Source organism: Heptranchias perlo, chromosome 10, assembly GCF_035084215.1.
Source record: "Heptranchias perlo isolate sHepPer1 chromosome 10, sHepPer1.hap1, whole genome shotgun sequence".
Taxonomy (NCBI): Eukaryota; Metazoa; Chordata; class Chondrichthyes; order Hexanchiformes; family Hexanchidae; genus Heptranchias; species Heptranchias perlo.
Genome location: NC_090334.1, coordinates 47,008,863 through 47,146,360, shown reverse-complemented (window position 1 = coordinate 47,146,360; position 137,498 = coordinate 47,008,863). Strand labels below are relative to the sequence as shown.

The 137,498-nt window shown below is 43.0% G+C and overlaps 1 protein-coding gene across 2 annotated transcripts; it reads left to right on the top strand.

The window, feature by feature from the left end:
- Window positions 1–18,108: 18,108 nt before the first annotated feature.
- frmd6 (FERM domain containing 6) lies at window positions 18,109–135,982 on the top strand. Of its 2 annotated transcripts, none has more exons than XM_067991635.1 (14): window positions 18,109–19,021; window positions 73,356–73,619; window positions 80,019–80,109; window positions 95,085–95,164; window positions 95,572–95,648; window positions 96,996–97,182; window positions 103,250–103,405; window positions 106,767–106,832; window positions 113,039–113,107; window positions 116,658–116,832; window positions 119,446–119,781; window positions 123,812–123,937; window positions 127,437–127,528; window positions 131,769–135,982. In XM_067991635.1, exons 2-14 carry the CDS (start codon window positions 73,521–73,523, stop codon window positions 132,054–132,056), a joined length of 1,842 nt encoding a protein of 613 aa, XP_067847736.1. In that variant the 5' UTR covers window positions 18,109–19,021; window positions 73,356–73,520; the 3' UTR covers window positions 132,057–135,982. The 2 variants fall into 2 exon arrangements, with proteins under 2 accessions (XP_067847736.1, XP_067847734.1); XM_067991633.1 differs by having other exon boundaries at window positions 123,806–123,937.
- The last annotated feature ends 1,516 nt before the right edge of the window (window positions 135,983–137,498 follow it).

Here is a 137,498-nt window from a genome sequence, read left to right as displayed (position 1 = left end):
GAAGTCCTGGCTGCAGACTGCTGTGTCTTGGCATTGGCCAGGGCAGTCTGGTCTGGGGCTATCCAATTTCTCCCCCACTAAGTTCCCAGGGCTGTCCAAAGCAAAGCCATATTTCTGTTATTGCTATTGTATCATCCTTCCACAGTTATTGATGCTTCTAACTCTTCAATTTTATTTTGAATGTTTAATACATTCACATAGGTAGCACTCAATCCTGACTCCAATTTATTGGAATGTTGACCCTTTTATTCCTGGTTTTCTCAATTAATTTTCTGACCTGCCTTGTCACTCTACAACAATGGTTTTACTTCTCACTACCTCAGTCTTTTTCTTTCCCTTTCTCCTCTGAAAATATTTTCTCATTATTAATTTCAGCTAAACCTTCTGCTTGTATTCCAACGGCTTTATCAATGCTGCTCTCTCTAGATTCAAACCTGGAAGTTTCACGCTCCCAGTCATATTAGTTCAAATCCTCCTCTACTGCTCTATTTAACCTCTCCACAAGGATACTGGTACCATTTTGGTTCAGATGAAGGCTATCCCTTCGGTATAGTCTTCCCTTGGTCCAGAACTCACTGCACTGCACCAAGAATGTAAAAGCTTACCTCCAGCACCAGCTCTGCAGCCTAATCTGTCCAGCAACTGGCACAAGAAGCAGTCTGCAGATTACCACTCTAGAGGTCTTCTTTTCAATTTCTCCTTCTCTATATTCCCAATGCTACCGTCCAGTCTCCTGTCAGGAGGGCAGGGAAATATCCTGCTTCCAGTCCTCTGTCAGTGCTGCGGCTGAACCATTCTCATTTCCTTGCTTTGCTGTAAGGAAAGCAAATGCCATCTGCTCAGAGCTTCCACTCAAGACCATAAAGGGTATAATTAGGTACTCACTGTGTAGGAAAGGGCTGTCAGCTATTCATATTCTGCCACTTCACTGTGTGATACTTTGGTACGACAATGCACTGTGTCATTGCCAGAACCGAATTAAGAATTCTTGGGGCCCTGGGCCCAACCCACCGTCATCCATTAAAACCTACCACAACGGAGAAGGCTGGGCTGCCATTCTCTGGAGCCAGGACTCACAGGCTTTGATGGGTGGCTTTTTGCTCCAAAAGGATTGGGGGCAGGTACGCTGAGCTTCTCAGATTGTTAACGGATGGGCTGCCTATTGGACACGGCTTGGCGCCCCTGGCAGGGACCCCATATTTGGCTGGAGCCCCTGGGCCATCGTTCCTGAAATCAGGAACAAGTTAACAGGAAGCTTCTTTTAACATGGCCAACTTAATAAAGTTGACTTTATGATAAAGAGTACATACACCTTCTACTATAATTGGCTTTAAATTGAAAAGACATGAGGATGCCCATTGAATATCCGTCCTATCTAATGAAATTGCCTTCAGCTGAAAATCTACCTGGAATAATATGTACCAGTCTCTTCATAAAATCTCTTAATATTCCAGTTCATCCTTCTTTTAGTTTTCCTGCCTTCAGAATGTTGCTGATTCTGAATAAAACATTAGTAAAATTATCTGAATGACCATAATCTGGACAAAACAGTCTAGGGGTTGAGTTTGTGTCATGTGCACTCAATGGCCCCAATATTTACAGGGAGGCGGGGAGGATGCCGGAGAGGCCAAAGAACCCGGCAAGGCCGGGGACGCGGAGGTCCTGTCCAACTTAACGTCAGGACCTTGTTATTATTTTTTGGATCTGTTTCCCACCTGGCAGCCGGACAAATTGACAGGCTGGCCAGTGGGCAGGAGGCAAAGCCACTGGCAGGAGGCCGCAGCAAAGGACCCTTGGGCACAGTCCCCGCCAAGACAGGAGGGGGGAAGATTAGACATGGCGGTGGGGGGGAGCGGAAGTTCGGACATTGCAGTGGTGGGAGGGGTAGATCGGACTTTGCAGCGGGGGGGGGGGTGGGGGGAGATCGGACATTGTGGTGGTGGGGGGGAGATCGGACATTGTGGTGGTGGGGGGGAGATCGGACATTGTGGTGGTGGGGGGGAGATCGGACATTGTGGTGGTGGGGGGGAGATCGGACTTTGCAGCGGTGGGGGGGGGGGGGAGATCGGACATTGTGGTGGGGGAGGGAAGATCGGACATTGCGGTGGGGGGAAAGATCGGAAATTGCGGTCAGGGAGGAAGTTCGGACTTTGCAGTGGGGAGGTGGAAGATCGGACATTGTGGTGGGGGGGGGAGATCGGACATTGCGGTGGGGGGGAGGATTGGACATTGTGGTGGGGGGGGGGGAATCGGACATTGCGGTGCGGGGGGGTGAAGATCGGACATTGCAATGAGTTGAAAGATCGGACATTGGGGTGGGGGGTAAGATCGGACATTGTGGTGGGAGGGAAGATCGGACATTGGGGTGGGGGGGCAGATCGGACATTGTGGTGGGGGGTAAGATCGGACATTGGGGTGGGGGGGAAGATCGGACATTGGGGTGGGGGGGAAGATCGGACAATGTGTTGGGGGGAGGAAGATCGGACATTGGGGAGGGAAGGAAGATCGGACATTGGGGGGGGGGGAAGATCGGACATTGGGGTGGGTGGGGAGATCGGACATTGGGCGGGGGGGAAGATCGGACATTGGGGCGAGGGGGAAGATCGGACATTGGGGCGAGGGGGAAGTTCGGACATTGGGGCGGGGGGGGAAGATCGGACATTGGGGCGGGGGGGAAGATCGGACATTGGGGTGGAGGGGGAAGATCGGACATTGGGGCGAGGGGGAAGATCGGACATTGGGGCGAGGGGGAAGATCGGACATTGGGGCGAGGGGGAAGATCGGACATTGGGGCGAGGGGAAGATCGGACATTGGGGCGGGGGGTAAGTTCGGACATTGGGGCGGGGGGAAGATCGGACATTGGGGCGGGGGGAAGATCGGACATTGGGGCGGGGGGTAAGTTCGGACATTGGGGTGGGAGGGAAGATCGGACATTGGGGTGGGGGGGAAGATCGGACATTGGGGTGGGGGGGAAGATCGGACATTGGGGTGGGGGGGAAGATCGGACATTGGGGTGGGGGGGAAGATCGGACATTGAGGTGGGGGAGGAAGATCGGACATTGGGGTGGGGGGGAAGATCGGACATTGGGGTGGGGGGGAAGATCGGACATTGGGGTGGGGGGGAAGATCGGACATTGAGGTGGGGGAGGAAGATCGGACATTGAGGTGGGGGAGGAAGATCGGACATTGGGGTGGGGGAGGAAGATCGGACATTGGGGTGGGGGAGGAAGATCGGACAATGTGTTGGGGGGAGGAAGATAGGACATTGCGGTGGGAGGGAAGATCGGACATTGGGGTGGGGGAGGAAGATCGGACATTGGGGTGGGGGAGGAAGATCGGACATTGCGGTGGGGGAGGAAGATCGGACATTGGGGTGGGGGAGGAAGATCGGACATTGGGGTGGGGGAGGAAGATCGGACATTGGGGTGGGGGAGGAAGATCGGACATTGCAGTGGGGGGGGGGGGGGGAAGATCGGACATTGCGGTGGGCAGGAAGATCGGACATTGCGGTGGGGGAGAAGATCGGACATTGGGGTGGGGGAGAAGATCGGGCATTGGGGTGGGGGGGAAGATCAGACAATGCGTTGGGGGTGGGGAAGGGAGGACATCGGGGCTGGAGTGGGGTGAGTAAGGCTGCGATTGGCAGAGGAGAAGCCAAAAGCATCCTTGAGCGGCTGGCAGAAGCACTCCAGCTCCTCCTGGCCCACAAGGAGTGCTGTAAAAGGCATTTGCCTTGTGGAGCCGGTAGCTCCCGCCTCCCTTTCACCGCCAGGTTTCCTGACCACTGGTATACCCGCGCAGCAGCAGTTAATTTTAAATCAGGGTCCGAATTACATTGTCGGAGCTGGATTTAAATATGTTAATACAGTATTGCGCCTCTCCATGACATTCGGACAGCTCAAAACCAGATGTGGTAAAAACGGCAATGGGCACAACAAGTTATGGTCACATTTCGTGCATTTAACGGTTTAACCCCGACCCTCTCCCACCCGTCGTGAAAGGGTTAATATTGAAGCCAGTATTTCGGCAAATAGATATTTTGTTGAGAAATGAAAGGTGCAAATCTGTTTCCCAACTTTCCTTTCAAAGGAAACCTCTGTGTGAGCACATTTGAACGTGACAAAACGGTGAAAGAAAATGGTTCCTATGTTCAGAATGCAGCATCATGTAATGTTCCTGCTTAACAGATGGAATTAACCTTCTATTGTGAAAACTTTAATTAGTTAGTGTGAGGACAGATTTGTACCATTAGCCAAAAGTGTTTTTCATATGTCCTTCAATACTCTGGCACTCCTCTTTTCTAACTGTCAAATCTTTTTATATTCAATGAGATAAAATGGCATGAAATATTTAGGTTGTGCACTTTCTATTCACTTGCAGATATGAAGCAAAACAGATTTAAGGCAATTTAGTTCTACATTCACCATCAGGCTGGATTTCATACTTGAGAGTATTATTTTAGATACATTGATGATAACAAAAAAACGAAACTGTTTCAGACCTTTGTAACTCGACGTTACATCTGGTGAGTCACCAAACTCAATTTAAGTAGTCTTGAAGGGGAAAACAGTCAAACAATGTGACACATGTTACAATGCTGACAGGCACATGAAAAGATGCCTATTTCCTTTTCCCTAGTGAGGTTTAGATTTAACAGAAGTAGATGGTTCAGCATATCTTAAATTCCTTTTGGAGCCTGATGGCTTGCTGTCACCCTTCCAGCAGCTATAGTTGACACAAAGAGCTATCATCGCCAGCTAAGGTTTTGAATGAGTCCAAGCAAGTAATTTCTGTCAGCAAACTTTCAAGTCAACAAAGACTCAACAACCTATTTGTCTAATATGGACTGGATAGTCTTTCAGTGTTCTGTAGCTTAAAAATAGTGGTCCTCTACCTAGAAAAGAGCATTTGAATTTCGGACTCCTAAAATTTGTATATTCCAAATCCAATATCCATTAGATTACTATTAAGTCAGTGAAGTCTGACACAGGATCCCCCATTAGCCCCCTTGGAACTTGAATAGATACATTAGTCACAAGACCACTTGGAAACTTCAAGACAACTTCCTAGCAAACCAGCAGGAAACTTGGATGGATACATAGCTGCAAAACCACCAGGAAATTTGAATCCAACTCTTCGCTGGGCTATCAGGGAACTCAAATAGACATGTAAACCTGGAAATAACTGTTGTCCAAATTAACAGATAAATGCTTTACACATTTATGGGATAGTACTCTGTTATTTTAACAGAGGCATTAATCCATTGTCATACTAATGCATTTAGTATTTGTAATTTTTACACAGAAGATTTCTTCTGCTCACTACTTGAAGCAAAATCATAATGGTTTTCAGGAAGATTTCCTCTGTTCATTATTTGTAGTGAAACCATAAACATCACTATAAATAATGGGTTTACGATTTTGGCAGCTGCTGAAGATACCAACCTGGGCCTCTTCACAGCCACCATCAACTGTTTCCACCTTTGACTATTCCAATGGCTGGCCTCCCATCTTCCACCCTCCATAAACTTGAGTTCGTCCAAAACTCCGCTGTCCGTATTCTAAATCGCACCAAGTTCTGTTCACCCATCACTCCTGTGCTCGCTGGTCTAAATTGGCTCCTGGTCCGGGAAGGCCTCGATTTTAAAATTCTCATCCTTGTTTTCAAATCCCTCCATGGCCTCATCCCTCCCTATCTCTATAATCTCCTCCAGCCCTATAACCCTCCGAGATCTCTGCGCTCCTCCAATTGTGGCCTCTTGCACATCCCCGATTTTAACCGTTCCACTATTGGCGGCCGTGCATTCAGCTGCCCAGGCCCTAAGCTCTGGAATTCCCGCCCTAAACCTCTCCGCCTCACTACCTCTCCTCCTTTAAGATGTTCCTTAAAACCTACCTCTTTGACCAAGCTTTTGGTCACCTGTCCTAATATCCCCTTATGTGGCTCGGTGTCAAATTTTGTTTGATAACGCTCTCGTGAAGTGCCTTGGGATGTTTTACTATGTTAAAGGCGCTATATAAATGCAAGTTGTTGATGTTGCTCTGTGACTCACCACTTGTGCTGTCCTCCTGCTGACTATCTAAATCTTCGGGGGTGATGTATCTGAGCTGGTGAGTGAGTAGGATAAGTGCATTGACAGGGTGCCAGGTGTGCTGCTCCTTCTCCAGGGACTAATATCAGACAAGTCCTGGATGTGGTCAGCTCTGAAAGCCTGAGGAGATCCTGAAAATACACAAAAAGAATAGAATGAGTACAAGGAACTTAGAATGTCAATATTAACATGGCATAGGCAGGCACCTACCCAGAAAAATGGGTTCCCTGGTTTCAAGATTCTTCTTTAACTCATCAAAGATCCTCCTTGGGTGTATGGGCACAATTTCAAAATTTGCAGATGACACAAAATTTGAAAGTGTAGTAAACAGCGAGGAAGATAGTAATAGACTTCAAGAGGACATGGATAGGCTGGTGGAATGGGCAGACACATGGCAGATGAAATTCAACGCAGAGAAGTGCGAAGTGATACATTTTGGCAGGAAGAATGAGGAGAGGCAATATGAGCTAAATGGTTCAATTCTAAAGGGGGTGCAGGAACAGAGAGACCTGGGGGTATATGCGCACAAATCTTTGAAAGTGGCAGGACAGGTTGAGAAAGTGGTTAAAAAAGCAGACGGGATCCGGGCTTTATAAATAGAGGCATAGAGTACAAAAGCAAGGAACTTATGTTGAACCTTTAGAAAACACTGGTTTGGCCACAACTGGAATATTGGGTCCAATTTTGGGTACTGCACATTAGGAAGGCTGTAAAAGCCTTAGCGAGGGTGCAGAAAAGATTTACTAGAATGGTTGCAGGGATGAGAGACTTCAGTTATGGGGATTGACTGGAGGAGCTGGGGTTGTTCTCCTTAGAGCAGAGAAGGTTAAGAGGAGATTCGATAGAAGTGTTCAAAATCACGAAGGCTTTAGATAAAGTAAATAAAGAGAAACCGTTCCCATTGGCAGAAGGGTCGAGAACCAGAGGATACAGATTTAAGGTGATTGCCAAAAGAACCAAAGGCGACATGAGGGAAAACTTTTTACGCAGTGAGTAGTTAATGCGCTAGTGTCTGGAATGCATTGTCTGAAAGGGTGGTGGAAGCAGATTCAATCGTGGTTTTCAAAAAGGAATTGGATAAATACTTGAAGGGAAAAAATCTGCAGGGCTGCGGGGGAATGGGACTAACTGGATTGCTCTTACAAAGAGCCGGCACAGACTCGATGGGCTGAATAGCCTCCTTCTGTGCTGTAATCATACTATGATTCTATATCTGATGCATTTGGTGTCTATCGTGCAGGCAGTAAACATTTGGATAGAACAACTTTTGCTAGGGGTTATTAGTGTGCCCTCAACATTGCATATATAGGGCCATGTTGCCAGAATGTAATCAATTCAGTGGTGTGTGGTTTTTATATTTTTTGTGATAATTAACTATGAGCAGGCGTTTCCCATAATTACAGTTGCCACAATTGACCAAATTGTGGATGTGCAGAGCCCTGTGAATTATTCCTTCATAAAAATGATGCAAAGGCACCTCCCCCAAATAGATGGTAAAAATAATAGTCTGCAAAAATTAAAAGTGCAGTCAAGGAAATTTTCACAAAACCACTTTTAAAAAAATTTGCATGATTCAATAAAGAAAAAATGTTTCAATGGAACTGAAGGAACCTTTATGAATAGCACCCTTTGTCACTTGGGGATAGTAAGATCATCCTCAGTTGTGTAATAAAATCTGTAAATACTTTCACATCTTGCCTCCTCTATGCAATAATCCAACTTTTGGTGGCTTTCATACACATAAATTAACATGGGAGGACACTTGTTCCACTAAATGCTAACAGAACTCTTTAAACTGTTACTTATTTGCTCCATGATAAACATCTTTTTGCCTTTGCCATGAGTCAGTTTAGGAAAATGCTCATAAGCTTTCCTTTTTCTTAATCCTTCTCAAGTGAAGTTGTTTAACTTTTTCAAACATTGATGTGACATTTTTTTCAGTTTCCTTTAAGAATCCTGTGAACTAAACAACACTGCAATTCTGTGTATGCTTAGGAATCATTAAAAATTTATAAAAAGAAAATCATTGTTGTAGTTGTTACGCTAAAAGTGCATTTTTAAAGCTAAAAATATATTTCGACGAAAGAAAATGACTCTTCTCAATTAAAAGTTACTAAAATGGTCCAATTATGTTCAAAGCAAATACTGTTCACTTGTATTGCCATATAATCGTAAATATTATAAAGGAGAATATCTACACTCATTGGTGCTCTTACATCCTCACTTTTTCCAGTGTTTGTGTTCTAATGCTCCTGGTCAGAAGCCGTTTGGCTTCCATCTTGTGTACAATTCCCCTTCAATGACATCATGCATAGAACAGTAGCTGTAGCAGCACTCCAAATTCATAATTTTACAGTACTGGAATTCCCTAATAAATTGATATTCCTTCAAGTTTATTTTTATTGAATTAAGTGTGGTTTAAAGTAACTAGCTTTGACATAAAATTACAATTGGAATCCATATTTTTTCAAATATTAATGATGAAGGTTTGCTGAATTGAAATAAATGGGATTTGTTATTATTTGGGTGTTACTTGCATTTGAACTTGCCAATCACATCCGTGTGCTGTGATTTAATGATCAGGGCCAATACAAGAGTACAAGTCACATATACTAGATGCTTTTGTGATCTTTGTGGATAAGATCAGTTTAGAGTATAATAGGCCTCATGATATCCCTAGAAAGAAAATAAATAACGTGTTATTTTGAGTTTTTAAATGTTTCCACTGGTTTTGGAACATTGAATGGCAATTCCAGTTAAAGACAGTTTATTTAATAGCAATGTCACCAAGAACAAGATGATGGGTGAATAATAGAATATTGGAATTGGACCATTCTCTCTAGTGTCTCTCTCCATATTGTTTCTAATTTTTGTCTATTTTTCATGTATCTTCCTCCATAACTAATCAAAACCCTAATACATGTTTCCTTTCATCATTCATCATTTACTTTATTCTATCTTCATGTTCTTGAAGCACAAATTACTTATAATGAGAAGATGCTATTCTAAGTGCAATATTTTGTATGCAGTGTGTATGTACTTTGACAAGATATGAGTTTCATACTTTAGATTTAACGTCTTATATGCCTTCCTGTTTTAATGGAAATGTCACTTTCGATTACTGTTATCTTTTTTCCTGACCAAGAAATGCCTGTTGCTCTGATACCTCTTGACCACAACTAATGCTATTATTACAGTCCTGTAGTTTTCATCTGTCTTCCTGCCTACTTTACATTACTAATTCTTACAATCTTTAGAACAGAGCTTAAGGGTCTCACTGCAGACCCCATCCAACTCTTTCTTAAACTGCATATTAAAAAAGAAATAGGAGCAAGAGTAGGCCGTAGGGCCCCTTAAGCCTGCTCCATCATTCAATAAGATCATGGCTGATCTTTGGCTTCAACACCACTTTCCTGCCCGATCCCCATATCCCTTGATCCCCCTGGAGTCCAAAAATCTATCGATCTCAGTCTTGAATATACTCAATGACTGAGCATCCACAGCCCTCAGGGGTAGAGAATTCCAAAAATTCACAACCCTCTGAGTGAAGAAATTCCTCCTCATCTCAGTTTTAAATGACAGATCCCTTATCCTGAGACTATGCCTCCTAGTTCTAGACTCACCAGCCTGAAAGGGTGGTGGAAGCAGATTCAATGATAACTTTCAAAAGGGAATTGGATGAATACTTGAAGGGAAAAATTTGCAGGGCTATGGGGAAAGAGCGGGGTAGTGGGACTGATTAGATAGCTCTTTCAAGGAGCCGGCACAGGCACGATGGGCCAAATGGCCTCCTTCTGTACTGTATCATTCTATGATTCTATGATTCTAGGTGTTGCTGAGGTAGAGCTGGGTGTTATCAGTGTACATGTGGAATCTGACGTCGTGTTTTCAGATGATGTCGCCGAGGGGCAGCATATAGATGAGAATTAGGAAGGGGACAAGGATAGATCCTTGGGGGACTCCACAGGTAATGGTATAGGAGCAGGAAGAGAAGCCATTGCAGGTGATTCCCTGGCTGCAACTGGATAGATAAGAATGGAACCAGGTGAGTGCAGCCCCACCTAGCTGGACAATAGAGGAGAGGCGTTGGAGGAGCATGGTGTGGTCAACCGTATCAAAGGCTGCAGACAGGTCGAGAAAGATGAGGAGGGATAGTTTGTCATGGTCACAGTCACAAAGAATGTCATTTGTGACTTTGATAAGGGCCATTTCAGTACTGTGGCAGGGGTGATTGGAAGGATTCAAACATGGAGTTGTGGGAAAGATGGGCACGGATTTGGGAGGCAACAACATGTTCAAGAACTTTGGAGAGGAAAAGGAGGTTGGAGATCGGGTGATAGTTTGCAGAGGGGTCAAGGGTGGTTTTTTTGAGGAGGTGGGTGATGAAGGCAGATTTAAAGAGGAGGGGGACAATACCTGAGGAGAGGGAACTGTTAACAGTATCAGCTAACATGGGGGCCAGGAAGGGAAGTTGGGTGGTCAATAGTTTAGTGGGAATAGGATTGAGGGAGCAGGAGGTGGGTCTCATAGTCAAAATGAGCTCAGAGAGGTATGAAGGGAAATAGGAGAGAAATAAGAGAAAGATGCAAATTCAGGGTTAGGGCAGGGGGGAGCCTTAGGGGAACTTGGCTTGGCGGGCTAGGGGAAGGGAGGGAAGTGGCAGAGGCAGCTGAATGGATGGTCTCAATCTTAGTGACAAAGAAGTCCATGAGCTCCTCGCATTTTTTGTTGGAGGTGAGGGTGGAGGAAGCAGGGGAAAGGTGTTTAAGAAGATGGTTTGTAGTGAAGAGAAGCCAGGGGTTATCTTTGCATTTCAGGATGAGCAGTTTTGGCAGAGGAGAGCAGGACCCAATGGTGCTTTATGTGATCCAGCCAGATCTGGCGATGAATAGCTAAACCCGTTGTCCTCCATTAACGTTCAAGTCTGTGTCGCTTGGATTTAAGGGAGTGGAGATGAGGGCTATACCAAGGGGAATGACCAGGGTGAGAGAGAGTAATGGTTTTAATGGTGACAAGGGCATCAAAGGTGGAGGTGAGGGTGTGATTGAGCAGATTGGTAGCTGCAGAAATGTTGTGGTGAACGGAGGGCCAAAGGCTAGACAGTTGGGAATTTGAAAGGGCATTATAAGTGACCTGGGGGAGAGTTTAGTCCGGGGGCAGACACAGAAGGAAGTGGGGTTGAGAGGGGGAAGGCGGAGAAGGAGAGGATTACAAAGAAGTGATCAGAGATGGCCTTATCCGTGATTGACATGATGGGAGTAGAGAGGCCACGTAAGATGGCAAGGTCAAGGGGGTGGCCGTGAATATTGGTAGGGTAGTTTATATGGAGGGAGAGATTAAGGGAGGATAGAAGGGCAGTGAACGCAGAGGAGAGAGGGCATGATGAGTTGAGATGGAGGTTGAAATCACCGAGGATGAGAAGTTGCTCAGTGCAAAGGCTGAGGGAGGAAAGCAGTAAAAATATCTCAGTGAGAAACTTGCCATGGTACTTGGGTGGGTGGTAGGAATGAATATTTTAAAGGAGAGGCGAGAGGGTTAGAACAAAGTGAGATGGTCAAAGGAAGAGAAGGTGCCAGAGGAGTAGGGGGACAGACCAAAGTGCAATTTGGTGATAAGGGCCACATCACCACCATGACAATCTGGGTGGGGCAAGTGTTGGAAGATATAGTGGGGAAGCTTCATTAAGGTGGAAGGTATCATCAACTGTCAGCCAGGTTTCCGTCAAGGCCATGATGTCAATGCAATCATCCACAATAAGCTCATGGATGGCAAGGGCCTTGTTCACAAGTGAACGGATATTCTGGAGGGAGATGTGGAGAGGGGCAGTGATAGCTGATCCGCTGGCAGAGTCCACAGGGTCAGTGCTGGGAGGGGTGAGTGGGATGCGAAGTAGATTGGCAAGATCAGCCCCTAGCGGGCACACTGGGCGGAAGAGTCATTGAGAAAGGCACCCATTATGATGTGAAAGACAGAAGAGCTTATTTAGCTGTGCACACAGTAACATTTGCCCTTGAAGGAATAGCAGGTGAGTGTATGGGTATTGGAAAGCACATGAAAGTGAAACTACATATAAGGCTTGCCCAGCTTTTACCAACCTTCTCATGCCAGCTCACCCAACATTTACCTCTCCTACGGGATCTCTGGTATATCTGCCCATGCAGTCTAACGTCTCCTCTTCCTGGGGCCTTAAAATTCTCTGAGCCTGTGCCCAGCACCAGTGGACTGTGAGGGGTGGGCACAAATGTATTGTCTCTCTGGAGAGTGTCATTCAGCCTGCTACCTTAAGGCCCCCTCCAGTGCCATCACAGGCAGAAGCACATGAGGTGCCAATGGAGACATCTTGAGATTTGAGGTGGTCCTCTGCCTCCTTAATCTGGGTCAAAAGATGGCCCGGCTGCTGCTACACCATGTCCAATGATGGGAAGTCTGCCAAGTCCCATGCACTTTCTGCCACATCTACTGCCATTTTGGAGGGAAGGAGATTGGTGCATGTGGCACTGACCCAAGAGGCAGTAGCCTTATCCTTGGCTGCACCAATGATGCCCAGTTGTTGGGTGCCATCAACTTGTCCAGTAAACTACATAGAAGCAACCCATCCCCTCTGCTCACCACCACCGCCCCCCCACCCCCCGCCACCGGGCAGCAATGAGGACAGTGAAGTGTTGCATAATTGTCTCTGCATCTGCTCCTCCATCATGTTGAAACTGAACAAGACAGTCTCCTGGAGATCAAAATCAAAGTCCTCTATAGCAGCAGTCTGATCATTCAAGTGAGATACTCCAACTGAGCTCTGGTGTAAATAGCCCTGGAGTTGCCATGTGCTACATGCTGGACTACTGTCATGCATGAGGCCCCATCTGCCCCCTCAGGTGGATGTAAAAGATCCCAAGGCACTATTCGAAGAAGAGCAGGGAATTCTCCCAGTGTCCTGGCCAATATTTTTCTCTCAACCATCACCTAAAACAAATGATCTGCTCATTTATTTCATTACTGTTTGTGGGAGCTTGCTGTGTGAAAATTGGCGGCCGCATTTCCTACATTACAACAGTGACAACACTTCAAAAGTACTTCATTGGTTGTAAAGCGCTTTTGGACTTTGAGGTTGAAAAAAGGGGTTAAAAATGCAAGTCTGTCTTTCTTTTCGCCTGACTGTGCAGATGCGGGTGGGTACTGGACTCCTCCACAGTCATCACCATATCTCATACAATGCTTGATACACTCCTAAATAACGGGAGGAAATATTAGTACTAAGAGAACATTCTTCTTTTAAATATACGCCCTGCAAGGATCAGATCCCAGGAGTCTGCAGCTGAGGAAGGACATGAGCTGGCCCTTCGCCAACAGGTTTCTGCTCCTCCTGTTCCTCCACCATCTGTTCCTGTTCACTCATGCTGTGTGACTCACCTGATGTACCCACCTCTAAATCTGTAGGACCAGATGTACCTGTGCCAGTGTTTACAATGGATCAAATAATAATTGAGTGCCACGAGGTGCTGGGGCCATGGGAACCAGTGAAGCCTGTGGCAACTTCCCCAGGGAATCTTACAGAACAGAAGAAGGAGATGTTAGAATAGTGGCTGAAATATACTCCCTGGAACAAAATTTACACAGCTACAGTGCGTGCTGGTAGCTTGCTATCATGTATGTATGTAAGTGAGTCAGTAAAGGGGGGAATAATACCAAGGATGGTAATGGTCCTGAGCTCCAGGAAGGCCTCCAGTTTCACTATGACCATGGCTCACTCCTTCTATGGTCTCAGATCTGTTTATATTAACTAAGGGACCTAAAATGAGGAAACCTCCTCCGGTCCTGTTATGCTGTGCTCTGTGCCATGCTTTGGAATTGCCTCCCTAGATCCCTCTCCTTCACGACCCTCCTTAAAACCCACTTCCTTGTTGGTCACTCCTCCTAATATTTCCTTCTTTGGCTTGGTGTCCATTCTTTTCTGATTAGACCTCTGTGAAGTGCCTTGGGATGTTTTTCTACATTAAAGGCACTATATAAATGCAAGTTGTTGTTGCTTTGTCCTCCTGCAAGCAGAAAAATAGTGCTGAGATACTGGAAGTTTGATGAGGGCATAGATGAGTGACAGCCAGGTGGACACCCTACATTCTACCCTGTCTGTGAGTAAATAAACAGTTATGTAATCAAAAGCAAAATACTGCAGATGCTGGAAATCTGAAATAAAAACAGAAAATGCATCCACCTGATTAAAGGTCTTCGACCTGAAACGTTAACTCTGTTTCTTTCTCCACAGATGCTGCCTGACTTGTTGAGCTTCTCCAGCATTTTCTGTTTTTAAAACAGTTATGTAGGTTTGCTTTGGGAGATCACCTTTACAAAAGGGCATGTGACAACAGCTTCAGTTTGAAATGGCAGTGAAAAATTATGGCATGCATGAAACTTGGAAAGGGCTGTTTTGTGTGGACTTAGCTTCAAGCCTCTGTCATGATGTACCATGGTATTTGGAAGCAGTTAGTGGCCTACATACTTTGCCCATCTATTTGATTGAGTGTAATGCTGGCTACCCTTACTGTGGCAGATTTCCTGATGCTATTAACCTTTTCCCACATCTGCTCCCACATTCTCAGGATGTTTGCTATTATATTCTTTGGCCAAGCAGACTGGACATCTCTTCTGTGAAGAAAGTGCCTGAAATACTAAAGAAAACTACCCTCCTTTTGTTGTTTATCTTCCATCCGCATCTCCAAAGCGTCATCTGAAAAGTGAAGTGCTCTCCTTCTTTGTCCAGCCATGATTCTTTTTCTGCATGGAAACAATGAAGTAGCCCCTTTTAATAGGAGCTTCAATCGTTAAAGAATGATCTTGGGTCCCACCATGCAATATCGATGAGCATGAAGTTTGGTGCTCGGTGGTCTTGTTGCTTTAGCACTGATAGCAGAAAATTTACCCTAAGTGCATAGCTGACTCAAGAAAGGGAAAGTTATTGGTGCTTTTATCTCAATCTACATATCAACAGCCTTTACTGACTGGCCATAGAAGACATTGATGAAGACTATTGAGATATCTGTAATGGACTATTTTCTCATCCAAAAATTAGGATTTGTAGCAAGGCAAAATGCAAAGATGAGAATATGGGGATGAATACACTGAAAAAAATCCAAGCCACAGGTAATATTGTTCCAACAGCACACTCGATCCTGATCTCCATTCATTTCACTGGAAAGTGGAGCTGATTAAAGGTTACATTCTTTGGGTGTTTGTGACCACAGAAGTTGTTTATGCTGATAGTAGAGAATCTATGCAGCAAATCAAAAGGAAAGCTAAAAGCAAACTGTGTCTGCGTTACATCGAGTTTACAGCACAGAAACAGGCCATTCGGCCCAACTGATCTATGCCGATGTTTATTCTCCACTCGAGCCACTCCCTCCCTACTTTATCTAACCCTATCAGCATACCCTTCTATTCCTTTCTCCTTCGTGTGCTTATCCAGATTCCCCTTAAATGCATGTATGCTATTTGCTTCAACTACTCCCTGTGGTAGCACGTTCCACATTCTTACCACTCTTTGGGTAAATAAGCTTCTCTTGAATTCCCTATTGGATTCATTAGTGACTATCATATATTGATGACCTCTAGTTTTGGACTCCCCCACAAGTGGAAACATTTTCTCTACGTCTACCCTATTAAACCCTTTCATTATCTTAAAGACCTCTATCAGGTCACCCCTCAGCCTTCTCTTTTCTAGAGAAAAGAGCCCCAGCCTATTTACACTTTCCTGATAAGTATATCCTCTCAGTTCTGGTATCACCCTTGTGAATCTGTTTTGCACCTTCTCCAATGCCTCTATATCCTTTTTATAATATGGAGACCAGCACTGTGCACAGTACTCCAAGTGTGGTCTAACCAAGGTTCATTGCAAGTTTAACATAACTTCTCTGCTTTTCAATTCTATCCCTCTAGAAATGAACCCCAGTGCTTGGTTTGCCTTTTTTATGGCCTTATTAACCTGCGTCGCTACTTTTATTGATTTGAGTATCTGTATCCCCAGATCCCTTTGCTCCTCTACCCCATTTAGACTCTTATCATCCAAGCAGTATGTGGCCTCCTTATTCTTCCTACCAAAATGTACCACCTCACACTTATCTATATTAAAATTCATTTGCCAATTACACGCCCATTCTGCAAGTTTATTAATGTCTTCTTGCATTTTGACGCATTCTTCCTTTGTATTGACTACACCTCCCAATTCCATGTTTCCACAAATTTTGAAATTGTACTTCCGATTCCTGAGTCCAAATCGTTGATGTAAATTGTAAACAACAGTGGTCCCATCACCGATCCCTGTGGAACACCACTTCCCACCTTTTGCCAGTCTGAGTAGCTACCCTTAATCCCTACTCTGTTTTCTGTTTTGTAGCCAGCTTGCTATCCATTCTGCCACCAGTCCCCTGCCTCCACTTGCTCTGACCTTAGTCATGAGTCTATAATGCGGTATTTTATCAAAAGCCTTTTGAAATTCCAAAAATATTGTATCTACTGCATTACCCTTGTCCACTCTTCTGTTACTTCTTCAAAGAATTCAATAAGGTTGGTCAAGCATGACTTTGCCTTCTGAAATCTGTGCTGACTACTCTTTCGCATATTTTTGTTCTTTAGATGTTTTTCTATTACATCTTTGAGTAAAGCTTCCATTATCTTTCCTACCACTGACGTTAAGCTAACTGCTCTATGTTTCCCAGGACTTGTTCAATCTTCCTTTTTAAATATAGGAATAACATCAGCTGTCTGCCATTCCTCTGGCACTATTCCCTTTTCTAATTAATTTTTATATATATGTAATAGTGCCTCTGCTATCTCCTCCCTAACTTCTTTTAATGTGCACGGAAGTAATCCATCCAGATCAGGGGTTTTATCCTCTCTAAGTTTGATTAGTTTGTCAATTATCTCTGCCCTTTCTATCTTAAATGTCTTTATACCGTTTTTGAACTCTTCTTCTAATGTCACACCACCGTGTTAGTCTCCCTGATAAATACTGAGGCAAAGTAACTATTCAATATTTCTGTCATTTCGCTGTCATTGCCTGTGAGTTTATCTTATGCATCCCTTAGTGGCCCCTATGCCTATTCTGATTTTGCTTTTGTTATTTATATTTCTGTAGAATACTATTTCTTTTTATATTCCTTGATAATTTAATTTTGTAGTTCCTCTTCACTTTCCTAATTGTTGATTTGACATCCTTCCTAACCTCTTCCTATTCCCTTTTGTCATCCCTTCCTTTATTGTCTATGTATTTAGTGTATGCCTTTTTCTTTAGTTTCAATTTTATCCTTATCTCTATATTCATCTATGGTGTTTCATTATTGGCTAGTTTGTTATTGTTTTTTAGAGGAATATATTTCTCCTGAACTCTATTGAACACTGTTTTAAATACTTCTCACTGCTGTTCTATCTCTTTGTCAATTTTTTTTCCAGTTTACCTTCTTTAGTTCCATTCTCATCCCCTCAAAATTAGCTTTATTCCAATTTATTACTTTGGTCTTTGTCTTACTTATGTCTTTCTCAATTGTTATTTTAAACCTTATTATGTTTTGATCAGTATTGCCTATATATTTCCCCATGCTTACTTCTTTACTTGCTCTGGTTCATTTCCCATTACTTAGATCCAGCAGTGATTCCTCTCTTGTTGGGCTTCTCACCCACTGGGTGAGAAAGGAATCATGTATCTTTCCCTACCTCTTCTTGCCAGTTTATTTGGGGGTAGTTGAAATCGCCCATGATTATTATTCAATGTTTTCTACCCATTTCATAGATTTGCCTACATATTTGTTCCTCCACTTCCCTTCCACGATTAGGTGGCTTATTAACGTGATTGATCCCTTGTTATCCTTTGTCTCAACCCATATGGATTCTGTTTCTATCTTAATATTACTTATGTCCGTTGAAAGTCTGTAAATACACGTGGAAATTGGGTGGGGGCGATCAGTTCTCAATTTATTGCCATTTTGGCAAAGTAGAAAAGTAAGTTTTCCCACTTTTATTGCCAAATTCTAACCTTGGCATTCGTCACAAAAACAAGCTATTTGCTTCCCTCCCCCACCCCCCAATCTATTTAAATTGTGCTCAAGCTGCGCATAGTAGAAACACCAGCACTTTCAGATCGTGTGATCATCCCTTTGAGGAGTGTTCATATTTCAGCCTGAGGGTGTAACATATACACATCTGTCTGTATGTAACATGCTAGCAGATGGAGCCATTAAGGTTCAATATGACGATTTACGACGGAACATTGGAAGAGATTTTGCCTTCAGCTGATTTCTCAATCCAGGACAAAAGAAACTCTTACTTAAAACAAGTTTAAAAGAATGAACGTTTCTAATTCACTGCTGCCCACAAGCAATAACAACAAAAAAGAAAGCGGGAATACTCATTGCTGGTTGTCGAAAAGGTTCGAGGCTGTTGTGTAAGAGCATTTGTTGTGTGAGTCCGACAGAGAGGGTGCAGTGATGGTCGGGCTGGAATGAAATGCTTTCTCATGTATACATGAAAGCTCCGGCACACTGAGCCAGACAGGAGATGGCATGTTAGGGAGTGGAACATACCATCTGTATAACCAAAGGGGGAACACATCAGAAGCAACTCGGAAAATGCACCGATGAGTTCAACCTGCACACATTTCTCCGGGACTCCGATGAGGGCAAAGGACGAGAAACAACACGACAAAACGAGACTCAGTACCTCATGCTAAAACCACTGAAACTATTGAAAATTACACGTGAGTGGTTGCTCCCCCTCATTCTTTCCAGCATATGTGTAAACTCACCCGTATACCACATGTGTTCTGTTCCTGCTGGATAGCAGAGATGTGGCAGTGAAGTTTGCATCAGCTACAGTAACTGTTCCTTACTTCAGTGAATCTTGATCGGACATAATACCTAGACTGCTCGGGATTTGTGGCTGAATGTGAGGTACAGTACCAACATCTTTCATGGCATCCAGTGGAATACTTTCTTTTAGTGATTGAGAGTAAAAAAATGTGCTAGTTTTGCTTTGACTCGTTTTTTCTCTTTCCTTTGCTATGTGCTTCATGGAGCTAGTGTGTTCAGTGTGGTAAAAATAGCCTTTGTGGAGTTGCTTCCGAGATTTGTACAGTTGCAATAATAAGTCATTTTGGTGAAAAAAGTTACTTAATGGAGATGCTGTATTTTTTTAAAAAAATGATTCATATTCCTATTCCTTGTGAAACTTTTAATCTTTTTTTGGCAAACTATTTACTTTCACAATATTTATTGAATAAATGTTATTGAGGTAGTCTATACATTGTTTCCTAAATCGTACAATCATAAAGAATGCTCGGAACAATTCCCCCACTCGCTTCTTATGGGAAAAACTGTCATTCCTGTAGGTTTAACTGAACCTCGTCAGTTCCAACAAGATCCTATAGGGCACTGTTGTATCACCCTATAGGATTTTTGGTAAATGTATTTGGTCGCTGTTAATCTGTAATATTTGTGTTCTATAAATTCACTTTGCAGTTTGACTCTGCAGTTGATCTTCTTTCAATATTTAAGATTTTAGAGTCTGTTACGTTTGCTTCCCTTCAATGCCGCAGGATACAATTTATGCGATTTGTCACTTCTGCTAAGGAACTGCATGTGGCTTAATTTTTAAAGAATGCTAGTCATTTCCTTTCTGAGATTTCTGGGAGTTGATTTTCCAGATCTAAACAGTAATTGCTGCTTGGGATATTTTTCGGCTGCACGCCGTCAGTAAACCTTTTTTTTAATTCAAAACATTATATGTATTAATTACAGAGCTAAAAGACTATTTGAAATATTCCCCTGTGCTTTCAGACAGTTATTAGAAAGAAAAAACAATTTTCTTGGGTTTGGGGAGGGGAGAGGCTGCATTGAATGTGAGTCAAAGATTATGGTAGGCATCCAGTATACCTTTAACTGAGTTTCAATACAATAAATTGCCATGCATGATCCTATTGGGTCATATAAAAAGTAAAATCCTATAAGATTTGTTGCAAAACCTTCAAGCATCCAATGGAATGATACCGCAGTTTTGAATAGACTGTTCCACTGAATATTTTGATAAGGGCGGTGCATGTTGTAGTCACTCTAGTTAATTTAGTGTTGCAAGAATCAAGCAAAAGTCACAAGAACAAAAAGCTCAGAGGCCTTTGATTGCTTACTGGGTTCCTTTGATTTGCCCATTTAGTGACTACAGGAAACCAAGCATTTTTCCCTCTGTTCATGGACGTATACAGAAGGGGACAGGAAATCTCTCTTTTTGCTGTATCTGCTGCATTGTAGCAGTCAATTAAAGCTGACTTTAATTCCACCACGTATTGCTCTGGGGAGGTACTACTGCTATTAGAAAACAGTGCGTATTAGTCCCACACATAGGAAGAAAAAGTAAAAGGAAGACTAAGCTGGCTCTTTAAAAAAAAATGTCATTTTACTGAGATGCCTTGGCTGCTTGACAGTGGAAGTTTATTTTGATCATGTGTGACGCATCTGTGAAGAAAGGATTCAGACTATCTTTGAAATGTATTATTTTAAAGAATGGAGACTATCTGTTACTGACAGGCGCAGCATAACTAAGTCCTAAAACTGGCATTTATTGCACTGTATGGTAAAAATAAATGTATTGAATAAAAACACATTGATAAAGTATGTGGATGGAGAAAACCACTGAAAATAGGGGCCTCAACTGACTCCGGCTCCCCATGTGGTACTGACTTGCTACGGTCGTATGCTTCAGGCTTATGTTTATAAATTAGTTTGCTTTTGTTAATTTTTTTTAACAGTATCCTCTTTATCTAATTAAGTTGCTGTTTCCCTGTTGACCTGGTATCTTGGAGCTGTAACTATAATAGTCAGGCTAATATTGTCTGCAGCTGTTATTTTAGTACTTGTATTGCTTATTCTAAACACCGGTGGACATAGTTGTACATTTTTAGCTTGCTTGATCAGCTATAAAATGACTTTTACAGAACGGATCAAGATGGTCTGAATACCGGGAGCATTACAATCACTTTTCAGCTCTAATATTTTTCAGTTGGTTTCAAATCTTTTAGTTTTTTTAAACCTCTAACTGAAAGTGATATTTGTTTATGTCTGTAGAACTCTACTCTTCTTCACAGTGGGCTAACACTGTCACTTGGGGAAAAAATGCTTTTAAGCCCTGTAAGAAATTTTAGAAGAAGCATGTGGAATGTTTAAAAGTAAACAGTTACTAGTGTGACTGAATTCTTACTGATTTAGAACTAACAGCCATTGTGTTCAGCATCCACTGCACCAACCTTCCCGATGCACTGCTGATTTCTTTGCCAAATAATAGCTTAACATTTCTTCAGCATAGAGGTGTTTTCATGTGTATGTTGGCTCACCAGTGCAAGTTTGCTGTATAATCAGACTTGGAATTTGGTGAATTGATTTACAGCTGGCTGAACCCTGTAATACCAAAATCTACTAGAGGACTGATCAGTCAGTGTTGGGTATTGTTTGGACTAAATTGCTGAATAACACCTAGTAGCTAGAAAATCATTTTACTTATATATTCTTTACGAAAATATAATATACATAAAGTCAGGCAGCTGTTTGTAGGACATGGGAAAATTTCTGGTGGGTTCGCCATAGGGCGCAAAGCATTTTTATTGGTTCAAATCTCTCATTCCTTAAAACATATACTATGTGAAAAACTATTTTCTCGTGAAGGTGGATAATGCGGTCCCGGCACTGCATGGGCCTTTACCCAAATGATCTGATCTTGCAAGGTTATATCGGGCATCAGCAGCCAATGAAGGGCTGCTGCCAGCTTTTACATTGCCACCATTTTTTAAAACCACGGGCACAACATCTCATTTCAAGAATTGGCCATTGGAGGTCTCAACAAAGGTAGGCCCCTAAGTAAGAGTGGGCCTATAATAAGAGGATGACCACCCAATTGTTAATGGGCACCAAAGGCCTGCTTAATAAGTGTCAAATTTTAGACCTCGTGGCCCTCTTATTATAGGTCCACATTTTATGTAACCACGCAGCTTTGATGAGGCCTTTAGTATCCAGTTGTTAACAGGCGCTGAGCACCTGTAGCACTCCTCGGGCATTCCAATCATATATTATGGGCTTTGTGCACAGGTAGTATGCAGGCTTGTAATGTCTTAGGCAGTAGAAAATAGAGACAATGGCCCAGTATTATCATGTGCAGAGGCCTGAGATCTACTCTTTGTCTGATGCATTTAGTGGAGGACAATGCAGCGGGGGGCATCAGATATACAGCAGATTTCAGGCCTCCTGGCCCGATAATGTGGGACCACGGACTCGGTATTATTGAAAGGAAAAATAATCAATAACAGGCAAAAGGAACAATCCAGTTCTTTTGAGCTGCTTTCCTTGGCAGGGTTGGTTTCCTCACTCCCCTTACATACCTCAAAGTTCAATGTATAATATACTGGATATTGAAAAAAAGCAAATAATTCTGAAAAATATCAGTAAATTTACCCATCCAATCTTGGAAATGTTTGGAACAATTTTCCTCACACTTAGGGGTCTCAGGCTTGTCTTTTGGATTAAGGGAGATCTGATGCAGATTTATGAAAAGTTTTGAGAGAGTAAGTCATAAGCGGTTGCTTACGCCAGTTGGTAAATCGGTAACAATGAGTATTGGTTGAGGATTATCCCTAGAAGAATAAAAGGTGAAGTTAGAAGAATTTGTTTCTGACACTGGGCTTTTGGAATGTGGAATGTTTTACCACAAGTGGCTGTTGATGCAGAGACTAAATATAATTTAATAAGGAATTGGATAAGTTTTTGAAAATGAAGAATATAAAAAGTTATGGGGAAAGAATTGGGATTAGAAGCAGTTTGTCGCAGTTGAATTAACAGAAGCTGTGGCTTGAACGGCCTCCTTCTGTGCTGTAATTTCTATAATTTCTCAACGGCTCAGTGGTAGCAATCTCACCTCTGAGTCTGAATGTTATGGGGTCAAGCTCCACTCCAGAGACTCGAGCACATAATCTAAGCTGACACTTCAGTGCAGTACCGAGGGAGTGCTGCACTGTCGGAGGTGCCATCTTTTGGATGAGACATTAAACCAAGGCCTCGTTTACTCTCTCAGGTGGACATAAAAGGTCACATGGCATTATTCAAAACAGAGCAGCAGAGGTCTCCCCATGTCCTGGCCAACATTTATCCCTCAACCAACACTTAACAGATAGGAACATCGGAATTGCTAGACGAAGAAAGACCATGGTCCATCTAGTTCGCCTTCTACCATCTTATTTGTGGGAGTTTGCTGTGCCCAAATTGGCTGCCTTGTTTCCAACATTACAATAGCGACTACACTTCAAAAGTACTTCATTGGCTGTAAAGCGCTTTGGGATGTCATGAGGTCATGAATGGCACTATATAAATCTTTCAACAACAACAACTTGCATTTATATAGCGCCTTTAACATGGTAAAACAAGGCGCTTCACAGGAGCATTATCAAGCAAAATTTGACACCAAATCACATAAGGAGATATTAGGACAGGTGACCGAAAGCTTGGTCAAAGAGGTAATTTTTAAGAAGCATCTTAAAGGAGGAGAGGGAAGTAGAGAAGCGGAGAGGTTTAGGGAGGGAATTCCAAAGCTTAGGGCCAAGGCAGCTGAAGGCACGGCTGCCAATGGTGGAGCAATTAAAATCGGGGATGCACAAGAGGCAAGAATTGGAGGAGCGCAGAGATCTCGGAGGGCTGGAGGAGGTCACAGAGACAGGATATGCCATTTGGATGCACCAGCCAACCTACTTGAAGAAGAAAAGGACGAGGACCTGCTGGTTGACAAATGTTGCTGAATGGCTTTGGTTGCCTGCTATTCATTAAAGTAGCAAGCATTTTGAGCTTGACAAATATTAACACCTGTGACATATTTGTATATTAGTTGTATTTAATGTAAGACCTGAGATAGGGAGGGGCGAGGCCATGGAGTGATTTGAAAACAAGGATGAAAATTTTAAAATCGAGGCATCCCCAGACCGGGAGCCAATGTACATCAATGAGCACAGGGAAATGGGTGAACGGGACTTGATGCGAGTTAGGATACGGGCAGCAGAGTTTTGGATGAGCTCAAGTTTATTGAGGGTGGAAATTGGGAGGCCAGCCAGGAGAGCATTGGAATAGTCAAATCTAGAGGTAACAAATGCATAGATGATGGTTTCAGCAGCAGATAAGAAGTATTCGTTCTTTTTTTCTTTTTCTCTCTCTATCCCACTCTCCCACTTCCTCCAAAATTATCCTTAAATCCTACCTGTTTGATTTTTGTTTTTGGTTTCCTCCTCTAATCCTTCTCCCACCACAACTTGATGCCTGGTTATTTTCACCTCTGTGAGGTGCTTTGGAATATTTTATTACATTAAAGGTGCAATACTTTGTATTGCAGTTGTCTTAACTTGGGCTTAAAAATAGTAAAAGATGAAAACTGAGTACATTAGGAAAAGAAAGTATGTAAATGCCATATGTTGATAGCTAACATTAGACCTAAGAAAGATAGATCATGATGTGGAGATGCCGGTGATGGACTGGGGTTGACAATTGTAAACAATTTTACAACACCAAGTTATAGTCCAGCAATTTTATTTTAAATTCACAAGCTTTCGGAGACTTCCTCCTTCCTCCTGAACATTTACCTGAGGAAGGAGGAAGTCTCCGAAAGCTTGTGAATTTAAAATAAAATTGCTGGACTATAACTTGGTGTTGTAAAATTGTTTACAAAGATAGATCAGAGTATTTTCTAAATGGCGAGAAGCTAGGAACTGGATGAGCAGAGGGATGTAGGGGTCCAAATATAGAATCGCTAAAAGCTAGTGGACAGATATAAAAAATAATTAAAAAGGCTAGTGGATTGTAGGTCTTTATCTCAAGAAAGCTGGAGTACAAAGGGGTGGAAGTTATGTTACAGCTGTACAGAGCTCTGGTTAGACCCCATCTGTAGTACTGCATTCAGTTCTGGGCACTACACCTCAGGAAGGATATATTGGCCTTGGAGGGGGTGCAACGTATATTCATCAGTGATACTGGGGCTAAAAGGATTAAATTATGAGGGCAGGTTGCATAGACTAGATTTGTATTCCCTTGAATATAGAAGATTAAGGGGGTGATCTAATTGAAGTGTTTAAGATGATTAAAGGATTTGATGGGGTAGATAGAGAGAAACTATTTCCTCTGGTGGAGGACTCCAGAACAAGGGGGCTAAAATTAGGGCTAGTCCGTTCAAGGGTGATGTCAGAAAGCAGTTCTTCACATGAATGGCAGTGGAAATCTGGAACTCTCTTTCCCCAAAAAGCTGTTAAGACTAGGGTCAATTGAAAATTTCAAAACTGAGTTGATAAGATTTTTGTTGGGTAAGGGTATTAAGGTTATGCAACTAAGGCGGGTAGATGGAGTTAAGATACAGATCATCCGTGATCTAACTGAATGGTAGAACAGGCTCGAGGACTGAATGGCCTGCTCCTATGTCCCTAACCAAAGCGATGTACAAATGAGAGAGGGGACAGAGAAGGAGACACCAACAAAAAGAGTGAGAAAGAAACAATGACAAGTCAGAGATGGAGATACAGTCAACACACAAGAGTGTGAGAGCCATACAGTAAGAGAGAGGAAAGGCAAACAAAGAAAGTGGACAAAAAAAAAATTAGGGAAGAAAGGAAGCAGTTATAGGACAAATAGGAAGAACAACAGAATGTTTTTCTTTCTGAGCTATGCCGTACCAACTAATATGCATAAAGTATGTGTACTTTACTCATTTGATGCAGTAGTTTGCTACAAATAAAGGATAACACACATATCCTGATGAGAATAATCTCTTGTTAAAACCGAGCTAATCTCATCAAGATCTGACTGTGCTGATAAATCTGGCTATTTGATGGCTCTAAAGTGCAGTATCAGTTATCTGTTTTTAACATTGATTTTAATAGCCAAGTGATGTAACCAAAGCATAGATTAAAAACAATTAAAAAAATTCCTAGAAGACTATGAATATTTGGCAGTAGATTGGCATAACTTATTAATATGAAAAATAAAGTCAAACATAATAATAGCTGTAATAGAGCTTGTTCTTTTATAAGTATGAGAACACTCCAATGCTACAGTAGCCAACAGCAGCTTAATTTTGCAGTGAAGAAATTCTTTCAGATTCAAGATATCCAGCCAGTCAGCTGACTGAGTTTTTGGAAATGTAAATCTAAACTATCAGTTGCCATGTTAAATCATTAAAAGATATAGCTGCAGAATTCCACTCATATACACGATAAGCCAATTAATCTTTTTTAAAATTCATTCTCAGGCTGTGGGCGTTGCTGGCCAATCCTATTTGCCCTGAGGAGGTGTTGGTACAACTTTTTCTTGAACTGCTGCAGTCCCTGCAGTAAAGGTGCTCCCATAATGCTGTAGCGATTTACCACAATTGAGTGGTTTGCTAGGCCACTTGAGAGGGCAGTTCAGAGTCAACCACATGGGTGTGGGACTGGAGTCACAAAAAGGTCAGACTGGCTAAGGATGGCAGGTTTCCTTATCTGAAAGGCATTAATGAACCACTTGGGTTTTTATGACAATCTGACAGATTTATGGTCACTTTTACTGATGACAGCTTTTTATTTCCAGATTTTTTTTAAACTCAATTCAAATTCTCAAACTAGCATGGTGGGATTTGAACACACGTTCTCTGGGTTGTTAGTCCAGACCTCTGGATTGATCCAGCGGCATCTTCAGTATAGTCTGGTGAAGATCTCAAAACTTGTGGTGGTATCCTGCATGCAAGAGGGCTGGAGTACAAGAGTAAGGAAGTCTTGCTGCAACTGTGCAGGGCTTTGATGAGACCACACCTGGAATTCTATGTGCAGTTTTGGTCTCCTTACGTAAGGAAGGATATACTTGCCTTAGAGGCGGTGTAACGAAAGTTCACTAGATTGTTTCCTGGAATGAGAGGATTGTCCTTTGAGGAGAGATTGAGTAGAATGGCCCTATGCACTCTGGAAGAATGAGAGGTGATCTCATTGAAACATATAAGATTCTAAGAGGGTTTGACAGGGCAGATGCTGAGAGGATGTTTCCCCTAGCTGGGGAGTCGAGAACTAGGGGACATAGTCTCAAGATAAGGGGTCGGACATTTAGGACTGAGATGAGGACGAATTTTTTCACTCAGAATATTTGGGATTCTCTACCCCAGAGTGCTGTGGATGGTTAGTTGTTGAGTATATTCAAGACTGAGATCGATTAAATTTTTGCACTCTAAGGGAATCAAGGGATTTGGGGATCAGGCAGGAAAGTGGAGTTGAGGTAGAAGATCAGCCATGATCTTATTGAATGGCGGAGCAGGCTCGAGGGGCCGTATGGCCTATTCCTGCTCCTATTTCTTATGTTCTTGTGTTTTTATGATGCACAATTTGGCCATACAAAGCCAGAACAACGTTTAGTTATCACGAAAACCAGGGAAACCCAGGTCATCAGCATGCAGCCTACAATGAGGTAGATTGTCTCAGACAGAACCAGACCCTATGCAGTCTTAGTGTCCTATTCGACCCCGAGCTGAGCGTCTGGCCCCATATACTCACCATCACAAAGAACACCTACTGCTACCTCTGTAACATTGCCCACCTCCGCCCCTGCTTCTGCCCATCTGCTACCTATACCCTTATCCTTGCCTTTGTCACCTCTAGACTATTACAATGCTATTATTTGGTTTACGCCAGGTGAGTAGGATTAAAATCGCCCCTGAGGTTACTGAAGTAGTTCACGTGCTTAGTACAATGTATTCTTGGAAGGCATGGCTGACTCATCTTACCTTGCCTGCCCTGGTAAGGTGTTTAACATTTTCTTAGCACTGAGTTATTATGCATATGATGGTCATTTTGGCACTGACTGGCCTGGTACCTCTTGCCACTGCTGCTGTGCTACTCTCCTTGAGGCCGTACATCACTCCGCACTAAATAGTATCCCCCACTTCTGCCTAACTTTGTGCAAACCAGCCTCATCAGTGAATCATGGAGCTGCCTGCCACCCTGCAGACCTCACAGACATTCTCGCAGAGCAAAGTTTTTCAACTTCTGCCAAAAGAAATTTAGGCACGGCGCCTCCTTTAAGCTGCTGCAAGCCTTTAAAACCTGCAGCAGCACGCCAGTTCCCGCCCCAAATGGCAAGCTCCCAGTAAGTGACATTCCTAATGTCGGGAACTCACTATGAATATTGAAATTAGGCTGAACCCTGGAAACCACACCAGGGTCGGCCCACGTCTTGTTAGGCAGGTGTGAATTACACTCTGCCATAATTCCACTCTGGATTCTGCCCAAGTGGAAAATCAAAGTTATGGATTTATTAAAGACAGGAATAAGAATACAGTTCAGTTGAGGGGTTCAAATTTAATTGTAAACCACAAGATTAAAGCTTACGAGGTTTATGGATGAGTCCTGGATTAAACTGCAATCCCGTTCTAATTCTGTGCCATCTATCATTTTTTCTAACATGTACCAGAGGACTAGATTTTCCCTATGTGTGGTTTTCAGTAGTGCCGGTGGGAGGCCTGGTTGATTTTGAGGGCCAGCTGGCTGCAGGCGTATAATGAGTGCCCCAGGATAGCCCGCTGGCTCAGGATCGCTGCAATATTGGGTGACCCAGCCGGCCCCTGGGCCTGAAAAAAAGTAAGTTGGAGATTCAATCTGTCAGAGTGGACCCGGTGCAGCAGTGGCCCAGGTGATTTTTGTGGAATCCGGAGATTCCTCTAGGCCCCACAAAAATGCATAAGTATTAACCTTTGGGCTCCCTTTTTTACCGCCAGTTGATATTGGGCGGAGCGTGCATGGAATCGGTGTCTTATTGACGTCATAGTACCCTGATTTCAGTGCCTAAATTAGCTGTGTGCCTGGGCCACCTATTCCGAGGACCTCCTGCAAAATGATAACAGCCAAACAATGGCAGGATCGGGGCAGTAAATAATTCTGCACCATTTTTGGAGCACTGCTGTCTCGTTTCCACTCGACGGGTGGCCTCAAGATCTCCCCTTAGTCTGCAGAAAAGGTAATAATCAAGCTAATGTGCAAAATTGAATTAAGATTGATTGAAAAGTGTGAGAGGCTATTGTGACATCTTTACTGTAAAATAATCCTGTCATGTGATTCACAAAAGGCATAATAAGAAAAATTATTTTGTGGTTCTAATACAAAATTACAGGGAAATTAATAATCTGGTATACAGTGCGTTTTACGATAAGAGTATTAGTGATATTTTCACTGTCCAGGAATATGAAATAAAATAATTTACAACTGCTGTTACTAATCACTCATCACATGTATTACTTAGTGTGTACCAGTTACATTTAAAAAGCCACTCACATAATACATAGAATAGTCACACCATTGTAAAGTAAGACAGAAGAGTAGACAACAACAACGTACATTTATATAGTGCCTTTAACGTAGTATAAGGCACTTCACAGCATTATTAAACAAACTTTGACACCAAGCCACATAAGGAGATATTAGGACAGGAGATCAAAAGCTTGGTCAAAGAGGTAGGTTTTAAGGAATGTCTTAAAGGAGGAGAGAGAGATAGAGAGGCAGAAAGGTTTAGGGAGGGAGTTCCAGAGCTTAGGACCTAAGCAGCTGAAGGCACGGCCGCCAATGGTGGAGCGATTAAAGTCAGGGATGCGCAAGAGGCAAGAATTGGAGGAATGCTAAGATCTCAGAGGGTTGTAGGGCTGGAGGAGGTTAAAGAGATAGGGAGGGACGAGGCCACGGAGGCCCGATGTAACGGTGCAGAGTGGGAAGAGAAGCTATTGCAGGTGATTCTCTGGCTACGACAGGGTAGATAAGAATGGAACCAGGCAAGCACAGTTCCACCCAGCTGGACGGCGGAGGAGAGGCATTGGAGGAGGATGATGTGGTCAACTGTGTCAAAGTCTGCAGACAGGATGAGGAGGGATAGTTTACCACGGTCACAATCACTTAGGATGTCTTATGTGACTTTGATAAGGGCCTTTTCAGGACTGTGGCAGGGGCGGAAACCTAATTGGAGGGATTCAAACATGGAGTTGCGGGAAAGATGAGCACAGATTTGGGAGGCGACAACACGTTCAAGGACTTTGGAGAGGAAAGGGACGTTGGAGATGGGGTGATAGTTTGCAAGAACAGAGTGGTCAATGGTGGGTTTTTTGAGGAGGGGGGTGATGACGGCAGTTTTGATGGGGAGGGGAACAGTACCTGAGGAGAGGGAACCGTTAACAATATCAGCTAACATGGGGGCCAGTAAGGGAAGTAGCTTGCAAATAGGGTTGAGGAGCAGGAGGTGGGTCCTATAGTCAAGGTAAGTTTGGAAAGGCATGAGGGGAGATAGGAGAGAAACTGGAGAAAGATGCGAGTTCAGGGCTAGGGCAGGGGGGAGCCTTAGGGGAAATTTGGCTAGGGGGAGTGGCAGAGGCAGCTGAATGGATGGCCTCAATCTTAGTGACAAAGAAATCCATATGCTCCTCACACTTTTCGTTGGAGATTAGGTTGGAGGGGGTAGAGGAGAGCGATTTAAGAAGACGGTTTGTAGTGGAGGAGAGAAGCCAGGGGTTATCTTTGCATTTAGGATGATCTTGGAATGTTAAGCAGTTTTGGCAGAGGAAAGCAGGACCCGATAGTGCTTTATGTGATCCAGCCAGATCTGGCGATGAATAGCTAAACCTGTTGTCCGCCATAAACGTTCACGTTTGCATCCCTTGGACTGCTTGCAAGAGAAAGTAAGCATTAAAGGAACAATTTTACGACTTCACATTTCAGGTGCTGACAGTACATATTGGAAATTCAAGTGTACACTGCATGCACTTTTACGATTATTTTCCAAACTTGGAAAATGATCCCTTAGGTCTATGGATAACAAGGAGGTAGAAAAGATAAAAGTGGTTAAGAAGACAAGATAGTAGAAATCAGGATATGGAAAGGCACAAAAAGAAAAAATTGCAAAATTCTACAAATGCAAACTAAACTCCATGGGCACAATTTTAGGGGGAAATTGCGGGTGCGTTGGGGGCGGGGGACTCCGAAAATCGCGGCAGTCCTGTTCGGGTTCGGGAGCCGGCTCCAACCCGCCGACCTCTGAGTTTCCCAAGGACACACCTATGTGCATGCGGGCGACCCGAAACTGAAAGTCCCGCCGGCAATTAAAACTGGCGGAATGACACCTCATTGAGGTACTTAAGGCACTTTACCTGTGATGTGGAGATGCCGGTGATGGACTGGGGTTGACAAATGTAAGGAATCTTACAACACAAGGTTATAGTTCATTTGAACTATAAACTGGTGTTGTAAGATTCCTTACTTTACCTGTGACAGGTTAAGTGATTGTAACGATTTTTAACTTACCTGGGCGGCTTGCCCACCGCATCTGATTCACGCCTGGTGAATCCAGTCACGAAGGGCTAGATCAGGGAAAATGAAACTAAATTAAGTACTTCAAAAACCATAGAAAGAAGTTGAAACACAAAATCATCCTACCTTTCCACCCCCCCCCCCCGATCTTCCTTCTCTTCCCCCCCCCCCCGATCTTCCTTCTCTTCCCCCCCCCCCGATCTTCCTTCTCTTCCCCCCCCCCGATCTTCCTTCTCTTCCCCCCCCGATCTTCCTTCTCTTCCCCCCCCGATCTTCCTTCTCTTCCCCCCCGATCTTCCTTCTCTTCCCCCCCGATCTTCCTTCTCTTCCCCCCCGATCTTCCTTCTCTTCCCCCCCGATCTTCCTTCTCTTCCCCCCCCCGATCTTCCTTCTCTTCCCCCCCTCGATCTTCCTTCTCTTCCCCCCCCGATCTTCCTTCTCTCCCCCCCCCCCCCCGATCTACCTTCTCTTCCCCCTCCCCCCGATCTTCCTTCTCTTCCCTCCTCCCCCGATCTTCCTTCTCTTCTCCCCCCCCTCGATCTTCCTTCTCTTCTCCCCCCCCCCCGATCTTCCTTCTCTTCTCCCCCCCCCCCCGATCTTCCTTCTCCCCCCCCCCCGATCTTCCTTCTCTTCCCCCCCCGATCTTCCTTCTCTTCCCCCCCCGATCTTCCTTCTCTTCCCCCCCCGATCTTCCTTCTCTTCCCCCCCCGATCTTCCTTCTCTTCCCCCCCCGATCTTCCTTCTCTTCCCCCCCCGATCTTCCTTCTCTTCCCCCCCCGATCTTCCTTCTCTTCCCCCCCCGATCTTCCTTCTCTTCCCCCCCCGATCTTCCTTCTCTTCCCCCCCCGATCTTCCTTCTCTTTCCCCCCCCGATCTTCCTTCTCTTTCCCCCCCCGATCTTCCTTCTCTTCCCCCCCCGATCTTCCTTCTCTTCCCCCCCCGATCTTCCTTCTCTTCCCCCCCCGATCTTCCTTCTCTTCCCCCCCCGATCTTCCTTCTCTTCCCCCCCCCGATCTTCCTTCTCTTCCCCCCCCGATCTTCCTTCTCTTCCCCCCCCGATCTTCCTTCTCTTCCCCCCCCGATCTTCCTTCTCTTCCCCCCCCCCCGATCTTCCTTCTCTTCCCCCCCCCCGATCTTCCTTCTCTTCCCCCCCCGATCTTCCTTCTCTTCCCCCCCCGATCTTCCTTCTCTTTCCCCCCCCGATCTTCCTTCTCTTTCCCCCCCCCGATCTTCCTTCTCTTTCCCCCCCCCGATCTTCCTACTCTTTCCCCCCCCGATCTTCCTTCTCTTCCCCCCCCCCCGATCTTCCTTCTCTTCCCCCCCACGATCTTCCTTCTCTTCCCCCCCCCCCACGATCTTCCTTCTCTTCCCCCCCCCCCCCACGATCTTCCTTCTCTTCCCCCCCCCCCCCCCGATCTTCCTTCTCTTCCCCCCCCCCCGATCTTCCTTCTCTTCCCCCCCCCCCCGATCTTCCTTCTCTTCCCCCCCCCCCCCCGATCTTCCTACTCTTCCCCCCCCCCCCCCCGATCTTCCCTCTCTTCCCTCTTCCCTCTCTCTTTCCCCCCCCCCCCCCCCCACCGAACTTCCACTACCCCCCCCCCAACCTTCCGTTCCAGTGCTGGATGACGTCTCGCTCTGTCTCTTTCTCGCCCCCCTCCTTCTCCCGCTCGTGTTGTAGCTCTTGACGGTATCAGGCTGGCTGCCGGGCGCGAAACCCGGAGAGTACGTTATTCATCAGCAATCACCATGCGATCGTGTCGGAAACGGTAAGTTTTGTTTATGTGGATTTGCCATGTGCACCTTCACCCCACTGCTGCCAACCCACCACCATTGCAAAATCAACCCCTATATATTAATGCACAGAGTATAAGAAACAACCAGTCATTGATTAAAATAGAAAATTATGACATAGCACCAGTAAATTAAATATGGCTGTAGCTGGGTCAGGATTGGCATTTAAATATACCTGGGTTTAAAACTTTTCAAAGGAATCAGGAAGGAAGAAAAGGAGGAAGGCTAGCAGTATTAATTAGAGACATTATCATGGCTATAGGAATTTAAATAGAGGAGTGGTCCAAACAGATCCTTTGGACTAAGCTGTGGAATAGCAAGGGATTGGTTAAAATCATGGGATATATTATAATCCCCGAACAGTAGAAAGGGAACGGAGGATGACATTTGTAAACAAATTAGAGAAGCATGTATTAACAATAAAGTTATAATTTTAGCAGATTTTAATTATCCACAAATAGACTGTTATAGGGAAAATGAAAGGGGAGGCTTTTCGCAGTCTGTTTAAAGGATTGTTTTCTCAGTTAATATGTTCCTACTCCAACAAGGAAGGAAACATTACTTGACCTGGTTCCGGGTAACGAGACAGGGCAAGTAAGGAACCTTTTGGAAGCAATGGCAACAATAATTAATTTTAGTGTAAGAATAGAAAAGCAAAAAAATTGAGGACAAGGACACTTAACTGGTAAAACAAAATTATAGGGAGTTTAAACTGAGGGGAAAAATTGCCAATAGAATCATAGATCTGCAATGGTAAATATTTAAACGGGAGATGGAATGGGTGTCAATCACATACGTGCCATTAAAGGAAAAAGGGAGTGTATTGAAAGCTGGGGTTCCATGGATAAATGAGGAGGTTAGATCAAATGTGAAATTAAAAAAAATACCAACTGCTTGCAGGGCAAAGAATAAAAATGAAAGGCAGGAAAAAGAAAAGAATATAAGAAAGCTAAGAGAAAATTAGCAAATAAACATGAAAAACAATAAAATGTTTTTTTGTAGGAGGATAAGGGTACAGCTGATCAGAGGGGAGGCAAACTTGTGGTGAGCGAAGCAATGGCAGAAATACTAAATGAGTACTTTGCTCAGTTTTCATAGAGAAACTGATACTGAAATTGTAGGACCATCTGAGGTTATTATTCAAAGAGAAATAGTACCAAAGAAATTAATCAAAGTTAAGGTACACAAATCACTGGGACTTGATGATTTGTATCCAGGGATCCTGAGGAGGCCAAGGAAGAAATAGTGGAGGCTCTGGCTATAATTTTTCTAAAATTCTGTGGAAAACAAAATTGGAGGGTGGCAAATTTGACACCGTTCTTCAAAAACAAAAGTGACTAGATAAACTGGGAAATGATAAACCAGTCTCATTTCAATTGTTGGTAAACTATTAGAATCTAAAACAAAATTACTAAACATTTGGTGAAACATGAGTTAATCAAGATTAGTTAGCTCAGATCTCTAAAAGACAGACTGTGATTGATCAACTTTACACAATTCTTTGAAGAAGTAAGAGAGGAATGCTCAAGGAAATGCAGTGAATGTGGTCTATATGGATTTTGAAAAAGTATTTGATAGGATACCACATAAGAGACCTAAAGGAAGGAATTAAGTGGATTGTGGCCATATGGATATTGAGTAAAAGGAAAGCAAAAAGCAAAGGGTAGCAATAAAAGGAAGTTTCCTGGATTGGAAATGTGTGGTTAGTGGTCTAACATAGGGGTCATGTTGGGAATGCTTTTATTTACTATATTTAATTACAAATCTTACACCACTGGTGTGCTTCATCACTGCGTTTCTGCACCACTTGACTTACTGTTGTGTTTTTGTCACTTTTTTGTGTCAACCTTTTTCCATTATAATTTCCTAGGTCCACATTTAATATGAATCCACCTATATAAACTTGTGCTAATTGCACAATCGTGGATGACCGGAGCAAATTTTTGAACGTTGTCAAAGAGCTCCACTGCCATCTTGTTTTTTTTAAGTTGATTATTTTCCTCAGGTAAGCGGTTATTGAACTTTATATCAAACTTCGAAATTTTACATTTTGTGGTTTATTGAATATATATTTAAACATTCTATATCTTATCCTGTGTATTTTCATCTCCCCGCTTACTGTTCTGCTCCCACTGGTGGCCCCACTCATCTCCTGCTTCACACATGTCTTCTGCTTAGCTTTGATTCTCTTTGCTTCCCTTTGCTTCCCCCTTTAAGCCCACAGATGGCTCTTTGATTCTCGGATGCATCCAGAAATTACTCTGCCCTCACCAGTTGGACGTGAGCAATCCTGTTCTGACTCTGCACACTGCCTGCAGTTTGAGTCCCGGGTCCCCAAACAACCTCTACCCGCCAATCCTTAAGCAAGTGGTGACGATGATCAGGTGGTTCATTCTGACGCTGATCCTCACTGCCCAAGGCTTTGGGCCAGCTTGCCTCTCTGCCCACCCGATGCCTGCTCTCAGTCTCCCCTCAATCAAGGGCCAGCAAGACACTACTGCCTGTGATCAGCCAGCCCATTCTGATCCAGCACTGTTGCTCACCATTCCCTACAGGCTACGGCCTCTGGCCAGCTTCCTGTCCACTTCCTGCTGGTCAGTTGCTCCTGTTGCGGTCCTGGTCTGCATCCCTGCTGTCAACTTCCCCAGTATGTAAAGAGCACTACAATAAGTGCTCTTTCTAGTTTTTAATTATAACATATATAAACCTAATATTTTTATGGGGCCCTGGACATGTTCTCTATTGTATTCATAATAAGAAAGTTTATGCGGTAAGACTATTATCTCGGCGCAACTTGCAAAAGTCAAAATTCTGATAGAATGTTTGTACTTTATTAATATGATATTAAAGGGAAAAACTTAAGTGAAATAACATACTTCATGTTAAAATCTTATGTAATTGTTGCCTTGTTGTCCTACTGAGAGTAAGAGACCCTTTCCCAACTGTAAAGCTCCACTTCCAAACTTACCAGATGCCAAAATTGAAGGGGTTGTATGTCTGCTACCAGAGTCAGACAGGTTTTAGACATTTATTATTGTAAAAAATATTACATTACAGTAGGTTTTTACAAATGTTGTTAGCTCAGCTGATAATTTCTTGCATTCTAATCTTACTTCACCTGGTCTTGATTCCTCATGTGCAACATCATCTGGAATTGACTAGTACACATAAATGATCTGGCTTAGAAGTGGAGGGAATGATATGGAAATATGCTGATGACACCACATTAGAGAGCATGGAAAAATGTGACCAAGGTTGTGAAAAGCCTGCAGGAGGACAAAACAGGATGGGCATATGAATGAATGGCAGATGCAGTCCAATATACAAAATTGTAAAATGATACATTTTTGAAGTAAGATTGGGGAGAAATTGGCCCGCTTTGCACCTGATTTTTGGGTGCAAAATTCATGCAGAAGGGGACCATTTTCCAGGCACAATCTCTCATGCCCGATTTCTCCCACTCCCCCCGCCGGAACTGCTAATTTGGCAGCCGGTGATTTCCGAGTGCCCAGGGCACCCGCCTAAAGTAGGTGTTAGACCCTTTGAATATGCTAATCTAAGGCCTAATGCCTGTTTTAGGACCTTAATGCCAAATTTGGCAAAAACATACACCGCTCAGTATTACCAGGTCTATCACGGCCTAACCCGCGGTCCTTAAAGGGACCGCAGGAGGCTGCCGTAGGACAGGTAAATTTTATTTCACTTACCTTAATATGGAACCAAGAGCAGCAGGAGCGCTCCTTCTGACTTCACAGCAATGCAGCAGGCATCTTCTGGCCCGCGCTCACCCCCCTCTTATTAGCCTCCCCATCCGGCACCCCCCCCCCACCCTTCACGGGCAGTCTTGGCATCAGATTTTGCGAAGACCCCAAACTGAATCGGGATGTGTGAGTGGTATCCATAGCTCACCGATATTATGGAAGTCAGATCATAGGCCCAATTTAGAGTGAGCCTCCATCTCCAGGCAGCGTTCAGGACACACGCCCACTTCATGCCAGGAACTGGCACAAAACCAATTTCTCCCCTGGTAAAATTTTTTGTGGAGTAGAAGAGCAGAGGAACCTTGGTATGCAGATATACAGATCATTAATGGAGGTAGTGCAAGTAGATTAAGCTGTCAAAAGGAAAACCGGATATTGATTGTGTATTTAGAGGCATGGAATATAAAAGTAAGAGGTAAGGTTGGACTTGCACCAGTTCTTAGTTAGGTTGCATATTGAGTATTGTGTATGATTTTGGACAGTCCATTATAAGAAGGGTATAAAAGAAATGGAAAAGGTGCAGTGTAGGTTTATTAGGATGATACCAGTTATGAAGAGAGGCTTGTGAAATTAGGATTTTGTTTCACTGGAGCTGAGAAAGCTAAAGGGTGACCCGACAGATGTCTTCAACAACAACAACAACAACAACTTGCATTTATATAGCGCTTTTGACATAGTAAACGTCCCGAGGTGCTTCATAGAAGTGCTACAAAACAAAATTTGACACCAAGCCACATAAAGAGATATTAGGACAGGTGAGAGGTAGGTTTTAAGGAGCGACTCAAAGGAGGAGAGAGAGGCGGAGAGGCAGAGAGGTTTAGGGTGGGAATTCCAGAGCTTAGGGCCTAAGCAGCTAAAGGCACGACTGCCAATGGTAGAGCGATTAAAATCAGGGATGTGCAAGAGGCCAGAATTGGAGGAGCACAGAAATCTGGGAGGTTTTTAGGGCTGGAGGAGATTACAGAGATAGGGAGGAGCGAGGCCATGGTGGGATTTGAAAACAAGGATGAGAATTTAAAAATCGAGGCGTTGCCAGTCCGGGAGCCAGGGATAACGGGTGAACTCAATATTATAAAGGTCTATGATAAAGTAAATAATGACAGAATGTTACCACTGATTGGTAAGATGATAATGAGAGGGCACAAATTTGGGATAATCATAAAAAGAATTAAATGGTGGTTAGAAAATATTTCTTTATACAGAGGATACTCAGAATGTGGAATTTTCTGCCACAAACTGTTTTGAACCAGTTTCAATAATAAATTATTTTAAAAGGGAATTAGATAGTTGCTTGCTTTGAGGAACATTAAAGGAGTCAGGAAGTTTCAAATGGAAAACCATGTGGAGCAGAGTATAATAACTAAGCAAACCCTATTTGTTAGCTGACAGTTAGAAGTATTGACCTTATAAGCTGACCTTATTCAGAGTTATCTCATCAATGCCATTTACTAAGAGTATTCCTATGGCTCTGAGCAAGGGACACATTGGGAGTCATACAACAGTGAAAAGGTTGAGCATTGCTTGTCCGCTCTTTACTGGAGCACTCTGTTGTTTTATCAACTTAAAACAGATTTGATATGACGCAGTGTTTCCAGTGGTAGTGAAAATGAAACTTGTTTAGTCCATATTGTTTATTAAAATGGTGATTTGGTAAATGAAGATGTTTACATGCACCTGTGTGTGAAAGAGGAAGACAAACCTAGTTCACAACTAACAGAAACAAAAGAGAAAAGAAAAAATGTATCCATAAGTTGGGCACTACTGCTCTGATTAACCACACCGATGGATAGTGCTGGAAATCTCAAACTGGCAAAGGAGGCAGTGCTTCTCTTAACTTGATGTAAATTCCCATTATTGGGAAGCTCTAAACTGCATTTAATATATGCCACATTACACTCGGGAACTGAGTATGTGATACTGCCACTATATGCAAAGAGAATAAATGATAGCATTTCTCTGCACCATCATCCATCACAAGGATAAGCACAACATTCAGACACAAAAGGGGAAGAAAGTGTGTCCCATTCTGGGCCAAATTTGATTCAGCTATTTGCTATTGAGCCATGTCCTTGTATAAGTACGGCTGAGGCTGCAAAAATTCATCTCGCTCGAGACTCTGAAAACACTAATAGGAAAATCTGCAGCCTTTTCGCTGGATTAAAGTTCAGTGACTTGAGACCTTATTTTAAATCAGCAGTTACTGAAGGGATTTCTGCATCACGTGGGGAATGTTAGTGTGATTGCAGAGCTACACAGACAGATACTTTTGTCCTGCGAATTTACAACCAATGGGATTAATACAGCCAAAGTCTTACTTCATCAGTGACCATTTCCAGCTTTCCGTCAGGAATGGTTTATCCCATTTAAGGCTGGGGTAAAAATGAATCCTCAGACATTTTTAAAAAAACCCTGAATTAATTCAGGTGCTGCAAAGCTCTAACGTAGATTCTGTGCCTAAACACCTACCAGCAATGAAAAGCGCAATGTTTATTTCAGCTTTAACCGAGCAAGACCCACCTAACAGTCTTAACTCAAGTATGCCAGCTCATTTATTGAATGTCATTCTCTTAGGTTAAATCATGCCCAAGAAAATTATTTACTGCTCTGTTATAAATGTTGCAGTTAACTCTATATCACTAGGTTTCATCCAAATTTTACACAGCTGTTCCAAGATGCATTCTTGTCTAGTTTTCATTTCTTTCATGCAGTAATAATAGCTTCCACATGATCAAACTTCTCATCTGCAAAATCCAAATATGTTACTTTGAAGTTTAGGGTGGGAAGAATTTGATTCTTAGTTTTGTCACAATCTATTTAAACAGTGGGGGAGGGGGAGTACTTATTGGTTTGAGATCATTGTTTTGCCTTTGCTGCTCTCATCATCAGGCACATGCTGTTGAGCAAAGGCTCCTCTGTGAATTCTGCTTGTGATGCCCTTGAGATCAGCCTGTGTGTTAAATAAGGTAAAGAGTTAGTTTGTATGTGGGATACTCTGTTTTTGGGAAGCGCTTTATGTAATGTTGTTCCAGTTATTGGGTAGCTGGTGAATTTGAGTGCCAGCAATGCCCCCAGACTGCGAGCACAGTGGGGATACAGATTTCCTCAGGCCTCTCAGCAGTGAATTTCCTGGAACAGCACAACATATTACATTGCCTTCTGCTAATAGTCATTGAACCATCACAAAACCTGCTATTTACGAGATAGATAAAGCTTTTCAGAATTTACATCAGCGGTGCCTTAAATTGCTGTCACTTTAAGTTTCCCCTGTAAACCCAAGTACTGCATATCTTGAATGTTTGGTGCTGGTGAAAATTACTGAGATATTATTCATTAATCATCACATACTTTGAAGGAGCCAGTTCAGAATTTCATGGTGCTTTGACAGTGGAGTCAATTTAGATTTTGTTTTCCTGTTTTTGTGGTGTGGCTTTATTGCTTCCAAGCTCTATGGGGCTGATTTTAAACCCCTAGAACGGGTGGGTTGGGGGCGAGTGGGAGCTGAAAATAGTTGTTTTTTTGGGTTGCAACCGCAAAGTTTTCGGACTTTGCATTCCCAATGGGAAGCCTGTACTTTTACAGGCCGACGTTAGGCCCGGAAATAAAGCCGGGTTGCGGTCGCAACCCAAAAAACAACTATTTTCAACTCCCACCCGCCCCTAACCCACCCGTTCTTGGGGTTTAAAATCACCCCCTATATGTTCCAGCAGTAATTTCAGAAAGTCGTTGGGCTCAATTTTGAAATGGTGGCGGGTTGGCAGCAGGGTGGGGGGGGGGGTGCAGGTGCGCGTGGCAAACCCGAATAAACAAACCTTACTGTTTCCGACGCACTGATTGGCAGGCTGGCTGCCGTCAGGAGCTGCAATGCTGGTGGAGGGGGGGCGGGGGGGAGGGAGGGGAGAGAAAGAGAGAGAGCGAGACGTCATCTGGCACTGGAACAGAAGATCGGGGGGGTGGGGAAGAGGGGAAGATCGAGGGGGGGGGGAAGAGGGGAAGATCGGGGGTGGGGAGAGTGGGACATCTGGGGGGGGGTGAAGCATGGGAGTTTGAGGGGGACATCGGGGGAGGGTGAAGAAGGGGAGATCGGGGGGATGTTGGGGTGAAGAAGAGGTGACCGGGGAGACATCGGACATTGGAGCGGGGTAGAAAGGTAGGTTGATTTTGTGTTTTAACTTTGTGCAATGGTTTTTTTATGTAATTTATTTAGTTTCTTTTTGCCTGATCCGGCCCTTCGTGCCTGGTTTTACCAGGCGTGAATCAGAAGCTGTGGGAAAGCTGCCCAGGTAAGTTAAAAATCATTCTAACCACATAATCTGTCACAAGTAAAGTGCCTTAAGTACCTCAACGAGGTACATTTGGCTCTTTAACGATCATCAAGCCGGCGGAACTTCCGGATTCGGGATGCCGGCAGGCATACAGGTGCGTCCGTGGGGAACTTGGACGTCGGCAGGTTGGAGCCGGGCTCCAAACCTGAATGGGATTTCCCCGATTTTCGGAGCCCCCCGCCCCCAACGCATCCGCAATTTCCTGGGAAAATCGAGCCCGTTGTGTGGGATTTGCCTATGTCAGTTTGCAAGGATTTATAAGACCTTCTTAATTAGGTGTCTTCTTCAGTTACTTCTTACAGGGATGTTCTGATCAAATGCGCACCGTACTTTGTAATGTTTTTCCCTAATTACGTTCTTCCAGCTTCTAGTTTTTTCTATATTGAGCAATCCATTTTATAGGAGTCAAATGGATAGATTTTGACATTGTACGATAGTGTAAAACGAATGATAGTGAATCGGCAGCCCGTTTTACATCTCTCCCGATTTTTATTTCCGTTGACTTCAAAATCTGCCCCAAAGTGCCTCACTGAAATGGGAATAGGACGTCACAAACAACAATGAGAAAACAAAATTGGCCCCGAAAATCCGCATTTGTAGTGATGAGTTAGGAACACAATGGCAGTGCTGGAGACTCGTAATTCTTGACCAGTCCAATTTCTGTTATTGTTAGACTCATTTTCCATTACCTTGAAATTTCTGATCTAGTTGTAAAGTGTCATTTGCTATGCCCACCATTTCACCAATGAGCCCATGCAAATAAATTGGGTATGTTAAGGAGTCAGTTACTGACTTGCAAGTCCCCATTACATGTCATTTCCATTAGGGTTAGTTACATACAGACAAGTAAGGAGTAACCTTATCTGGAGCTCCCCAAATGGTAGAGATGCTTACAGCATTGAATACTTTATCCATATCTTATGTTTACCCGTATGTTTTAAGATTTTTTTTGTGTGTTGTGAGGAGATACTGAGCTGTATTTCATTCTGCCAAAGTGAGGGTCTCTCTGGTCACCAGTACATTTTCAACCCTCATCCACAGTAAGGGATATTATAGAACAGCCTGGGTTTCACAATGGTAATTTTCCTGTTTGCTATCTTCATGGAAGGGGAAGAGGAGAATAGAATGGAGCTAAATGGAGTGAGGCAGCATCAAAAAAGGATGAGATCAACCTGCTATTATCCTACCCAATGAGTATATAGGTCCCACGAATCGTATGAGGGACTGAATGAGGAGCTCTGCCTGTGGGAGCTCAATTTAAATATGTTAATGAAGTGTCGCGCCTCTCCACGGCAGGGCACTCTGATGCCTCGAAACCTGCAGCCATTAAAAGGGCAATGGGTGCATACGTGGCGGGTTGGGGGGGCGTGTTCCCCGTTTATTCATTTTTAACCCCCTCCCCCCGACCATCTCCCGCTCATCGTGGGGTGGGGGGGGTTAATATCGAGGCCCTTGTATCAAATAGCCTGCCAACCCTCACTATCTAGACTCACACATGAAGAATGACCACTTGAAGGAGTCACAGTCTTCAGGAATAGAATTCTGTTAGGTTCCCTCTCAAATAAAAAATAAGAAGTGTATGTGAAATGAATTTCTAAATGTTTATGTGATCCTACTTCAGTGAATACTTTTGTTAATCATTCACTTGAGGAGAATGAAATCATTTTCTGAGCACCCCACTTTTTATTCATTCCTATTACTTGAATAGCAATGCGCTGATTATTGAATGAAAGGAATACTTTATGCACACTTTTAAAGTTTACAGAACAAATTACATTAAGTTATGTCCTGAATCAGAGCTGATGCAGCTGCTGCACTTCATGCAAATGAAAATTTAATTACTATAAATCAAAATATGGTGAATAAAAGTTTTGAGAAATATGTTATTCATACAACAGAAATAAATTATACCCGTGTATAGAGTAATTCGGATGTGCTGTGAAGAGCTCATGGAAATTTCTGCATATTTAAAAAAGAATTGTAGTTTCCTTGTGGGCCAGGAGGAGCAGTTATATGAAGGAAGGGCACGATTTCAAAGTATCTTAACATCCAGTGACAACACATGTGATTTAATAATGGATTTTTTAAACAAATGTGGAGGAATTTGTAAACGCTTTGGAGTCAAATATTCAAAATACTATTCTAATGCTTTAACTATTGCAGAGCAGGAATCACATCCCGCCAGTGAGCTGGGTACCTGAATTTAATGGAGTGTAAAATCGGGAGGGATGTAAAACGCCCGTCTGAACCGAATCTACCCCGTTCAGGTCGGGTGGGTTAGTTTAAAATTACCTCTTATAACGTGTAGTTTTCCAAGCCATTAACCAGATACTAAACTAAATAGCTAGGCCTATTTAAGAGATGAATTTGGCTCCAAAACTTTTTGGGGATTAAGATGGACTGCCAATGTAATTGGGGCAGGTGAGAATAAGTGGGAATGGGAAATGGGGTGAGACCCCTATATTGCTAAGCTGCTTTATTTCACAGTAAATGAACAGACAGAAGAACAGTTATGATTGGACTCATTTAGTTATATCAGTACAACTTTCTTCATGTAATAATACAAAATAATTAACATGCTATGCTTCCCCACGTCAATGGGTTATCTTGGTTGGCTCAAAGTAACTTCTAAATACTCTCCTGCATTCTAACCTTCTCACAGTATTTGTTGGGCCTGACTGCCCTTGCAGATTTCTGTTTTAAAAAACCTAACTGACCTCACAGCTGTTGCTGGATCTGACTGCCTGCATATGTCTCTTTACTTATCTTTTATCACCTTGTGTTCACAAGCACAGGGAAGGACCTATATCTGGCAACCCCTGCCAAGCACTCAGATCAGAGACCGCCCAACACAGTGGGTGTGAGGTGTTTATCGACTACTGTCAACTTCGTTTGCATTTTAACCACTTTTTGTTTCCATGCCTTTTCTTTAAACGTGTGTGAGTACATTTTACTTTAAAACACAACCCTCAGGTGTAACTTTTTCTAATCCTTTCTGTGGAAAAATGGTCAAAACAAATCCCAAAACATGACAGTGCGCTGGGGTTCCTACTCCTGTTCCAATGACCCCCTGCTGGGAGTCTGCATGCGTGGACGTCAGGTGAAAATGATTGTGCTTGGCTGTGATGCCGTCCATGGTGGAATAGACTGCTTACACTGACTGGGTTTACACATGATTAGCAGCCTCTTAGGTGAGGTACCAGAGGGGTGCCCCTGCCTGTGGAACCACACAGTCACGTAAATCAGTGCCTTCAGGAAGGGATTAGAAGAAGAGAAAACAAAATTGGGAAAGAAAACTAAACAGGATTGGAGGAGCAAATGGCCTAGGAGAACACAGCAAGATTTTCAACATTAACAAACCATGATTGTGTACACAAAACTAACACAATTAAATTTTAGCATTGTGAATGACACTTTTCATAAAGTGAATGGCTGTTTTACAATGTGAATTTCTAAGCTCAGTTGGAAAGCTGTACAAATAACTTTCTGATAATGTTACCTCTTTAAAAGACGAATCCCTTGCACTATATTTATTTTACAGAGATGTTTTATTCATGTGTTTGTAAAATGCATCACTGCAAATAACATCACTATTAATAATCTCTCCGTTGATGGTATTCAAACATTATTCTTTATCAGAATTGCCAAATCTTCACTCATACCACATTTTTTAATAACTGTTTTCAATTCAGTGACTGAATATTTAGTAATACATTCAGGGATTTATGAGTTAAGCAACACTGTAAGTACAGCTCTATCCATACTATATGAGGGACTTTTACAGAATTCATCGTGGAGCTTCCCTGTAGTCATATGGATAGGTAACTGCTGCAATGCTACATGTCCAATAGTAACAGCCTAACCATAACTGACTACAGATATAACTTTTTAAGAACATAAGAAATAGGAGCAGGAGAAGGCCATACGGCCCCTCGAGCCTGCTCCGCCATTCAGTAAGATCATGGCTGATCTTTGACCTCAACACCACTTTCCCACCCTATGCCGATATACCTTGATTCCCTTGGAGTCCAAAAATCTATTGATCTCAGTCTTGAATATATTCAACGACTGAGCATCCAAAGCCCTCTGGGTAGAGAATTCCAAAGATTCACAACCCTCTGAGTGAAGAAATTATTCCTCATCTCAGTCCTAAATGGCCGACCCCTTATCCTGAGACTATCCCCTTGTTCTAGTTGCTCCAGCCAGGGGAAACAGCCTCTCTGCATCTACCCTGTCAAGTCCTCTCAGAATCTTATATGTTTCAATCTTATATCTCTCATTCTTTTAAACTCCAGCGAGTATAGGCCTATTCTACTCAATCTCTCCTCATAGGACAACCTTCTCATCCCAGGAATCAATCTAGTGAACCTTCGTTGCACCCCCTCTAAGGTAAGTATATCCTTCCTTAGATAAGTAGACCAAAACTGTACACAGTACTCCAGGTGTGGTCTCACCAAAGTCCTGTACAATTGTAGTAAGACTTCTTTACTCTTGTACTCTAACCCCTTGCAATAAAGGCCAATGTACCATTTGCCTTCCTAATTGCTTGCTGTATCCGCATGTTAACTTTCTGTGTTTCATGTACAAGGACACTCATCCCTCTGAACATGAACATTTAATAGTTTGTCACCATTTTAAAAAATATTCTGTTTTTCTATTCTTCCTATCAAAGTGACTAACCTCATATTTCCCCACATTATACTCCATCTGCCACCTTCTTGCCCACTCACTTAACCTGTCTATATCCCTTTTAAAGACTCTGTGTCCTCCTCACAGCTTACTTTCCCACCTAGCTTTGTATCATCAGCTAACTTGGATACATTACACTCGGTCCCTTCATCTAAATCATTAAAATAGATTGTAAATAGGTGAGGCTCCACCACTGATCGTTGTGGCATCCCACTAGTTACAACGAAAGCACCAGCGACCAAGAGCGCTGGGGCTATAAAGTGCGGCAGCTCGAGAGCACTGTGAGAGTGGGACCAGCAACCGAGAGCAGCGGGGGTATAAAAGCATGGCGTCACGAGGCCCGAGAGCACAGCGAGAGTGGGACCAGTGACCATGAAGTTTTCCCATGAAGTTATTATTACTTAATGGAATGTATATTCATTGAGAATTATGAAATATTTCTTTGAATATTTGCCATTGCTTATCTACCATCATATCTTTTAATCTAATTTCCCAGTCAACCTTAGCCAACTTGCCCCTCATACCTATGTAATTGGCTTTGTTTAAGACTCTAGTTTCGGACTTAAGTACGTCACTCTCGAACTCAGTGTGAAATTCTATCATATGATCACTCCTCCCCAGAGGATCCTTTACTGTGAGATTACTAATTAACCCTGTCTCATTACACAAGACAAGATCTAAAATAGCCTGTACATGACGTATTGTTCGAGGAGACTGTCTTGAATGCATTCAATGAACTCGTCCTCCAAACTACTTTTGCCAATTTGATTTGCCCAGTCTATATGAAGATTAAAGTTCCTCACGATTACTGCATTACCTTTGTTACAATCTCCTCTTATTTCTTGATTAATACTCTGTCCAACAGCATAACTACTGTTACGAGTCCTATAAACTACTCCCACCAATGTTTTCTGCCCCTTGTTATTTCTTATCTCCACCCATACGGATTCTACTTCCTGATCTTCCGAGCCAAGATCCTTTCTCTCTACTGTCTTTATGTCATCCATTATTATCAAGGCTTTCCCCCCCACCAACTCCTTTTCCATTTTGTCTGTCTTTTCGAAAAATCAAGTACCCTGGAATATTTCGTTCCCAACCTTGGTCACCCTGCAACCACGTCTCAATAATGGCTACTGGATCAAACCCATTTTGTGTCATTAATTTGTATATCTTGTTACGAATGCTTCGTGCATTCAGATAAAGCGCCTTTAATTTTAACTTTTTATTATTTTTCCCTGATTTGACCTTATTCACTGATGCACTATTACTGTTAAACTCTCTGTCCCTCTCACACCCTGCTTATCTTTATCCAAATCTCTACACTGCTCTATGGCCTTGACTTTTCTCTTTAGGTTTATAAATTTCCCCTCACCTGACCCCTCTCCCCCCCCCCCCCCCCCCCCCATGTTTTAGCTTAAAGCCCTATCTACCACCCTAGTTATTTAATTCACCAGGACACTGGTCCCAGCCTGGTTTAAATGGAGCCTGTCCCAACGGAACAGCTCCCTCTTTTCCCAGTACTGGTGTCAGTGCCCCATGAATCGAAACCCCTGTCTCCTACACCATTCTTTAAGCCACGCACTTAATTCTCTCACCTGCTTGACCCTATGCCAATTTGCGCTTGGCTCAGGTAGTAATCCAGAGATTATTACCTTTGAGGTTCTGCTTATTAATTTGGACTCTAACTCCTCAAACTCCCTCAGTTGAACCTCATTCTTAGTTCTTCCTATGTCGTTGGTTGTTACGTGGACCATGACAACTGGATCCTCCCCCTCATGCTCCAAGTTCTTTTCCAGCCGCGAGGAGATATCCTTAACCCTGGCACTAGGCAGGCAACACAGCCTTCGGGACTCCCGGTCGTGGCTGCAGAGAACAGTGTCTATCCTCCTGACTATACTATCCCCTATCACTACCACATTCCTTTTTACTCTCCCCACTTGAATGGCCTCCCGTACCACGGTGCCGTGGTCAGTTTGCCCATTCTCCCTGCAGTCTTTGATCTCATCCTTACAGGTAGCAAGTACCTCGTACCTGTTGGACAAGGTCAAAGGCTGAGGCTCCTCCATCACTGCATCCTGGGTCCCCGTACCTGCCTGACTCGCAGTCACATCCTCCTGTCCCTGACCACTGACCAAATCTAAATTACTACCTAACCTAAGGGGTGTGGCTGCTTCCTGGATCAAACTGTCCAGATAACACTTCCCCCTCCCTGATGCATCACAATGTCTGCAGCTCAGCAACTCTGAGCCGAAGTTCCTCGAACTGCAGACTGCAGATGTGGTTGTCTGGGATCATGCTGGTACAACTTACCACCTGCCCTGCCATCTCTATCTAACCTTGTTTTATATATTTAATTAGTTAAAGTTTGTATTCACTCGATATTTTTAGTTTTATTAATGAATTAATTTATCTAGTTAAGTTATTAATTTAATAAGGTAATAGTTATTTAGCTGTTAGCATTTTATGGCCTCATTGTTTGTAAAAGCACATATTATTTACCTTCTTTTACTATATTACAGGAGTGAGGCTTTGGCTTAGTGGTAGCATTCCTGCCTCTGAGCCAGAGGGTGCAGGGTTCAAACTCTGCTCCAGACAGTCCTGGCAAGTACAGACCAGAACTCCAGCTCTGAATTCTGGGTTGATGTCCAGCAGAAAACTTGGCTCCAGCTGGTGTGGGTGGCCCATCCACTCATCGTATGGATTGTAGGAGCCCATAATACCTTCCCACCATATAACCACCCTATCTGCTGGTATAAAGATGGTTACTGTTATGATAGAAGCATGTCAGACTGCTAATCAGCCTGTGATTCCTTCCACTACTTCACACCTAGTCTCCAAGGAAGGAGTGTAAAGATACAAAAACAACAACAACCTTATTACACAAGTTTGTAATTTCTTTGCACCATGTGTGACCCTCATCCGGCCAGATTATTCCAATGGACTGGACATATGGGGCTCTATTTTCGCACCCGCAATCGGGTGCGATCGTGGTGGGGGGGCTGCGAAAATCGGGGATTCCCGGGGTGGGTCTGGAGCCTGGCTCCAACCCGACCACTTCCGGGTTCCCCAGTGACGTGCTAACATGCGCGCGCAGCCCCCGCATGTGGGACTCCCGCCGGCAATTAAAGCCGACGGGGTGCCACTTAAAGTACTTGAACAGGTACTTCAGGTTGTTTACAGACCTGATTGACCTGATATTTTAGGAGGGATCGGATTTTGCAATTAACTGAGACTGTTTCCCGTACTGGGGGAAACACTCCCAGGTGAAATGGACGTGTAGCAGCCACCAGCCTGTGGCAGCTGCAAAGGTCCATTTGACAGGTGGTGGGAGGGGGGGGGGGAACGACCCTCACTCATTGCAGGAGGCCACTCTGTCACTTTGGACAAAGTTTGGCCTCCACCACCCTCCTCCTAACAATTAAATGCATAAACTTGCATACTTACCCCGGTGTCCAGACACATTTACCTACCTTGCGGACCCCCTCAAACTTCCGGATGGGGGCTGCCATAGCTGCAGTCATCACCGCCTCGGATGGCGAACAGCATCACCAGCCTTGCCGGCCACACCGTCCACCTCTGACACGTGGAGCTCCACAACACAGTGCTGTGACACATCCACCTGCACAGCAGGAGGGAGGGCAACCGCAGAGAGAGATGCGTCGCAGATGGCGCTACCCTCACCACAGGCTCCACAGACTGAGGCTCAGCTTCCTAGACCTCTCTGAGCAGCAGCGTACATGGAGGCTCAGAGTCACTCGACATGTAACCGTGGACATCTACAGCCTCCTTCATACCGAACTGCTCCCGGCTGGCCCGAGCACCATCTTCTTATCTGTTGCTGTCAAAGTCACCACTGCCATCAACAACTTCTCCTCCGCATCCTTCCAGGGTGCCACCGGGGACATCACCAGCGTCTCTCGGTCGTCTGCACAAAAGAGCCCTGCAAATACACCTACACCCACTCTGCAGTGACCCAATGGGTGGCATCAAGTGTGCGTGTTCATGGTGAACCCCATGAAAGGGACCTATTCCACAAGCCAGTCAAGAATGGGCAAGACGTGGCAGTAGTGATAATAATAATATTTATTGTGCATGTGAAACAAAACAAATATAAATGAAAAACATGACAAATCGTCAGACACCCTTGTGCATTCCCTTTGTGCTCACAAAACCTTTGCCGTGCGTTTCCGGGAACACTTACATGGTGCTACCCCTGTGGCTTCAGCAGAGGTAGTAGCAGGTTGCTCTTGTCCATGCCCTGACCGATGAGATGCTTTGGGCCGACGCCCTCTGGGTTTGGGTGCCCGTGAGGGCCCCTCCAAAGGCTGCTCCATCTGCACCTGTGCAGGAGCAGACTCGGCCACCTGGAGAGGGGGCAGCATTGCGGGTACTGGTTGAGAGGGGGGCAACGGGTGAGACGTGGGAGCGCTTTGAATGTTGTCCCCACTTCCATGTTCCCTTTCACCATCATCCCTCTCGTGGCCCAGGTCCACATCACTCCTTCCACCCTGCTGGATGGCAGTTTGGAGGACTTGTGTGAAGCCTTGGATGGCCACCTGTAAAGTATCTGTCAGCCTGTTCAAGGCGGCAGAATGTTGCTCACCCTGAATCTGAACGGCCGTTGTCAAGGCCTGAATGGACTCATTGTTGAGCCATGCTTGACGCTCGAGGGAGGCTAGCCTTTCCTCCACCGCGGACATTCTCACACCTACCCGCGACACTATCTCAGAGATGCCTTCACGTCCCTGTGACACTATCTCGGAGATACCGTCCTGTACCTGTGCCACCATTCCCCTCATGCAGGAGTTGGACTCCTCCATCCTCTGCGCGATTGTGGAGAGTGCGCATGGCACCTGTTGCAGTACCTCGGCAATGTGCTGCTGCCCCTCGATGACTCTCCTTTTCATGGCTGGCCCCCAGGGTTCAGCATCTGGATCCAGCTGAGCAGAGCCTGGAGAAGAGTGCTCCCACCGACGCGGACTCTCCACGGCTGCCCCTGCTACCAGGGTCTGCTCATGCTCACATGTGCGTGGTGACTCACCATGTGCAAGCCAACTAAGTGAGGACGGGGACCCACCGAGGTGTGTGTATCTGCGCTGGTGGATGCATGGCTCAGATGTGACGATGGACCCTCAGAGACTGGCAGGTCCGCTGAGGAATCGCCCTCCACGGTCACGGCGCTCACAGATGGCCCTGCAAGAGAACAGAAAGCAATATTAGGCATGTGGACAGATGTTGAAGTGCTGCAGATGCCAAGTGATGCTAAGATCATTCGCTATCATGAGTGCTGAGTGTTAGCTTTCTTTCACCGGCCGTTTGTGCAGCCCCAGCCTCGGCATCCGCCAAGTACAGGCACTCCAGCGTGTGGCTGATGTCCAATGCCTGCTGCTCCGCGTCCATTAGGACCACCTGGTGTGGCGGGCCCCCTCCGGTCCGTGCCCTCTCCCAGGCGTTCTGGCATCTCTTCTCCTATCAAGGCAAAACACAGAGGCGTGATTGAGTGATGATTGCATGGTGAGCCACTGCATGCATTGGTGTGGGTGGGGTTGAGTGTGAGGGAGATGCATGGGAGGGTGCGTGTGCAACATAGCCATGATATTGTATAAGGATTGGGTTGCGTGGTAGTGTTCGAATGGGGACAGGGGCGGTGAGTACGTGCAGGCAAAGTGAGGATGATAGTTGAGTGGATGTGAGGAGTGATGCGAGAGCGTTGTGGTGGCAGTGCAGAAGGGGTTGTGTGGTGGTGGAGGTGATGTGGAAGACGGAGTGTGGGAGAATGCGTAAGTATACTCACTTTGGCTGACCTGGTTAGGTCATTAAATCTCTTCCTGCACTGAACCCAGGTTCGTGGCACATTGCCGCAGCTGGTGACCTCCTTGGCCACCTCCAGCCAGGCCTTCTTCGTGGTGGAGGGAGGGCACTTCCTCCCATCAGATGGGAAATATATTTTGCTCCTCCTCCTCACCCCATCCAGCAGCAGCTGGAGTGAGGAGTCTGAAAATCTTGGGGCAGCCTTCCCTCTGGCGTGCTCCATGGTTTAGCATTGGTTGTTTGCTGCAGGAGGAGCATTGGTGGACTGCCCCTTTAAATACAGCTCCTCCATCTGACAGACCTTACTGCGCATGCGCAGTCCGTCCGCCGCGCAGCTTACCAGCGGGAAACCCGGAAGCAAAGGTAAGTGGCTCCAATTAGCCTGTAATTGCGTGCGGAGCACACTGATTTCACCAGGCACGTTACCCATGCGCCCAGTCGACCCCCCGCTGAGAACCCGCCGCCCTGCTAATATCGAGCCCGTGGACTTCCCTTAGGTTCATTAAAGGTACTACAGTCCTTTTGGGGAAAGAGGTGCAGTGAAATTTAATTTAGTAAAGTGATGGCCCAGCTTACTACTATGGAAGACGCTAACACAATCTCAGTCCACATTCTTGTCTTAAAAACAGTTTGAAATAGTTTAAAAGCCTCTCCTTTTAGAAACACCTTTGGTATTATATAAAAGAGCTGCCATACAGATTTCACTGCCATCTTCTTGCGAGTTACCAAATTAGTTATTTTGAATTTCAATAGGAACACTGCTATTTATTGTGGATGAGTCTCCACATGTATTCTTGGGTGTAGCGATTACACAAGCCTGGTGCATGACAAATATATTTTTGCTGTATGTAAGCATACAGAATTCACCTACTAAGTTGCTAAGCACTTTTGAGTTCAGACCCTTGGTATTACCTTGAGAGATAATTGCTAAATGAACAGACAAACTTATCTTTTTAAAAAGTGCTTAGTTCTAAACAAGGCTGGTACAGAATGAGTGCCCAATTTGTTCAAGTGTTAATGTACTAACACAAACACGCCCAAGCTCATTGCAAAGTTCCAAACAGGCTGCATGAAATCAATTTATATCTTTTCAGAAACATTTGTAAAATAGAAAGCTTATGCTTCCACTACAATTATTATTTGCCTGCTGGAAAAACAAGTTTCATCATTTCATGAAAAACCACAACTAAATACATGTTCAGAAATAAACATTTCAGGCATGTTCATGTTCAGTGACTTCCTCTATCATCAGTTTTATTTTTGTGAGGTTTTAAACTTTTAAATGATTTCAAATGTGCACACTAGCTCCTCTGGGTGTGCCTTCAGCTGTCTCGGCCCTAAGCTCTGGAATCCTCTCCCTAAACCTGTCCGTCTCTCCACCTCTCCTCCTTTAAGACCTTCCTTAAAACTTACCTCTTTGTCCAAGCTTTTAGTCACCATCCTAATACCTCCTTCTTTGGCTCAGTGTCAATTTTTGTCTTATTACCCTCCTGTGAAGTGCCTTGGGATGTTTTCCTATGTTAAAGGAGCTATATAAATGCGATGTCGTTAAGCAGAAGCAGAAATTATTTAGTTTGAAACAACCTTGGATGGCTCCCACAAACACTACAGGAGAGTGACAGGCTAGTAGCAAAGTATGTCTTAGGTAGAGCTGGGGAGCTGCATCTCTCCAGTAATTTGTAAGAAATCACAGTTTTTAAGATGTTTGCGATGTTTCTAAGGAATTGTCGGAATTTTGTAATGCTCCTGTTGAAAATCCAAGCAAATTGGCTAACCAATGGTAAAAATTAAACAGAGACATTACAATTTTGCATTTCATCAAATGCTTGACAACTTCACTCATGGTCCTGTTATTTGCGGTGAGAGAAGGTGATTCTGGGAAGATCCCCTCTGATGATGCAGCTTCACCTAACAAATAAAACGGTCCCATCTTTGAAACTGATTGAACTAATTTCATACAAAAAGCACTGTGCAGTACATTAGTGTATTCTGGTTTCTTGTAAATGATAGTTTAAATTGCATTAACATTCGTGCCAGATAAGTGCCAGGCAATGACCATCTCCAACAAGAGAGAGTCTAACCACCTCCCCCTGACATTCAACGGCATTACCATCACCGAGTCCCCCACCATCAACATCCTGGGGGTCACCATTGACCAGAAACTTAACTGGACCAGCCATATAAATACTGTGGCTACAAGAGCAGGTCAGAGGCTGGGTGTTCTGCGGCGAGTGACTCACCTCCTGACTCCCCAAAGCCTTTCCACCATCTACAAGGCACAAGTCAGGAGTGTGATGGAATACTCTCCACTTGCTTGGATGAGTGCAGCTCCAACAACACTCAAGAAGCTCGACACCATCCAAGATAAAGCAGCCCGCTTGATTGGCACCCCATCCACCACACTAAACATTCACTCCCTTCACCACCAGCGCACTGTGGCTGCAGTGTGTACCATCCACAGGATGCACTGCAGCAACTCGCCAAGGCTTCTTCGACAGCACCTCCCAAACCTGCGACCTCTACCACCTAGAAGGACAAGAGCAGCAGGCACATGGGAACAACACCACCTGCACGTTCCCCTCCAAGTCACACACCATCCCGACTTGGAAATATATCGCCGTTCCTTCCTTGTCGCTGGGTCAAAATCCTGGAACTCCCTTCCTAACAGCACTGTGAGAGAACCGTCACCACACGGACTGCAGCGGTTCTAGAAGGCGGCTCACCACCACCTTCTCGAGGGCAATTAGGGATGGGCAATAAATGCTGGCCTCGCCAGCGACGCCCACATAGAAATCCCGTGAACGAATTTTTAAAAAATTAAAAGAAGTAGAACTGTGACTTAGTCTACATCAAAAATTAATTAATGCAAAGAATGTCTATCTGCCTATCTCTCTGGGTGTGTTCACACTCCATCGATGGAGTTTGAAGCAAATTGTTCCCCAAGTTTGAATTGGATTTGGAGGTGCCATTCACATAGGCACGTTCAAAACTCGATCCTTTGGTGGTGATGTCATGACCACATATGCTTGAGCACAAAGTAGGTAAATTTTGGAGGGTTAAACTTTACCCCAGAACTAATGAAACAATGACTCAGGGATTTGTAAAAATGTTTCCTTCCTATCCCTGTTGAACATTATCCTTTGGAATCTAAGGTCTAGAAGTCCGTGTTTACACTGCAGTTTCAGATCTGCAGAAAAGTACGAAGCAACCAGGTGTTGGAGTTAGAGTGTTGGGTTTGGAGGTCATTTCAATCTGCCATTAACCCTGTTTACACATCAGCCATTTTGCAGCAACACTAAAGATGATGGATTTGAATTTCCAAAGAGGTTCTCTCGATCGCCTCCGTGACCTCAGTGAAAGAGCTGTAGAAACCCCAGAGAAAGGGCGTAATGCCAATTGTCCGGGGTTTCAGCGGATCTTCCACTGAAGTTACGGTGGATGATCGGGAGAACTCTCTTGGAAATTGTACCCCGATGTGTCAATGCACCTTCTGTTTTTCTGGCTATCAACCAGCCTATGCCTCTCACTGTACTCCAGCCTACTTTTCTCTGTCATGTATTTTGAATTTTTTTGTCAGACAGCAATGCTGTTAAACTGTAAACAGAATCTGCCTTCTGGTCAAGTCCAGAGAATTCCTCTATCCAGTTAGATACTTTCCAACTTTGGCAGATTATGAAACACAGCAGCATGTCAGCTTTCAAGAAACAACATGGTGTTTATCCTTCTGTCTCCATGCCTTCACTGCATTCTTGATGCATCTGATACTTTGTGACCTGTGGCAGCTCTTCTTTACACCACAGATGGGCTTCTTTTCCAAAATGAAACATAACTTTTCAGTGACAAGTTAACATCCTGTAAAACCTGATGTATAACTTGTTCCTTCATATATAATATACATTTTCTAAATATCGGGTCCTCGTGTGCCAGTTGTACAACAGATTTTATGGCCACTGAATTGACCAGGGAGGATTTCCCTCTAACTTTGCACCAGTTTTCAGGCGTAACTTGGGCCAGCGTGGAGGAAGATTGACCAGGGAGCTGACTCACTGGGTCTCCACCCATTTCTGCCCCGTAGTGAACCTCCGGCATCACGGCCATGTCGGAAGCAAACTAAATTACGCAGTACTGATGGAGTGATGTTATATGCCACATTTCCAGTTATTACTGCATTAACAATGCTGGCTGTAAGGAGTGCTTGTATACAACATACGCCCAGGTTGCTAGGGCTACGGGAGGTTGCGGAAGAGGAAAATCTGGGCTACCAAGTCTATCATCAAGCACGAGTAAATTTTGAAGCGTGCAGATAAAAATTGCAAATGCTGGAAATTAAAATAAAAACCGAAACTGGGAAATTCACAGCAGGAATGTCAGCATCTGAAAAGAGAAAAGGTAGATTAACATTTCAGAAGAGTTTTGAGGAAGAGTTTATGTTAATCTATTTTATCTGGTTTTCAGATGATGATATGCATGCTGTTTTCTTGCTTTTATTTTAAAATGCTTTTTTGGAACAGCTTTGGATGATTTTAGATCACTCACCAGCTGCTTCTTATAGCATGTCAGCCTTTAAGAGTTACAGGAAAGTAATGTTATGACTATAAGCTTCTATGTATATTACAATGCAAAACCGTAAGGTCCACAGCTGGTGAAGGCTCTAGACCGTCTCGCTGTATAACTAATACAGTTATTGAAAGGCACTCTGCTCTCATTATTTAGGATTGTGACTGTGATTCATGTACACACTTGCCTCCTGAAAGTAAATCCACATTTGGAAGGGGACTGATGTAACAACCTCATCACATAGATAATGGCAGCTGTCTCTATTATCAGGCATGGAAACTTGAAGCCAACGACTCACCCAAAGTGCTCAGTGTGCCTCCATGTGGGCTGGGAGTGTAAAGGGAGCCGGAAGCCTGTGGATAAGCTGTGCACTAGGTTTATTAGGCCCTTGTCTTTGAAACAAATTAGGCAGCTGTCCCAGGATGCAACTGCAGCACTCCAACCCTGCAGCACCCGTTTGGAAAGGGCACTGAAGAGGAGGTCGCTGCTCAACGAAAAAAAATCCAGCCACCCCTTGACATTCTTGCCTGGTGCCCCTCGCTGCATGCTGAAAAATCATTTGCACAACAGGCAGCTAGCATCCCTCCGCTAGCTATTGTCACCTGGTATTTTGGCTCTGGCATTCCCAGTGTGCCATCTGGAGCACCAGAAATTGTTGCAAATTAACTGACCTTGCGTTATCTGGTGAGGGTGGCTCACTTGTGGACAGGCAGATGCAGTACTTGCACAGCACATTATCAGCCTCATAATGTCAGTTCTGCCATTGGGACTATGAGATATGCGCCTTACTTGCCCTGAGGGGCTGTGTGTAATGTCAAAAAGACATCTTTCTATTGGACTCAACCCAAGGAGATCTACTATCTACTCAAAACCTAACTCTGCTTTCAGCACAATTAAGGACGTTTAATGTTTACAAGATTTGTAGTGGGTGTCTGTTTGACTCATCTAGTCTTCCTCCATGTGAAATCATTTGGTATTTCCTTCTTCTGAATACACTGACGTGCTGATATTGATGCAGTACTGACCAGCCAGTATGGAGAGTCATTACCGTCACTGATCTACCATTGTGTGGATGGAGTGAGAGGAAAGGAAGGCTGCAGTTTTCGCCTAGCAGTGAAGGTGAAAGGCTAGATCAAGAGATAGGCATTTGGAGGGGTGAAAGGGACAATGTTTGGAACAGAAAGTGGCAGTGCAAGAGGCCAGTGGAGAATGGTGAAATCTCAAAACGGTGTGGGAATTTAGCCTCAGTGCGAATGATTGGGACATAATATTGGAATATTCATCTATGTATTTTACAGATTTTTGAGTTAAATTTACTTTAAATTGCTTCATTTTAGTTGTTCAGTTAGGAGCTTAAGGACAAATTGGATTTTTTTTTAATGGTGAGAGACTAGGAACTGTGGAGGAGCAAAGGGATTTAGGTGTCCATATACACAAATCACTAAAAGCTATTGCACTAGTACAAAAAGCAATCAAAAAGGCTTAATGAAATGTTGGCTTTTATCTCAAGGTGGTTGGAATACAAAAGTGAAGAATTGATGCTTCAGTTGTACAGAGCCTTGGTCACAACCCATCTGCAGTACTCTGTTCAGTTTTAGGCACCGCAGCTGAGGAAAGATGTATTGGCCTTGGAGGGGGTGCAGCGCAGATTCACCAGAATGATACCAGGGTTTAAAGGGTTAAATTATGAGGACAGGTTGCATAAACTTGATTTATATTCCCTTGAGTTTAGAAGGTTTAGGGGTAATCTAATCAAGGGTTTAAAATGATAAAGGAATTCAATAGAGTAAATACAGATAAACTCTTTCCTCTGGTGGGAGAATCTAGAACAAGAGGGCATATTCTTAAATTAGAGCTAGACCAGTTAGGAGTTCAATTAATAAACATTTTTTCACTCGAAAGGAAATCTGGAAATCTTTGACTCAAAAGGCCGTGGATGCTGGGCCAATTCAAATGTTCATGTCTGAGATTGATAGTTTTTTGTTATGTAAGGATTTCAAGGGATATGGAGAAAAGGTGGGTAAATGCAGTTGAGGGACAATTCAGCTATGATCTAATACAATGGTGGAACAGGTTCAAGGGAGTGGCTAGCCTACTCCTGTTCCTATCAGCTGTTTAAAAGTTGTTTTTTTGGTGTCAGAATTGTGAGCAGGTTTGAAGTAGTAAGGAGGCTGGGCCTCATGACCAGGGGGAGACCGGGGCTGAGGAGGTACAAGGACACCTTGAGGAGCGTGGGGGGAGCACTCCTGCTCCTCCTGTCGCATAAGGAGTTCAAAGAGAAGGAATTTTGACAAACTTACCATGGCCTCTTCTGGCTAGTCGGCTCCACCCACCGTGGCAGCGTGGGACTTCCCCGGCTTGATGATAATATTTCGTCGAAGTCGCGATTTTTGCATGTTAAGTAGGCCCCAGCCTGCTTTTAGCGGGAGCCTCGTCAATGGCCTGAATCTCCGCTATTAATATGGCGGTGGGATCGCAATTTTCAAGATTTTAACCCCTCACCTGACCCTTGGCTACCCTCGGGGGGGGGGGGGGGGCAAGGTGGGGGGGTTAAAATCGAGGCCCAATGGATAGCAATGCAGGGAACCTTGTAATGTGTGAGGAGTGCAACATGTGGGCCATCATGGATCCACAGTATAGTCAAAGGCAACATGATTAGACAAAGTGTCGGAAAGTTGAGCCTCTGGAGCAGAAGATCTCTGTCCTGGAGCAGCAATCGGTCACCCTTCACAGCATCTGAGAAGCTGAAGGGTTTCTGGGTCATACTGTCCTGAATGTGGCCACCCAATAAGCAGTTCTAGAGAGTTCAGAATGTAGGGAGAGTGTAGGAAGAGATAATGGGATTATTTCCACAGGAACAGAGGAAGCCACAAGGAGATTTAATATAAGTTTTAAAATTATGATAGGGTGAATAGGGAAGGACTATTTCCTCGGGGAGTCAGTGATGAGGGGTCATTAATTTACAATAGTCACAGAGTGTGGAGAGAGGTTGGAAGAAATTTTTTTATGCGGAGGGTTGTTAGAGCATGGAATATTTTTCCACAGGGAGTGGATGAGGCAGACTATTACATCTTTTAAGTAAAAAATGGATATTTATTTGAAGCAGAAGAAAATGCAGGGCTATGAGTAGAGAGTGCAGCAATGGGATTAGTTTTGGATTGCTCTAGCAAAGAACCAGCATGATGCGCCAAATGCTGTAAACATCTATAGTTCTACAATCTAACACACATACTCTCTTGTAGATCTGTTCCTGTACATTGTATTTTGTTTGGGCAATTTCTAAAGCTTTTCCTCCTCCTGGTGGTAAACATTTCTGATTGACCACGATCACTTATCTGTTGAAAGTGAAAACCTGTACTATTACCATAGGAACATAGGAACAGGAGTAGGCCATTCAGCCCCTCATGCCTACTCCGCCATTTGATAAGATCATGGCTGATCTGTAATCTAGCTCCATGAACCTGCCTTTGGCCCATATCCCTTAATACCTTTGGTTGCCAAAAAGCTATCTATCTCACATTTAAATTTAGCAATTGAGCTAGTATCAATTGCCGTTTGCAGAAGAGAGTTCCAAACTTCTACCACCCTTTGTGTGTAGAAATGTTTTCTAATCTCGCTCCTGAAAGGTCTGGCTCTAATTTTTAGACTGTGCCCCCTACTCCTAGAATCCCCAACCAGCAGAAATAGTTTCTCTCTATTCACCCTATCCGTTCCCCTTAATATCTTATAAACTTCGATCAGATCACCCCTTAACCTTCTAAACTCCAGAGAATACAACCCCAATTTGTGTAATCTCTCCTCGTAACTTAACCCTTGAAGTCCGGGTATCATTCTAGTAAACCTACGCTGCACTCCCTCCAAGGCCAATATGTCCTTCCGAAGGTGCGGTGCCCAGAACTGCTCACAGTACTCCAGGTGCGGTCTAACCAGGGTTTTGTATAGCTGCAGCATTAGTTCTGCCCCCTTGTACTCCAGTCCTCTAGATATAAAGGCCAGCATTCCATTAGCCTTATTGATTATTTTCTGCACCTGTTCATGACACTTCAATGATCTATGTACCTGAACCCCAAAGTCCCTTTGGACATCCACAGTTTTTAACTTTTTACCATTTAGAAAGTACCCTGTTCTATCCTTTTTTGATCCAAAGTGGATGACCTCACATTTGTCTACATTGAATTCCATTTGCCACAATGTTGCCCATTCACCTAATCTATCAATATCCCTTTGTAATTTTATGTTTTCATCTACACTGCTTACAATGCCACCAATCTTTGTGTCATCGGCAAACTTAGATATGAGACTTTCTATGCCTTCATCTAAGTCGTTAATAAATATTGTGAATAATTGAGGCCCCAAGACAGATCCCTGCGGGACTCCACTAGTCACATCCTGCCAATGTGAATACTTACCCATTATCCCTACTCTCTGTCGCTTTTCGCTCAGCCAATTTCCTAACCAAGTCCATACTTTTCCCTCGATTCCATGGGCTTCTATCTTAGCTAACCGTCTCTTATGTGGGACCTTATCAAATGCCTTCTGGAAGTCCATATAAATAACATCCATTGACACTCCCCTGTCCACTACTTTAGTCACCTCTTCAAAAAATTCAATCAGGTTTGTCAGGCACGACCTACCTTTCACAAATCCATGCTGGCTCTCCCTGATTAACTGAAAATTCTCGAGGTGTTCAGTCACCCTATCCTTAATTATAGACTCCAGCAATTTCCCCACAACAGCTGTTAGGCTAACTGGTCTATAATTCCCCGGTTTCCCTCTCTCTCCTTTCTTAAAAAGCGGAGTGACATGTGCAATTTTCCAATCTAGAGGGACAGTTCCTGAATCTAGAGAACTTTGAAAGATTATAGTTAGGGCATCTGCAATCTTCTCACCTACTTCCTTTAAAACCCTGGGATGGAAACTATCTGGTCCTGGGGATTTGTCACTCTTTAGTGCTATTATTTTCTTCATTACTGTTGCTTTACTTATGTTAATTTTATCGAGTCCCTGTCCTCGATTCAATATTAGTTTTCTTGGGATTTCCGGCATGCTATCCTCATTTTCTACTGTAAATACTGACGCAAAGTAATCGTTCAACATGTCCGCCATTTCCCCATTACCAACGACAATATCCACACTTTCAGTTTTTAAGGGGCCAACACTGCTCCTGACCACCCTCTTTTTCCTATTATAACTATAAAAGTTCTTCGTATTGGTTTTGATATCCCTTGCAAGTTTCTTTTCATACTCTCTTTTTGTAGCTCTTATTATCTGTTTTGTGACTCTTTGTTGATCTTTGTATCTTTCCCATTCGCCAGGATCTGTGCTATTTTTTGCCTTTTTGTATGCCATTTCCTTATGTCTTATACTGTCCCTTACCTCTTTAGTTGTCCATGGCTGTTTTTTTTGGCAAGTAGAGTTCTTGCCCCTCAGGGGTATAAACCAGTTCTGTATCTCATTAAAAGTTTCTTTAAACATTTCCCACTGATCATCAGTCGTTTTACCCATTGACAGATTTGCCCAGTTTACTGTGGGCAGTCTCTGTCTCATCCCATTGAAGTCGGCCTTACCACCAGTTTTCACATCATTGCAAAGTTTAGAAGGGACATACAGCTTTTTTTTAAACTAAAGACCCCTTTAGGGAACCCCAGTAAGTTGGACAGAACTAATTGAAACTACAGAGGCAGCCAGGCTTTGCATTCATCAAAGGCTTCCTTATATTTTCCAATGGCACAAAACAGTGTTCTTTTGAGCCCCCTCCACAGTGAAGCAAGCTAACAGCTAAAGTGTGTTACTATTCTTTCCATGTTTCACATCCCGTTTATTTTTTGTGCATGGAAACATGCCCCTTGTCAAAGTAAACAGAATGTTAAAAGTATTTTGGGCAGATTGTAAAAAGACTTTGTTGTCCCTGGGCTGCCACAGTGCAATAGTCTTTGCCGCTGAATACAGAGCACCATTAATGATGCATCTGAAAGCTAAAAGGTCAAACCATTTGCTGGCTAGACATTTCAGGAATTTTTATTGTGCTTATTTGGAATTTAAAACTATTTTTGGCCATTTGGATGGAAATGTGTAATATTGAGAAGAAATTAGAACATTTTAGTTCAGTCACACCTTGTTTGAAGCTGAAAGATAAATTGAAAGATGATGTCACACTGATATTAGGATGTTATTGAATCTGAGGTAGGAAGTCGCTGTACACACTGCACAGCACTTGATTAAAAATAGTTTCACTTTCAGGGAATCATAAAAATAATTCTCTCACTGTGTTTCCCCCCCCCCCACACCCCCCATCAAGTATAGGTTGTATAAAAATAACTGTCTTTCCTTCTATTATCACGTGATGTTTCTCCCCTGGCAGCAGACCTGAATAGCAAGACACAGCAGTGGCAGTGTAAGATAAAAGCTTAAATGCCAAATAACAATCGCTGCTTCAGATTCCCAGAACAGCTTTACTTCTATTTGTAGTTAAGCTGTGTTGTTTTATCGATAGAATAGTGTTCAGTTTAATTAAATTAGTGCAGTTTTTTGTTTTGATTTTATTGCTAAATTGATATTTACAAAGACTGAAATCTCTTCCAAATATTTAAATATTAAGGATGTGTCTTGTTACCAGTATCTCAGCTATGCAGGTTAGTGTAGTTATAGCAGGTAGTAATAATGACCTCATCATTTTAATGAAGCAAATAAGTTCATTTTCAATTCATCTATATTCAGTAGTCATCTGTAAAACCTAAGAAGCATTGATGTTTAATGCATTAGTGTGGACCATGGATTTTTGATGAACTGAAAGTCTTTAGCAATGTGGTTAGTTTCTTCGTTTTGTGGTTTTGATACCAATACCCCTCGGTTGTAACTTTGGTCATTTATAGTCTTGATCAGATGCCATTAACTATATATCTATCTATATATCTATCTATATAGATATATAGTGCTTCTTTTGAGCATGGATGTTTAAACAAATCACATATTCTGACTATCATAGCACAATATATTGTGTAAATTTTATACTCTGCAAAATGAGGGATGTCATTCTTAGGGAATGGAATACTTCATTTTCATTTTGCATGTCCAGTGTTGGCATCAAGCACTCGCAGCTCAGGAACAGAATGTTAAAATTCAGATTAATGTTCTCTGTACCCTCTATCAACAAGCTTAAGTCCAACCACAGAACAGCACCCCCTACAGCGCCATTATGAATTTTTCTACTTCTCATACTAGCCATCCGATCGGGCTGTTTGAGTAACACTGCCAATTTGTAGGCAGTTTTATGCTGTGGGTCTGCACATGCTTGGAGAAACTATTCAAACTCATTTCACGTTGAACCCTTACAGTTGGCACTCATCAATCTGGACTGGATTCATACACATGTCCTAGAATTGAAAAGACTGTGTGTTAACCCACTGTACAACCCAATGGCAAGCTGAATTTGCAACCAGCTTAAGGTTTGAAAAGATTGGATTAAGGTTTCATAAGTTGCTTCATAGTAAAAAAAATCCTGGAAAAAACATAAAGCACAATGAAAAAAGAGCATCCATTTTTAAATCAAGTGATCATAGTTTTCAGTCTTGAAATTGCCTGTCACTCCAACAAGGCACCACAGCTACACATTCTACAAAACTAAAGATATGATTGAGTTAGAGACATATGGAGCAAGAAATTATAATAATGTAGAAATTGCAAATGAATGACGTACCCCAGAAGATGGGAGTGAATTCAAAACAGAGGTGTATGGGATGTTCTGGAAGGACAGAAAAAAGAGGAAAGGGTATCTTTACATGTCCAGGATAATTCGGAACTTAAGGAAGGTAACTTGATATCCCAGGGGAAGAAACAAAATGAAACAGTTTGGCTTGAGTTAACAGGCAGAGGACAGAATTAACAGTAGGGGTCTATTGCAGACCCCCTGCACAAAATAAGGTTGTTAACTAAAATGATGAGTTAAAGAAAGGTATAAAAAGACAATAATGTAATAATGAGTGACTTCCATCAGCTCAATAATAGATACAAGGCAACTGAATCAGAATTAGAACTAGTGAATGTGGTACGAGACTGCTTTTAAGCCTACTGTACAGGTAACTTGCATCTACATCTGGTTCTTACTGATCAGGATAGCATCTGCATTGTCAGGAAGAATTACTGGGAACTGGTGTCATTCTGCAGGAAGCAAAATGCAGTACCTATATTTAAATATATATTAAAATATCTGGGCCCCTATTATTTTCAAAGGAAATTGCGGGTGAGTTGGGGGCAGGGGGGGCTGCAAAAATCGGGAAAATCCCAGCAATTAAAGCCAGCGGGATGATAGTTAAAGAGCCAAATGTACTCATTGAGGTACTTAAAGTACTTTATTTCTGACACAGTAGATAGTTAAACCGATTTTAAACTTACCTGGGCGGCTTTCCCATGGCTTCTGATTCACGCCTGGTGAAACCGGATCAGGCAAAAATAAACTAAACAAATTAAATAAAAAACCATTGCACAAAGTTAAAAAACAAAATAAACCTACCCCTTTCCATCCTGCTACAATGTCCGACGTCTCCCTCTCCGATGTCCCCCCTCTCCCCCACCCCCCGATGTCTCCCTCTCTGATGTCCCTCTCCCCCCCCCACCCCGATGTCCCTCTATGATCTCTCTCTTCTCCCCCACCCCCCGGATCTTCCCCTCTCTCCCCACCCCCCGATCTTCCGAGCTCTTCACTCTCTGTTCCAGCGCCGGATGACGTCTCTCTCTCTCTTTCTCTCCCTCCCCCCTCGGCATTGCAGCTCCTTGTCAGCAGCCAGCCTGTCAATCAGGCTGGCTGCCGGGCATGAAACCCGGAAACAACTTTAATCACCATCAATTACTTTGCAATCGTGTCGGAAAAGGTAAATTTTTTTTTATTCGGGTTTGCCACGCGGACCTTCACCCCCCCTGCTGCCAATCCACCACCATTTCAAAATTGAGCCCCTGATCTAGGCAACTGGTAGCCTATTAGCTTAATATCAGTAACAGGTAAAATAATGGAATTTATACTAAGGTGTAGGCTGGAGGAGTACCTGCATAGCAATAACTTGATAAGAAACATCCAGCATGGATTTAGAAGGGAAAAGTCCTATTTGTCAAACTTCTTTGATTTATTTGAGGACATTACAGTAAAGAATACAGTGGCAGTCCCTATCATATAGTTTATTAAGCTTTTGGCAAAGTTCCACATGAAATACTTCTAATTAAGTTGAAATTTACTCTAAATTAAATATAGGACTGAATAAGTAGCTAGTTAAAATAGGAAAGTAGCAGAAACAGATGATGCAGCAAAAGATTTTCAAAATGATTCAGATTGGTTTTGCAGTTAGACAAATAAATAAATTTAACAGATAATTGAAAGTATTGCACATAAGTGGAGTAAATGTGGCTCAAAGTATACAATGAATCAAACTGAATTAGCGCAAGGGGATTTAGAATGAGACCTGTGAATAATAGCAGACATGTAACTTTCAATATCCAGATGATCTGGCAAAGCAATTACAAAAGCCACTGAAATGATAGGGCATGTACCCAGTACAGTGGACTACAAGTTGACAGAAGTTATGATAAGGCTTTGCAATGTGCTAGTCAGAATACACTTCGAGGATTGTGTTCAGTTTTAGTTAGAACAATACAAAAAAGACATGCATGCTTTAGAAAGGGTTGCAGATGTAGGTAGAAGCCCTTGCAGCTCATCAGTTGGCTATACCACCACCCACCAGTGCTCTTCTTACAATTTTAGGAGCACTTAATAGTAGGTCATATCCAAAATCAACACAAGAAGTTCATGATACACAGGGCCAAATATGGCATTAGCTCTAGTGAATGGCTGCACAGCCAATTGTAGAGCTGCAGGTTTGAGCACAGCTTGATAAAATGAACTCACTTTTAACAAATCTTGCGGTGTGACTTTCTTTCACTTAGCCACTATGGCCCTGCACACTGGACCTCTTCCTCTAAACCTCTTTATCTTGCCACCTTTCTCCCTGCTCTTTTCAGAAGCTTCCTCAAAACTTACCCCTTCAAATGTGCTTTCAGCCACCAGTCCTAAGGTCTCTCCGACTTCCTGCTCATTGTCCACCACTAACTATTACTCTAAAGACCATGGGATATTTTGTTAGGTGAAAGTCACTACATCCAAAATTGGCTCAGTGGCAGGAAGCAAAGGGTAATGGTTGACGGGTGTTCTTGCGACTGGAAGGCTGTTTCCAGTGGGGTCCCATAAGGCTCAGTACTAGGTCCCTTGCTTTTTGAGGTATATATTAATGATTTGGACTTGAATGTGGGGGGCTTGATCAAGAAGTTTGCAGATGATACAAAAATTGGCCGTTTGGTTGATAGTGAGGAGGAAAGCTATGGACTGGTCAGGTGGGTAGAAAAGCAACAAATGGAATTCAATCCAGAGAAGTGTGAGGTAATGCATTTGGGGAGGGCAAACAAGGCAAGGGAGTACCCAATAAATGGGGGGATACTGAGAGGTGTAGAGAAGTGAGGGACCTTGGAGTGCATGTCCACAGATCCCTGATGGTAGCAGGACAGATAAATTAATAAGGCATACGGGATACTTTCTTTTACTAGCTGAGGCATAGGATATAAGAGCAGGGAGGTTATGCTGGAACTGTATAAAACATTGGTTAGGCCACAGCTTGAGTACTGTGTACAATTCTGGTCACCAAATTACAAGAAAGATGTGATTGCACTGGAGAGGGTACAGAGGAGATTTATGAGGATGTTGCCAGAGGTGGAGAATTTTAGCAATGAGAAAAGATTGGATAGGCTGGGGTTGTTCTGCTTGGAACAAAGGAGGCTGAGGGGAGATTTAATTGAGGTATATAAAACGATGGGACTAGATAGAGTGGATAGGGAGGACCTATTTCCCTTAGCAGAGGGGTCAGTGACCAGGGGGCATATATTTAAAGTAATTGGTAGAAGGATTAGAGGGAGGCTGAGGAGGATTTTTTTCACCCAGAGAGTGGTGGGGGTCTGGAACTCACTGCCTGAAAGGGTGGTAGAGGCAGAAACCCGCAACTCATTTAAAAAGTACTTGGATGTGCACATGAAGTGCCGTTTCCTACAGGGCTACGAACCAAGTGCTGGAAAGTGGGATTAAGCTGGAAAGCTCTTTTTTGGCCGGCACGGACTCGATGGGTTGAATGGCCTCCTTCTGTGCCGTAGCTTTCTATGATTCTATGACTACATTATTATAAGTTCTTGTGCAAAAAACAAAGCATGGAGGGTGCAAATATTTTCTCTGTGCACTGTGTAACACAATTGTAAGCCTGTTCTTTATGAACGCGTTACTGATTTTTTTACTTGCAATGCAGCCCAGCCATAAATACTGGACCAGCCACATAAATACTGTGGCTACAAGAGCAGGTCAGAGGCTGGGTATCTGCGGCGAGTGACTCATCTCCTAACTTGCCAAAGCCTTTCCACCATCTACAAGGCACAAGTCAGGAGTGTGATGGAATACTCTCCACTTGCCTGGATGAGTGCAGCTCCAACAACACTCAAGAAGCTCGACACCATTCAGGACAAAGCAGCCCGCTTTATTGGCACCCCATCCACCATCCTAAACATTCACTCCCTTCACCACCGGTGCGCTATGGCTGCAGTGTGTACCATCCACAGGATGCACTGCAGCAACTCACCAAGGCTTCTTCGACAGCACCTCCCAAACCCGCGACCTCAACCACTTAGAAGGACAAGGGCAGCAGACACATGGGAGCAACACCACCTGCATGTTCCCCCCCCCCAAGCCACACACCAGCCCGACTTGGAAATATATCGCCGTTCCTTCATCGTCGTTGGGTCAAAATCCTGGAACTTCCTTCCTAACAGCACTGAGGGAGAACCTTCACCACACGGACTGCAGCGGTTCAAGAAGGCGGCTCACCACCACCTTCTCAAGGGCAATTAGGGATGGGCAATAAATGCTGGCCTCGCCAGCGACGCCAACATCCCATGAACGAATAAAACAAAAAAGGAAAATTCCCCGAGCTTTCCAAATCAAAATAGCTGGACTTTTCTGCCCATTAAAGTGAATAGGCTGGAATCATGGACTGGCGAGCAATGAAGCAGTAAAGCACAGCCATTATATGCATCTGCTGCGAAACCAGGATTGCCAAATAATATTTCTTTGACTGTGCCCGTTAATTTGCATATATTTCAAGCTGCTGATACGAGCTGATCTAAGTGTACTGATTTAGGATTTATTGACCAATGAAGCAACGATTCTAAAAGTAAGTCTTTCTAAAGCTCTAGACCCCAAAAAATCAAACAGGACAAACCAGAGAGTAAAAACTCTAAGCACAAATAGAAACTGTACCAAGAAATTCGACTTGCGCCCAAAACAGGAACAAAGATGGCGGGGCGATGGTCGGCGCCAGCCTGGGGCCCGAGGCAAATTCGACTTTGAACCCCATTAAATGTCGCTGGTGAGCTGTGAACAAATCAGGCCCCTTGCTGCAGTTTGCTGATCGGGGAAGGTGGGAAACTGACTAGCTATTGCAGAGCCAACCGGCAGGTCAGGTTTGGGAGAGGAGGGAGGCAATCCATGGGAGACATCGAAAGTGTTGTAGTTTTTTTGTGAGCCTAGGACCAGGAGGAGCACTACTGCTTCCCCTGGGCCCACAAAAATAAAAATTGAGGAATTTAATTACCTCTGGTTAGGCCACTGAACACATGGTATAACTGCTGGTGCACCCCAGTGCTGACTGCCGGAGTTTGCAAGGTCAGTGGAAGGTCATCTCATTTTCATGGGGCATCCACCAAATCCACACAGCTAGAAAATTGGGTGGACTGGGGATTGTTGCCCAGGCAACTCCCTCCCCGAGACACAAGCCTTGTCCCACTTAGCACCCTGTGTAAGTAACTGATTTAGGTTTTGAAAAAAAAATTGCATCATTTCTTTGAGGATCCTGGCCTGGACCCCCATCTCCAATGGAGGCCACTTTCACCCATCTGAAGGCCAGTGCACTTGATCTCATTAGGCACACTGGTCCCCAGAGATAAGCCATCTCCTGATTGAGCCAGACAATTGGGAACTCCCAATGGAAAATGTTCCCACCCTGGCTCTGGTCCCCCCCCCTGACAGAATTTGCCTTGTAAAGGGAGGGGGGTAGGTTTTGCCTCTTACCAGGCATGTTGGAAACTTCCAGAAAGGGAAGAGACCCAGTGCACCAGGTACCCACTGTTTTCCAGTCGGTTCTATCGCTCTCCTGCTGGAGTTGTGCTGAGATTGGCGGAGCCCCCATGGATTTTTGGGCCCACTATTTTTACAACGCTTCTGAAAGACAGAATTAACCGTGTATTCAACTTTAACTGTTCCTGGTACCATGCAAATAAAATGCAAATGTATATGAGAACCTTTCTCCTGAGACTGATTGTGGAGTACAATCTGCATTCCTCCCACCCCCGCAACAGACTCCAAAGAGAAGAAAGGGTCTCAATGTTGGTGAGCTGACCCCTGGTTATCTTTGAGATCTTTTTGTTTTCATTGATTTTTCTTACACTGTTCTTATGTTTCCTTTGGCCTTCCTGAAGCTTTATTACTCAGAAGAAAAGGGTTCTTTTAGTTTCCATTATCTCCTTAATGTTCTTAGTTTCTGTAGGTGGAGTTACGAAATGGGCCCTATTTGTGGTTGAACCTTTCATCAAACAGAAGCTGTATTCCCGATCCCTGAAACTGGTTTCATGCTTCCTGAAGGCTGACTATTTTCATCTAATTGTCATTTTCTGATTCCTCGTTCTATCAGAGGCAAGTGGAACGTAAGGACAATGTGGAATTACGGCTTTTAAGAAAGAGTTGCATTGTATATGGTAACCTTGTTCAGCGTGTGTGCATTTATGGATTAGAAAGACAAACTTGTCTCTTTATATCACAAGGCTGCATACCACTCAACCATAACATATTGCTTAAAATTGCTCCCAGAATTTTCTTACTTTTAACAGTGACATTGTGGTTGGGCTAGGAAGCAGTGTTAGATCTAACTGTACTCAATGGTTCACATTTCATTTTGAAGACCATAGGAATGATCCAAGCCATCTGAACTGGACAGCCTGCTAATGTAATGAAAATAAAGACTGGTACAATATTGATGTTCAACAAGTAGAATATATATGCGAGGGCTAGATGTTTGCCCATTCATAGTCAGTGGATGGAAAATCTAACCATATTATGCACTTACAAAGCATGCTAAGGACATTTAGGGAGCAGAATATTATAACTCCGCCAACTTTAATCCGTGAGTGTCATACTGGATTCCTGAATATCACGTGTAAATCTCCTGGTTTTATAATCCTTGATTTAACGATTGCAGGGAATCTTCTCATGAAATGTCACCAATCAGTCCATATATAGACGTAGGTATTGAATTTTCCTGGCGGTTCTCCTAAATGTCCATTGTTACTTTGGAAGATCCGCAGAAACTCCAGACAAACAGTGTAAATGATGTTGATGTAAATGGTCTTGATAATTGTTAAGTGCATGTTGATTAATTATGCTGTATGTTACTCAACTGCCACATAATGTAAAGGAGGTAGACTTAAGGTTTAACAATGCTTGAGTCATCCCTTGTTACTTTGGTATATGCTTTAAAACTGTTAAGAGAGACCCTGGAAATTATATTTTGGGTAGCATTCCTTCTGATGTGACATTATGAATTTTTGCTCCAGTGTCATAATGAATGAATACAGTGAGTTGAGGGTCGCATTCCCAATTCACAATGTCATGGGAGCAGAACTTCATGATGTCAAAATATTTGTTCTCTGGTTGATTCCAACCAATAATTTTAAAAGATGATGACAAGGGGTGATTGGCAAATGCTGCTCAGTATACAGATATCTATCTTTATAACATTTATCATATGAGACAATTCATTGGATTACACTTCTCCTTTAAGACTGCAAAAAATACCCTGATTGTGTTTGGCCTGGTTCTGAAACTTTATGGTGCTTATTCTACTGGCATCATGCAGCAGATAATGCAACAAATGTAAACATAATCAGGATAATTTGGATGTAAAATTGCAGAAATATCACTCATCAGTCATTACCAGTTCACAAGAACATTAATTTTGTGCTTTATCAACAAAATGCATGCACAAAATAGAGGTTAAAAATTCCACTGATACTAAAAAGATGAACTACAGTCCAATAAATTTGATTGCTGTCAAATCTTCTACTAATGTTTTGGCCAAAATGCAAATCAATTAACTAGGTGAATGATTTATAAACAGGTATGAGGTTTAACTCAAATATTACGGTAATCAAATCTCGAGTTAAGCAAATATTTCCCAAGTTACAGTTTCTACCTTAATTAGTCAGAACTGGTATAGCCAGTCCTGTTATCAGTTGAAGTCTTTCCCAACCTAGATCATGAAATGGGATTGCAGTGTATCGTATAATGCTGCATTGTGTGATTACAGCTGCTTTGTACCGAACAGCAGAGGTTTGAGTGTGATAAAATAAGTACACAGATGATCGGTTTTGAAAATGAACAATTAGCAAAGAAGGAATAGCTCTACCATCAAATTTCATTGCAAACTACCAGTTTTGTGAACTTTGTAAAGGAATGACTGTTTCCTCTAGCCTAGAGAGTTTGCAAAATCATTAATACCCACTGCCGTAAAATGGTAGATAACAATACTTCATATTTCAGACTGTGTCATAACATTTGCAGACAGCTTCTAAACATTTTCCACAGTATAACTTTGCTTTTGTGAGACATTTTCATTGGAGTTACAATGCTCTAACAAACTGCTGTTCAGTTATCTCGTAAGTTAGGAGCATGTGATTCACATTGATTAGTGATATCAATGTGACATGTTAAAATTGTACTATTGCCATTTGCAAGATCATATTAACAGGCTAGAAAGAAGTTTATTTCATTTAAGTTAAGGAATTTTAAATCCTTGACGAATCCCATTGGAATAAAGTGCTACCAGTTTTCTTTGCATTAATGTTTTAGTTGAAGTTCTGATTGAGTTTTGTTTTTAAATTAGTATTTGGATACATTTTAACATTTCAGAAAATTGATAATATAAATATTAATATAACTGCTTTGCCATGGGCTTGCATTGTGCCTTCAAACATTACAAAATTGTCAGCTTGTCAGAGTTACAAGGATTCCATGGGGTGATCGAAAAATTCAATCATTTAAGTAATTGAATATGGCTGCATTAATATTAGAATATTTGGAAAATCTTCAATCTGAAAAAAATGCTCATCTATTTCTTGTGATTCCTGTACTGTGTGTGTGCTGTGGTGAAATTACACAATTTTCTTATTTGTTTCAATCAAATTTCATTGTTGAGCCTTTGCATGAAATTTGAAAAAGGAACTTTTTTGATAGTTTGCTACAAGGCAACCATAGAGGGACTGCTTCTCATTCTATTGCATTAGGTGCTGTGTCGCAAACGTAACTAGTCAAATCTTGAGTTCTGTGCCTTTTAAACACTGAGCTTGCTGACTGCCAAATTCTTTTTAAAGCATGTTTCTACTCTTTGAAAGCATTTGCTCTAAAGGCAGCTGTGATGTTCTGTCAAGAATTCTCTCCTCGAGGGGAATCAATTCATTTGATCCAGTACCCACATGAGAACTCTTTGCTTCTACGTGTACCCTCTTTATGTGCCATTCTCTAGGCAGATTCATAACATTTCCTTCCAAAGTAGAAAGTTTTAGAAATCAAGATATAATAGTTCTACTTTATGATAGCTTATTAAAGCTTGCTTGGGCATTAATAATGTAATTGTTGTTTTTACATGTTGTATAATTATTTTTAAGACAAGTCTTAAAAGAATAAATGCTAGCCTTAAAACCTCAGCTGTCAATAGGTATTAGGTAACTCACCTTTGCATTTAAATCAACAGTTGTGTCTAAGCTTGCCCAAGAAATATTCTAATTACAGTGTAGAGTTTGACTGGCTGTTAGGCTTCTCTCATCTAATGATAATGTATAACTTTTCCCTCCTATCCAGTTGCAGTGAGTGTTATGACACATCCAGAGCTGTCCTACCTCTTGCAAGTGCGTGATGAAGAGGATTTGCTTGCTACCGTAGTTCACTACAGCTCAATGCTCTGACTTGTAATTTGAAAGAACCCTGGGGTACCTGGGAGAAACATCCTACAGCCTACTTGGCGTGATGAGCAAGTTCACCTTTCAGAACAACAAAGTGATGCAGGACCGCCGGAGTGTTTGTGTCTTCCTTCCAAATGACCAAGCTCTCAATATTATTGTGAATGTAGGTTTTGCTCATTTTTCTTTCTATTGATTTTGTTTCCGTAAATGAACAGCTGCACTTTTGATGGTTTCTTCAACTTTAAAAGTGAAGTCTGCACAATATTCTTGCCATATGGTGTAATTCTTCCTTGGAGGTCCCATTCAGTGCTATCTTTATTTAACCCATTAGGTTCTGAAACTTCATCAAAATAAAAATAAAGGTTAGTTTATCCTGCTGCTTGATTGAATTCTACTTTTAAATATATTCAATATTAAAAATGTGCAGAAAATTACTGTAGATGTTACAGTGGCAAACATGGATCTAGTATAACACGCACTAAGGGCGTTCAATACAGCAATGGTACATTTTAAAACCAATTTTAATGTGTTTGATTTAGTCTCTTTTTAACTGCACGTATTATTGCATAGCAAAAGAGCTGGTGGGCAACCTCTTTTTAGTTATCTTCCAGCGTGATTCTCGAGTGAGCTACTGGAAGGTAGATGAATGCAGGCTAAGTAACTAGGCCTCCAAATTATTTCCTTCCCTTTCTCTAAAAAGTGCCTGCTCTCCTACTGATACCACAGCTGAAGTCCAAAGCTTACTGCGTGAAAAAATAAAGGTGCGAGCCCAATACACTGTGACACAACACATTGGATGGCAACATGTTGAGACACTGTACCAGAAAATCAATTTTAATGCTTAACATGTGGGACACAATCAGCCAGGGGGCTGAGATAAGTCTTCTGTAAACTGTTGCTAACACATTTTGTATTTATTTATTATGTCTTAAGCTATCCAAAACATGTTCACAGTAATTATTCAGGGCATTTGAATAGCCTTGTTCATTATCAATGATCAAACCACCCAATAGAATCATAGAAAGGTTACTTCACGGAAGGAGGCCATTCGGCCCATTGAGTCCGTGCCGGCTCTATGCACGAGCAATCCAGCTAGTCCCACTCCCCCGCCCTATGCCCGTAGCCCTGCACATGTTTTCATTTCAAGTACTTATCCAGTTCCCCTTTGAAGGCCATGATTGAATCTGCCTCCATCACTCCCTCGGGCAGTCCGTTCCCGATCCCAACCACCGCTGTGTAAAAAGGTTTTTCCTCATGTCACCTTTGGTTCTTTTGCCAATCACCTTAAATCCATGTCCTCTGGTTCTTGACTCTTCCGCCAATGGGAACGGTTTTTCTCTAGCTACTCTGTCTAGACCTTTCACGATTTTGAATACCTCTATCAAATCTCCTCTTAACCTTCTCTGTTCTGAGGAGAACAATCCCAGCTTCCCCAGTCTATCCATGTAATTTAAGTCCCTCATCCCTGGAATCAGTCTAGTAAATCTCCTCGGCACCCTCTCTAAGGCCTTCACATCTTTCCTAAAGTGCGATGCCCAGAACTGGACACAATACTCCAGTTGTGGCCAAACCAGTGTTTTATAAAGGTTCATCATGGCTTCCTTGCTTTTATACTCTGTGCCTCTATTTATAAAGCCCATGACCCCCGTAGGTTTTTTTAGCCGCTTTCTCAACCTGCCCTGCCACCTTAAATGATTTGTGCACATATACCCCCTGATCCCTCTGTTCCCCTACAACTTTTAGAATTGTGCCCTCTAGTTTATAATGCCTCTCCTCATTTTTCCTGCTGAAATGCATCACCTCTCATTTTTCCGCATTGAACTTCATCTGCCACGTGTTCGCCCATGCCACCAGCCTGTTTATATTCTCTTGAAGTCTATCACTATCCTCCTCACTGTTTACCACCCTTCCAAGTTTTGTGTCATCTGCAAATTTTGAAATTGTGCCCTGTACTCCCAAGTCCAAGTCATTAATACGTATCAAGAAAAGCAGTGGTCCCAGCATCGAACCCTGGGGAACACCACTGCACACCTCCCTCCAGTCCGAAAAACAACCGTTCACCACTACTCTCTTTTTTCTGTCATTTAGCCAATTCTGTATCCATGTTGCTATTGCCCCCTTTATTCCATGGGCTGCAATCCTAATAGCAAGCCTACCATGTGGCATTTTACCAAATGCTTTTTGAAAATCCATATACACCATATCAACTGCATTGCCTTCATCTACCTTCTCTGTTACCTCATCAAAAAACTCTATCAAGTTGGTTAAACACAATTTGTTTTTAACAAATCCATGCTGGCTTTACCTAATCAATCCACACTCATCCAAGTGACTGTTAATTCTGCCCCGGATTATCGTTTCCAAAAGTTTTCCCACCACTGAGGTTAAACTGACTGGCCTATAGTTGCTGGGTTTATCTTTACACCCTTTTTTGAACAAGGGTGTAACATTTGCAATTCTCCAGTTCTCTGGCACCATCTACGGATGTCTGGGAGATTATGGCCAGTACCTCTGCAATTTCCCCCCTTACTTCCCTCAGCATCGTAGGGTGCATCCCATCCGGACCAGGTGACTTATCTATTTTAAGTACAGCCAGCCTTTCAAGTACCTCTTCTTTCTCAATTTTTAGCCCATCCAGTATCTTAACTGTATCTTCCTTCACCGAGACTCTGGCAGCATCTTCTTTCTTGGTAAAGACCGATGCGAGGTACTCGTTTAGTACCTCGGCCATGCCCTCTGCCTCCACGAGTAGATCTCCTTTATGGTCCCTCATCGGCCCCACCCCTCCGCTTACTATCCGTTGACTGTTAACATGTCTGTAGAAGACTTTTGGATTCCCTTTTATGTTGTCTGCTAGTCTATTCTCATACTCTCTCTTTGCCCCTCTTATTTCCTTTTTCACTTCCCCTCTGAATTTTCTATATTCTGCCTGGTTCTCATTTGTGTTATCAATCTGACACCTGTCATACGTCCCTTTTTTCTGTTTCATCTCACTCACAATCTCTTTTGTCACCCAGAGAGCTCTGGCTTTGGTTGCCCTACCTTTCTCCCTCGTTGGAATGTATCTTATCTGTACCTGAATCATCTCCTTTTTAAAGGCTGCTCACTGTTCAATTATAGTTTTGCCTGCCAATCTTTGATTCCAATTCACCCAATTTATGATATAAATTATTGTTTTAGTATCAAAAGGTTAGACTTATCTGTACTAAAGTTTGAAGTAGATAAAAATACAGGGCCGTGGTGTGAGGCCAGAGCAGTGAGTTTTGGATTGCTCTAACAAAGAGCCAGCACAGACGTAATAGGCTGAATGGCCTCTTTTCTGTGCAGCAATCATCATAGCCAAAATGATGAAAGTATCTTTGCAAACAAAGAGCTCAATTTTAAACTTAAATTGCGGGTGCATTGGGGGCTCCAACCCGCCGACTTCTGAGTTTCTCACAGACAATTAAAGCTGGCAGGATGATAGTTAAAGAACCAAATGTACCTCATTGATGTACTTAAGGCACTTTGCTTGTGACATAGTAGGTAGTTAAAACTTACCGGTTACAGGTTTAACTTACCTGGGCGGTTTTCCCATGACTTCTGATTCGGGCCGGATCAGGCAAAGATAAACGAAATAAATTAAATAAAAAATCATTACACAAAGTTAAAACACAAAATCAAACTACCTTTCCGATGTCCCTCTCAGCCCCCGTGTCTCCCTCTCCGAACTCCACTTTTCCCCCACCGAAGACCCCCAATCCCCCCCTCCCCATCATGTCCCCCTGATCTTGCCATTCCCCCCCCTCCGATCTTGCCTTATCCCCCCTCCGATCTTGCCATTCCCCCCCGAACTTGCCATGTCCCCTCCCCCACTGAACTTGCCATATCCCCCCCCCAACCCGATCTTGCCATGTCCCCCCCCCCCGCCCCCAATCTTGCCATGTTCCCCCCCCCGATCTTGCCATGTCCCCCCCCCCCGATCTTGCCATGTCCCCCCCCCCCCCGATCTTGCCATGTCCCCCCCCCGCCCCGATCTTGCCATGTCCCCCCCCGCCCCGATCTTGCCATGTCCCCCCCCGCCTCGATCTTGCCATGTCCCCCCCCGCCCCGATCTTGCCATGTCCCCCCCCGCCCCGATCTTGCCATGTCCCCCCCCGCCCCGATCTTGCCATGTCCCCCCCCCGCCCCGATCTTGCCATGTCCCCCCCCGCCCCGATCTTGCCATGTCCCCCCCCGCCCCGATCTTGCCATGTCCCCCCCCGCCCCGATCTTGCCATGTCCCCCCCCGCCCCGATCTTGCCATGTCCCCCCCCGCCCCGATCTTGCCATGTCCCCCCCCGCCCCGATCTTGCCATGTCCCCCCCCGCCCCGATCTTGCCATGTCCCCCCCCGCCCCGATCTTGCCATGTTCCCCCCCCCCCCTGATCTTGCCATGTCCCCCCCCCCCGATCTTGCCATGTTCCCCCCCCCCCCCCGATCTTGCCATGTCCCCCCCCCGATCTTGCCATGTCCCCCCCCCCCGATCATGCCATGTCCCCCCCCCCCGATCTTGCCATGTTCCCCCCCCCCCCGATCTTGCCATGTCCCCCCCCCCCCCCCGATCTTGCCATGTCCCCCCCCCCCCCCGATCTTGCCATGTCCCCCCCCCCCCGATCTTGCCATGTCCCCCCCCCCCGATCTTGCCATGTCCCCCCCCCCCGATCTTGCCATGTCCCCCCCACCCCCGATCTTGCCATGTCCCCCCCACCCCCGATCTTGCCATGTCCCCCCCACCCCCGATCTTGCCATGTCCCCCCCCCCCCCGATCTTGCCATGTCTCCCCCCCCCCCCCCGATCTTGCCATGTCTCCCCCCCCCCCCCCGATCTTGCCATGTCCCCCCCCCCCCCCCCCCCCGATCTTGCCATGTCCCCCACCCCCCCCGATCTTGCCATTTCCCCCCCCCCCGACCTTGCCATTTCCCCCCCCCCCCCATCTTCCACTCCCTCCCCCCCACCCCCCGATCTTCCTTTCCAGCGCTGGATGACGTCTTGCTGTCTCTTTCTCTCCCCCCTCGGCGTTGCAGCTCCTGTCAGCAGCCAGCCTGTCAAACGGGGGCTGCTAGGTGCGAAACCCGGAAAGTACTTTAATCACCATCAATTATGTTGCGACCGCGTCAGAAATGGTAAGTTTCTTTTATTCGGGTTTGCCATGCGCACCTTCACCCCCCCTCTCCACCCCCCGCTGCCAACCTGCCACCATTTCAAAATTGAGCCCAAAGACTTTGTTACAGAAACAGTTGATCTCACACAACTTGCAATCTCACTCCAGCATAAATTGGACAGAGCAGATAATTCTTAACCCCATTACAACATTCATGACAGCCATCATGTCAGACTGCTGTTCCCAATATTCTTCCTCCTCTTCTATTCCCAGAGGTTTATTGAAAAAACCTCACTGAAATATTTCACTTATCATTTAGTTTCAGATCCTAGTCAAGCACGAAATTAGATTTGTACTCATTCCCAATTTCTTCTCTCTTCTACTGTAGGGACCAGGAAGCTAATCACTGGGATTAAAGGAAAGGGAGTATCACTGAAATAGAGGCAGGCATGGTGTCCCCTGCCATGAGTTTTCTTTTTTTTTCTGTGATAGATGGGGGAATCTAGGAACTGGCCTTATCTCGGCACAGCATGATTCATGTGCATATTTTTTTTTGTTTTGCAAATGGACTCCTGTCTATTTGAGGACAGGAGTCATATAGCTATGGAATTTTCCTTAGTTTTTAAAGTTACATTCTAAAAAGAGAAAAAGTGAGAGAATAGCAGCTTCAGTCTATATACTGCATCGTCCATTGATCCTGTGTGTAATGAAGAAAATGGTAGATAAGGGTGTGTGCATGATCCTTCCATACATTAGCACAGCCTTTCAGTGTTCAATGCCCCAAACAAGACTATAACTTGGTGTTGTAAAATTGTTTACAACCAAACAAGAATGGCAGTTTAATTACCACTGTGAGCAGAGATGCAAAAACAAGTCCATTTGTGACTAACCAAACATCCAGTGTTTGCATTTATCCTTACCAAATGGAAGATGTGAACCCTCATGCTTAAGTCAAACTGACATAACAATTTTGAACAGTAAAAGACATTTATGATTCTTACTATTTTGGCAAATCATGTAAATGGTTGAAGATTCTATTCTTTGCTAGCTATCACATTTTGTGTTCATTGACTTAATTTAATCTTAAATGCACCAATATTTAGAATGTATTTAATACATATTTTCCACCACCTGAAATTATTTAAAATATTTGTAGGAAAAAGCTTTATCTATTAACTAAATTAATCTGCAATTTGGCATCATTGCCACTATATTCTCTGCTCCAAGGAGCATACATTATTGCAGCTGTGCAAGTGAGTTCACAATTGCAATATGTAATGAGTAAATTGAAGTATTTTCTTTTTAGCATTTTTATCTAAAACTCGGTAAGATACTGCTTGCTGTGTTTCAGAGTTTCAATTCCTGCGAAGTCGGGAATCTCAATGAGTGGAATCTGCATTTGCTAAATACCATCAAAAATTCATACTGTTTCTTTTTTAGGTTAAAGCCTTATGCCAAGAATTATTCATTCAAGTCTGTGACCTTCTAAGATTGAAAGACTGTCATCTTTTTGGGCTCAGTGTCATACAAAGTAAGTGAGACTGGAGACTGATTGCAGTATCCACAACGATGGGGTAAAACTCCACCATCTGCAATATATCCACTTTTTTGGAATGATGTACAATGCCACAGAGTTTTATTCATAATCACACCTTTCAAATTTTTATTTTATGTGTAATCTATTCATACTATTTTATCATGCCTAAGCTTCTCGCTTGTGTTCTACTACAAAGTGGTGTAATTTAGGCATCAAAGAATGATTTAGTAAAAGTATACGTAGATATGGATGACTGGATAGTAGGGAAGCTAATCAACAAGGAAACAAAGTGGAGAAAAGAAATTCAGTCATTTCCCTGCCTTGAGATTAGTCTTAGATTTACTAGAGTTTTGATTTAACTGTTGAAAGTTGTGTGTTTGTATCTTCAAGGATACAGTATCGTATAATGTTTATTTCTGTACCTACTGTACATATAATCCATTGTTTAAATCACACTCTCACACAGAGTGTTATCACCTGCAAACAGAGAGTGTGACCCCATACCAGTTTGAGCAATATTCTACTGCTTGGTGTAAAACACTTGGGCCCTGCCACTTTTACACTATACACCAGTTTCAATGGCAAGTACACATGCATGTACAGTATTTGGATGTTTATTACAGTTTTTAAAGAAAGCTGCTGTTACAATTTTGAATTTTATAGAACCATGCAAGTAGATCTTAGTCCTCACTGCCTGAGTGATGAGCTGTGGAAGTGAAGAGAGAAGAATCAGGTGGGGAAGATCACACACTGTAATTAAGGTCATTGGTTTTCCTTCCATTTATTTAAATGGAGGAAAATCAGGTGGGCTCAATTAGGGACTTGGGGTCATTCCACCTGATTTTCCTCTTTGTGCTCTGCCCAGGCAAACGAACATTATGAAGTAATGTTTCAAGTATACAGTGGACAAAGACTGCAAAACAAAATATGAATAAAACACATTATGGAAGAATGGAACTTTGACATAATTCACATGATCTGATCAGTGGGAAAACAAAATTTGTGACTATCCAAACATCCGTAACAATTTCCCATCAACCATTGATGGGAAATATTGAATATAGCAAATATAGCAAATATTGAATATAGAAATATAGCAAATATTGAAACAAACCATTTTGAACTCAGGATTAAAAGTCATCATCTGTTTCTTCGATTAAAGGAATCTAAGCAATTTAAAATTCATGACATCCACGAATTTGGGACTCTTAGAACTTGCCAAGTTCATTAATTGCCTACTATTGGCCCAATTTTTATGTAATTGTTGATCCAAAGGAGAATAAGGAAGAAAGACTTGCATTTATGTAGTGTCGCATCCCTTCTATCAGAAATCTCATAGCATTTCATCAAAAAATGAATTACTCTGAAGTACAGTAACTTATGTAAGCAAATAAAGCAGAGCATTACATTAAATAGATTAACAAAAGAAGGAAATAAGTACAAATAGAACCAATAATGACATTCAAAAAAAATTATAGAAAATGAGTGGCGATAAACTGTATAAACATAAAATAATGAAGTGTGGAAAGCTACAAAAAATCTTTTTAAATATGTGAAAAGATTAAAACCCTTTTTTAATGTATTTAGGGAGCTTCAGCAAGGTCATTTGCAGCTAGGCTACATATGAAGAAGTTCAGATCACCCCTCAGATGCCTCTTTTCCAGGCTGAAAAATGTCTTAAGGTGCTTCAAGGATAAAATGTATACCAAACCAAAGAAGGAAATATTAGGAGGGTTGACCAAAAATTTGGTCAAAAAACTGGGTTTTAAGAAGGGTGCAAACAACACTCAGTACTCCCCCACACCCCAACATAACTCCTGTACAAGTACTGGTTGTTTCCTACTCTTCAAACAGTATCTTAGCCATTCTCAGGTTTTACCCGAAATACCCACAACTCTGAGTTTAATTAATATCCTTTTGTGTGGATCTCTATCGAGAGACATTTAGAAGTTGAGGTACACCAAGTAATAAGACTTTGCGCAGTTCACTTGGGTTGTAACTTCCTCAAAGAAGGTTTCTGAGGCAGGATTTTCCCCTTCCGAATCCATGTTGACCGCTGATAATTAGGTTATTGTTGTAGAGATGATCTTCATACTTACTCCCGATAACCAATTCCATTAATAATAGTAAGACTAATGGGCCCGTAGTGGTCTGTGTTTGTTTTGTCACTCTTTTAGAATATGGGCACCAGATTAGACGGTTTCCAATCTATTGGTGCCACCCCAGTGTCCATTGACTACCTCATACTGATTGTCAGTTCTTCACAAATCTCCTCCCATGTCTCTATCAGCACTCTGGGATAAATACCATCTATCCCTGGGGATTTATTTGTTTTGTTAATTTAGCCTGTCTAGGGCTTCCACCTCATATGGTGAAGTCATTGATTTTATTTGCGATATCTTTGTTTGGAGAGGGGATGTTTCTCATGGAGAAAGTAATTATTCAAAATATTTACTATTTTGTTCTCATCCTCAGTTTCAAGCCTATTTGCCCCTTTATGGATTTCACCTCGTTTCTGACTGCCCCTTGCTGTTGTGGTATTGAAAGAATTTTTAATATTATGCTTAGCCTCAGCTGCTTTGCCATTTTCCAGTTCTCTCTTTGCCCTTCTGATCACCCTCTTAATATATTTTTGCATTTTCTTGTATTAATCCCAGTGAGCCCCTTTCTCTTTTTCCCTACAGGATTTGTGCAGGCTGTTTTTCTCTTTATCTCCCACTTCTAATTTGTTTGTTAATTTTTTCACATGCTTGCTTAGGAGCTGGTTGGTTTTGAGAATATATTTATCCTACATGCTCACATTATACCTTTAAAGGTTTTCCACTTGCCTTCTACTGAACTGTTGTTGAACAACCTTCCCCAATTTATTTGTTTTAGTTGTTCCCTCATTTCATCAAAATTAGCCCTTTTAAATTTATATACCAGGTTCCTGGTCTTGGGTATTTCTGACTCCCAGATCATGTTAAAAGTTATCATTCTGTGGTCATTGTTTCCCAAGCATGCCACAACCTCCATTTCCTGTACATTTGCTGGATCATTAACGAATACCAGATCAAGACGAGCATTGTCTTTTGTGACTTCCTTGACATACTGGGTCAAGAAGCAGTCATGCACTAAATCTACCATCTTTGCCTCTAAACCACTTGGGTTATCTCAGTTTATATTATGTTGATTGAAGTCTCCCATTTAAATAACTTCCGTGTTCGCACATACCCTTCTTATCCCTTAATGAGCACATTGTTCTCCTTCTTCCGCTGACCGGAGGTGGGTGGGGTGGGGGGGGGGGGGTTAGGATTTTAACTGTACACACCTGGCCGTTAAAACATCCCGGGTTCCCAGGCTCCTTATCCGCCAGAAAGCGGCCCAGGTCCCATCATGTTCGATTTTAATGGGCACTTCTGGGCAGCTAAGGCACCCGCCCAAAGCCGATGGGTTCCTAATTCACATACGCTAATCAACATCCGATCACATCATTGAATCCTGGTAGCGATTTTAACTTGGGCCTGAGAGGGGAAACCAGTGCAGCTTTCTCACCGGGTGAAGAGCAGCATGAGGAGGATCGGGAAGCTGAAGACACCGTACCAGCAAATTATTTACTTTTCTTTGTGGGGCCAGGAGGCGCAGGAGTGCTCCATGAGGAACGTTTAGGCCTCCCCTGCCCCGAACTCTTCTCCTACCCCCACTGCGAGACCCCCTGGAACCCCCATCCCCCCATTTACTTGGCCGGCCAATTTTCTGGAGGCCAACATCCACTTCCCACCGGTCGGAAAACTAACTGAACTAGTCGTTTCCTGTCAGAAACCTGCTGGCAGTTAAAATCCCCCGCAGGTGTTCTATAACATATTCCTATTGTTAACTTGCATTTTTAGCATTAGAGATGTCTAACCAGAGTCGTTCATTCTGAAGCTTTCCAGCTCCCACACAATCAACGTCTTTTATCGCCCAGGTGTTCCTGTATATAGGATTATACCGTCTCTTTTTTTTGTCCAGTCTACCTTTAGTTCGCTCTATTGTTACAGTTAGAGTCTAGTGGTACCTAAGGCAAACCATTTCTTCCAATGCTGTCTGTCCAGAGCAAGATATTTAACTCTATTGGAGTATCATTTTGCTTTACATCCAGCAGATTGTGGTTCTCTACAGTTGATGTTTATATCTGCAAGTTGTCGTAGACTTGTCTTATCACTGGGCTGTTCCTATAACAAAAGGCATTTTTACGTGGACAGATCATTAGCCTGACTCACAACCCCCCACCAGGAGGACTGGTGGACGACTACCTTTTGGCATGTCTCGTTTGGGTGGATCTACCAAGAGCTATACTCCCACCTGCAGAACTCTCAGGGTCATAGGAGAATGGGAGTCTTCCCACCATGTCAAGGTGCAGTCCCTTTGGTACGAAGCACTCTATACCCTGCATGTTATGTTCATTTCTATCCTCAGGATTTAGTCATGATCTGGATTTAGCCATGTTTCTGATATTCGCATCACATGGTAGTTTCTTAATGCTCCAGCAGCCTCCAGTTCTGGTATCTTATTTCTAATGCTTCTACTAATTGTGTATATAAATCTTATTATTGATTTGCCTCCTCTCAGTTTCCTCTGTTTTTGCTTATACCTGGTCTTCAGTTCATGTGAGTCCCTTGAGTTTCTGTGTCAATATCCACTTGTTGACCATCTCTATCCCACCATAATTCTCATTCGAGATCCTGTTTCCTCCCTGCCCCCCTAGTCTAGTTTAAATGATTTCAATTGCTACCTCAATGTTCCTCACAAGTCCCTACTTGATTTAAGTTTAGCCCATCTCTTGTGTACTAATCCTGTTTATTTTGGAAGGATTCCCAGTTATTTATGAAGGTAACATTGTTGCTGTCACACCACATTGCCAGTCACTTGTTTGCCTCTTACGTTCTTTTGGTAAGCACCCCTCCTCCCCATATACTGGAAATATATCAGAAAACATTGCTTTGCATCCTCCGTCTTTGCGTTTTGAGACAATCCTCATATACAGTATGTGGCTTTTGGGGTTCCCATATTGTTTCTCCTATGTCATTTACCCCTAGGTGGACTATTACCACAGCACCCCCATCTGTCCCCTTCAGTATCCTTTCTAACCTTTCCTCAATACGTAATGTTCTAGCTCCAGGTAGACAACTCACCATCCTGTAAATATTGTCCTTGTGACACACATGGTTATGCACTTTCCTCAGCAAAGAATTGCCTACAACTGCAATATCTCTGTGATCTACATTCTGCTTCTTTGTCCAGACTGTCTTCTCTGGTAGCGCCTTTCACAACCTCAGGACGACCCAAAGCACTTTGCAAGCATTCAAGTACTTTTGAAGTGTGATTGCTGTTGTAATGTAGGAAATGCGGCAACCAATTTGCACACAGCAAGCTCTCACAACCAGCAATGAAATAAATCACTGGACGATCTGTTTTTAGGTGTTGTTGAAGGATAAATGTTGGCCGGACACCAGGAGAACTCCCCTACTCTTCTTCAAATAGTGGCATTGGATCTTTTACATTAAACAGGCTACAGCTAATTGAAAACAAGCAATAAATGCAATATCAAGATTGCACGCAGTAAATTATTGTAAAATTGTAGGCATTTCACATCACAGTCTCTAATTTATTAATACAGTTTCATTAGCAAAATATTGCCTTCTCCAGTATTCCCCCTTTTGCATGCTACTAATCTCAGGCCATGTCTTCTTAGAGAGTGCCAAGGGAAGGACAGACACAGAATGAAGAGCAAATTTGAGCACAAATTAGGCCTTGCTGCTTATAATAGCAATTGGTACAGAATGACATTGAAAGTGTTCTGGGATCTGATCACTTGCCTGTCTTCTTGGATTTTTAAAAAATTCATTCATGGGGTGTGGGCGTCGCTGGCGAGGCCAGCATTTATTGCCCATCCCTAATTGCCCTTGAGAAGGTGGTGGCGAGCCGCCTTCTTGAACCGCTGCAGTCCGTGTGGTGAAGTTTCTCCCACAGTGCTGTTAGGAAGGGAGTTCCAGGATTTTGACCCAGCGACGATGAAGGAACGGCAATATATTTCCAAGTCGGGGTGGTGTGTGACTTGGAGGGTAATGTGCAGGTGGTGTTGTTCCCATGTGCCTGCTGCCCTTGTCCTTCTAGGTGGTAGAGGTCGTGGGTTTGGGAGGTGCTGTCGAAGAAGCCTTGGCGAGTTGCTGCAGTGCATCCTGTGGATGGTACACACTGCAGCCACAGTGCGCCGGTGGTGAAGGGAGTGAATGTTTAGGGTGGTGGATGGGGTGCCAATCAAGCGGGCTGCTTTGACCTGGATGGTGTCAAGCTGCTTGAGTGTTGTTGGAGCTGCATTCATCCAGACAAGTGGAGAGTATTCCATCACACTCCTGACTTGTGCCTTGTAGATGGTGGAAAGGCTTTGGGGAGTCAGGAGGTGAGTCACTCGCCGCAGAATACCCAGCCTCTGACCTGCTCTTGTAGCCACAGTATTTATATGGCTGGTCCAGTTAAGCTTCTGGTCAATGGTGACCCCCAGGATGTTGATGGTGGGGGATTCGGCGATGGTAATGCCGTTGAATGTCAAGGAGAGGTGGTTAGACTCTCTCTTGTTGGAGATGGTCATTGCCTGGCACTTGTCTGGCGCGAATGTTACTTGCCACTTATCAGCCCAAGCCTGGACGTTGTCCAGGTCTTGCTGCATGCGGGCTCGGACTGCTTCATTATTTGAGGGGTTGCGAATGGAACTGAACACTGTGCAATCATCAGCGAACATCCCCGTTTCTGACCTTATGATGGAGGGAAGGCCATTGATGAAGCAGCTGAAGATGGTTGGGCCTACGACACGGCCCTAAGGAACTCCTGCGGCAATGTCCTGGGACTGAGATAATTGGCCTCCAACAACCACTACCATCTTCCTTTGTGCTAGGTATGACTCCAGCCACTGGAGAGTTTTCCCCCTGATTCCCATTGACTTCAATTTTACTAAGGCTCCTTGGTGCCACACTCGGTCAAATGCTGCCTTGATGTCAAGGGCAGTCACTCTCACCTCACCTCTGGAATTCAGCTCTTTTGTCCATATTTGGACCAAGGCTGTAATGAGGTCTGGAGGCGAGTGGTCCTGGCGGAACCCAAACTGAGCATGGGTGAGCAGGTTATTGGTGAGTAAGTGCCACTTGATAGCACTGTCGACGACACCTTCCATCACTTTGCTGATGATTGAGAGTAGACTGATGGGGCGGTAATTGGCCGGATTGGATTTGTCCTGCTTTTCGTTGTCAGGACATACCTGGGCAATTTTCCACATTGTCGGGTAGATGCCAGTGTTGTAGCTGTACTGGAACAGCTTGGCTAGAGGCGTAGTTAGTTCTGGAGCACAAGTCTTCAGCACTACAGCCGGGATGTTATCGGGGCCCATAATCCTTTGCTGGATAGACAGTGTGATGTGGCAGAGAAGGAGTTAAAAAGGAGGAGGGAGAATATATTAAAACAGGGGAACATAACACCAATAAAATTACAGATTGCAAAACCTTAGGATCATTTTTAAATTAAAAGCCATTGAACCTTATTAGAATGTAAAACACTACAAAAGGTGGGTGTGGTACATCATCTACTTTGATTATCACCACTCACTGCACATTTTTCTGAACAGTTAAAATAGCTTTAGAAAAATTATTGCCCAGAATTTGCTGCAAACATAATGGCAAGCTCACGGCACACGCTGTTATCAATGCGTAAAAAAAACAGCAATTTGTGGCGAGGAAGAGATACACCGTGAGTTACGAATCGCCACAAATTGCTGGACGAATAGCCTCACAAAAACTGGAGCTCGCCCCATGACTGTCAAGAAATTGCTGCATTTGTGCTGCAAAAACAAATTATACTCACCGCAGAAAGATAGGGCTGCTATTTAATGGCGTAAGGACCCCGTTAATGGGGTAATTTATGTTTCCAATGGCCTTCCACTTTGAAACCAGTTAGCAATTAATGATAATTGTTCTGCACATGCCACATAAAACACGCAGCCAGGATGCAAGTTAAACTGGAGAAATTATAAAAGGCAGTAAATCCTTCACAGAGAAAACAAAATGCATTAGGGAATACAACTTAATGATAGAACTAAAAGAAAACAAAGAGAACACAAATTGGAACGTGCTTTACTGGATGCGAATGTCACTGATCGAGAATACACGGGCTAGTAACAGGATGGCAAAGCAAGAAATATTTCTGACCAGCAGAGATGAAGATCATCAAATTTAATTTGTGAATTGCTATAAAATATATAGCTTTCACATGTAGGCAGCAGTTGCCATCGGTTCCTGAATTTTATGAATTAAAAAACAATCTGAACCCTGGACAGGAGGCTTTCTTCTTCATATGTTTATGTGTCACGTTCCATAGGGAAAAAAAACTCAGAATGATACATTTCTTGCAGGTAATTGGGTGATATTTTAATAAACTTTGTTTAAATAATCAGCTGTCCAAGCTGCCACTTCAGAGCTTTGCTAACCATTCAAATCCTTAAATTTCATTAGTTAAATGAAATGTCCTGTCGTTCCCCAAGGTCCCAGATACCCCGTTGACCTTGTTACCAATTCAAACTTCCAGCAATTTGTGGCGCAAAATTGATTGGGGCTGAAGAGTGAGAAAAAAAATCCAGCTCCCGGCTCTCACCATGAGATGGCCCACTCCAGCAAATACTGGGCCACAATGTCAAACTTAGTAAATAAGATTACTGAACATTCTTCTTTTTAAAATTATATTGAATGGCAAACTATTTTTTAAAAAGTAAGCGCATGATGTTTTAGAATTAAATTATTGATTGAAGCCCATGGGATTAAAGGGGCAGTGGCAGTGTGGATACAAAATTAGCTAAGGGACAGAAAGCCGAGAGTAGTGGTGAACTGTTGTTTATCAGAGTGGAGGGAAGTATACATTGGTATTCCCCAGGGGTCAGTATTAGGACCACTGCTCTTTTTGATATATATTAATGACCTGGACTTGGGTATACAGGGTATAATTTCAAAGTCTGCAGGCGACATGAAACTTGGAAATGTAGTAAACAATGTGGAGGATAGTAACAGACTTCAGGAGGACACAGACTGGTGAAATGGGCAGACACATGACAGATGAAATTTAATGCAGAGAAGTGTGAAGTGATGCAATTTGGTAGGAAGCATAAGGAAAGGCAATATAAACAAAAATGGCACAATTTTAAAAGAGGTGCAGGAGCAGAGAAACCAGGGGGCGCAATGTACACAAAGGTGGTAGGACAAGTTGAGAATGCTGTTTAAAAAAGCATATGGGATCCTGGGCTTTATAAACAGAGGCGTAGTCCCCGATATTTACGGGGAGGCGGGCAGAGGTGAGGATCGCAGCGGCTTGGATGTTTATGATTGCATGCATATTGAATTCTCAAGAGAACACTCATTGTATAATGTGTTAAACGTGGAGAGTGAAAGGACACATATTTTGATATAATTCTTTGATTTAATATTATTTATAGTTAAATAGCAAAAACTAGGACAATTTGGGAAGTAGAGTTGGTGGAGTACAGCACTTTCTCTGCAGTGCAAGCTGAAGAGCTGGGAGATGCAAAAACCGAGGTGCTATGAGGATGTAATTACAGCATGGCAAGTTTACATAGGCAGTTTCCATTTAAATATGTAGACATAAGAATTTATAATGGAAAGGTTGATACAAAAGTGTGACAGACCACAGGAAGTCGAGTTTTGTAGATGGATCAATGTGCATATTTAAGACTTTTAGTGTATTTTATAGATGGGTATAAATTGCATGGGAAGCAATGATTTATTTTGTACAGAATAGAGCATTTGGAATTTATCTCAAATATATGGGACAGCCAGCTTGCCAGCACGAACTGGGCGCAGTGAATGATCCCTGCACTGGAACAGGTAGAGTCGAGGCCTGATCGAAATTGGGCCTCGGGCCTCATTTGAATGAGACCGGCGAGCTGTGGATGCCTGCTATGCATCCCCAGGCAACTTGCTGGTGACGTGGACATCAATGTCTGGTCGCAGCAGCCCTCAGGTAAGCCCTCCTAGAGGGCTTAGAGTGGACTACGATGGGGGCGGGGGAGGGGGGAGCTGCTCTTGACACATACGGAGTAGGGGGAGCACTTTGACTCCCCCTGGTTCCACAGGAAGGGTTTTTTAAAATGTTTTTTTATAATTTACGTTTCATTGGAGGCCACAGGGGCCGCTGAAGGATCCAGAGCGGGGCAGGCCCAATGCCTGCCCCACTCATCGTGACTAATTTTGAAAAGGGATCCTTTAAGAGGCGTCTGCCTGGTACACCTAAAAAATGGGCCCCACAAATTTAGCAGTGGGGACAATGAAAAACAGGTGCACGCAAACCAATCTCTGTTATAAATAGGGATTGTGGTATTAATTGTGTCACAAAATTTTAAACTTGGATGTACATGTTATTTATCTTTATGTGGCCATTGCGTGTTTGAGAGCTTACAGTGCTCTGGGTTGATTACTTCAGCTTGATTTAAATGGTATTTACACTCTGACCTCTTTTCAACTGGTTTGGTTTGATGATGAGAGCAGTACACATGGCTGCATAGAGTTTCTGCACTAGCTTGTTGATAATATGAACGTATTATATAAATCTAAATGTTTAACTCTGTAGGAAATTATTTATTTTTTGGAATTCTAAATTTAAAAGGTAGATTATGATTTTGAAAAGCTATGTTAAGTGTTTAGGGATCTTTTCGATCTTAGTATTATTTGTGTAGTAATTTATTGGCAGCTGTTGTGGGTGGGTGTACATCAGCAACTTCTTTGCAGAGTTCAATATATAATTAGCTAACTTTAAATTTACTCGAAGACATTTCTTACTATTGAAGTGTTGTGCAACATTACGAGGAAAAAAATGCCTCACTTTGCTCAGACTCATTCTTTATCTTGTGGCCTTATACTGCCTACTCCAAAGGAATGACCTCCAGTGGTGAGCTGAGGGCATAAAACACATGCAGAGCTCCTTCAGAAACCACAGATGGGAGACTACTTATTGCTCTGGAATTTCTCTTAAAGACAACCTGTTTACAGTTTCCATCCAGTGACATGCTAAACCACTTAGACTGAAACAAGGCCAACTGAATTCTGTGCTCAAATTAATTGGCTGACCAGTCTGACTATGCAGCAAGTGAAGGAGAGGCATTCTCTACTAATGCTGGATCAATATCCCAAATCACGATGAATACATTTTTGAATTTTTACATCTCTGAACGAAATACTTTGTTCATTTTTAAGATGGCGCAAAGGTGTAAATTGGTGCTCAATGTGGCTTTGTGTGAAAAGAATGTAGCTAACTGCTCCAATCCATATGAGAACAATATCAACAAAAATGTATGAAAAATAGACACAAATTAAATGCTCTGGAAAAAAAATACAGCTATATAGTATTAAAACTGTCATAATGAAACACAGTGCTACATTTGATGGATGGGGCTAACTGAATATCTCAATAGTATTTTATATGAAATAAGTTTATAATGTTCTGCCTGGTTTTCCTATTGTCAAAATCATAAATTGTGTTAATTATGAAGCTGAGAGATCAGCAAAATGAGGTTAATAAGGCTAGCACTAAAAATAAAGGATTCAGAGTTGACACATCCTTTAGGAGGCAGTCATAGGATATTGCTACTTCCTTATGATTTGCAGACTGAAAAGTTGCATTATGTCTGTGCTAACTCTTAAAGTTTTGTTTGTATCATGACAGTACATTTCATGAAATAAAATAAATTACTGTAAAGATACCACTGCACTCTACTTTGAACAAAATCAAATCAGTGAATCAACAACAAAAACTTGCATTTATATAGCACCTTTAAAGTAGAAAAAAAATCTCAAGGTGCTTCACAGAAGCGTAAGGAAAAATGAATGCTAAGCCAAAGAAGGGGACATTAAAAAGGGCGAACAAAAGCTTAGTCAAAGAGCTGGGTTTTAAGCAGGGCTTTAAAGGAGGAGAGGGAGGTGGAAATATGGAGGGGTTTAGGGAGGGAATTCCAGAGTGTAGGATCTAGGTGGCTGAAGGCATAGCCACCAATGGTGGTGTGAAGGCGGGGGAGATTCACAAGAAGTCAGCTTCAGAAGAATGGAACGTTCTGAAGTGCTATAGTGCTGTAGGACAGGGATGATGGGTGAGCATGACGATGCAGGATAGCATATGGCCAGCAGAGTTTTGGATGAGTTGAAGATTACAGAAGCTACAGTATGGGTGGCCTAGAGAGCATTGGAATAGTCAATCTGGAGGTGATCAAGGCATGGAAGACGGTTTCAACAACAAATGGGCGGAGGTAGGGGTGGAGTCGGGCGAGGATACAGAGGTGGAAGTAGGCAGTTTTAGTAATGGGAAAGGTATGGGGTCGAAAACTCAGCTCAGGGTTGAATAGAACCCTGAGGTTGGGAGCAGTCTGGTTCAGCCTGAGACAGTGGCTGTGAAAATGGTTGGAATCAGTGACAATGATATAGAGTTTTGGTGGGGGCTGAAGACGATGGATTCGGTCTTCCCAGTGTTTAGCTGGATGAAATTGCAGCTTGTTCAAGAGTGGACGTCAGATAGGCAGTGTGACAACACAGCAGCAGTGGCAGGGTTGACAGAGGTGGTAGAGAGATAGAGCTGGGTATTGCCAGCATACATGTAGAAACTGACTCCATGTGTTCAGATGAAGTCGAAGGAGCAGCACATAGATGGGGAAGAGGAGGGTAGAAGAAGGATAGTTCCTTGGGAGGCAACAAACCTTCAAGAACTTTGGACAGGAAGAACAGATTGGAGATCAAGTCGTAGTTTGTAAGAATAGAGGGGTCAAGGGTAATTTTTTGAGGGGGGTGGTGGTGCAATGGTGTTGGTAGTTTTGAAAGGGAGGGTGTCAGTACCTAAGGAGAGGTGACCGTTTATATTGTCAGTTAGCATGGAAACCAGGAAGGGAAGTTCGGTGGTCAACAGCATAGTGGGAATGGGGTCAAGGAAGCAGGAAATGGGTCTTATGTGTGAGATGAGCTCAGAGAGGACATGAGGGGAGATGGGAGAGAAACGAGAGAGATGTAGGTTCAAGGCTAGGGCAGGGGGAAGGGGTGAAGCAGCAGAGGCAGCTGAACAGATGGTCTCATTGATAAAGAATTCCATGTGCTCCTTGTGCTTGTTATTGGAGGTGAGGGTAGGGGGAGTGGTTTAAGGAGATGGTTGGTAGTGGAGAAAGAAACTGGGTGTTATCTTTACTTTGCTGAATGACCCTGGAGTAGTGGGTTATGTGGCAGTTCTGGTAATGGATGGCTAAACCATATGTGTACTAGTTACGCTCAAGTCTTCACCCCTTGGACTTGAGGGAGCAAAGATGGGGGCCATACCGAGGGAACGACCAAGGTGAGAGAGTGTAAAGGTTTTTTGTGGGGAGAAAAGCATCAAAGGTAGAGGCAAGGGAGTGGAGGACCAAATCGATAGATGCAGATAAATAAAAGGGAAATGCCCTACAGTTTCCCCCCCCCCCCCCCCCGGCCACTCCCAAATGGTGAGCAGGAAGCGCGTATGCATTTCCAGCCGGAAGTGCGCCGCCCACCAAATTGGCTCGGGCTTCTCTGTTGGCATCAGGAGCGCACACCAGAAGTATTTAAAACAATGACTATGTCATTTAAATTAGGGTCCTATACTTCTTGCAGGACCCTTTTCCGATTTTGATATGTCCTAGCACCTGAATTGTCATGTGCTGAACTCGCCCAGCAATACATGGCACTAACAGGCGGGGAGGACCCCTCACCAGTGCTATTTAAAGGGATCATGCAGTAGTTGTAGGATAGTTGCTGGTTTGTCACTTCAGGGTGTTTCTTGATGTGTTTTGTGACTCAGGAAAGTTCATTTTGTCTGCTGAGTACAAGATTTTGCTGCTGTTGCACTGTTTTTGGCTACCTCGTAAATAGTTTGACTGCAGTCATGGTGGTCTCATAGGGCCTTTTGAATGGTATTGTTACCTTGACAACTCTGGTGAGGTCATTGAACTTTTTGCAGCATGGCAGCCATGTCCTCTGAGCTAAGCTTCTGACATTCACTTGCTCTGCCATCTCTTCCCAATGGCGATGGAGTTGATGACTGGAGAGCTTCCTGTCCTCAGGGAGGAAGAGGAAGCCTTTCCTCCTGTCCACTACCTGGTTCAGGACCTCCAAAGCAGCATTGGAAAACTTGGGGCACGATCTACAGGTCCTGCAGCCCTTTGTCCAATTAACATGTGCTTCTTTCCTTCTGCAGCCAGAGTGCACCTCCCCTTTAAGAGGTGCTGGCTGCCTTTAAGTGGCGTCAGAGACGCCCGATATCCGGTCCCACCTGAACAGGCGTGCAGTTAATGAATAGTGTGCTTAGCGGCGGGTGCACACCTGAGTGATGATAAACAGCAGGCAGCACTAATATTACACCTGCCTGAGCCAATGTTAACAGGCATGTGTAGTGCCTGCCCCGCCCCCTGCGCCCCCGTTTTCGGGAGCGATCAAATTTCTAGACCAGTGTCATTACGTGGCAGTCCATTGAGGAAGCTTCCAATCACTTTTTATGTTACTATTGATGCAGGAGGGTGATTTCCCAACTTTCCCCAACAAGCTGGTGTCCATGTATTTTAGACTGGTTGTTGAAAAAACCTTGAAACATAAAAGAAGCTGTTAGCCTTCTGCTCCTGCCACTAATGTGTGAAGTAAGGCTGATGAATAGTGGCAGCTGGACTAGCTCTTTGATGTATTGATTTTACGTCTATTAGTCATTTAAAAAACAAAAGAAAATCCCATCCCTGTGGGTTCTGAGCCAAAATACATTTGGAACCAAATTGCAGAGAGAAACATTAATCACAGGTCACTACTGACAGCGAAAGTTAAATTTGACATAATGATAGTGTTTCTTATTAACTAGCTGCTTTCATGTCATCTGTCCATTAACTATTGGGGCTAATATTTCTTTATTTTCCTTCTCTGACACAGACAATGAACATGTTTATATGGAGCTGATGCAGAAACTCTGCAAGTATTGTCCAAAGGAATGGAAGAAGGAAGTAAGCAAAGTGAGTTGTGCAGCAGCAGAATTGTTACCTGCTATTTCACTACTGCACAAAGACAATTGGCCATATTTTTATTTATACAGTTGTACCGCACTCAACAGTAGGTTTGGTGAATTCTGCTTCTTGCTTCCCTATTGAATCAGCAGTAGGTTTTACACTGTACCCGATTTTCTTTTCCATTGACTTCATTGACCAATTTCACCCCTTTATCTCAAGATGTGAAGATTTACTTTAATTGGCATGCAATACAAATGATGTTTTGTAATTGAAACAATGATTTCTCCTTGTTTATTTGTTTTGGGTTTAATGTATGAAAATATTAATGGCCATGCAATGTGAAGCACTTTGAAGTTCTCCATGCTTCCTCATCCTGTGATGAGGTGTAATTAATTTGTCTTTCCTTTCTGCAGGGCATTGACCAGTTTGGTCCACCTATGATTGTTCATTTCAGGGTACAGTACTATGTGGAGAATGGGAGATTAATTGGGTAAGACTAATGTGATTGAAGATTAGTAGCATGAGCTCAAATGGGATGCATACTTAACAGTCTTTAGGGCTGTGAGGATTTTTGGTCAAATTTCACAGTCTATAAATGTTCAGAAATGACAAATTTCACAAGCTGTGCACAGATGTTCTTATTGCTGCAATGAGTTTTAAAATGTGTCTTCAACTCTGACTGAAGTAAGATGATTTTGCCATTTGCTCATGATTTTGTTAATGAATGATTTTACACTATTGTTTTAATATGTGCAATTCACCAGGATAAAAGGGGCAGAAAGAAAAAGAAAAAAGATATTGTAAATGGTTCTCCTCAGACACTGTCCCATTTCCTTTCAAAACCTCCATTATCATCCCTCTCCTCAAAATACCCACCACTGACTCCCCTGTCCTTGCTAACTACCACTCTTTATATAGTGCCTTTAACGTAGAAAAACGTCTCAAGGCACTTCACGGAGGTGTAAGCATAAATGGACGTCGAACCAAAGAAGGAAAGACCAAACGTTGTCAAATAGGTGGATTTAAAGGAGGATCTTAAAGAAGGGGAGGTGGTGGTATTTACGCAGGGAAATTCCAGAGCATTCGAATTAGGTGTTTGAAAGTATGGCTATCAATGGGGAGGCAAAGGGAGAGAGTTGCACAAGAGGCCAGAGTCAGTGGAATATTTTGGAGAGGGTTGTAGGGTTCGAGGAGGTTACGGAGATAGAGAGGGGGGAGGCCATGGAGAGATTTAAACATGAGGATGTGTTGGAGACTGGGAGACAATGGAAGTCAGCAATGGCAATGTGATAGGTGAGTGGGATGTGATGTGGGATAGGATATTGAATTAACTGAAGTTTATAGAAGGTGGAGGATTGGAGGCTGACCAGGAGAGCATTGGAGTAATCAGATCTGGAGATGACAAAGGCATGAATGAGACTTTCAGTAGCAGATGGGCTGAGGTAACTGTGGAGATGTGTAATGTTACAGAGATGGAAATAGGCAGTCGTTGTGATGAATAGGTCAGAAACTCAGCTCAGGGTTAAACAGGGTGCCAAGGTAGTGAGCAGTCTGGTTCACCCTGAGACTTGGTCACGGACAGAGGTTAGTGGGAAGGGCACAGATAATATCAGGGTCCAAAGATGATACCTTCGATCTTCCAAGTGTTTAACTGTAGGAGGTTATGGCTCATACAAGACTAGATGTCAGACAAGTAGTCTGACAGCACAGAGGCAATGCAAGGTTTAAAAGAGGTGCTGGAGAGGTAGAACTGAGTTATCAGCATACATGTGGCTTCACTTCAAAATACAATAGGTGTGTTGTCAGTGTTTCTAATCTATTATATTTCTCTTTGCAGTGACAGAGCAGCTAGATACTATTATTACTGGCATTTACGGAAACAAGTTCTCCAATCTCAGTGCATGCTACATGAGGAGGCCTATTTTCTTCTTGCTGCCTATGCATTACAAGCAGACCTCGGCAACTACAAAAGGCACAAGCATTATGGGAAATATTTTGAGCCAGAAGCTTACTTTCCTCCTTGGGTATGACCTTTTCAAATGTTATTTCTTTAAAGTATACAGATGCAGACTTAACTGGGCAGGGGGTCGGTGGTGGGGGGGGGGGGGGGGTTCGGAATATGGTACTTAGAATGGTTCACTGGTTTTATGCAACCTTTAAGTTTCACCCTAAATTCCACTGAAAGTGAGTGAGAGTTTAAGCTAAATCCATTGTAACTAAGTGCAGCCATGCAAGTGATAGGATTAGGCCAGGATAACATCATCAGTCTTAATTCCAACTTTTACGACCCAGGATCCACCGATCTAATTTAAGCAACGATAAAACAGGGGTCATTTCGAATTGCAGCTGAGAAAGGCTGATGCTAGAATCTTAAAGATGAATTGTTGTATTTCATTATGCTGGTAGATAGAAGTTCATTACTTTGAATTGATTTTTTTGTCAATTTTTTTTTTACTCTTTATTTTTGAGGCTCCTACATTCATTTGGAAGCCTCCTTTGAGTCTGTTTCTTGTTTGGAGAATTTCCCTAAAATTAAGGGGAAGACTGAAAAATGTTCTTCCCCGTGGAGATTCTCATCTTTATCATTTATCTGTTGGAGGAACAGCATGCAACCTGGAAAGTCAAGCTCATAAAGGCTGCACAGGGTGATTTGTGAATACACTTTTAGGATAAATATAATGTGGAGATGCCGGTGATGGACTGGGGTGGACAAATGTAAGGAGTCGCACAACACCAGGTTATAGTCCAACAGCTTTCTTTGAAATCACAAGCTTTCGGAGCTTTGCTCCTTCATCAGGTGAGCACAAAAAAAGCTGATTTCAAATAAAGCTGTTGGACTATAACCTGAGGATAAATATAGGCCTACTGCCTGAAATGTACAGAGTATTAATGGCAGCTTGCAGCCATTGCACTTACTTTTGCTGACCATGTGGGGTCATTAAACCTCATCCTGCATTGAGGAAGGGAGTTATGGAGGTGCCACTCACTAACTGTGCTCCTTCTTGTATTGGCAGGTCTCTTGCCATCTACCAGTACTCCCCCTCCCCAAGCCTCATTTCAGTCAGAATCATATTTATGTTACTATCTGAGAAATTTCAGGCTTACTTCTTCCTGGTTCCTTTTTGATCCAGAGTTTGACATTGCTGATGTTGGTATTGCTTCACGTGCAGTCCAGCTCAGTGCAGCACTTCTGCTTTTACCAGTGCTTCCTTCGTCCCACCCCCATCAATCTTCCGGGGCTCCCAGCATAAGTGGACAAATGCTTGTGTCCTGTCTCGCAATATTTTTAATTAGCTGACCCTAGAATTTAGGATGGGGCCAACGACAGGCCGGTTGGGTGGGTAAGAATCCTGCTTCACCTCACTCATGACAGCAGATCGCAGAACTCATAATTTCGGGGCCGTTGTGTGTTTTTCGAAGGTGGAGTAACAGTTCTTTTTGTTTTGGCCATTAAGAAGCATAACAGGATGCAGCCAGCCAGAGATAATTACAACAAGAAGAGATATGTCACCACGCAAATAATTGGAGAATTTTTTGCAAGTTCCTCCCACCAAACATGGTTCCTGATGTGGGGATTAACCATCTGTTTGAACACAACCTCTTGAGTATGAAAATCGAGCACAACATGTTTCTTGAAGTCTATCTTTTTCAGGACAACATAACGTGTATACATAAATCCTTTAAAGGTTATGGATTTGATTTTCCTGTTGTTGGCAGGGTGGGACAGGGTGGGACCTGGGCCTGCCATAACCCTGACCCATTTTCCTAGATTTGGGCTCATCTGGGTAGGTTCCCAGTGGAATCAGTTCCACCAAGAGGGAGCCCACAATTGCAATGTGGAAAGATCTGGCAGAGCTGCATCGACACTACCTCTGCAGCACCTGTAGAGGCAGAGATGTTTAGAGGAGGAAGAACCTCAAAGAGGATAAAAGGAATTTTTTTTAGGCCTTGAGCGGGTTTTAAGGCCTGAAAAAAATAGTGTTTGGGGCCAATATAGAGGGAGAGGGAGCGGCTTTCTCCCTCCATCTATTGATTTAAGGGGCTGACTTTTTTTTATTCGTTCATGGGATGTGGGCGTCGCTGGTGAGGCCAGCATTTATTGCCCATCCCTAATTGCCCTTGAGAAGGTGGTGGTGAGCCGTCTTCTTGAACTGCTGCAGTCCTTGTGGTGAAGGTTCTCCCACAGTGCTGCTAGGAAGGGAGTTCCAGGATTTTGACCCAGTGATGATGAAGGAACGGTGATATATTTCCAAGTCAGGATGGTGTGTGACTTGGAGGGGAACGTACAGGTGGTGTTGTTCCCATGTGCCTGCTGCCCTTGTCCTTCTAGGTGGTAGAGGTCACGTGTTTGGGAGGTGCTGTCGAAGAAGCCTTGGTGAGTTGCTGCAGTGCATCCTGTGGATGGTACACACTGCAGCCACTGTGCGCCGGTGGTGAAGGGAGTGAATGTTTAGGATGGTGGATGGGGTGCCAATCAAGCGGGCTGCTTTGTCCTGGATGGTGTTGAGCTTCTTGAGTGTTGTTGGAGCTGCACTCATCCAGGCAAGTGGAGAGTATTCCATCACACTCCTGACTTGTGCCTTGTAGATGGTGGAAAGGCTTTGGGGAGTCAGGAGGTGATCACTTGCCACAGAATACCCAACTTCTGACCTGCTCTTGTAGCCACAGACTGCTACCACCCCAGGAACTATTACTGTCTTTATCCTCGCAGTCCCTGGAGTCAGTGGAGATAGTAACATGAAAATGGGGCAGCTTGCCAGATGCCAGCTGCCCGTCATTATTTACATCAGGCCAGCTGCCGTCCCGGTGGGAATGGTGGGAGGGAAATAGTGTGGGGCGGGAATACAGCAGTAGGCCTCACCACACAATTTTCCCTCGTTTTCTGCTGCAATCCTGCCTGATTTCAGGTCGGATAGCACAGGGTAGATGCAGCCCCGTATCTACTTAACATCCTTTTGCAGATGTTTGAAACTCATGACAAAGATCGTGGAATTTATAAAACCAGATGTCATAGGATTACGTTGTAAGGATTGTTTTGGCATTTATGTCTACGGTTTAATGGGACAAACAAAACAGGTTTGGAAGATCAGTATTTAACTTCTTTAGACAGGGTTGTCAAACTTATTACTCTAGATTCAGAAGCATAGCTAGATGAAGTTTAGCCAAGATAGATTTTTTTCATCTTGATAGCACGGTTTGCTATTTATGTAGGCCTTTTCTTCTGGGTTCCACCTACATAATTTGAGTAGATTTATTGAAATGTTTGAAAGATTTGATCTTTTGATCATTTTGAACACCTGTAAGGTGTACAGTGGAGATGCGATTCTTTAATCACGCAATGCCAAATTTAAGTATTTCTATGTTGAAATATATACTAGTTCTTCACTTTTTATTAAGTTAGGTTACTACAAGAATACACTGACTGTTAGCAAGGAGAACTTTTTATAATTAATTGATTGGATAGGAAAGGGGCCCATGAGAATGATACAAGATGTCCTGTAATAACCCTTAATGCCGTCTTCTCTCAAAATAATTAGGTCAGCAATTTGCTGCTTATATGAGCTGAATATCCACAAAGACCTCAGTGCACAGACTTAAAAAACAACAGAACACAGAAACCACAAAATAACAGGGGACTTGTGCAACTATATAATTAAGATAAATCTCGGAGCATTTATAGACAATGCTTTGTGTCTATATATACTGAAACATATGTTTCTTTTTGAAAGCCCTGCAGAATAAACCTGTAGCTAAGTTTGCTTTGTAAATAAAATGTGTGTGTGTATATATGTGTGTGTGTGTTGTGTGATTATGAGGCACAGGATTTTAGACTGAAAAGTGAATTTGCCATTTTGAATAGGCTTTTTTTTATATTCACAAACTGTTAAAGTTTAGTCCCACAGAGTTGATCCAAATCCCAAACTGGCATATTTTGATCCAAATAAATTTAATGGTAGGCTGCAGCTGTGTGTTCCAGACTGGAAAAAACATAAAGTAGGGATTAGGGGAGAGCAAAATTCATATATCGTAACATCTGTAAAGTTCAAACGATTAGACTGTGGACTTGGAGACTAACAACTTGTGCTCACAGCTACTAACACCAGTGTGTTTTGATATAAGTCCAATATTTTTTCTTTTGATTTCAACTCCTTATTTTCTCAGCCTCTGGCCTCTGCTCCTGCAAAGCTTCAGACAAGAGATAAATACTAAGTAAAATGTGACTCCTCCACGCCTTTAATTTTGGTCCATTTTGGCAGTACATTGTGCTCATCCATTTGAAGGGCAGTTGGTGTTGACCAGGGAGTCTGATCTTTTTTGGTTTAGGAGATCTTAAAACTCAAGAGTCATCACACATAATATTAGCAACAGATTGCTGCATAGCAATCACTAGCCAAACACTTCACTGCTCATTGCCACTTCTTCAGTGCATTGTTTCAAATTACACTAAGAAAATTTGAAACAAAAGAGAAAAACAATTAGAATACATTGAAAATGTCAGATGTTCTTCCCAATCAATATATTTTGCATTATGCAAGAACTGAAAATATCACTCTGGTACCAACTTTTAAATTAAATATTTGAAGATCTATTGGGGCATATTTTGCTCTGCATGTAAAGTTAATATTAGATTTTAATGACAGGTTAGCAAAAGATTTTTTCTTTATCATGATGTAACCATGGGATATATTTTACAATAAACTGTACACATTGGGCTCAATTTTCAAATTAAAAAACAGGTGGGTTGGGGGCGGGGAGGGGCATTGAAATTGCCATCATTTCAGAACCGCTCCAACCCACCCATTTCCGGTTTTCACCGGGGTGGGACGAGGGGCGGGCGACCAACCCACTCCCAAGAGGCGGGTGGGGCCTTAAAACCTTCAGGCCTCCATTTTTCACTAATTCCCGATTTCAACCCTGGGGAGCCGGGATTCCCAGGCCTTCTGTTTTACGCCTCGTGAAAGGAGGCGAGAAGGTCCTTGACTAACAGGTAGGTGCCTAGAAAGGCATAGCTTGTGGGCCTGGAGGAGCAGGAGTGCTTCCCCCAGGCCCAACAAGCCTACCTGCACCGACCCCCGACCTCCAATCGCGGACCCCCGACCTCCAATCGCCGACCCCCGATCCCGGAACCCCAACCCCCGATCTCCCCACTCCGATCCTCCAACCCCGATGCCCCCCACCCACTCCGATCCTCCAACTCCCAACCCTCTCCCTCAATGACCGCGGACCCCCGCGATGACCCCGATCCCATCCCCCATGACTCGCGACCCTCATGCACCCTCATACCCACCCATGCCTCCCCCCCCATCCATACAAACAAAGACTTACCTGCAGACTTACCTGAAGACGTCCTCTCCCTGGCTGGTCTCCTGTCCGACTGAGACCAGCCTGTCAATCAGCCGGTCAGTCGGACCGGAAACCGACAAAAAAAACGTCCTTATGTCAAAATCGTAAGGACATCCGGGAAACCCGTACAAATGGGTTTCCCGACCTCAAATTGACCTCCCTGCCCCTTTCCCGGCTCCGTTTTAAAATGACCTCCATTATATTTTCTTTTAAGGAGTCAATTTTTATCTGAACACCCATTGCCGGATTGGCTGAGCTACTTATTAGTGTGCTCACATTATAATTTGTTGTTACCAGCTCATATGTAGAAGTGTACCATGAAAGTAATTATTTTCCATTGCATGGCAGTTTTGCAAATATTTGTCACTGGTAAATTGGAATATAATTCAATTAGAATATTGAGTTGTGCTGCATTGGAAGTATATTGATTCAGCACCCTGAAAACAACTAGACAGCATTGCGCATTTTGTATGTTCAGAGCTAGGCTGCTCTTTCTGTTGTACAGATCCCTGATCATAGTAGTGGTGTCTAATTATATGGAAAATGCCTGTTTAAAGGGGTTGGTTGCCTTTGTCGAGGACTGGTGAAAATACCTGAGACAAATTTGAAACAATTATGCAAGCAAATAGTGCAACAATGTTTTGGGGCTGCAGTGATGTTTCTCAATGTAGATTGTATAATTGTCACACACTGAATAACAATGTGCAAAACATATTTGACCTAAAAGAGCATTATTTACTCTTACAGGTGGTTACCAAGCGAGGAAAAGAATACATTTTGAAACACATTCCAAATATGCACAAGGACCAGTATGCACTTACAGCCTCAGAAGCACATCTCAAATACATCAAGGAGGCTGTACAGCTAGATGATGTGGCTGTTCATTATTACAGGCTATATAAGGTAAAGAACTGAATGAATATACTGTGGCTTCAGTTCAGACAGAATGCTGAGAATGTTTATTGAAAGCACTGACTGAAAGAATTTTCCATTTACTGAGATTTCTTTTTGTCTGATTGCTTTCACAACCTGGGAAGGTTACCAGTGATCAGGTTAGTGGACTGGTTGCCTGCAGCCATATTGGTGTTGCCAACCATAGTTCGGGGAAATCACAATCCAGGGAAAATGTTAAGACAGCAAGTGGCATTTCAGAGATGAAAGCACTGAAGCAACTCTGGTTAAATTGTGATTTGTGGCCTTGTAGCAAATGATTGAGGTGGGGGTTGGGGGGAGGGGGAGACATTTCACTGAGAAGGCAAAGACTCAGGGAGAGGGCAATATTTACTCCTAGCAATAACAACCCAATTATATGATGTATAGGTACAGCTTATGTCTGCAGCCTGTGTCTTTTGTTCAGCAACAGTTGAGACCACACAAAAATAAGAGTTTATTATCACAGTAACTGTCAGCCTGGTTTACATGTCTTCAAAATCCTCCAGGGATATTACACTGTGAAAAATGTATATGCACTTGAAAATTCTTCTTTGTCTCTCGCTATATTCTGATAAGGTAACCATGCTTATAGATGATCTTGTTTAACACAGAAAATACAAAGCCAAGCTCAGAAACATTGACCTCTGAACTAGCTCATTGTGTTTATGCATAAACTCTTATTCTTCTGTACCTATGTGTAAACTACGCATGTCAAATTAGCAGTGAATGCACAGCATGCTTTCTGTACAGACTTGTACCCTCCACAGGCTAAAAGTTGCCTGCTAACTGAAATCAGCTACTACAGTTTATCGTTTGTCGTTTGCCAACTGCCTGTTGTGAATCTTTGTTTTTAGTGCTCACTCTGTTAGTACTGAAAGAAGTGTATGAGAAAAAAAGTACTTAATTCATCATTATAACAAAAAGGAATAGAATAATGGGGGTTGTTCAATGACTGGTACTCATTTTCATCACAGTCTAGTTTTGATTAATATCTGTATAATCCAGTAACATCATTTGTTCACTATTATTCCTTGGTTGTATGGTGGCACTCATTAAATAAGGTAGAATCACAGCACTAGGATATGATTGTTGTACTTGATTTTCCTCCCACGAGCCAAATATGATATTGTATTTATGACACCAAATAGGGAAAGCAATGTACATTGTGTTTCCTGTTGGTGTGTGACCAGCACCCAGGCTTTAGTGGAAGAATAGATATTATCAAGTGCCATTTAATTAAGAAATTTGAAGTGTTAACAAATATGCTACGTTAATCTGTATCTACTTTATCTCCTGTGCTATCTTCTATCTTAACTACCTTTGAGATCTGGGACTAATAGATTTTTGCATTAATACTTATTTTTGTTTCACTCCAGCTGCCATGGGCCCATCTTTACTATGTTAACTTTTTTGATATTGGTTAATATTCCTGCATGTTTATCCACAGACAAAAGGTCTCACAAACATCATAGTACAGCAATACCACTATTTGACCATTCTCACAGAACCTAGTGTTATTCTTCTGTAAATATTAATCTGGGAAAAAATGATTCGTATTTCTTTGCTAAGTTATTTAGACTTTAGTAGTTATTCTGCTTATTGCTAGATGAAGCTGAAAAAGTTCCCCTTGTAATGTGACAGATTTTTCAATAGTTCCTCTTTAGGTAATACACTGATTAATCCTCAGGGCTCCCCAGTGTAACAATGGTAATTATAAATCAAAGGATCAATTCAAAGCCATGCTCAGCTACTCGTGAGACTGGCATTGTTCATACATACATCAGCTTCAAATGAATGAGCACTGATTAGAATGCAATCTCTGAACAGACTCTTTGGGCATGATTTTAGCCTGGAAAACAGGTGGGTTGGGGGCGGGGGCAGTAACAATTGCAAAAATCTTAAACCCGCCCTCAACCCACCCATTTCAGGTTTTCACTGGGTGGGACGAGGGGCGGGCAAGCAACCCGCTCTCTAGAGGCAGGTTGGGCATTAAAAGCTTTTAAGAAGGCTGCAGGCCTCCATTTTCAAAGCTTTTTGGCTTTAACCGCTGGGGGCCGGGATTCCCGGGCCTTCTCGGGCCATGTGAGAGGAGGCGAGAAGGCCCAAAACTGCAGATAAGTGCCTTTATTGCACTGCTTGTGGACCCAGAGGAGCAGGAGTGCTTCCCCCAGGCCCAACAAGCCTACCTGCAGCAAACGCCACCCATGATCTCTGATCGACCCCTACGATCTTTGACCCCCCCCCCCCCCCCACGATCTCCAATCCCCCCCAGGATCTTCGACCCCCACATGATCTCCGACCCCCCCCATGATCTCCAACCCTCCACGATCTCCGACGCCCCCCCTCGATAAACCCGACCCCCCCCCCATGATTTCTTATCTCACGATGACCCCTACCCCCCCCCCAATGACTGACCTCCCCCAATGACTGACAGCACCCCATGATTGACCTGCCGGTGACCCCCGACCCCCAGTGATCTCCGACTCTGACCCCCCCCCCCCGATGACTGACCCCCCCCCCAACCGTGATTGACAGCCTGCTGATTATTGACCTCCCTGTTGACCGACAGCCCCCACATGACTGACCCCCCCCCACCCTGGTGACCCCTGATGCCCCAGTGACCCCCAACCCCGACATCCCCACCCCGCCCACCGTTGACTGACCCCGCTCCGATGAATGACAGCCTCTCGATGACTGACAGCTCCCCCTAACTGACGCCCTAGATGATGGAGCCCCCCCCGATGTCAGACACCCCCACATGACTGACACCACCCCCCCCCATGACTGAACCCCCTCCCCACCCCCCCCCCAAATCTGGTGACCCACCCCATCTAACACTTGCCCGATTACGTCCTCTTCCTTTCTATTCTCCCGTCTGGCTGAGAGCCAGCCTATCAATCAGGCTGGGGCAGGAAACCGGCAAAAAAACCCGACGTCCTTATGTCCAAATCGTAAGGATGTTCGGGAAACCCGTACTTCTGGGATTCCCGTCAGGAATTCCATCCCCTCGCCCCCTTCTCGGCTCCGAGCTAAAATCATGCCCTTTGTCACAACTGTCTCAGCTCAGGGCTCTTCTTGTGCATCAGCAATGCAGGTATCAAAGACTGCTTATTTGGAAATATAGGTTGATGTACATAAATTGGTTGCAATTATTTAGCGCTGTCAGAAATTATTGCAAACGTATTTATCTACTGGATGCCTCACTGCTAGCACAACTAAAAGCTGATGAAATCAGCATGTACCCATCACCCATTAGCAAACTTCCACATTATGTTGGATGGGAATGATCTCTGATTGTACTTACATTGATGATACATTTTGTTGTGTTTAGGATAAAAGGGAAATTGATGCTTCACTGATGTTGGGTTTGACTCTTCAAGGACTTCAGATATTTCAGGTAAAGTTAGAAACAGTTTCATGCAAATCCAACTCGTGTTTCTCTTCTTGCCTTTTCAAGTTGCTAACCTGCATGGCCACCATCCACCTCGAAAGACGATGGTATAAGTGCCAAAGCAGTTCAGTTACTTTGCTGTGCTGCGATATCGTGACTGAAGAGTCCAATTCTTTATCGACATTTATGCCACAGACATAAATCATAGGTCGTTACTCACTGCCAGACTCTCAGCATGCTCTGTACTGATGAGGGTGACCATTGTAGCCAAACCTTCAGCGGGTACGCCAAAGCAAAAAGATAAGGAGCAAAGCCTTCAGAACAAAGCCCCCTTCTTGGCTGTGCAGACCAGGATCAAAGGCTTGAAAGGACAAGATACTTGGAGGTCAGCACAGCTGCAGGAGATACCGGAGGGCAGAGCGGAGTTGCAGCACCAACTGCCTAATGCTTTCTCCGCAGCAAATTTTGGTACAGAGATTTCTCCCTCAGCCTTTGTTCAACAAGAACTAGCAGCAAGGCAATAGCTCCCTTTTTTTAATGAAGCTGGGTCCTCTAAGTCCACTGTACTTGGCTCAATCTCTGACTCCACTCTCCTGCCATCTCACAATCCAGACTCCCAACCCTGCACTTTATGACTCACTGCCCGGCTCCACATGCCCCTGCACCTGGCCCCACAATCACTATAGAATCATAGAAGTTTACAACATGGAAACAGGCCCTTCGGCCCAACATGTCCATGTCGCCCAGTTTATACCACTAAGCTAGTCCCAGTTGCCTGCACTTGGCCCATATCCCTCTGTAAACTATATAAACATTTAGAATAGGAAAACCTTATTTAACACTTTCCCCATCTGTCACAAATATAGTAGCCATGATGTGGAGATGCCGGTGATGGACTGGGGTTGACAATTGTAAACAATTTTACAACACCAAGTTATAGTCCAGCAATTTTATTTAAAATTCACAAGCTTTCGGAGGCTTCCTCCTTCCTCAGGTGAACGAAATGAAATCCTCGAAATGAAATCGCATTTATAATTCACAGAACAATGCTTGGTGATTACAGACAGTTTTTTCAACTGCCCGTTGCCAAGGCAATCAGTGTGCAGACAGACAGGTGTTACCTGCAAGGTCTCAGAATATACAATTGTAAACAATTTTACAACACCAAGTTATAGTCCAGCAATTTTATTTTAAATTCACACACCGGCATCTCCACATCAGAATATACAAATCACCAAAAAAAAACAACAAACAAAAAAAGAGATAGAGAGGTAGAAACATAGAAAAGACAGCAACTGACCCGTTATATTAAAAACAGATAACATTTGTTCGCTGGTGGGGTAACGTGTAGCGTGACATGAACCCAAGATCCCGGTTGAGGCCGTCCTCATGGGTGCGGAACTTGGCTATCAATTTCTGCTCGACGATTTTGCGTTGTCGTGTGTCTCGAAGGCCGCCTTGGAGTACGCTTACCCGAAGGTCGGTGGATGAATGTCCATGACTGCTGAAGTGTTCCCGGACTGGGAGGGAACCCTCCTGTCTGGCGATTGTTGCACGGTGTCCGTTCATCCGTTGTTGCAGCGTCTGCATGGTCTCGCCAATGTACCATGCTCTGGGGCATCCTTTCCTGCAACGTAAGAGGTAGACAACGTTGGCCGAGTCACGGGAGTATGAACCATGCACCTGGTGGGTGGTGTCCTCTCGTGTGATGGTGGTATCTGTGTCGATGATGTAGCATGTCTTGCAGAGGTTACCGTGGCAGGGTTGTGTGGTGTCGTGGACGCTGTTCTCTTGAAAGCTAGGTAATTTGCTGCGAACGATGGTCTGTTTGAGGTTGGGTGGCTGTTTAAAGGCGAGTAGTGGAGTTGTGGGGATGGCCATAGCGAGGTGTTCGTTGTCATTGATGACATGTTGAAGGCTGCGGAGAACATGGCGTAGTTTCTCCGCTCCGGGGAAGTACTGGACGACAAAGGGTACTCTGTTGGTTGCGTCCCGTGTTAGTCTCCTGAGGAGGTCTATGCGATTTTTTGCTGTGGCCCGTCGGAACTGTCGATCGATGAGTCGAGCGTCATATCCCGTTCTTACTAGGGCGTCTTTCAGCGTCTGTAGGTGTCCATCGCGTTCCTCCTCGTCTGAGCAGACCCTGTGTATTCGCAGGGCCTGTCCATAGGGGATGGCCTCTTTGACGTGGTTAGGGTGGAAGCTGGAAAAGTGGAGCATCGTGAGGTTGTCTGTGGGCTTGCGGTAGAGTGAGTTGCTGAGGTGCCCGTCAGTAACAGACCTCCGATGCAGGTAATGTATAAAACACTCCTCTCTTCTATCACTCCGTTAATCAGCTTTTACAACAAAAACTTACAAACCTCTGCAAGAAATACAGATAAATTTCTAATTTGTATATTGTTAACTATTTTTACAAAAAGTTAATATATATATCCTACCTCTATACAAGAAAGTTTTGAATTTTAAATTCTTTATAAGTTGGCCTCCCACTTGCAAAGGGATTGAGCGGGAAAACAACCCTGGTCCTGGCCTGCCGCACCCCGCGATACCCCGCTCCCCAGTCCTAGCCTCCTATACCCCACGGCCTCCTGCAGCCTCCCTCACCCCATGGCCTCCTGCAGCCTCCCTCACCCCATGGCCTCCTGCAGCCTCCCTCACCCCGACAGGCCCAGTCCAGGCCTCCCTCACCCCACGGCCTCCTGCAGCCTCCCTCACCCTGGCGGCCCCGGTCCCGGCCTCCCTCACCCTGGCGGCCCCGGTCCCGGCCTCCCTCACCCTGGCGGCCCCGGTCCCGGCCTCCCTCACCCTGGCGGCCCCGGTCCCGGCCTCCCTCACCCTGGCGGCCCCGGTCCCGGCCTCCCTCACCCTGGCGGCCCCGGTCCCGGCCTCCCTCACCCTGGCGGCCCCTGTCCCGGCCTCCTGCACCTATTGCTGACTTCTGCTACTGATAGTCTGCCAACCCCTGCCTCAGACCCTCACTTTCCACTGGTCACCACCTCCTTGAACTACCCTCAAGCATGGGCTCCAACCACCATCCGGACCTGGACACCTTTCAGCACCAACAGGTAATGTGTTCCTCGCAATCTGGCCCAGAGTTTGGATCGTGCTTGGTTTCTTCCTCTTGCTAAACTATTCAACTTCAAAAATTATTGTAATTTCAAGCCACTCATTTCCACAATAGAATTTTTGTATTTAGATTAATTTGACACTTTTTGATTTAATTTGAAAGATAATAATCATAAGAAGCGGAAGAAACTTTAAACATTTTAATTCTTTTCTTTTAAGCCAATAGATTTAGTAGCATTAATGTATATCAGCTGTTTCACTGTTCTATTTCACCACATTAATGGACTCTTCTTTCTGCCTGAATGGCTGTAGGGCAAGGATCACTGTTACAATGCTCCTATACAAAGACTAGCTCACTGTCCAGCAAGAATGACCCCAATTGACAATATATTTCACAATATCAGAGTGAGAAATCACAGTCCATTCCCTGAAGGCCAGAAACAGCATTTGAGGTGAAGGAAGGGGACACAAATTGGGTTTAAAGATAACTCAAAATGAAGGAGCAAAAAACATTGTGAAGATTTTATAAATAAAAAAAATCATGGGTTTCATGAAACTACATTTTATTATAGTCAGGTTCTGCTTTGTGTGTGATATAGCTAAATGATTAAAAATCACTGACTCATTAACAGGTGTATAGCGTGTAGACTGCCTGCCCTTCATACTGTATAGCTTATTTGAAGTTGTGGACACTATGGGCCTAATTTTATACTCTAATTTTGCACTCAAACCAAATCGATGCATAATTCACTATTTTATGCTATGTTTCTGTTATCTTATATTTTTGAATGTTACAGTTTTGCAGAACAGTGCTATATTTCTATTAGGAGATAACAATTTCTGTTGAATTCAATTGCCAGAGCTTTCACTTTGTATTGCAGTAGTGGGTGGCCGAGCCAATGGTGATGTATCAGTAAATGGAAACTTCTCCTCACTCCTCACCTCCAAAAAATCAATTTGGCAGAGTAGTGCCTTGTGAGCCAGATAACATGGGTCATCTCCTTCATGTTACGTGAAAGGAGGCGAGAAGGCCCGAAATTGCAGGTAAGTACCTTTCTGGATCAGCTTGTGGGCCCGGAGGAGCAGGAGTGCATCCCCCAGGCCCAACAAGCCTACCTGCAATGACCACCCCCCCCCACCCCACCCCACAACAATCGTGGACATCTTCCAACGATTGTGGACCCCTGCAATGAACCTGATCCTCCCCTCAACGGTCGTGGACCCCGATCCCTTCCCCATGACTGACTCTCCCCATGCCCACCAGTGCCCCTGTGCCCACCCATACTCATCAATGCTCGGTGCCCACCCATGCCCCCCGTGCCCACCCATGTCCCCATGCCTTCCCCCATTCATACAATCAAAGACTTACTTGAAGACTTATCTGAACACGCCCTCTCCCTGGCTGCTCTCCCATCCAACTGAGGCCAGCCTGTGAATTAGGCCGGTCAGTCTTACGGCAAACCAACAAAAAAAAAGACATCCTTACGTCAAAATCGTAAGGACGTCCGGGAAACCCATACTTCCGGTTTACCCGTCCGCAATTTAACCCCCCCCCCCCCCCACCCCTTCCCATCTCGGGGTCAAAATCTGTCCAGGATTCCACATTGAAAGTTTACCTTGCTGTATCTAAAACTTTTTCTTTAAAAGCAATCCATTTATTTTGATTGTTCACAAAATCTGCAGTTTTGCTAGTAAGAGACACAAAAATAGCTTTGGTGGTTACATAGAAATTTCAAATTAAGCTCTCCATGTGATTCAGCAGAAGGCAAGTAGATGCTGATATGGAGCAATGCAATCACTGTAATCATTGTAATTTTCACACAGCGGTGTTTCTGTAACATATCCAAAAATACAATGTAATTAAAATGCTCCATTTTCCTGAGAGTCCAGTATAAATAGAAACACGTTCCATATGTCTGTGTTTTGTTCTCATGATTTTGTTCAGTGTTCAGCTTTTGGGTTTCTGCATAATTGCCATTTAGTAAAGCAGTACGGACAAGGAAAATGGACTCTCTCATTTTCAGTAACTGGAACATAACACACCCCTTCCTCACTCTTTCCCCCCATCCCCCAAACATTTACTGCCCAGTACAAAGGATAATGGATTCAGGATATAGATAACAAGTTATTTCCTCAGGGCAGTGTCCTAGGCCCAACCATCTTCAGCTGCTTCATCAATGACCTTCCCTCCATCATAAGGTCAGAAATGGGGACGCTCGCTGATGATTGCACAGTGTTCAGTTCCATTCGCAACCTCTCAGATAATGAAGCAGTCCGTGCCCGCATGCAGCAAGACCTGGACAACATCCAGGCTTGGGCTGATAAGTGGCAAGTAACATTCGTGCCAGATAAGTGCCAGGCAATGACAATCTCCAACAAAAAAGAGTCTAAACACCTCCCCTTGACATTCAACAGCATTACCATCGCCAAATCCCCCACCATCAACATTCTGGGGGTCACCATTGACCAGAAACTAAACTGGACCAGCCACATAAATACTGTTGCTACCAGAGCAGGTCAGAGGCTGGTCAGAGGGTATTCTGCGGCGAGTGACTCACCTCCTGACTCCCCAAAGCCTTTCCACCATCTACAAGGCACAAGTCAGGAGTGTGATGGAATACTCTCCACTTGCCTGGATGCGTGCAGCTCCAACAACACTCAAGAAGCTCGACACCATCCAGGAAAAAGCAGCCCGCTTGATTGGCCCCATCCACCACCCTAAACATTCACTCCCATCACCACCAAGGCACCGCGGCTGCAGTGTGTACCATCCACAGGATGCACTGCAGCAACTCGCCAAGGCTTCTTCGACAGCACCTCCCACACCCGCGACCTCTACCACCTAGAAGGACGAGGGTAGCAGGCACATGGGAACAACACCCCGACCTGCACGTTTCCCTCCAAGTCACACACCATCCCGACTTGGAAATATATTGCCATTCCTTCATCGTCGCTGGGTCAAAATCCTGGAACTCCCTACCTAACAGCACTATAGGAGAACCTTCACCACACGGACTGCAGCAGCTCACCACCACCTTCTCAAGGGCATTTAGGGATGGGTAATAAATGCTGGCCTTGCCAGTGACGCCCACATCCCATGAACGAATTTTAAAAAAATATTTCTCACATGATGTAATGTTTTTCAGGTTGTTGGTGAATCTAAACAATTGTTGTATGATTTTCCTTGGACCAATGTTGGCAAGCTCGTGTTTGTGGTAAGTTAGGAAATTTATAACAAAACTCTTTTTTCCCTAAATTATGAAAGAAGGAAAATCTGTTTCTTGCCAATAATGTCTTATTTCAACTGAGCCAATAATGTCTTATTGGCTCAGTTGAAATCCAGAATCTAAAAGGAGTCAGAAGTTGTATTTGCACCAGAAGGGGATGGTTGTCAGTGGAGCGATGCACATTGCTTTAGCATCATTCACAGCTCCGTTTCCCAGATTTGAAATCTGAGTTACAAACATACAAACTAGAACATTTATTTCAGCCTCATCAGAAATCCCTGTACATAAACAGCATCCTTTAACAAAAAGTAACAAATATGCTGACCTCACAGTATGTGGGTGTGCTGGAGTGAAAACATATATATTTATGTTAAAAGAGTCTTGTATATTTCTTATAAATATCCTTACCATTTTGTGATGTTTACCATTGCTCTTCTTTAAATCTAAGGAAGTAATATAAAAGTTGTATAAATAGATTATTACCCCTTAGTGACGTACGAATATAGACATTATTATTGATGAAATGAAGATGAGAGTTTGCCAAGTACAAACAGTGCACAGTGTAATCTTAAAAGAGTAATTATACCCTCTAGAAGAGTGGAATGTCTTTTGGTATATAACTTTTGCCAGATTTATAGGAAAAGAAACCATTAACAGTAATAATTTGATAATGCAACAGTGTTCATTTCATTCTTGCTGGTCTTTTTACTTCATTGAAATGCATAGGATTATCACAAAGATAAGGGAGGCCATTTGGTTCATGTGGCCCATCCTTCCATATAAAATTACCATTCCCTCCATCATCACACCACCTTGAATGACCCCCAGAGTTTTTAACCTCCACTCCCCTGCCTGGAAGACCATTGCAGGTAATAGTCACACTTTGCACTTCCTGACATCATTCTTGAACTTGCCTTCTACCAGTTTGTCCTGCAGTCACGGTTTAACTTTAAACAAGAGGGCAGTTTATAATCCTCAATCTCTCCCCATACACATGTAAACACACGTTGAAATTTGTCTATATTTTTAATTTCATTTTATGGAAAACATTGAAAGTAAGTTTGGCATGTGTTTAAATTCACAAAAGTTATGTAAAATGGCAAATTTGAAATAAACTCCAAATTCTAAATGTTGCAACAACTCAACAGGCTCAACTGAATGACTGACAGACTTTAAAAGATGAATATAATATTGATTTGATGCATTATCACTTCATAGTTTCAATGTTTAGACTGAAATATTTGCTTGAATGAGTCTGAGTTCAGCAATAATAGTAATTATAACCTGATGCATCTGCTTTAATGAGTATACTGAAGCAAATAATTGCCTCACATGCAAAAGAATGCAGAATTTATATCTTGTAGCTTAACATTAGTGGTGACATTCCATGGATTCAAACACCAAACTGCAAACTATTTAACTAATTTGACCAGCTGGCAGTATCTGGTACAGAAAATCAACATCACAAAGCTGCCAGTAAAAGCACAACTGTGAAGATTTAAATACCTGCGTGACACTGTGATTTGAGAAAATCGCTGTTCATCCCCACACATCTGCTTAGAGTGCTGCCAAGCTTTCATTCCCACAGTCTGAAAAATAATTCAGCTTTCCATATTAAATGTTAAGTATGCATCTTTGTCAGCAATCATTGGACTCTTAGGAACAGCTCAGCTGCCATCAAAAAATTGACAAGTTAATATGGATAGAAGAAACTTTTGTAGTGGAGCAATCATGATGTCATGATGTGATAACTTTAGGATTCTTATTTGAAATGTCCGTAAAGGATGATTTCAACTCAAATTCTCATGGAAAGGAATCTTCGCAGATTAGCAGCACTAATCAACACATGTTCCTTTTGCCAGTGGATGGGGGAGGGGATCTTGACCCCAGTTCATAGGGTAACTCAGATTAGATTTGTCAAATGTCTCTCATTATGGCTGCTTTCTATTTGTTCAAACAAAGCAGAAAGTGGCTATTTTCTGTTGGTTATTTTGTTCTGAATTTGTAAGACCGTGGCTATCTGATGTCAGCAAATGCAGTACAATTTTCGATCTGTTCGCATACACACATTAGGGCCAAAATTCCACGGTCCTTCCAGCTCATGTCCGCGGCAACTCAAACAGGAGTGCAGCAGAAGAGCCAGAAAACAGACTGTGACCCAGATACACCAGGTCCCTGCCTATCTGTGCTGCCAGTATCACGGGGCCTTGTAAAGGGCAGAACCTCTGTCCACTCGTTACAAGGTAATCCACATCAGAGGGAGCATGGCTAACAGCAGGGAACCCCAGGCCCGAGGTTTCCTTGGTCCTGGCCTCTCAGAGGCCTTGCGTTGAAGTGGCATCTGGTACGCTCAATATGTCCTTTGTTCTGATTCACTAGAATTTACAGTCAAGCTAGTTAAGTATATCAAAAGTTTTGCAATTAATCCACCTGATGAATCAGGGTTAAAAGCAGTCTCTGATTCTCTCACAGACTTCACTGATACTTTGACAGAGAACAATTACTATTTAATCATGGTTATTTAGGTTGTTAAAACAACCTGTATGATATTTAATTGTTAGTATGTGATTTTCAATAATTGTGCTATTTTTGCTTTATTAAAGAAAATGTATCTGTCAGAAATCTTTCTATTCAGGGAGATGTTCTGGGAATCACTCGTTTTTGAATATTACAAATTAAAAATTGTTACTCCATTTTGAATTTAATTTCTCCTCCACTTTTTGCTCCCTTCCCTAAATACCACACTGTTTTTGAAATAATGCAGTCAGTCTGCTCCCAGGTTTCTTCCTCTTTCAAGCTAGCTACTAGAAGATCCATAAGAGACCTTGGGCCATTTGGCCTCTGATTTTGCCTCTTTCCCTATGGGGAAGCAAATGGCCTTTTGATCTGCACCATTCTTGAGAGAATGGCTGAGATCAGTAACTTCATACGTGAGGAATAATGGCCATGAATGTGTAGGGGAGGGTGTTGACATACCAATACTTCATGCAACCATTCTAAAAGTATTTTGATTGTGTGTTCAAAATTGATGGAAGAGGCTCATTTTAAATTGACATGAAGTTGGCTAATGAATTGTCCACTGAAGATACTGCATCTGAAGTACCCCAAAGCATTTGCAAGCACAGATGTTACTGTTACAAGATGTTACTGTGACATTTTGTTGCTAAGTCTATGAGGCATCTTGCCAGACAAGGCTTTCTTGCTGTAAATTAATCTGTTTATAAATAGAGAACTTTGCCAAATGAAGTAGTCCTATTAAATCACTTTCTTACACAGTATTTCCCTTTTACAGGCGTATGTCTCAGCATCGTGTAAAAATTTGATATGTTCTTTTTGGTTCTGTAAGAATGGTTGAATTATAAGAACTCTCTTTGGAAACTTCTTCAGTTTACATTACCGTACACTTCCAGTCTTAAATTGCCATATCATTCCTCACAAGCGATCCAGAATCTGCAGGCCCAAGTTTAAAGTAATATTGGAGGACTTGTTTTACGTCATGTTTTATGCTGGTTGCACAGATTTTGCCTTTTGTTTACAGGGGAAGAAGTTTGAGATCCTGCCGGATGGCCTGCCTTCAGCTAGAAAACTCATTTACTACACTGGCTGTCCCTTGCGCTCCAGACATCTGCTCCAGCTGCTCAGTAACAGCCATCGTCTCTACATGAACCTGCAGCCAGTCCTGCGACAGGTCAGGAAACTGGAAGAGAATGAAGGTATTTTTTAAAATCCGGATGTTTTACGGGTAGAAGTATTAGTGCAACCTTTTGGATTCTGAATTTCCACTGAAATGAAGTGTTACGTTTGCATCATAGTTACTGAGCAACTATCATTGTTTCTTCAGTTCTCCCAGGGGAAGTGCGATCGATGGCATGTCACTCTTCCTCAGAGCCACGATGCCATGTTTTGTGGTTTAATAAGAGCCATGCAGTGACTTGGGACACTTAGCTGCAAATATCTATTTGTCAACATATTTCAAATAGCAGAGCAAAGCCCGTGACATTATGCTTGAAAGTTTGATTATATATTAAAATAGGAAGAAATTAAAGAAAAACTAATAAAATTGAGGGATTTTTTAGGATATATCTGAATATATTTATCTACAGTGTATTAAAATCTTACGTCTGTATACATTTCCTGGGGGTGCCACTTGACTTCCTGTCGTACGTTTTTATCACACTTTTTATGTCACATTTTTGCATTATACATTCCTATTTCCACATTTATGATGGAAGACACCTTATGTAAACTCATATAAAAACAGAAAATGCTGGAAATACTCAGCAAGTCAGGCAGCATCTGTGGAGAAAGAAAACGTTAACTCTCTCTCGCCACAGATGCTGTCTGATTGCTGAGTATTTCCTGCAATTTCTGTTTTTATTTCAGATTTCCAGCATCCGCAGTATTTTGCTTTTCATTATGTAAACTCGTCACTGTGACCACTGCAAACTGGCCACCGGTTCCCACAATTCTTTCAAAATGCTTTCCAAAAATGGTTTTCTTCCACCATTTATCCGCCTCAGTAACTGACATTTCTAATGTCCAAAATAAGGGTTTAACCAAACTAAAGAAAATTTTAAAATTACATATTTTACAATAACAAGATTAAAATTGTCCACTGAATTGTATTTTGCATGTTTTAATGCCTTGATTAAAGTTTTTACTTGAAGATCGTAACCTTTCCCAAAAGTCTTGGAGTTGATTATTTTGCTCAGAGCTGTGATCATGAGCTAAATTTTGATTGTGCAATCTGAGCACAAGCACCTAACTAATTTTGCAGGCTGAATCAGTACTGTCCGTCAGCTAAGTGTGGAATATTCTTTCTTTAACTTTTAGCGGTTTTTGCTAAACCGTTTTTCAGGAAAGTCATGGGACAAATTTCAAAAGCTTAACTGAGGTAAAATTCAAAATAAACAAAAGAGGCTGTGTGTGAGAGAAAATGGCAATGTTCTCAAATGCAAAAGTTCTTTCATTAAATCATACCTAGTCTAATAGAAAGAAACATCCGTAACATCCATCACCCCAAGTACTACCTGTGAACATTGTGACCAACTGAAATTTTCATGAGTGAATTATGGTTAAAGATGATTGGCAGTCAAGTTTATTAGGAATTAAACTTATGCTGGGAACTAACAAGCTGCATTCTCTTCTAATTGTAAACTGAAATATTGGTCACCAGTAGTGTTTGAGCTTACATCATACTTCTTTTAAAGATGATCCTCTTCGCTCGTTTTAAATGTATATCTGTCAGGTTTACTCTATTTCAGCATCTTTTAAAAATGCCTCCCCATTTATTTTTATGGAAACCTCTATTAAATTTGTAATGCAATACAAGTATATTTTTGTGTAATCATGCACCACAAGTATATTCCTGTAGAAGAACAATAATCTTATATTTATCATTGTAAGTTCTGATTTAATTGTTCATGTGAATGTTTAAAAGCTCAGTACAGTATGAGTTTTGTAGCCTAGTGGTTATGGTATTGCACTCAAAGCCCAACGATTGAGTTCAAATGCCACCATCACTAAATCTGGTAATTTCTGGCAGGGAAAAAGTGACAGTGCCAGCTGCTGGATTGTTGTAAACCCAACTCACTAATATCCTTCAGGGAACAGAACTTGCCACCCCCACCTGGCGTGGTCAACGTGTGACTCCCAATTCCACATAAACTGGAACACTCCAGTTAAGTAGTGCTGATGGTGTGAGTGCAGTATTGAGGAATTTCCTGGCCTATGAGGTTGATTTTTAATTAATCATCGGCTCCTTGATTCCAGCTAGTGTAAATGTGACATCTACTCTGCAAATGGTCTGGAAGGATATTATTGTAATATAATATGCTGAGGTTGTAGAATTTCCTGATAATCATCTGCAAATTATTTTTCAGTAAACTTGCAAATTTTGCAGTGTATTTTTCAATGTGAATGTCATTCCGTGTCAGTGACCTGGACCTGATTGACATTTGGTATCTGAAATGACACCACAATCGGCACAAAATGGACCCAAAACTGAATGCAATTAACAATATATGTTATAAACAAAAGGGGGCACCCTTGACGGGCTCAAGACAGTAATATAACCTTGGGCTTCAGATGCCTGTTATAATCACACCATCTGAATTCCTCGATGGATCACAGCTGAGTAATCGCTCCTAGAAGTCTATTATTGTCTATATAATCTAGCATTTAAAAATCAGTTTAGTACAATAGCAGCTGGATACATGGTGCTTGGACTTTTATAGGGAATATATGTCAGAATATTGTACTTTATTTAATGAATGTTTTCTAATTAAACACTCCAAAGTTAGTAATTAATCTTTTCTTTCCTGAAGATAAAAAGCAATACAGAGAATCTTACATCAGTGACACCATGGAATTGGATATTGAGCAGTTAGAGAAGCGATCCCGAGCCAGTGGCAGCAGTGCAGGCAGCATGAAGCACAAGCGTCTCTCCAGGCACTCCACAGCCAGCCACAGCAGCTCCCACACTTCAGGCATCGAGGCTGACACCAAACACAGGGACCTTGGACCAGAGGACAGTTTCACTGGAAACATCATCCATAGGAAACTCAAATCTCGCAACTCAATGACCAGTCATGGCAGCTCACACACCTCGGGCGTAGAGAGTGGTGGGAAAGACAGAATAGAGGATGACTCACAGGATGATGGTAATCCAACTGGATAGTGCTGCAAGCCACCATTGCATCCGCTTCATTTACTTGTTATTACTGTCATAAAACCTAACAAAGTCACTACACAAAAATATTGATTAACAAGTAGAATAAGACAACAGACATAAAGGATTCTCTTGCATGCCAAGCATTTTGATTCTGAGAATGGAGGAGATAAGAATTTCAAACAGTTTGCCTTTTGTAAGATTCTTGCATGACAGAGTGATGTGACGCACTCTGTTCTGCTTACAGAGCACATCTCAAAGGGAGTGTTCTGAGAAAGGACAACATCTTTTGCTTCATTACTCTTTGAACAAACTATGGGACGGGACTTGTGATTATACTGATCAGGGTCAGATCTGCAGATATTTTCTCTGAAATGATTTTAGTACTCAAGGAAGTTGGGGGAGGGTCTGAAAGGCCATTGGTGGAATCAGCCTTAAGTATATCCTCCCATTGGATACCATGGGGGTGGGGGGAGGGTCAGAGGGGACATTAATAGATCTAACCTTGAGGATTGCTTCCCATCAAGTATCATTTCTGTTTTACTATTTTTTGCAACAATTCATTTTTTTAAAGAATAAATTTGTAAAAATTTTGTAACATGTTTGTTTGGTAAAAACAATTATTCTCAAAACATAACAGGACAGACTTTCCACTACTGGTACAGTGTACTCACAAACAGATAGAATCTTGTACAAAACTGACCAGAAATGTAGTGTGCTGATTACACATATTTTTCAATGGTCAGCTCCTTATTATCATTATTCATAGCTCCAATATGTGCAGGGAGACAGCTAAACGGTGTGACCAGATGTGAAATATAAAATGATGTGGACAGTTAAAGGGAAGTGACAGAATAAGGAGCCAAAAGTTCTTTAAGCTTTTGGAAAGGCTTCAAAGGCATTTCAGCCCAATATTTGCCAAGACTGAAGGGGGAGAGGGGGCAAGTGACAAACAAAAATGAAGTGAAAGGAGACACACTGAGGAGGCATCAAACAGAGTTGGCAGGCAAATGGCAGAGCAGCATAGTTTCCAACCCTCTGATTGAAGGCTGTTGAAGCGGAGGTGGTGCTGCTTGAGGTGATGGCAAGGAGGGTGGTTCTGTTTGCAACTCTAGAGCATCATCCCCGTAGGTCAGCATTGCAACCTGCCTTGCAAAAGGTGAAGGTAGGTGTGAGGTCTCAGCTGACTGTTCCTGTTATGGCTGTGCCAGCCTTATGGTGCATGTTAGCTGCAGGTGTCCTTGCAGTGAATGGCACAGCTCTGTATCAGGCTCTCTGTTTACTGTGAGATTGTGAAGACATTTCCCCACAGTCATTGTCAGGTAAGTGTTCCAGGGTCTGAAGATATAGTTGATGGCGTCTTGGGTATGGCCAATCAAGGTTATGCTGGCTATTGATCACCGTAAAATGTAGTACCACTTAAAACCTGAAATATTGGGCATTAACGTTAGTCAGGACCTCATATATCATATTTGTGTCATCAGGTATGCTGTCATGGCCTCCTTTGGGAATTGGAGCCCCTACATACACTAATTATCCCGAAGTGAGGTCTGTGTATACATGTGGATGTGAGATACTGGCTGGTGGATGCACCCTGACCTACCTGGTATCCATCTGTTGGACCTCTTCTTCCTTTAAAAAGCTCAGATATAGCGGGAATTCCCTTTGGGAAACCCATTGTGGCACTAAAGAGGGTGATTTTAAACCCCAAAAACGGGTGAGTTGGAGGCGGGTGGAAGTGGACTCGGCATTCCCAGTGGGAAACCTGTACTTTTATGCGCCGACATTAAACCCGAAAATAAAGCCGGGTTGCAGTTGCAACCCAAAAAACAACTATTTTCAACTCCCACCCATCCCTAACCCACCCGTTTTTGGGGTTTAAAATCACCCCAATATGTCAGCCTTAGCTCAGAGGTAAAACTCTCGCCTCTGAGTCAGATGGTTGACTCTAGAGACTTGAACACATAGGAGGAATGTTAACCACCCCGGACGGCCAGAGCGGGGTCAGGGGGTTTAAAATTTCAAAAATCGGAAACCCAACCCCAATCCACATCCACTTCTGGTCTTAAAGGAGGTGGGCTGGGGGGAGTGGGTGACTAATCTGCTCTGCAGAGGGGGGGTCCATAATTTAAATATTTTAATGAGACTGCGTGCCTCAAATTTTACCACATTTTAAATTTAAGTGCTGCGGACCGGCTTTCCCAGGGCTCGGAAAACCCGGCAGCTGAAGGGAGGCAAGAACGGCCGGATCCAACAGGTAAGAGATTTTCCAACACTGCTTGTGGGCCAGGAGGAGCAGGAGTGCTTCCCTCCGGCCCCCCAAGCTAACCTGCTTCCCTTCTCGTGACCGGACCCCCCCCTCCCCCTAGCAATCAGACCCCCCCCACCCCCTCATCGGACCCTCAACCTTGAATCCCCAATCTTACCCCCACAACATTGAATCCCCAACTCCCCCACCGGCCTTTCCAATCTCCATTTCTCCTACTCTTTTACAACCTTGGTAGTGTCCTGCACTTTGGAACTTGGGCTTTCACCTACATTTTTCAATAAAATATCTCTTATTAAGCCTCACTTTCAGACTGATAGTTAAACTTTGAAGAACTAGATCGTTTGGTTTTAGTTTCTGAGATGTTGACATGATTTGTTGTCATGTACACCGGAAAAACAGTCTGGATTTTACAGAACAGATTAAGCATTTCTTTATTTACAGCAAATTTTATAGGAAATACAGTGTCTTAATTTTGTAATGAATATACTGAAAAAGATATGATTATTGCACTGAATGAGTTATGTGATGTTCAGCAAAGTTATAAAATCATTAAAAGAAGAAAAAATCTTTGGAAAACTGCCCATGCCACTTCATAGTATTGGGATGCACTGTAGAAGAAAATGTAGAATAACAATACAAACATAGATAATTTGGGCTACTTTACTAAGATAAATGCAGGTCACAATTCACAAGGATAGGTTCAGATGAAGAAGACCCTTCAACCAATTTGATCTTATCTTTCCAGAATACCAAACCTGTCATCTTCCTATCATGCAGCTGATTTTTAAAAAAAGTCAAGTGTCCAGGCCTCAATCACCCTTCCTGGTAGCCCATTCTAGCAGTCAATCACCTGTTCAAAGAAAAAACTTCCTTTCATTTGTCCTTAACTTTCCCTTCTTAACCCTCTTGTCCTGCTGGCTTGGCTTATGTGAAAATATAGCTCCAGGTTAACTTTATCTCATTAAGTATATGACATACCCCAATGAGATCATCTCTGAGACATGTCTTTTCAAGGCTGAAGAACCCAGCTGAATGAAGGCTATCATTTCCAAACATATAAACTCCAAATCATTCAGGGACTGCATAGGCCCTTTTGCAATATCTTTAGCAGCTGTTATTTCATATATAATATTTGAAGAAATGGTTGAATACTATTAGAAAATTAAAATTAGCACTTTTTGCATACTGTTGCACCAGAATATGACTGTTTACAAAGAGAAAATGCTGACCACCCTGTAGCACAAAACTGCTAATAATATATTTGCACCCTGCACCATGGGGTTGTTGGCAAAAAGTCGTAGGATTCAGATTTACAGCTGCAGATTCCATACATGACTTGTTCTTCATGGCCAGGCAGTCACCATGCGGTGACAATTGGAGAACAAAACTCTTCTCCACAGGGAAAGAGGAAGAGAAAATTTTAGAATGTTTGCAGGCACTCTGCCATTCAATCACATAGGAGGGTTAATGTAATAAATAAATGAACCAACCCCAATAGTATGCAAAATCCTTGGATAATAGTACTTCAGATAAATATACATTTATTTCTGCCAAACTTGGATTTATTATTTTCATATTGGCTTGTCTGGATTTTAGGAGGATGACTGTAATTTTCAGTACAGGACTGAGTCAACCAGACTGCCTTTGGTTGGGAAAACGCAACTCTCGCTCCCAATTCCACAAATTGTAATGATTCAGAATGAGACTCCTAAATCTGCTAGAGCTAACTTTATTGTTTTTGTCCTAGAAATAGAAATGCTGGTTGATGATCCCAAGGACTTGGAGCAAGTACATGAACTGGCCCCAGAGGTCAGTCCCGACATGTGCATTCACATCACCGAGGAGATGCTGATGTCACGGCAGCTGAATGGACATGCTGGTGAGCAGTCACGGGAGAATTCCTGCCAGGGCTTTTTGAACTAATGCAGAAAATCTCACTGTATAGAATAGACACTTGAGGACAAGTAATTTAGTCGTGTGTTTGAATACTGTATTAAAACAAGCACAAGTTAATATGAGAATCTTCACTCACTTTATTGTTATTTAAAATGCAAATTATTTTATGCTAAAAATATACGTCCTGAAATTCCCCAGGAAATTCGGACAGAGCCAAGTTCTACCAGGTATCTTTTCCTTTCTGGCCCTGATACAGATTCCAACAGGGTTGGGGGGAGGGGCAGATGCTTCTTCTGGCCACATCCCCACTGTTTTAACATCACTGTAGGAGGGGGGACTGGCAGGATAATGTTCTCTACTGAAAATCCTGCCAGTTCCATCTATCATACAGCAAACATGCACTGCTGTGCAGGAGGTGTCAGTGGGGTCCACAATACCATTCTCCAATGCAGAAACAATCTCCGAGCAATCAGTTTCTGTTAGATCAGTTGCGGCTGAGGGATGGCAACAGGATGGCAAGGTGTCACTGTGGGGTGAACGCCCAGATGGTGCCATAAGTGGCACAGGTTCCTGCTCTCCTTAGGCTCTCTGGGATTTGGGGTGAGTTCAGCACCAGGGCAGACTGGTAGGCGGATGTCCCAGCCACCGCTTTTGTTTTGAAAGCCTGAGCTGGCCAGATTTCCCTCAAATTGTATCTTTGGAGTAGTCTACCCTAGTTATACAGTGAGGAAAGATAATCAATCCCTTGAACTTTAAATCAGTTTTAAATCTCATCTTGTTAGTTGGAAGCCTGCCGGGTAATGCAGCCTCCCACCCTAGAGAGCTGATCATGATCGATCCAGAGACTGGCTGTCTCTGTTTTCTTCAGGCCATTGTATGGTACTATTGTTTGCTTTAAATTTATCCACTAGAGTAGAAAGCAACTGAGAACATATGAAGATTTTACATGAACTTTCTAAAAACAGCAAATGGGATTTCTCATAAGATTTTTATTTGCTAAGTTCTGCTAATGAAACAGAAATATTATTAAAAGGTTGTGTATATTTTAAAATGCATCACTCACACAAAATATGTTTTCATACTCTTGTTGGTACCATTATATTTTGAGCAGTTCTGTCAGTGCAAAATGGGTATTAGACCATTTTTGTGATTGTGTGCTACTGACATAAGATTAATCAGTGCCAATACCATCCTTAGGATAAGATGTTAAACCGAGGTCCCATCTATCTATTCCCATGGCTCAGGTGGATGTTAAAGTTCCCATGGCACAATTCAAGAAAGAACAAGGAGTTCTCCTGGTGTCTTAGCAAGCAATTCCCCCCTTAACAAATGCCATAAAAAAAATAAATAGATAAACTAATCATTCATCTCATACCTGTTTATAACATCACTGCTGGATTTGACCACACAGAGTCATTATATGAAGGACCTTGAGATATTTCAGTGGCTCCACCATTTGCCTTGCCTTCATCTGCTTAGGCCCTAAGTTGTGGATTTCCCTCCCTAAACCTCATCACTTCTCTACCTCCCTCTCCTCCTTTTAAGATGCTCCTTAAAATGTACCTCTTTGACCAAACACTCAAGAAGCTCGACACCATCCAAGATAAAGCAGCCCGCTTGATTGGCACCCCATCCACCACCCTAAACATTCACTCCCTTCACCACCGGCGCACTGTGGCTGCAGTGTGTACCATCCACAGGATGCACTGCAGCAACTCGCCAAGGCTTCTTCGACGGCACCTCCCAAACCCGCGACCTCTACCACCTAGAAGGACAAGAGCAGCAGGCACATGGGAACAACACCACCTGCACGTTCCCCTCCAAGTCACACACCATCCCGACTTGGAAATATATCGCTGTTCCTTCATCGTCGCTGGGTCAAAATCCTGGAACTCCCTTCCTAACAGCACTGTGGGAGAACCGTCACCACACGGACTGCAGCGGTTCAAGAAGGCGGCTCACCACCACCTTCTCAAGGGCAATTAGGGATGGGCAATAAATGCCGGCCTTGCCAGCGACACTCACATCCCATGAACGAATAAAAAAAAAACTCCTGTCCTAATATCTCCTTATGTGGCTCGGTGTCAAATTTTGTTTGATAACGTTCCTGTGAAACGCCTTAGGACATTTTATTACATTAAAGGCGCTATATAAATGCAAGTTGTTGTTGTTACTGTGATAAGGTCAGATATAAATACAAGTTTTTAAAAATCTCTTCATGGTGATTCTAGATTTTAGAAATTAGGCATAAACAAATACTTTCTTTACAATTTGACACACACATACACCAACAAATAATATATAGAAAAAGAATTAGTCTTTGGTCCAGAAATTGCTGGAATGGCGCATCTCATGGCAAGAAATGTAAATTGGACTTTCTTCCTCACCCTTCAGATCGCACAATATTTGTGCCGCAAATTGCTGGAAATGTGAATTGATAATGGGACAGCGATGTCAACATCGCATCTGGGACCTCATGAATGTCGTGTCCAATGGTCTATCTCCTTAACCAAAGAAATATAAAGATAAAAAAACAGAGAGAACGACAGAGAAGGAAACAGGGTGAATTAGAGTCAAATTAGATACAAAAAGAGAAATGAAAAGAGGGAAAGAGAATAGATTAAGAGAGAAAAAAGAGACAGAAAGGAAAAGTAAGAAAAAAATTAAAAAGCAGAAAAGGAGAACATCGTAACCCAGTTGTATTTGGGAATTGTTGTATTGGTTCTTAAGAAGTTAATAATGAGTGAATGGCAGGGTAGGTGTGCGAAATGTACAAACATTGTTAATCATATACCATATCCCATAATTACTTTCTGAAAGAAATCTATCTAATTTGCATTTCTGAGTGTCAAAACAGCTTTGCATCATGAAAATTATTGCCTTCTGACACTAACAGGAGTGTGGATGGCAAGACTGGCACCAAAATACTGCCAAGATAGATTTTTTAAAAAAGATTTAAAAACCTTTAGGAACAATTTACTACCTGCTGGAGTGAGACTCCACATCTGTTCCCTTTCTCGGCCTCCAAGGTTGAGTTTCATCTCATAACCATAAATCAGCTCATTAACTGGGTCCTTTCGACATGAATTATGAGCCCTAAATGGCTATGGCGAGATTAATTCACATGAATGGTGTAAATCCAGCAGTTTCATGACATGCAATGAAATTCAGGCTCACGGCGAGGTTGTCATTTTTTTGGTTTTGTCAAAGCTATCGGCAGAACGGCACAAATCGTCCAGCAATTTGTAGAGAATCGGAACTCATGGCCTATCTTTTCTTCGCCACAAATTGCTGGGTGTTTTGCAAACTAATAATGGCAAGTGCCGTGAACTCACTGTTATTTTCCAGCAATTTTTGGGCCATTAATGTTGAGGGCATGCTATTTAGTGGAAAACAAAGCGATTATTCCTTGGAAACCACCTCAACCTGTGTTTGTAAAGGACTCTGCAGTATTTTAACAGAATCTATTTCATTTGATGCAGGACTGATAGTGCGGGAGCTGAGTTCTTCTACTTCTAGTTCTTCTGAAACAGTGGTGAGGCTTTATGGCCAAAGTATAGATTCATTACCACAGGTGAGTTCAAAGCCATGAATACAATTATACTTTGTGTTCTGAATACACTTGGTTGGATCGGTTTAACTAGTACATATTTTTCTACCATAAAGAACATTTCTTCGCAACTCAATTTTCTAATATAAAATTGGTGAAATAATCAACAAGCTAATTAACCCCCTGCCTCCCCCCGTGCCTCCCAGCCCAGTGGAAATGGTGCGGGCACGGGGGGAGGAGATTCATCTGCCAATGGTGCCTTCATTCCCTCCGGCTTTGGGCAGGAGTCAGGCTCGGGACATGCAAATGAGGTCCAGGAGTTAAAATCTCCATATATGGGTGCATCCAAATCAAAGACATAATGAGGGAAAACAACCTCTGCACTGTTTCCTGTCATTTGCACTGTAGGAATTCTGGAGCGTGCAAGAGCCACCTGTTAGGCCCCCAGTGTCCTGCATTCAGAGATCAGTGGAGTGGAGTCCCAGGATAGATACTGAAGATGGGCCTGTACAAGCTCCTTCAGTGTGCTGCTATGCACAGGCCTCAGTAGTTTCACTCAATTTTTTCCAGTCAAACAGATTTCTGGCTACAGCTTTTCTTTCACTGCAGCAGGCCCTCAGGGACCTGCCACAGCACGTTTCCACCGCCAAACTGGTATGAAACCCCAGCGGAGGCCAGGGGGCCATCTCCTGTATGTTAATGACTCTGAGCTACGGAAATACAGCCGAGGTCATGGAGCCAGGCAGAAGTGCCTGCCAGTCTTACGTTTGCTGGTACAAGGGTTTAACAGGAATCCTAAAGTTTAATCATTTTATTTCACAAGTAATTAAACCATATCATTAGTTTCTTTATGTAATTTTTTTCCCACAATCTTTGAAGGCAAAATGTAGCTTGGTGTACTTGCACATTTGGTCAGTGCTTTAATCAGCTGTGCTGCAGAATGGGAGTTGACCTCCACATACAGACAATGCCAGATCCAGGCTATGACATCAGGAAAAGCAATGAGTAGAACAGCAATAGTGTTTCCTTCAAGGAGAGAAAAATCATAGTCTATTGTGTAGTTCACAGCAGCTGGGTCAAGAGTGGTATTGGTTTGGGTCTGACTGATCACCTACTTTGATAGGGGAATAGTCTGTAACCCAAAGACAAAACTAATATGAGGCACAAAATATTATTCAAATATTCTTCCAAATCTGAAACTCCTTGACAAAATTCATTTAAAAACTATGTGCCTCATCAGGCAAATTACACTATCTTTTCAAACATGCTTTACCAGTTAAAACGTTTGATCTGTTTGTCAAATATCTGCATAAGGAAACTAACTGAGAGCTCATGCGCTACAAAAATGTTCTTTTTTAACAAGCAGATAATTGGTTCCCATCCTTTTTCTGCTTCCTTTCAACACTAAGCTTATTCAAGTTCTGGGTCAACCAGAGTGAAATGGGATTCACAGCTGATTTCTTCAGCAGTGAATCATTCACATGCCAGAGGCAGAGGTCAGGCCTGGGGAGGGGAAGCAATTTCCTGCTTCGGGTGAATCCTGTCAAATCTGGATTCTTTCACCCATAAGAAGGGCTTTATGTTGCGATTCACCCAAAGGCAGATGAGTACTCCTGTCAAAGACATAAAATAACTGTTACCTAGACAAGTTTATTTTAAGTTTTTAAATATTGGATAATCACTAATATAGGAATTTCTATTGCTTTCAAGTGAAGCAAGTTGAATGGCTTTGCTTTAAAAGGACACTTTTGTCTGGTAAACAAGTCAATTGAGCAAACAGTTACAGATGCAAATATAACAATATAGTCAGTAGCACAATGACCTCACACAGGAGTGGCCGTATCTGCAGCTAGATTAGTTTTAAAAATGAAAATCTAAAATATAGCCCTAAAAACTGCAAATTGCTTTGCAAAGTAGGCGGCAACTGTTACAGGTAAGCTCTCCCCGGCACTTCCTTTTGCAGTGATAACAAGCTTTTTAAAAGACTAGGCAATGAAGGAAACCTTTCTGGAAAAAAATGTCAATTTAACATAATTCCGGTGGCTTCTGCAATAAAACAGGGAGAATGTTTCTCAGATCGCTATCTAGCAACATTGTAAAGGAATTCAAAACAAATGTGTTTACAATTTTACTGCCAATAGCAACCAAAGCAGTTCTTCCCCCAACTCCCCCCTTAACCCCCAGTTATTACTTCAGGCAAAGTGAAACATCTGCTATACACGACAGAAGGTCACCATTGCCCTCGACTTTTATGCCGCAATGACCTTCCAGGAACCAACAGCAGACATCACAGGAGTCAGCCACTTTTTTTTAGACAACTATTGCTTTCTTTTCTACACAACTGAAAAAAGCCAAACTGCAAGGTATTGGTGTATTAAAAAAATAATTAATTTTATTACATTTATGTGTGTTTATGCGCACGTGTTTAATGTGTTTTTGTGTCCATATGGCCCTTGAACTTCTCCATGTTGCATGTAGATGTGCCTTACAACTAAGTGCTTCCTTAGGTGAGGGAGTAGCATAGTGGATGGTTCTATAGCTAGCTTTTGTGCTGATGGGGTTATAGAAGACCCACTGCCTGTATCAGTGACTAAACCTGATGGACCTGCATTGATGTCGGGGTTCTTACTTGTTGCAATCATTGTGGGTCCATTACTTTCAGAGGAAGCACCTACTGTTACTTATACAGAGCTACATGATGATAAAGAACTACCACTGACATTAGTGCCAACCAGCTGTTCCTGCAATATTCCATGCATGCCACTGCTGGAGGGAATCTCTTTATGATTTTACTCACTTATCTGTTCAAGCATAGAACTATGAGTTTCAGAATCCTTTCCTCCTGGTTGTAACTATTCTCCAAGCACGTTGAAGCCAGTCATGACAGCATCTTGGAGTTTGGTACCAAAGCCTACGCAGCAGTAGCAGACACGGTCATCAAAGATGCCAGCCTCAATTTTAATGCAACCCACCCAGTGGGAACAGGATGAGTGAGCAGTTAAAATTGCAAAAATCAACTTACCACCCTGTTCCCTCCAGAAAACCGCCAACGCCATCTTAACTGCAGAGCTGACTCAGATCAGAAATGCACCCGCCAGAAATAGGCAGATAGGCATAGGCATGAATAAATTCAGATAGGGGTCGGATGATATCATTTGGACCCCGGTGCTATTGTAGCTTTTTTTTAATATTTCAAAATATACTTTATTCATAAAATTTGTAAAGGTACATACAATACAATTCAAGTCGCACTTCAAACAATACAATACAGGTCATACAATTTGCAATGGTACACACAGTACAATTCAATGGTCCCGGTACAATCAAAACAGTTATGCACCTTACATTGTACATACAGTTCATGGCACCCTAGGAAGCCTCATTTCATTACAGTCATTACAGGTTACAGATACAGTATATTGCATTACAATCATTTATCATTTTACATTCTGGGTGGGTCAGAAGTCCCAACCAGCAGCAAGCCCACTGAGTAAAACTTGAAGCAACCTTTGGTCCAGTCTAACCATGCCACTTTTGTAATGCTCTGAACATAGAGGCAAATGAAGGCTAAACATAGATCCCCATGTTCTAACAGCCACTGTTGCAAAGCATGCCCACTAAAATCTATATCCCCAAAGAGCAGCATTCAGCAAACTGGACAGTCATCAACCGTACCACTTGCCCTCATTCATTAGCATGAAAGAAAGTCGTGGTAGGTCCAGAAGAAGTCACATAATTTAAAGAAGAACCTAAAGCTAAGGCATGTATATTATGTAAAATAGTGGCAGAGGACACGCAGAGAGTTATCGTACTGTTAGAGTTGAGTCCCAAAGTATCATCCAAAGTCCAGACTGGGTGATTTCATCTGTTTAGATGTTTCGCCCTCTTTAGATCAGTCTGACTGGACAGCTTGTGCTTGATTGTGTGAACAAAGCTTCAATGTTTGTAGCTCAGAAAACCTTGAGGTCTACCTGAAGGAATGTTTCCAAAGTTCAGATTTTCCCAATAAAGCCCAATTTTATTTATTTTTGTTGCGTGGAATCATGTTTTAAGCCTTTTGGTTGAAATCTGACAAACATTTATTGTGGAATACACTAATCAAGAGTTTCCTGTCAACTTTTCACTTTCTGTTTTTTAAGTCTACTTGCATCATCTTTACTATGAATAGGTGAACAGAGATTTTTTCAAGTTGTGCTAATTGTTTAAGAGTTTAGAAGTCCTTTGACTGAAATGATGGCTATCACTTTGATTTTATTATATACAGCCTGTGTGCAGAAAACCAAAGACCTCCACAGACCGGCATAGCCAAAGCTTGGATGATATTCGTCTTTATCAGAAGGACTTTATGGAGATAGCCACCCTTTGCCAAGACACTGCTCAGAGCTACACGTTTGGCTGTGCTCATAATCTGAATGAGGAAGGTAATTGCTGTAACCGCTGCTTGGCAGAGCAGTACAGTTCAACAAAGGAAACCTTCATAGTCAAACGAACAAGTAAATATTCATCTCTGGACCTTACAGCTGATGACCCTGTTCCTGAATTTGTGGTTTGAACGTTGAATTTTAACTATGCATTAGTGATGTGTACTGTAAGCCTGGCTGCCTACGTGATTCACAATGACCTTCCAAAGCCATTGCCTACACTTCACTGTCAAGCTGAAAGTCTTTTGTTTCAGCCTCCCAATAAAGTCAGTTTATATTCTGCGGTTCTTCCATGTTTCTGGACAAAAACAGCTGACAAAGCAATGGATGCCAAGAAGCCAAAGAAATATGTTTAACAGGAGTCTAAAACAATGATAAGAAGATGTATATTTTTGAGAGTCACAGAAAGAACATTCAGCTACAGTAAGCCAGTGAGAATTCTTTGCACATTGACTTTTCTGTGGAGAATTAAATCCATGGTGTTTGGAGTATTACAATTCAGTATTACACAAACAGAGATCTTTCTAAAGAACCTTATCTTTTTTATCAAGCAAAATAGTTCAAATGTTATTATTTAGTAATACCTTCAGGTTCTTAACACTTGTGTGTTAGAGGCACCATTACTGTGTTGTTGATCAACTTCTTCAAAGTGTTTCAGTTAAGATGTAGACCTGACCTTGGTACTGTGAACCTTGCAGTGTTGTGCTCCTTCGGCTTTATTCCTGTACCTTTTTAGGTGCCTTTATTTTCTTGTTTGTCAGATGTATATATATGCAGTGACAATCAGAAATGCTCCTCTACCCACTACCAATAATATGACACAAAAAAGAAAATTACGGAACCTGTGGGAAATTATTTGTCCTGTATATATCATTACATGGGGGTGTAACTAAACTTGTTGTAGGTGAGGTGTGGGTGTGTGTGACTTTTCCCCAGAGTGTTGGCGAGGTTGAATTTTACTGCAGTTAGCTGGTAAATTCCAGTGATCGTGAAGATGGACGAGGCCTTTCTATATGTGTGGACAGATGACTGCAAGTGACGTAGGTTGAGAAGCAGAGAGAATGACAGTTTGCTGGCGAGTCAATAAAAATATAATTTGTTGGATAGCATTGATGGCCTCACTAAGTTCCAGTGTACCAAGGCACATATTCACAGAGTATTTTTGAATACAAAAGGGTTGTATTCAAGTACATGTTATTTTTGTTTATATACAATCACGCAATACATATTATGTTACTGAATTAGTTCACATTTCTGTTTTATTTGATTTCATAGATTGATTGGTTTGATGACCACAGTTTGGATCTCTGTGGCTAGTTTTCAGTCTAAGTTCCAGTGGTTCTCTAGTTGCAAAACAGCACAAGTCAGGCAAATGCTTATTTCAAGCATCATAGTCAAGAATGACAATGTAAAAATGTACCATATAAATGAAGAGGTTCACAGCTACAGAACAAACAGGATGTGATAGCAGAAGTTTTAACAGCCTTTGTTATCCATCAAGTTTTGCTCATACTATGAGTGTAGTAGATGACAAGGGAATTCATTAAATATATTATAGGAAATCTTTTCAGTTTCATTAAGAAAGAGTGGTATTTACATTGTGGATGACAAAGAAATTAACTATTAGAAGAAATTAGCTTTGTGAGACGAACTAGCTTGGTTGCCAAATGGCTAATTTTCCAATCTGATACATGGTCTTTTGCAATACATTATTGATTGCCATATTTTAACATTTAGCAGCGTTTTTGCAACTGGAATAGTTTCTTAAAATATTTTTTGATATGAAACATGTTTTTATTGGTATTTTTATATAACTGATATTTTTACATGAAATTATATTAATCAAGTAGTTGTTAAGTGCAGTGCAGTATTACGACAATCGTTAGCAGTCATGGAAGCAGTATTATAAACTGATAATTTCAATGGGGTTAATATTTGCAAGGAAAAATTGTGTTTGGGTCAGTAAGTGAGTTGGCCCTGTGGAAACTCTGGATTACTCTTCCTCTCCCCACGTAAGTGTTTCTGTGATCTCTGCGCAGATTGAGGGTAATGGTATTACTTCATAATGGTATTACTTCATAAAGGATTGGTGATACATTTTTTACTGTGATTGAGCAATAAATCAATTCACTTTCTGCCTCCAGAAATATGTATCACGCAGGCCACTGATTGCAAGGTGATGGGCTCAGTAACCAGATAGACATAGTTTGGGGTTTTCATCAGACTCCTAGACCTTTTTATCCTGTGTAACCTTAAACCTCTTCTAATAAGGTTACTGGGCTAAGGATTGAATAATAGTAAACTATATTCATGAGAAATTATCAGTGGCCATTATTTTCAAATATTATATCACATTTCTCTTGTAATCACTGATGTATGATATAATAGCTTGACAATAATGGCAGAAACATCTGCCAATGAACAGTGTCCTTTCCCATCAGAAGTACAATGAAATATCCACATAGCTTTGATTAGGTTACTGAAATAATAGAATTCTGTATATTGTTCGGCAATTGTGTGTGAGTTATCTTAGTGGAAGGGAGTGCAAGAGGTTTGTTATCCTCAGTCTAGCTTATAACTGAAGTCACTATGGTACTAGTTATTGTCCCACATTATTACTGGTAATGACAGGCAGGTTTGGCTTCAATTTCAGGAGTCTTGCATTGAATATAAGTTTGCAATGTTGGGATAGAATTGATTTTCCAACTTTTTCAAGGAGTCAAGACAGTGGAGAGAAGAACTACATTCAAATGAAATACTGAAGTATTGGAAATGCCATCATTTTCACATATATATCTATCAAGGATTAAGGTAAAATCCCAGCGTTTCCATGGGTATAGATCTATCCATTATTCTTTAGCATGCATGTTAGTGAAGGCGGGTTCATGTGTATAGAGAATTCCATAAATGCTAATTCTGCATATCCGCAGAATGTGTCAGAATCAAACAACAGTTGCGAGTAAAGGACATAAATGCAGGCTTAAACAGTTGTTGTTAGCTAGTGCTTATAGCAAATCCCCAATAGAAACCAATTATTAGTCTGTATTTAATATGTACATTTTTTTTGGTAAGGGTATGAATAATTTGCAGTAGTTCCATCTGACAGAGTTATGAAAATTAGAATCAAGTGAAATACACAGTAGAAGTGGATTATAAGTTAACTCTCCTGTGTTTGATATACCAAACATGTGTCACTGATCATTTTGTGCAGAATTTTTTTTAAAAACATCACTTTTGGCAGGCTATCAAAACTGTAAGTTAACTGCTAATTACCAATTTATCAAAAAATCTGACATTCTTAACAACAATTAGCACACAACAATGCTAATGCCTTTTTAAAATATTATTTAAAAAAATATATTTTCAGGATTATCAGGTTTGTGTCAACTGCACATTTTTTTGAAAACTGAATTGCCATTTTACATTGTTAGTTCTAGTTGGTTCCTTGTGCATGTGGTTCTTGGAAATACCAGTAAGATAATCTGCCCATCAAAAACGAAGGACTTTTCTGTTAATGTTTGCTACTCAAAATCAATCAGCCAGTTAAACACATTTTTTTAAATTGTGATTCCATGTGAATTAATGAGAAAAAGTAAATAAAAATCAATGGATTCTGTATTAAATACAATGGGGAAAATTGGATAGGGCCCATTATTGGTGGGGGGGGGGGTAGCGCGATCTGCTATTACCCCGTGCCCAATGACCCCTGCGCAGGCAGGACGAGACTTTCGTGAGGCCTGAGGACTTACCTTCAAGCAGTGTTCCCAATCAGCGTTGACACTATTTGCTGAAAATAACAGTCTGCTGTGTGCACAGAGTCTGAACGGAGATCAGACATTGCACATGCAAAACACAGGTGCAGCTCCTGGCCCTATGTTTACAAACTGATGAGTTATGTTAAAACATTGAATAAAGGTTGCGCACTACTAAATCCCACATCCTCCAATCTGCATGCCAGACCTCAACAATCTGCCGGTCTGAGTTTGTACCAAGCCTGTGAGAGTGCGTGCACCAAGGTTCTCTGCTGATGCACTAGAGGTGTAAGAGGTGGACAGTTGCCGGGGTGGGGGGGGGGGGGGGGGGGTGGGGGGTGGTGGTGGTGGCATGGGGAGGGCAAGAGGCCCTCCATACATATACCCAAAAGGCAGTGGGAGGTAGCGGGGGATGAAGTCAATGCCAGGCGCACAGCACCATGAACATGGTTACAGTGCAGGAAGAAGTTCAATGCTTTGACATGAAGTTTGAGTGGTCAAGGTGAGTGAAGTCAACTGTCAAGTGGTATCGCCGACCAGCTGCACCATTAGCCGCATCCAGTGCTCCACACACTACACCCCCATTACCCACATACCAACAAACTCTTTCCATCAGTACTCAACTCTTCCAATCAGATGCTTCCTCTCACCCTTACACATTACCACTGTTGCAAGCTGCCCACCCACAACTCACAGACCACACACACTGGCAGCTATTCAATCATGACAGGTATATCACCCAGACACACGTCCCGCTTTCTTGCAGGAGAAGGTGGTGCATATCGAGGCAGCAAGTGGTAGTGGCATTTAGCCCCTCGAGCCTGTTCCGCCATTCAATGAGATCATGGTGGACCTGTGACCTGACTCCATATACCTGCCTTAGCCCCATATCCCTTAATACCCTTGGTTCACAGAAATCTATCAATCTCAGATTTAGAATTCACAAAAGAGCGTTCCAAACTTCTCCCACCCTTTGCGTGTAGATGCATTTCCTAACATCACTCCTGCACATCCTGGCTCTAAATGTTAGGCTATGTCCCCTAGTTCTAGTATTCAAGTATAGGAGCCCTCCAAAAAGTTACAAATGTCTCGGCAACCAGAAGCAATAATCCAGCCGCTAACCTGTAAATCCCACATGGTCCCTTTAAATAGCGTTGGTGGGGGTCCTCCAGGCAGTCTAAGACACGTTTCGATGATCGGGGTTAAGACTGTGCGTTGAGTTAAGCGTTAAGTCCCAAAATGGTGTCTATCACTTTAAATCAGCGTTGCACACCGATTGTATCCTTTCTGTCCTTACTTTACATGCTTCCGGTGTTCGGTATTTGCGCATGTGCTAACTCCCGTACCAAGATGGCATCCGGCGCATGACACGCTGGAAACGTGCGTGCACAGCCAAGACGCCATCTTGGATGTTGGAGAGGCCACGTAGCACCGAAACAACGGGAACCACACGATCCATTTTTTAGCACCCATTACACTTTGAGGATTCATGTGATATGAAGTGAGCCCTGCTTTTCTTGATCTATGATCATCCATAACTAATTAAAGTTGGATTAGATTGCTGCATCAAGATAGGTCATTGAAACATAAATTCTGTGTTACATGGGTGCCCCGATGCATCATCTTTACATTTCTCGTGAGATGATTTATGATATTTAGCACACAGATGGTTTTTTTTGGCCAAACACACTGCTTCATCTTACAAAGATGTAAGTCCCTTTCAGTTATGTTTTCAGACTTGTTTTTGTTGACACTTTTTATTGGCTTTATAGAATTTAGGCTTAACTCTATCCAAATATCCAGCAACATCTGGAACTGAAA

What these genes read in the sequence shown, in the direction of transcription:
- frmd6 (XM_067991633.1), top strand. Translation starts at nt 73,521, where the DNA reads ATGAGCAAGTTCACCTTTCAGAACAACAAAGTGATGCAGGACCGCCGG. An exon ending in GGATGACTCACAGGATGATG is followed by an intron (nt 119,782 to 123,805) that starts GTAATCCAACTG and finishes TTTTTGTCCTAG; the next exon opens with AAATAGAAATGCTGGTTGAT. An exon ending in GTATAGATTCATTACCACAG is followed by an intron (nt 127,529 to 131,768) that starts GTGAGTTCAAAG and finishes TATTATATACAG; the next exon opens with CCTGTGTGCAGAAAACCAAA.